This window comes from Sciurus vulgaris, assembly GCF_902686455.1.
Source record: "Sciurus vulgaris genome assembly, chromosome: 6".
In the NCBI taxonomy this organism is placed as follows: domain Eukaryota; kingdom Metazoa; phylum Chordata; class Mammalia; order Rodentia; family Sciuridae; genus Sciurus; species Sciurus vulgaris.
The window spans coordinates 84219336-84341231 of record NC_136466.1 but is presented as its reverse complement, the minus strand read 5'-3'; the positions used below and the strand labels follow the sequence as shown (position 1 = coordinate 84341231).

Below are 121896 nucleotides of genomic sequence, written 5' to 3'. Positions count from 1 at the left end.
AACAAAGTCACAAGATGGCAATAAGACCTAACCTATCAATAATTACCTAAAATATAAGTGGACCAAATTCTTCATTTGAAATACAAAGAGTGATGCAATGGAGTTTTTCAAGAAAAATCAACTATGTATAGATTAAAAGTAAAAAGAGATGAAATAAGACATTCCATGCAAATGAAAACTAAAAAAAAGGTAGGACAAGACATATTTACAACCAATAAAAATAAATAAAAACTTTAAAAGTAACTTCAAAAGAAAAGAAAGATAATTACATAATGATAAGTGGTTTAATTCTGCTAAAGGATAAAACAAATCTAAACACACTTATGCTCAATATCAAAGCACCCAAATATATATGGCAAAAATAAAAACATAAAAGGAGAGATAGACTCCAATACAATAATAGTTCGGAACTTTAACACAGCAAATTCTACAATGGACACATCATATGGGCACAAAAGTCAAGAAAGAAACAATTAAATTGCACCCTAGGCCAAATGGACCTCACAAACATCAATAGAACCTTTCATCCAGCAGTTACAGAACACATTCTTCTCAACAGCACAGGTAACATTCTCTGGGTTGCAAATAAGTCCTGACAAACTTTAAAAATTGAAATATTGAGTATCATTTCTGACTACCATACAATAAAACTATAAATTAATAACAAGAAAAACTTTGGAAACAATACAAGACCATGAAAATTTTAAAAACTGACTGTACAGGAATCAATGGTATAGGGAAGCAATAAAGAAGATAATGTAAAAATCTTTTGAAGCAAATGGAAAACAATAAGCAACATACCAAAATCTATGGATTATTGAAAAACTAGTATTATAAAAGAAGTTTATAGAAATCAATACTTATGTTGAAAAAAGCAGAAAGGTCTCAAATGAACTACCTATTGCTATACACTAAGGAATTAGAAAAATATGAAGAAACAAACTCAAAATTAATAGATGGAAAGACATAGTAAGAATTAAAACATATATAAATGGAATATAGGCAAAAACACAAAAGACTAAGTTAACAAAGATTTTTTTAAAATAAATTTCTAACTAGACTGAAAAGTGAAAAAAAAAAGATTCAAATGAGTAAAATCAGAGATGCAAAAGGATACATTACAACTGACATGACAGAAATACAAGGAATCATTAGATTACTATGAAAAACTACACCAACAAATTTGATAACCTAGAATAAAAATATAAACTCTTGGACACATAAACCCTATCAAAATTGAATCCTAAAAGAATACCAAACTTCATAACCAAGAATGAAACTGAATTGGTAATAAATGAATAAATAAATAACTTTAAACAAAGAAAAGTTCAAGACCAGATGACTTCACTGCTGAATTCAACTAAATGTTCAAAGAAGAATAATACAAATTATTTTATAATTATTCTAAAAGACTGAAGACAAATCAGATGTCCTAAACTCATTCAATGAGGCAAGCATTATACTGATCCCAAAGTCAGATAAGGATACAACAAAAACAGAAGGCTATAGAACAATATGCTTGATAAACAAGGATGAAAAACCTTCAACAAAATACTAGCAAAACATATGCATCAGCACATTATAAATACCTTTTCCGTGATCAACTAAAATTCATCTACAAAAATGGTTCGACATACACGAATCAATAATTGTGATACAGCTCATCGACACAATGAAGGAAAAAAAATATGATCATCTCAACAGATACAGAACAGGAATTTAACAAAATTCAGCATTCTTTCATGATAAATTTAACATATAAGTAATGGTTTTCCACTTAATAAAAGTCATATATGATAAATCAGCTGATATCATACTGCATGTAAAAAAGTTGAAACCTTTTCCTCTACAATCTGTAATAAGACAAGGATGCTCACTTTTACTACTTTTATTCAATAAATACTGAAGATCCTAGCCAAAACAATCAGGCAAGAGAAAGAATAAAGATCATCCACATTGGAAAGGGGAAATAAAATTTTCACTATTTGCCAATGACATTATTTATATGTAGAAGACAACAAAGAATTCACCAAAAAAAAAAAAAAAATTTAGAAGTAATAAACAAATTCAGCACAGTTTTAGAATGCAAAATCAAGATACAAAGGGCTGGGGATATAGCTCACTTGGTAGAGTGCTTGCCTGGAAGCACAAGGCCCTGGGTTCAATCTCTAGCACTGAAAAAAAAAAAAAAAAAAAAAAAAGAAAAGATACAAAAATCAGTAGCATTGCTGTACACCAATATCAAATTATCTGAAAAAGATATCAAGAAAGTAATCATATTACAATAGATAAAATAATATACTTAAGAATAAAAGTAACCAAAAATATGAATGATTTCTACAATTAAAATTATAAAACATTGATTAACCAAATTGAAAACACACACACACACTTAAGTGGAAATATATCCAATTTTCATGGACTGAAAGAATCAATATTGTGAAAACATTCATAGTACCCAAAGTGATCCACAGATTCAATGCAATCATTTTCAAAATGAGAATGACATTCTTCACAAAATTCTTCACAGAACTGAAAAGGGAGTCTTAAAATTCATACAGAGGCATAAAAAAAATCCAAATTGCCTAGACCATCTAAAAAGCAAAAACAAAAACGAAAAACAAAGCAGAATGCATTAGACTACCTGACCTCAAAATAGAGTATTAAAGTGCTCTAGTAATTAAAACTGCATGGTATTGGCCCAAAAACAGATACACAGACTAAAGGAACATTACAGAGAGACTAAAAGTAAACCCACACATCTGTAGCAAATTAATTTATGACAAAAGTGCTAAGAACAGCATTGAAGAAAGGAAACCAATGGTGTTAGGAAATCTGAATGCACACAGGTAGAAAAATAAACTTGACCCTGTTATTAAAAGTTAGCTCAAAATGGATTGTGAAGACTTAAATATAAGATCTATAACAGTTAAAATAAGCACAGAACTAAAAGTATGATTTATTAACACTTCACAACTAAAACCACAGAAAATGTTTTAGATTAAAACCAAAGGATAGTCTAGAAGAATTATATAAACACCTAAAGATTATATCACACTTTTCTGAAGTTGTATCCCTCTAAAAGCAGAAACGAGGCCAAGGATTTGAATACAGTGTTTTATTAGGGAAAGTATACCAGAGGATAAATTAACACTGAAATAAAGAACGATAGGAAATTAAAGATGGTGCACTAATGAAAGATAATTACTCAAAGTATATGGGGATCGAATGTTCTGAGAAGCTCCAGATGATCATGTAGAACATGCTTCAGGGTTCTCCACTTTCATAATCCCAAAGGATAATTATAGTCAATAATTCTGGAACAACTTGCACACAGTTCCTTAGAACTAAAGTGGGGAAAATGTACTCTGTCCTACTAATACATAAAATCTATGCTCTGATCAGTGACAGCCTCTTCTGATAAAAAAGGCACAGAAGAGACAGGTAGTCAGGCCTGTTGCAAAACTCATCCATATTTCCAAGCATCTCCTCCTAGTTGAAGTGATTTCAGTGGAATTTAAAGGGCTGGAGACCTTCCCTTTAACATCTCTCTTTTTCCCCTTTGGTAGTCAGTCACTAAAGATTGAAGCATTCAAACGCCAAGTAAAAATTGGGGGGAAAATTAAGGACTGATAACTTATACCCATGGAAAGTCACATTTTCAGAAAAGACCTGGGAGGACCTTAAAACTGATCAATGACAAAGAAACATCCAGGTCAGTTTTAAAAATAAAAACAATGAGGGCTGTGGCTGTGGCTGAGTGGTGGAACGCTGGCCTTGCATGCATGAGGCACTGGGTTTGATCCTCAGCACCACATAAAAATAAAGGAATAGGAGATCCAAGATGGCGGACTAGAGGGTGACTGCATCTCCCGTTGCTCCAGAACTCAGGATTCAAGAAGGGGAGGTATTGAGAGACTCGGACCAACACAGAGCCGTGGGGTGAGTCTCTCCCACTGGGTGAAGCTTGGCCCCGGCGGCAGGCCCAGACAATGGGCAGCTTCTCGGAGAAGGGCAGCGAGAGTCTTCCCTAAGTAGCCCTGCACCCTCTTGCCCTATTCCTGCTAGCTGCTGTGTTCTTCTTTCTACTAGCTGCTGCTGTTTCTTCTTCTACTAGATGCTGTGTGTCGCGCTGTCTCGCTCCGCCTAAGCTTATATCACCTCCAGGAGGCGGAGAGCAGGGCCACGCCTCTTATAGAAAGATTAGCAGGACACTAGATGTCCGAGCAGGCACAATTAGGAGTGCTTGAGAATACATGCACATACATTGTGTGCGTGGACTATAAATTACCTGAGTGTACTTATGTCAATTAACCTCCTCGCTGCCGATGTGATCAGGCGCCATTCTGGCGCTGTCAACATACATGGCCCAGCCCCCAACAACATACTGCTTAAAGGAAACATAAATCAGCAAGACATAACAATCATAAATATCTACGCCCCGAACAGTGGCTCATCCATATACGAAACAAATCCTTCACAAATCCAGAAATCAAATAGATCACAACACAATAATACTAGGTGATTTTAACACACCTCTCTCACCACTGGATAGATCTTCTAAACAGCAATTTAATGAAGAAACCATAGATCTCAATAACACAATCAATAATTTAGACTTAATGGACTTATATAGAATATACCATCCAACAAAGAGCTAATACACTTTCTTCTCAGCAGCACATGGATCCTTCTCTAAAACTGACCATATTTTATGTCACAAAACTAATGTTAGCAAATAGAAGAACATAGAGATACTACCTTGTATTCTATCAGACCATAATGGATTGAAATTAGAAATAAATGACAGAATAAAAAAAGAAACTTCTCCAACATCTGGAGATTAAATAATACACTATTATATGATGAATGGATAACAGAAGACATCAGGAGGGAAATAAAAAAATTCTTAGAAGTAAACAAGAACAAAGACACATCATATTAAAATTTCTGGGACACTATGAAACCAGTACTTAGACGAAGATTTATTTCATGAAGTGCATCCAACAAAAGAAGAAAAAATCAGCAAATAAACAACTTAACACTACAACTCAAAGCCCTAGAAAAAGAAGAGCAGACCAAAACCAAAAGTAGTAGAAGACAGGAAATAGTTAAAATCAGAGCTGAAATCAACGAAATTGAAACAAAAGAAACAATCGGAAAAATTAACAAAATAAAGAGTTGGTTCTTTGAAAAAATAAACAAAATTGATAAACCCTTAGCCACTCTAACAAAGAGAGAGAGAAAAATCAAATTACTAAAATTCGGAATGAACAAGGAAGTATCACTACAGACACAAGTGAAATAACAAAACATAATTAGAAGCTATTTTGAAAATCTATACTCCAACAAAACAGAAAACTTCAAAGACATCAACAGGTTTCTAGAGAATTACCTAAACTGAATGAGGAGGACATACACAACTTAAATAAATCAATTTCAAGCAATGAAATAGAAGAGGTCATCAAAAGCCTACCAACAAAGAAAAGTCCGGGACCAGATGGGTTCTCAGCCAAGTTCTACAAACCTTTAAAGAAGAGCTCCAATGCTCCTCAAAGTATCCCATGAAATTGAAAGAGAGGGAACCCATCCAAACTCATTCTATGAAGCCAATATCACCCTGATTCGTAAACCAGACAGAGACACATAGAGGAAAGAAAATATCAGACCAATATCTTAATGCACATAGATGCAAAAATTCTCAACAAAATTTTAGCACATTGCATTAAAAAATATATTAAAAAGATAGTGCACCACAATCAAGTGGGTTTTATCCCAGGGATGCAAGGTTGGTTCAACATCAGAAATCAATAAATGTCATTCACCATATCAACAGACTTAAAGTTAAGAATCACATGATTATTTCAATAGATGCAGAAAAAGCATTCAATAAAATACAGCATCCCTTCATGCTCAAAACACTAGAAAAAATTGGGATAGTGGAAACATTCCTTAACATTGTAAAGGCCATCTACGCTAAGCCCATGGCCAATATCATTCTAAATGATGAAAAATGAAAGCATTCCCCCTAAAAACTGGAACAAAGCAGGCCCTCTTTCACCACTCCTATTCAACATTGTCCTTGAAACTCTAGCCAGAGCAATTAGACAAACCAAAGAAATTAATGGGATACAAATAAGAAAAGAAGAACTCAAACTATCCCTGTTCGCTGATGACATGATTATATATTTAGAGGAACCTGGAAATTTCACCAGAAAACTTTTAGAACTCATAAGTGAATTCAGTAAAGTAGCAAGTTACAAGATCAATGCTCATAAATCCAATGCATTTTTATACATAAGTCATGAATCTTCAAAAACAGAAGTTAGGAAAACTACCCCATTCACAATAGCATTGTAAAAAATAAAATACTTGGGCATCAATCTCACAAAAGAGGTTCTACAATGAGAACTACAGAACACTAAAGAAAGAAATTAAAGAAAACCTTAGAAGATGGAAAGATCTCCCATGTTCTTGGATAGGCAGAATGAATATAGTCAAAATGGCCATACTACCAAAAGTGCTATACAGATTCAGTGCAATTCCAATTAAAATCCCAATGACATACCTTACAGAAATAGAGCAAGCAATCATGAAATTCATCTGGAAGAGTAAGAAACCCAGAATAGCTAAAGCAATCCTTAGCAGGAAGAATGAAACAGGGGGTATCGCAATACCAGAAGTTCAATTATACTACAAAGCAATAGTAACAAAAACAGCATGGTATTGCTACCAAAATAGACAGGTAGATCAATGGTACAGAATAGAGGACATAGACACAAACCCAAATGAATACAATATTCTCATACTAGACAAAGGGACCAAAAACATGCAATGGAGAAAGACAGCCACTTCAAATGGTGCTGGGAAAACTGGAAATCTGTATGCAACAGAATGAAATTAAACCCCTATCTCTCACCCTGCACAAAACTCAACTCAAAATGGATCAAGGACCCTGGTATCAGACCAGAGACCCTGCATCTTATAGAAGAAAAAGTAGGTACAAGTCTTCAACATGTCGGCTTAGGATTAGACTTCCTTAACAGGACTCCCATAGCACAAGAAATAAAAGCAAGAATCAACAACTGGGATAGATTCAAACTAAAAAGTTTTCTCTCAGCAAAGGAAACTATCAGCAACGTGAAGAGAGAACCTACAGAGTGGGAAAAATCTTTGCTACTCATACTTCAGATAGAACACTAATTTCCAGAATATATAAAGAACTCAAAAAACTCTACACCAAGAATACAAATAATCCGATCAACAAATGGGCTAAGGAAATGAACAGACACATCACAGAAGATCTACAAGCAATCAACAGATATATGAAAAAATGTTCAACATCTCTAGTAATAAGAGAAATGCAAATCAAAACTACACTAGGATTCCATCTCACCCCAATTAGAATGGCGATTATCAAGAACACAAGCAACAATAGGTGTTGGCGAGGATGTGGAGAAAAAGGTACACTCATACATTGCTGGTTGTGCTGCAAATTAGTGCAGCCACTCTGGAAAGCAGTATGGAGATTCCTCAGAAAACTTGAAATGGACCCACTGTTTGACCCAGCTATCCCACTCCTCTGTCTATACCCAAAGGACTTAAAATCAGCATACTACAGAGATACAGTCACATCAATGTTCATAGGTGCTCAATTCACAATATCCAGATTGTGGAACCAACCTAGATGTCCTTCAATTGATGAATGGATAAAGAAACTGTGGTATATATATGTAATGGAATATTACTCAGCTATAAAGAATGATAAAATTATGCCTTTTGCAGGCAAATGGATGAAATTGGAGAATATCATGCTAAGTGAGATAAGCCAATTCCAAAAAACCAAAGAACGAAGAATCCACTTATCAGTGGATGATGACACATAATGGGGGTTGGAAGGGGGGCAAGAATGGAGGAAGGAGGGAATGTATAGAAGGAAAAGAGGGGAGAGGGGTGGGGGAGAAGGGAAAAAAATGACACAATGAATCAAACAAATTACCCTATGTAAATTTGTGATTACACAAATGGTATGCCTTACTCCATGTACAAACAGAGAAACAAGATGTATCCCATTTGTTTACAATAAAAATAAATAAAGAAAGGAATAAAATAAAGGTATTGTGTCCATCCACAACTAAAAATATTTAAAAAAAAATAAAACAATGAACAAAGTGAAGGTGGATAATATCATTTCTGGTGTCAACACATGATTAGATTCAAATGTGCAGTATTTCAACAATAGTCACAAAAATTATAAGTTTTAGAAAAGGAAAGAAAAAGAGAGTGAACAAACAGGAGAACACAATCCCCTCTAAATAAAAACAAGTAAATCAAACGAAACTCTCTGAAAACGACCTTACTTTGAAAAACGTCTTAGCAATGCTCATGGAACAGAGGAAAATGAGGAGAGAATAACACAATGACATATGAACAAAACAGAAATATCAACAGGTAAGTATAAAAGAAAAAAGAAACTCATAAGAAAACCTAAAACAAAATTAATATGATCAAAATGAAAAGTTCACCACAGGGATTCAAAGGAAAACTTGAACAGGCAGAAGAAAGAAATAAATATAAGACAAATATAAATTGTCAAGTTTTAAGAACAGGGAAAAATGAAAAAGACTGAAAAAAGTGAACCTTGCCTACAGAAATTCATGGAATACCATCAAGTAGACTAAAGTGTATTTTGGGAATTTCAGAAGAAGAGAGATAGAGGGAGATGAAAAGAATATTTGAGGAAATAATGGTACAAAACTTCTCAGATTTTTTAAATTTTTAAAAGAATTTTTGCAGACCGCATTTTGACTCATTGTACACAAATTGGGTACAAATTTTTGTTTCTATGGTCGTGCATGATATAGATTCATACCTTTGAACAACATGGATATAAATATTCAGGATGATCAAAGTAAGGTGAATACAAACAAAGATATCGAGGCATATTTTAATCAGACTGTTTAAAGCCAAAGCCAAAAAGAATAACTTGTTAGCAAGAAAAAAACTAATAAGCCTTCACATGTAAAGAAAGGTTCATCAATGAGATTATATACATATTTGTCATCAACGACTTTGGAGACTAGAAGCAGTGAGCTAATGTATTCAAATTTCAAAAAGAAAAAAAAAAGTTAACCATAAATCCTCTGTCCAGAAAAAGTATCCTTCAAATGTCATATAAATCAAGACATTCCCAAATAAACAAATGTTGAGAGAACTCTTTTCTAGTAAATGGGCCTATAAGAAATGCTCAAGGAAGGCCTTCTGTGTGAAATGAAAACACAGTGAACAGTTAGTTACCCAAAGCTGTATAAAGAAATAAAGATCGCAGTACAGTTAAATGCATGGGAAATTATCAAAGCCAATATCATTATAAAAAGAGTTAGTTACTTCTTTTTTAATTTGTTGATTTTCTACTTGATTTAAGAAACTAATACTTTTTTTTAAATTTTTTATTTCTTCTAATTTGTTGTACCTGACAGTAGAATGCATTTAAACATTTTGATAGATCATACATAAATGGAATGTAATCTCTCATTTTTCTTTTGAAACAATCATTACTTAAGTTAGTATTATTGCAACTTTGATTTCCACACTTTTGTTTTCTATATAATTGAAGAAAGTAATGGATGAAAAAGAATTATCAATATACATTTAGAGGCTCATAATGGACACAGATGTAATTTTGTTACGGCAACACTAAAAATGGTTGGAAACAAATTTGTTAAAGGAACAGAGATTTGTGTGTGTGTGTGTGTGTGTGTTCTTGAGTTATACTGGCATAACTTCAAATTAGTGTTGCAAATTTAGGATTTTAAATATGATCCTGAAGGCAACCACAAAGGAATACACACACCACACTCACAAGCACACACACACAAATGTTACTAAAAAAAATCAACTAAATACAGAAGAAAAGGATAATGCATGAAATGTAGGACAAAAAAAGTTACAAGAAATATAGAAAATAGTAGAATAGGAAGTTGTCCTCCTTATCATTAATTCCTTCAAATCTAAGGGGATTACTCTCTCACCGAAAAACAAGAGACTGGGACAGTGGATTAAAAAGTCATGATCCCACTATATATTGCCTGCAAGAGACTCACTTCATTATTATTATTAATATATTATTATTAATAATATTATGGATAGAATTTGGTACTGCTGATTAAATCCATGGTTACTTTAAAACTGAGACAGTATCCCCAGACCTTTTTAGATACTCTTAAATGAAAATGAAGAGTGACTTGGGAATCTTCCTTGGGTTGGTATGTTTTTCCTAAACCTGTACCATATTACATTAATTACCATAGTTGATGTAAGTCTTTATATAACGATTTGGTATAAGTCCTTGTTTTAAATTCTCCAGTTGACATTCCTCAAAAAACATAAGATCGGAACAACTGTTTGACTTGATCCAAGTGCATTAGAAGAACAGAAATTCTCAAAGACTTTAAAACATACGCATTTCCATCAAAATATTTTTGTACATTAATTTGTGATATTTCTTTATGCAATATCAAGCACCAGAGAAAAAATGGATTTATGGAGAAAATATTGTTGATGTAAATCACTCAAAAACACACAATTTTATAAGCAGAAACCTAACAAAAATAATCACCGTCTTAATAAATATTAGCACAGTTAAATTTCCTCTAACATTTTTATCCAACACCATAGCCAGGCCTTTGTAGATTTAAATGGAAGATCATCGTCTGCCTTTAAAATGTAGGTAAGGTGAAGGATATGTTTAAGTAGCATGATTTAATTATTCCACATTGTATTCATAAATTATAATATCACAGCGCATCCTGTAACACTTTACAACTCTAAGTAGTCAATTTATAATAAGAAAGTTAGTGATCTTCAAAGATATGAATTTCCAAAAGATATCAGTTTCATCAAAATTAAGAATCTGATATTTAAAAAACATCTTTGGAACTTCTTCATCTGAAGCTTCACTAGATACATTGCCAAAAGCATAATTCTTGCATGCATTAAATCATTACAAACTGATTCCAAAGGAATAACACTTGAAGTATTTTTTTGCACTTTTGAAACTTCGTGATTAAGTCTCCTCCTTAATACTGAGAAACTTTCTCCTATTTCAAAATCAGTAAGTTGGTTTTAACCAAAGGACCTGGTGGGTTACATTTATATCACTTTCCTCTTTACCAATGCCTTATATATTAGCTTTTGATACAAAAACACATGTTCTGTTGTAGCAGAAGGCTGTATTTAAAGTCTTAGCACTACTACCTAACGTATTATCATTTTGTTAAAACAAACATTTGCTTGGTTTGTTTTCTGAAGAGAAAAAGAGAAACACATAGATAACATATACATACACATACACACAAAGAAGCAGACACCTTCAAAGTGAATCTGAATCTTATTATCTCTATTTCATTTTATATTTGATTACTTTTTCAAATATCTTCAGAGAGCAGAATATTAAGAAAATAATTTTAAAATTAAAAACTTCATTTAAAAATTTTTATTTATGATTATTTTAATGCTTTCATTAGAACATTATAGTTATACACAATAGAGGGGTTCATTGTGACATAACCATACATGCATGAAATACAATTTGTTCCACTTCAGTCACCAGTACCTCTTCTCTCTGTCCCATTTCCCTCCTCCTATTCCCCTTCTCCGCTCAGTCTTTCTTCAATTTATTTATAGTTTTTTAAATTGGTGCTTCATAAATATACATAAAAGATGGAATTCACTGTGGTATATTCATGCATGTACATAGCATAATTTGGTCAATTGTATTCCATCGTTCATCCCTTTTCTTGTCCTTCCTCCCTCCCCTTGTATTCCATTTCTCTACTCCACTGATGATGATCTTCCTTCTGTTTTCATGGGATACTCTCCAATTTCCCTTTATTTTGCTTTAATTTCTTTATAAGATCAATATTATAAGTGACATGTAAAATCTTACATAGACAAAAACATCATCAAAAATGTTTCATAAGAAGTTACTTTATTATGCAAATACAAATCATCATAAATACTTTTTTCCTACTTAGGTAACAACATGTGTGATTTTTCTCTTCTGAAAATAGGGCACAGCAACAAATTTTGTAGATTCTTTAAAGGAGGAACTCCTGTTTTTCATACTCTGATCCTCAGATATTAGTAATTCTGCTGGTTCAAAGAGAGATGAATCAAGCAGTCAAGTAGCGTTTGACATAAAGACTAGATTATGAATTTTCATAAATATATGTTGATAAAAAATAGCAAGATATGACTATTCCTTGCTTTATATTTGCTTCTACTTTATGTGTGACCACAAATTGGGTCATCCTAACACACAAAGTAATGGATTAATGTGACTAACAAAAGATAATTTTTATCAGTTATAGCTTCTTCAAGGAGAATAAGGAAACACTGTTGAAAACATTTTTTGTTTTATGAGAGATATTTATCCAATATTTGAAAAGTATAATTTGATTAGAATGATCTATAACAAAAGTATTACAAAACTTTCTTTGGAAACTCATATTAGCTGAAGAAAAAGTTCATAAATGATTCATAGATTTTTCTCAGATGTTAATATTTCCTCACATGGAATATTATTAATAATAATGAAAGTATAAAAGCACAAAATAATATCAATTCAGCTTATCAGGTATTCTTCATCAATAAAATTCAAGTGAAGGTAAAAATGTAGAGGTATATAATCATATTAAGTTTTATGTCTTCCAAACTGAAAGGAACAGGAAAGTACCCATTGTAAACTGGTCAGCTGACCACAGAAATCTGCTGGAGAAACCTCTCTATATCAAATCACCAATAAATAAAATTCTAACTTTCAAAAGATTTAAAATAGTCTTCTCCTGGAAAATAAATGTGACTTTAAATTAAATTTACATCATGTTAACTGAATTGGAAAATCTAATTTTATTTAGAAAAATATTGGGAAATCAATCTTAATAGTCCAAATGAAAAATAACAAAAATAGACTGTAAGAAATACAGTTAATACAATTCTACACATAGCCAAGGTCCAGTAACTAAGAGGATGTCACTGTAACAAGAATTAGACTGTATATTTCCCCATTTCCATTTCAACCTTCCCTTCAAAGTATTATTTTTCTATTAAAAGTATTAAATGTGAATCTTGTAATATATCTTCTAAAATTTGAAACACATAAACTAGATCAGTATATTTGTTCTCATAATACAAAACTCGGGATTACATAAAATATTTGTTAGTATTAATATTAAAATATTATGACTATGATATGTTGATAGATTAAAATATTAAACACTTACAGAGTGAAGATCCAGTTATAAGTTAGTTCTTTCCTGCTTTTTTAGGGTTTGTATACTTCACAGGTATAGGCAGGACAATGTCAGTATTTTCCTTTCTAAAATACTTGTACAAGTAAAATCCAATAGTAGTAAAGAAGATAGTGAATACTTTGCACAAAAAACCTGAAATTTTAAAAATGAAGAATCATATTATAAGTTTATTTAGAACAAAAATACTTGTGGAAATAATGTCATTTACCAAAGAAAAGTATATTTTATCTTCAAAGGTATAAATTCTCCAAATGTAGAATGTAATCAATGTTATTAACATATAGAAAGTTACTTAAGAAGATAAAAAATATGCTTATAAAACATTTCAAATGGTTTAGGCATGTACTCCCCCCAAATTCAAAGTGTATTATTAATACTAAAATGGGTTGATATTAAAACAGAATAAACTGTACTTTCAGAACTTAACTATCAATATGAACTGGAACCTGTTTATATCACTTCATGTAGCTTTAGTCTTTGAAACATTTACAGTTTTCCAAATACAAACAGAAATATTATGAAAAATGTAACTGATTTTGTAGGTATTTTTCCTTCATTTTTATATCTCAAATTTTCAGAAAGTTAATAGATTAAAACATTATATAAAAATACTAGGTTTTGGATGCAAATACCCTGTCAATTAATATTAACTATTTTATAGCAGTAATACCAATTATCTGGAATAGATATTTCAAAAGATAAAACAGGAAACATTAATGAGTCTGTACTACTTAAAATGAAAATAGTATTTCATATATTTTAAAGGGAGAATACTATTTTTAAAGAGATAGTTAGCTCTGAAATAGTTGTAACAATAGTGAGATTATAAAGCAGTAAGTAACTGTACAACAATCTCTTTTAGGAACAGTTTTGGAGGGTAATGCTCCCTTGCTAATGCCCTCTGCCATGATTTGATGCAGACCAGGGAACCCTTGAAGGAGCTGGCACTGTGCTTTTTGAAATTTCAGAATCCAAAATCTTTTTTTTTTTATAAAATTCCAAGCCTCAAGCATTTTTGTTATAGTAATAGAAAATAGTCTATAGACGTAATGCCCTCCAGATTCATCCATATTATCACAAGAACGGTTTTCCTTCTTTTTAGGAGCAAATAGTATCCCATGGTATACACATATCACATTTTCAATATCCATTCATTTGTTGATGGAGCTTAGGTTGATTCCATATCTTGGTTATATGAATAGAGCTGGAATAGACATCTGAGTGCAGATATTTCTTCAACATTCTAATTTCATTTCCTTTGTGTATACACCCAGGGGTGGGATTGCTATGTCATATGGTAGTTCTATTGCCAACTTTTTTGGATGCTCCATACTGTTTTTCATAACAGCCATCCTAATTGACATTTCCATCAGCAGTGTTCAGTAGCTCCCTTTACTCCATATCCTCACCAGCACTTATCTTCAGTCTTTTTGATAATAGCTGTTCTAAATTACATTGTGATTTCTCATTGTGGTTTTAATTTGTATATACCTGATGATCAGTGATGTTGATAATTTTTTTCATATACTTGTTGGCCATTTTATATCTTCTTTTTAAAAAATGTCTGTTCAGTTCTGCTTTGGTTTAGATAGGGTTTAATTGTGCTCCCCTCTCAAAAAATAGTTTTCAGTGTGGAGGTATCTGGAAGTGTCATGGAAAACTTTTAAAGGTAAGGTCTGATGGGAATCATCCCATAGAAGGACAGGGTGGGTGTAGGGTAAGCAGACTTCCTCCTTCTTTTATAGCAGCTTTCTCATGAGAACCATCAAGGTATTACGTGAGTACTTCCAAGGGGCTGTACAAGAACTGACTTATGCCCTCATGACCTGAGGACCTCCCACCGATCTTCACCTCTTAAATGTTCCACAGCACCTCGACGTGCTGCCTCCCTGGGAACTAGGCCTCCCATCGCATAAAACTTTGGGGCGATACAATAAACCATATTTAAACTACAGCACTATTTATGTTGACATCACTGTAAATGGGGTGCTTTTGTTATTTGTTCCAAATAGCCTTTTTCAGTCTATAGAATGCGACTAGTTTTTGTATGTTGACTTGTGTCCTATAACTTTACTGAATTTGTTTACTGGTTAAATCATGTCTTTAGTGAGGTCGAAGGGTTTTCTCCACATAAGATCTTTTCATCTGGAAATGGACAATTTTATTTCTCTTTTCTAATGTGTATAACATTTTTCTTGTCTAATTTTTCTGGCTTGAACTTCCCTTATTAAATAGAATAGGGCCGGAGAGAGTGATAGTCCTTGTCTTTTTCTTGTTTTTACAGGAAAAACTTCAGTTTATTACAGTTATGATGGTAGCTATGGGTTGGTTGAAAATGATCTTAATTATGTTGAGGTACCTTTTTATTCTGTGTCTAATTTTCTGAAAAATTTCCATCATGAAATGATATTGAATTTTGTCAGATGTTTTTTCTGCATGTATTGAGATTATCATGAATTTTAACCTTCATTCTGTGAAGGCTATTTTCATATGGGCTGTACTGGCACTGAATCTGACTCTACAGAAAGTCCTGGATACTGGATCTGAGTGCCAGCCAGTACCAAAGCCTACCGGGTTATCCTGGACCCTGGAATAACAGTAGCCAGCCTGGGGCTCATTAGGTCTAAAATCCGTATCTTACAGATCAGCCTTGAGGTTGGGCCTCTAAATGCCAGGCTGGTATTTGAGGTTGCAGGTATCAATCTGACGCTTGGTGAGTACTGAAGGAGATAAACTGGAGTTTACAATTACACAGGCAAGTCTATAGTTGGCATAGGCCTTAAGGCTTGGTCCATGGAGTGTTGGACTAGGACCTGAGTCTTTGGGGCTAGCCTGGAGTTGTTTTACACTAAGGCAGGCTTGATATGGGGTCCTCAGTAAAAACAGGTGTTTTCGCAGTGTTCATTCATCCAATGCACTGTGTTCTAAAGAGGGTATCTCTTCATGCTTTGCTGCCCAGGCTTGGGAGAGGGGTGATGTGAGTAATATGAAACTTTACATCCCATAGTCTTCAAAGTGCATTTTCTTATTTCTGTACTACACCTAGGTGCTATATTCTCTCACCTGGTTTCCTTAATCCTTGTAAAGATATTTTCATGTGTGGATGATTAGACAAATTACTTCTATGAAGTAACAAATGTTAGGAAGTTGCATTCTGTCATTTTGGTGACATTCTCCAATCCTGAGAATTTTTAACTTAATGATTCAGAATTTATACTTTTGAATAAGAATTCTAAATACTTCTGATTCAAAGACCCCTTGTGTATGATTCAAACACCCCCAAAGTTTGTGTGTTGGAAATTTAACACTCAGTAACTGTATTGGGAAGTAAGGCTAATAAGAGATGATTGGGCTTATGAGGGTTCCATCCTCACGAATAGATTAATGCAGTTATTGCGGGATTAGGATGGTTATTAGAGAAGTGGGTTAGTGATAAATACTGATGAGTTCCAGCTTCCTCCTATGCCTACCTGCTCTCTTTTGCTCACTCCTGCCCTCTCTCCCATGCATACTTTTCTCACCATGTGACACTTTTATCATGTTTTAACCCAGCAAGAAGGCCCACACCAGGTGCAGCATTCAACCTTGAACTTCCATCCTCCAAAACTATGACATATACATTTCTTTATAATTGACCTACTCTCCAGAAGTCTCTTATAAAAAGTATTAGAAATGTACAAAGGCACACATAGACTTCATTTTTCAAATGTGTTGGTTCTGTCAGTCTATTTAACATTGGTATAATAAAATGTTTGAGGCTAGTAATTTTAAGTAAAGGAGGAACAGTTTATTTGGGTGCACTGTTTCAGAGATTTCAGTCCAGGGTTTATTGGCTACATTGTTTCTGGGTTTATGGTGAGGCAAAATATCATGGTAGAAGGGTGTGGCAAAGCAGTTTTTCCCTTCATGGAGATTAGAAACAGACATGTGGAGGAAGGGGCCAGGGACAAGATATGGAACCCCAGGGTATACTTCTAAGAAACCACTTCCTTCATCTAGGTCCTTCCTCCTGAAGTTTCCATCACTTTCCAATAATGTCATTACATTATGAACCCAGTGATGAGGTCAGAACCCTCATGATCCGAGTACTTACCCAAATTCCCACCTCTTAACATTGCTGCATCAGGGACCAAGCCTTCCACATGTGAAATTTTGGAGGACATTCTGGATCCAAACCATAAAAATAACATGAAACTATTGTGTATTTAACACACTGGCTCAAATATTTATATAAATTCTATAGCATTTGTTCATATAAGCCTCCTTTAATCATCAAACGATTAGTTCATGGTTATTACTCTACTATAAACCAACATAAGTGTTTAAAACAATTTTACTGTTCTAAATTTCTACAATATATGCCACTTACCTATTCCTATCAATATGTAGGCCATTTTTGTCCTGTTATAGATCCAGCAGCGTCCTTTTTGTCCACATTTATTAATATCCCGAAAGGTACAAGAAGTTTCTCCTACCATTTTAAAAATGAATGGTCCAGGAATTGTTCCTATAAAATATTTAAAGGTTGTAAATTCTCCATAAAACACCATTGGTCATGATCATAATAATTTCTTTCTGAATTTCCACACTCCTCCTCCTCCTCATCATCATCTTAAACATCACTTAAATCATCAAACAATTACTTGTGGTTAGGACTGTTAACCACTGGAATAACATGAGTTTAAAAAGAATCCTTATCCCTAAATGTACAAATATATTTGTCCATTGGAATCTTTTTAGAATTTTTGTACATGCTTTTGTTTCAAAGCCATCTCAAAATGTTTTTGTTTTTACCTGAAAAGTTTAGAAGAAAATATTTAAAACAGAGATACCAAATACTGATTTTTGTGAACTCAGTATATCTTCAAAGATATGTAACTGCAAAATTTTGAATGACTGAAAAATGAGTTGGCAGTGTATATCTTTTATGAAGACACTTACAAAAAGAACTGAAAAGGAAAATGTTTTGATCTGCTTTTGGCAGTCCCAGGTTCAGGTGGCCTCAGATATTGAAGGACAAGGAAAACTTTTATATGCTCTCAGAGACAGCACCTCCTCACCAACAATACTTTTACTTTTGGCAAAAAGTGAATGAGCAGTCACACACAGTCTTCCCCAAGACACCAGAATTGCGTTCTCAGAGTTAAATATCTGTAATGGTTGACCAACTTTCTCAAGAAATGACTCTTGATGTCCACCATTTTCCCCATCTCAGTGAGTGTTAGCAGTCTTTTTATAGTTGCTCAAAGTGAAAAACCTACATCTACTATTTACTATTTTCACTTATCATCATCTTTTCCCAATACATCATAAATAGTTGTAACACAAATTCCAAACATATCTTGGCTCTAATTTATTTCTCTAGTCAATAAGACCCCAGATTTCCAGTGTAATATAACTCTTAAACTTCATCAAAAGTTTCTTTTCCTCTACATTTTTCTCATAATTATTTGTCTCTCTACCAGCAGAGTTTTTGAAATGCACATAGCTAATGTCTATCATCTACTTGTTTATATCTACAATATAATCTTTCCAATTCAAAAATACATCACCCCTCACTGACTTCTTTCTGTGGCAGCAAACTGCCTGTGCACTGCTGTTCCTGTGTCACCTCTTCTGCTACAGATCTTTTCTTATCTATTGGGTCCAGCATGAAAACATGTTCTCATTTTTCCATGTTAAAAAGCTAATTTGAATCACACCTATTGATCTAAAATTATTTCTCTGCTCCCCATCAGAGTCAGACATAACATTTCTTCATTCCTGTACTACATACTTTGCAGTCTTTAATCCAGTCCAGTCTTGTTCCTTTACCCCAATGATATTTTTAATCAACTTCTTAAATTAGGAGTTCTAATGTAGTCATAATGTGAGTTTGAAATATAGATTTTATTATTTAAGAAAGCCTGAAGAAAGTAGCACACTACCCCCAGAAAAACCAATTTACTTTTGAGAATAAACAAATCTGTAAAAAAAAAAAAAAAAAAACACATTAAGTGTCTTTGGTGATGAAAATATTTAAAAGCACTAGTCTAGGAACTTTCTTAAAGTGCAAGAGATGTAAAGTGGTTGCATTGTTAATACAAGCATTTTGTATGATCTCAAACCACTTGTATGAGATGATGAATATACTTTAGATCAAACTCATTGCCTCATCAGATCCAATATAATGGATGCATGTTTTTTTTATAACAGAATAACAGAACTGAAATTACATTAGATATTCTTTCTTTACATTAATTGCCTCCCCCGTTCTGGTTTTGTGTCATCTTAAATTATTTAATTATAATTAAAAATATTTATAGAAACATATACATATCAAAAACCAAACAACTGGATGTAATAAAAAAAAGTTGCTAAAAATCCATACCAAATAGTCTCAAAATCACATACGATATACCCAAGGCCAAAGAATGGAGTTTCTCGTGTACAGTCCTGAAAGCAAATAATGATATTATTAGCAATGCATAATGTATGCTAGGTTCAAATTTTGGTGTTTTTTTTTTTTTTTGGTTTTTTTTTTTTTTTTTTTTTTTGGACTCAGTTGTACTAAGAATCTTTGGCCATTTGGCAGAATTTGATCTGACATATTAAAGGACTTATGCTCCTCCAATTCTCCATTTCCTGCTTGTTGCCAACAAATTCCAAAGTTCTTTGTGCTTCACAATGACAAAGGACTCAATGGCCCAAATATTCTGCTTCAAACTGTTTGCTTTGTTGAAATAGCTAATTTCTGTGTTTATATCCTTCATTCTGTAGTTTTAGATTCCTTTAGTTTTTTATTTTATTTGCCTATTTATTTATTTAGTGGCTCTGGGGAGTGATAGTAGTGGTGCTCTTCTACTGAGCTGCATTCCTAGCCTTTTCTTTATTTTGAGATAAGTTCTCACCAAGTTGCTGAGGTTGACCTTGAACTTGCAATCCTCCTGCTCAGCCTCCATAGTCACTGGAATGACAGGTTTGAGCCACCATGTCCAGCAGCTATGAGGTTTTTTTTTTTGTTTTGATTTTTTTGATGTTGTTTCTTTTGGTTTGTTTTTTGGTGGTACTAGGATTGAACCCAGGGCCCATACTAGGCAAGTGCTCTACCCCTGAGCTAAGTCTCCAGTCCTTAGATTCCCTTTATGTGGGCATTTCTGCTTACTGTTTGTTTCTTTGTATTAAAATTTGAACATTACAGTATGACCAATATTTTAATCTGTAATGACTTATTTATAAAGATGTAGATATGCATAGTATTTTGTGATATTTTGCAAAATGTAAGTCTACCCATATCAATTAAGTATAAATATATATTTATTTCTCAAATGCTTACTAATAGGAATTGAAAACAAATTAACCAATTCTTAACTAATAATTATAATATTACATAAAAGTAATACTTTTATTATAAGCAGATTGTTTAAAAAGAGGTTAAAAAATCAAAATGTGATATTTTAGAACCAAACTTTAGTACAAAGCTTTTTATATAAAGTAGAAGTTTTGACTGTTTGCTTAACTATGATTTTTCTGCATCTTTTTGTTATATGCAGTTTTAAAATATAATAAAAGATGTATATGTTACATGGCAAGAGTTCTCTCTGAAGTATATGCATACTCTCAAGTAACGTCAATAAGAAGTATTTACATATTTTCAGTTTGATTCAAGCTATCAGCATCTTTCTGATACACGAAACAAGTTAAAATGTTTGGTGATTCCCAGGATTGTCCAATATCAATTTAGTGAACTTTTTTTTTTTCAGAGAATCAACAGATTTTTATTTTCTTTCTTTTTGTTTTTTTTTTTTTCCTGTACCATGACCCCACATCTCTTTTTTTTTTTTTTTTTTTTTTTTTTTTTTTTGTAAACAAATGGGATACATGTTGTTTCTCTATTTGTACATGGAGTCAAGGCATACCATTTGTGTAATCATAAATTTACATAGGGTAATGTTGTTTGATTCATTCTGTTATTTTTTCCCTTCCCCCCCACCTCTCCCACCCCTAATGAACTTAAAGATGAAAATTACATACATAAAAATCAAAATTTTAATGAAACATACCTATAACATAAAAGTGAATAGTTCTTTAAAGATTTCTTTCTAAGTAAAGTTATGATACTGTGGTTTAAGAATTTCATGGAGTAAATAGAACATTTGTAAGTACTCTTCAAAGGTAAAAGGAAACTTTCCTCATCTCTTATGTGACCACTACCTTTTTATTTTTAGGCCATATGTTTCTTATAAGACATCAATTCTAGACATAAGTTTCTGTCTCACACAAAATTTTGTTCTTCCCCTAGTAGTCCCTACCTTAAAAAGTAGACCTTCATCTACTCACTTCTCATGTCCACACCCTGGAGAGGGTCATTCTGGACATGATCCTTTTCCTCATTTACTAGAATTAGCAATCAAATGCTGTGATTGAAGTAGAACAGAACATATCAATTTTTCCATCTCTCTCTCCTGTCTCCTCTCTCCTGTCTCTTTTCTCTCTCTCTCTCTCTCTCTCTCTCTCTCTCTCTCTCTCTCTCTCTCTCTCTTGTTTTTGTTTTGTTTTGTTTTGTTTTGTTTTGTTTTGTTTTGTTTTGTTTTGTTTTTGGTACTGGAGATTGAACCTATGGGTACTTAACCACTGAGCCACGTCCCTGGTCCTTTTGTGTGTTTTACTTAGAAAGTGGGTCTCCCTGAGTTGCTCAGGGTCTTGCTAAATTGTTAAGGCTGGCTTTGAACTCTTGATCCTCCTGTCTCAGCCTCCAAAGCAGCTGGGATTACAGGCATGCACCACTGTGACCAGCCTTTGTTTTTATCTCAAATTTCACTAGGTTCTTCCAAGCTTCTATTTTTGGCATGAAAACAAAATCCCTTTTAACTTATTTCCCACCAGTCATCCTTATCTCCTCACTCCATTTTCCATGTAAGAGTCAAAGTAATTTTTTTCAGGTGAAATTCTGATTATTTTTCTGCTTCCTACTAGAATCCTCCCTTGACTTCCCATTGTTTTTAGAGTAAAATCTATAATTGAGAAAAAGTTTCCAGCTGTCAGCCTGATGTCATCAGTCTCATTTCATGGCCCCTCCCAAATTTTATCCCATCACCCTCTTTGTTCACTACATTCTACAACATAATACTCCATAAAGGCTACTTTCTCACCAGAATCTTGGTATGTGTTGTTTCCATTTGTGTGAAGTATTTCTCTCTCATCATTTATGGTTTAGCTCAAATGTCATTTCTTCAGGGGCACCATCCCTAAATCTCCCAGACTAAGTCAAATCATCCTATCATTTTCTCATTGCATTTTCCTACATTTTGCATTGTGTTTGGAGTCTACAGTACTATTGCAACTGAGTTCTCACTAATGAAACTATGTTTTTTTTTTTTTTTTTTTCTCTTCACCTTGCTACCCTCTAATGTCCATCAGGGCAATAGGAACCTGATCATTTGTTCATCTTTTATTTTACCTTTTTTCCCTTAAAGTGCTCAACTACTTTCTTGTTTGGATCAACAGTGATAATCACAAGGTACCTGAATACACAAAAATGATGAGGGGAGAAGAGAATATATTGAAGAATTTATTTTTTCTTGATGGAGAGATACAACTAATGATTCTTTTAGTTCAAACAAATTTCAGCAAATTTCTTGAGTGGAAAAAGAATTTTGTCATTCTTAGCCCCGTGTCATCACCACGACTTCTGCTTCCTACTAGAATCCTCCCTTGACTTCCCAACTCACCTTTAAAAGTTTCTGTGTTCTCTCTGGAATTTGAATCCCTTTAGTACTTTGCCTCTTTCTGATTTTCGAGATAGGATTTTTATAGTTTTTCCCAGCTTATTTAGTTACTCTCTACAGAAGGCATTGGCTTGCTACACACTGCTTCATTTTACATACTTCCATGACATTCATTATCACTTATTTTAATGACTTCATAATTCATGCCTTTGACTTTGACTTTTATTGGGCTTTTAGAAATTACCTTAATTTGTTGAATTTGTAATATAAATTTTTATACATGCTTTGGAAAGCAAAACAACATAAAGAGGATGTATTGAACAAACTAGTATTCTTACACCCATGCCCACATTTTCCCCCATTTCTATCTCACATCTTAAAGGTTAACATCTTAATTAACTTTTTGTTTATACCTCTTTATGTGAGCACGAGTAACTAAAATTACATATACGTACTGCGTCTTTCTTCACAGAAAGTAACATACTACTATCAGTGCTTTGCACTGACTTTTTCATTTAACTACAATGTATTCTTAAGGTTCTTTCCTACATGAACATAGAGATTGTCCTTAATTCATTTTTTTCAGTCCTACAATATTGCATTACTCAGAAATGCTACCATTTATTCAACGAATCTGTTCTTATTTCTTACTTAGTTTTTTCCCAGTATATAGGTTATCTATAACATATATCTTTTTTATGTAATATGATACTGTATGTGATTATAGATAACTTTATGGATGAAAATGTATTTGTTTGCAGTATAATTACAATAAGGATTATAAGAAGTACAGTGCTACCCATCAATAGATGAACAGATTAAGAAATTGTGGTATATCTATATCTATATCTATATATACACACACATGCAAACACAATGGAGTTCTACTTAGTCATAAAAAAAATAAAACTGACACTTGCCAGTAAATGGATGGAAATGTAGAATATCATGCTGTTAAATAAGTCAAACTCAGAAACTGAAAGGTCAAATGTTTGCTCTCATATGTAGAAACCAGAGTAAAATAATGGAAAGGAGAAGAGAAGGATAAGATAATAAAAAGAGTCAATCAAATATAAATTAATAGATGAGTAAAAGGAAGTCAAGCAGAGCAGAGGAAGGAGAAAAGGAGAGGGGAAGGAGGATGGGAGAGAAAGTGGGGGACAATCGTGGACTAAAATCAATTTTCATGCATGTGTAAGTTTGTAAGGATGAACCCATCTACTATGTATAACTCTAAAGCTCTTTAAAAAAAAAAGTTACCCAAATTCAACAAAGTAGAAGTACAGTCAGTGCTAGCATAAGACATGCAGCATGACACAATGTAATTTTGTTATTGTAGATACTCCTTTACAAGGACTGTACCATTTTGTCCTCTCTGAAGCAATATATGAGTACTCGTTTCTATAAACCTTCATACAAATTCTATTATTAAAGTTTTATTCCTGTCAACTGGTTATATAAAAAAATCACATTACATTTTTAATTTCTATTTCCCTAGGAATTTCTATTATTGATGTATATGAACGTCTTTTCATATTTTTTATATTTATTTTATTTTATACTTTGTTAATTTTAGGTGTGTTTTACATATTAGAAGGATTAATCATTTTATAGACTATGACTTTCAAATGATAACTTTTGCTCAACTTTTGACTTTTCTTATTTTTGATTTTATGGAATAAAATTTACAATCTTTAGCCTCTTACAAATTTTGAGTCATGTTTAGAATTACCTATTTTTAAAGATAATACAGAAATTAACCAAAGTTTCTTCTAGCATTTTCATTTTCTCATAGTTACGTCCTTGTTCTATATGATTTTTTCAGGGTTATTATAATATGAGCTTTGGATAAGATTTTTCCCCCAAGTCTATTCAATTATTTGAAATCACTTCCCTAACAGTCTTTTCTTTCCCCCAGCACTTGAGATTTTATTTTCAATATATATTAAATTTCTATGTGATTTGAAATTTATTGCTATACTTACTGTCAGTCTATTCAGAAATCTGTACTATTTTTAAATTATTAAGATTTTACATTACATTTTAGTTTATGAATCTGATCCATTATTTTGCTTCTTTTATTCAGGTAATATTACTTTTGTTTTTTCATAAAAACTTTGGAATCAATTGAGTAGTTTGTAAAGTCTCTTTATATCTTCACTGTCAGAATGAAATTACTGAACATCTTTAAGGTTTTTGTATGAATAGGAACTTACTGGTGTTATTCTTCAACATTTACTCCTGAATGTGTGTATAAACAGCTTTATCATTTTTATAGGCTTTCCATGAGTTTTTCTATAACTACTATTACTTATTTATTATTTTCTTTAATATTTGTGAAAGTCTTACTCTTTGGTATGTAGTTTTGTTTCTGCACAACTCCTGTACTTTTCCATGAGGAATAAAGGCCATTACTAGAAAAGAAAATTGAAATTACTGATACCTAAGGAGAATTGAGATAGTTGTGTTCAGTCTTCCTATTTAATAATATGAGCTCTAGCTTTCTTATTTGTTCAAGTCAAATAAGACTTGAACTACTTTGTCCCTGCTTTGAGTACATTCAGAGGTATATTTGTGCATGTTTTGTTTTTCTACTTTCTATTTTTTTTTAACTTTTTATTTTAAAAGTATTAGAGCCTTACAGGAAGTTATAAAAATGCTATCTTCATCCAGTTCACCCCAGTGTTGACACTTTGGGTATCAATAACACAATATCAAAACCAAGCAACTAACATTGGAAAGTTAGTGCTAACTAGATTGTTGATCTTATTTTGTTTTCATTTTCCAGTTAATGTAGATTTTTAAAAATATATAAATTGAAATTGTGTATGTGTGCATGTAGTTCTGGGTGATTTTCTTCTAAGTATAGATACATAAAAGCAGCACCAAAAAAAAAAAGAAAGAAAAAAATACCTGACATTCCATCTCTTCAAAAGGAATCCCTATGCAATCTATTTGTGTTTGCAAGTTCCATCCTCCTTCCCTTAATCTCCATTCATGTACTATTCTGGCAAATGGATATTCTGAATTCTGATCCTACAGAATACTTTCAGAAGTGTTTTCAATTTTTTTCTCACATAGGCTTTGCCCATTTCTTGTTAAATTTATTTATAGTTTTTTTCTGCGTCTTCTCTTCCATTTCCTTCTCCTTCATTTTCTTGTATTTTAAAGAACTCTTTTAATCTATTTTATTTTTTATCTGATTATTACAAGATAATTAAAGAAGCTATTGATTTATATGCTGCCTTACTGAATTCTTATCTAAATATATTGGTCATTCTCATATATTGTAAAGTGGTAATATTATCCTTGGAAGTTTTATTATTATAACTGAGAAGATAATCATGGAATTCAATCTCACCAAAAAATTAAGAGTATTATGTGAAATGTACATTATTTTCAGTCAAGACCCCTAGATAGACGGTATCTAAGGATAAACAGAGATTGGCATCTGATAAGGCCTTTTAAAGACTTAAACCTACAGTGTCATCCTTTTTTCTGCAAATGGTACAACTTCATTCCTCTTTATGGGTGAATAATATTTTATTGTGCATACAGACCATATTTTTTAATCCATTCATCTGCTGACATACACCTATGCTGGTTCTTTATCTTGGTTATTATAGTAATAGACATAGGTATACAGATATTTCTTTTGTATGCTGACTTCATTTCTTTGGGATATACAGCCAAGAGTGGTATAACTGGATCACACTGTAGTTTTATTTTTAATTTTTGAGGAGCCTCCATACTAGCTTTCGTAGTAGCTATGCTAATTTACATTCTTATCAGTAGTCTTATTAGAGTTCCTTTTACTCCATATTCTTACTGGCATTTGTTTATATTTGTTTTGGTAATAGCCATTCTGAATGGCATGAGAGGGAACTTCAAAGTACCTTAGATTTGCAATTCCCTGGTAGCTAAAACCAATGAACTTCTTTTCATATATTATTGACCATTTATATTTGTTCTTTTGAGAAATATCTGTTCAGTTCTTTACTCCACTGATTGATTAGATGAACTTGTTCTTTTTTTGAGTAATGTCATAATGTTAGGTGAAAAATGTCAGGTACAGAAAGACAAGTATTCCATGTTTTCTCTCATTTGTGGAAACTTATAAAAAACAATGAAAAGTAGAAAAGGGATTAACAGGTAAGGAGACTGGAGGCTGAAAGAGGATATTAGAGAGGGTACATTTTCAATCAAGGCACAATACATTCAAGTACAGACATGTCACAGAAAAACCCATTAATCTGTACAACTAATATGAATTTATAATTAAAATTAAAATTAAAGATAAAATGAAAAAGTCCAAAACCTATCATCAATCATATTGTTGATCAGATTATAGGAAATGATCCTTAGTCTAGCTGCCTGATTAAAATTATATTTAATTTTCTGGAGTTATATAATACCCAGAGCCTCTATTATTTTTGAAACACAAAATATAACATATGATTTTTAAAAAATCTGTAAATTTTATGAGACAGGACCGGGAAATAAAATGGAGTTTAAAAAATAATGTGGGAAAAAATACAATATAAAGATACCTACAGAATACTCAGATACTATATATCTAGCACGTACCTTAAATTTCTGGACTTAATATATTCAAAATATCGATGATGAGAGAATTTTATCAGAGAATTAAATTATGTTAAAAAGCAAGAAGTGAAATTCGATAATGAAAATGCCGTAACTAGAATTAAGAACTCAATTCTCAACAGGGCAATTTAATACCAAATTAAACACAGGTGGAGATACAATTTAACTTAAACTGAAAGAGCATAAATCTTTAATAGTCACTATATTTTCAGCACAACTCTGTAGTAGTTCATTGTATGAATATGCTAAAATTTATTCATTACTTGTAGAGTTAATATTATTTTCCATTAAGGACCATTATGACTAGTGTATCTATAAACATTCTTCCATTTGTCTTTGTAGGAACATACAGAACACATTTCTGTTGAGTACACATATAGAGGTGGAATTGTGAGATCATAAGGTATCCATAAGTTAGACATTAATATATGATTTCAGATGTGAAACATTTCAAAAAATTTAAAAGTATTTGCATAGTTTTTTCATCCATACTTCTTCTAATCTGAGGTATGGTATGCAAATATAGATGTACAGGCAGGGGGAAAGGAATTGACGACAGACATTTTTGGAAGATTATTCACCATAATATCTTTGGTTGATTGTGGAAGTTTCATAATTATTATTCTTTAAATGTTGGTTCTAGGTCCATTCTTTCTACCTACTTTTGGTATATGAGTTACATATATCATAATTTTTTCATTGTGTCCATGTGTTTTGTAGACTTTTTTGCTTTCTATTTTAATTTCTATTTTCTGATCTGTGCTTCAGAATAAAACATTTTTTTCTTGTTTATATGCCAACATACTAATCTTCTATCACCTGCTTTCCCAGATAGCCAAACTCTAATTTACTAATTCTATCTTCATCTTAATTCAGTATTAAATTGATCTATTGAGTAATTGAGTTCTTAATTCTAGTTACAGCATTTTCATTATAGAATTTCACTTCTTACTTTTTGACAGAATTTAATTCTCTGATAAAATTATCTTGTTATTTGTTTTTTTGGATATAATAGAATTAAAAGTTCAGTTCTTCATTTCCACTAATCATTTTTCAAGTGTTCAACAGTCACATGTGGCAAATATATAATAATATATAATATATTAGCAGAGATAGAGAATATTTCCATCACTGCAGAAAATTTGATTGGATCACATTGCTATAGAACATTAAAAATCAATTTGTTATATAAAACAATGACTTTTTTTTTTTTTTTTTGGTACCAGGGATTGATCCCAGGGGCTCTTAACCACTGAACCACATCACCAATCCCACTCCCCTTTTCTTGAGACAAGATCTGAGGGTCTTGTTAAGTTGCTGAGGCTGGTCTCTTCTAACCTGTGATTCTCCTACCTCAGTCTCCTTCCAAGCTGCTGGGATTTTGAGTGTGCACCACTACACCTGGCCATGAATGATTCTTATAAACACATTGTTGAAAAACAATAATGACACAAATGACTATGTGCTATATCATCCTATGTATGCATAAAGTCCCCACACAGAACAAATTAACCTATTTACTGTAGAAGTCAAGATAGTGATAACCATTAGCAATGAGCATGTTAGTGACAAGAAAGGACTTTAGGGTGGAAAGAGGTGGTTCCTGGAACTCTTGTGTTTATCAGTTTCTTGAACTGGATTATGGTTTGCAAAAATTCACCAGTATGTATAATTGCAATTTGCAAAGTCATCTAAATGTATATTATATTTTCTTCAAAAAAGGCTATAAAATTGTATGCCTTGACTCTCACCACTTTTCACCTATTAGGCAGCCATCAATCTTACCCTTCTTTTGGTGTCTACCATCTTTTCCCATTTTTGTTAACTGAGCAATTTCCACTTAATCAGAGAATTTCATTCAATTTTGTTACCCTTGTGTTCAGTTTAATGTTTGTCTTCACTCTAGCATGAATTATTATATTTGAATGTGTTAGTTAAATAACTAGTTAAGTCTGTTAAGGTAAGTATATACAATGGTCTCCATATGACCATTTGCTAATGTTTACCCAATAATATCTAAGCTGGTTTTGACTTGCCTTATTGTCAATTCTTAAGTAATGTTTCACAGAATGATAACTCTTGGGTTTATCCATATAAACTAAGTTTATAGCTATAGGGTCATTTGTGGACGGTGACATGGTTAACTCACATTTTCTTTACTTGGAAATTAAGTGTTTACAGTCTTCTAGAGAAAAATATTGGTGCTGAAAATCTAAACCTCAACATTTTTCTGCTCTCCTTTTTTTCAACAATGAGGGTTATTTCGGGGAGATTTCAAGATGGCGGCCTAGAGGGTGGCTGCATTTCATGTTGCTCCAGGACTCAGGATTCAAAAGAGGAGATATTGAGACACTTGGGACCAACTCAAAGAAGCCGGGTGACTCTCACCCGTTGGGAAGGCGTCCCGGATGGGACGGTGGTCCTGGAACGCAGGAAACTTTGTGAAGTAGAGCTGCCGGCGAGACGCCCCTCCCCCCGCTGGAGCAGTGAACTCGGACAACTGGGAGCGCCGAAAAGGAGGCCGCTTGGCACAGCGCTGGGACTCGGAGCAACCACTGGGGCTCCGGCGGCAGCCCAGGGGAGGAGTGGCGAGGAGAGCTGTGTGGACTCAGGACACCGGGGCCTGCCCTGAGGAGGAGGAGGAGGAACATGGCCGCTTGGATTCGGAGTGATTGCACCAGAGCTACAGGCGGTTGCCAGAGGAGAAGCTGCGCGGCGAGCTGTTTCGACTCAGAACGACGCTTCTGAACACCGGGGCCTGCCCTGAGGACGAGGAGGAGGAAGAGGAGCGCGGCCGCTTGGATTCAGAGTGACTACACCAGAGCTACAGGCGGTTGCCAGAGGAGGGGCTGCGTGGCGAGCTGTTTGGACTCAGACCACTTCTGAACACCGGGGCCTGCCCAGAGGAGGAGGAGGAGGAGGAGGAGGAGCGCGGCGGGTCGTTTGCACTCGCAGTGACAGCATTAGCGCTCCAGGCGACTGCTCAGAGGAGAAGGAGAGTGGCGAGTTGTTTGGACTTAAAGTGACAGCTCCTGAACACAGGGGGGCTGCCTGGAGGAGAAGCGTGGTGGGTCGCTTGGTCTTGAGTGGCCGCACCAGAGCTCCGGGCGGTTGCCCAGAGGACCTGTGCTGCGGGTCACGTGGATTCAGAGCCACTCAGAGGGACTGCTCCTGAACACTCGGGGGGTTATCTGGAGAAGGAGGAGGAACGGGGAGGGTCACTTCGACTCGGAGTGATTGATTGCCCAGGGCTACGGGTGGTTGGTGGGAGGTGGAGGCATGCAGTGAGTTTCTTGGACTCCTAGTGACCGCACCGGAATACTGGGTGGCTGTCTGGAGGAAGAGGCCTGTGGCGGGTCTCTGGGTCTCAGAGCAATTGTACGAGGCCCCAGGTGGCTGCTCAGAGGAGGGGCCGCATAGCCAGGCGATTAGGTGCAGAGCAGGGTCCCAGGATCTAGGAGGCGTCTTGGTGGAAGAGCCGCACAGAGACAGGCTTAGGGCGGAGCGAAGGTTCCAGGCCTGTGGGCAGATTCTCTGAGGAGGGGCAGCCTAAGGAGATTCATCTGCGAAGGGTGAGGCTCCCAGGCCCAGGAGGTAGGGCCGGGCCCCTGGGAACTTTGCAGAGGAAGGCAGCCCAGCCCAGGCGGTAGCTGTAAATTGAGGGGAACCTCTAGGAGGGTACTGACCAGCGAGACCTCCCCACTGGGTGAGTCTTCCCTGCCTGGTGAGGTTTCCCCACAAGGACGGTAAAACTAGAAACTCAGGCCCAAACAGGCCTTGCCTCAGCCCGCAGCCTAGGTCCCCTTGGGATGACCATTGGTCGACAAGTGGAGGCACCTCTGCCCACTAGCAGGGATTATACCCCACCTGAAGGCCACAACTCCTAGAGAGGCAGCTTCCTTGTGGAGCACCGCATTATCAACTTCCTCCAAGACTTCAGCCTACTGAAGGCTAAGGGGGGATATATATAGAAATCTTCAGGGACATTGTAAGTTAATAGAAGAAATCTGCAATATCTCAGCGGTCCACTGATACTTGAACAATATGAGAAATCAAGGAAAGAAAATGCTGCAAACAAATCTAGATGTTACATCAATAAAACCCAATGACAGCATGGCAGAAGAAATGACAGAAAAGGAGTTCAGAATGTACATAATTAAAATGATCAGAGAAGCAAACGATGAGATGAAAGAGCAAATGCAAGCATTGAATGATCGCACCAATCGACAGTTAAAAGAGCAAATACAGGAAGCAAAAGATCATTTCAATAAAGAGTTAGAGATATTGAAAAAAAACCAAACAGAAATCCTTGACATGAAGGAAACAATAAACCAAATTAAGAACTCCATAGAAAGCATATCCAATAGGATACAACACCTGGAAGACAGAACCTCAGACATTGAAGACAAAATATTTAACCTTGAAAACAAAGTTGAACAAACAGAGAAGATGGTAAGAAATCATGAACAGAAACTACAAGAACTATGGGATATCATGAAAAGGCCAAATTTAAGAATTATTGGGATTTAGGAAGGCCTAGAGAAACAAGCCAAAGGAATGAACAATTTATTCAATGATATAATATCAGAAAATTTTCCAAATCTGAAGAATGAAATGGAAAATCAAGTTCAAGAGGCTTATAGGACTCCAAATACACAAAATTACAACAGACCCACACCAAGGCACATTATAATGAAAATACTTAACATACAAAATAAAGACAGAATTTTAAAGGCTGTGAGAGACAAGAACCAAATTACATTCAGGGGGAAACCAATACGGATATCAGCAGACTTTTCAATCCAGACCCTAAAAGCTAGAAGGGCCTGGAACAACATTTTTCAAGTCCTGAAAGAAAATGGATGCCAACCAAGAATCTTATACCCAGCAAAACTTACCTTCAAATTTGACGATGAAATAAAATCCTTCCATGATAAACAAAGCTAAAAGAATTTACAAAAAGAAAGCCAGCAGTACAGAACATTCTCAGGAAAATATTCAATGAGGAAGAGATGAAAAACAAAGAAGCAAATCAGCAAAGGGAGGAATTATCCTAAAGGAATTGTCAAATAAAGGAGGAGCCAAGTTGTGTCAAACAAATAAATAAATAAAATTTAAAAAATGAACCAAATGACCGGGAAACCAAATCATATCTCTATAATAACCCTGAATGTTAATGGCCTGAATTCATCAATCAAAAGACATAGACTGGCAGATTGGATTAAAAAGAAAGATCCAACAATATGTTGCCTGCAAGAGACTCACCTCATAGAAAAAGATACCCATAGACTAAAGGTGAAAGGATGGGGAAAACCATACCATGCGCATGGACTCAGCAAAAAAGCTGGAGTATCCATTCTCATTTCCGATAATGTGGACTTCAAGCCAAAGTTAGTCAGAAGGGATAAAGAAGGTCATTTCATACTGCTTAAGAGAAGCATAAACCAGCAAGATATAACAATCATAAACATCTATGCCCCAAACAGTGGCTCATCCATGTATGTCAAACAAATCCTTCTCAATTTCAGAAACCAAATAGACCATAACACAATAATACTAGGTGATTTTAACACGCCTCTCTCATCACTGGACAGATCTTCCAGACAAAAATTGAACAAAGAAACCATAGATCTCAATAACACAATCAATAATTTAGACTTAACGGACATTTATAGAATATACCATCCATCCAAGAGTGAATACACTTTCTTCTCAGCAGCACATGGATCCTTCTCTAAAACAGACCATATATTATGCCACAAAGCTAATGTTAGCAAATACAAGAAGATAGAGACACTACCATGTATTCTATCAGATCATAATGGATTGAAGTTAGAAATAAATGAAAGAGTAAAACACAGAAACTATTCCAACATCTGGAGATTAAACAATATGCTATTATATGATGAATGGATAACAGAAGATATTAGGAAGGAAATTAAAAAGTTCTTAGAGGTAAATGAGAACAAAGAAACATCATATCAAAATCTCTGGGACACTATGAAAGCAGTACTTAGAGGGAAATTTATTTCATGGAGCACATTTAATAAAAGCAGTAAAACTCAACAAATAAATGACCTAACACTACAGCTCAAGGCCCTAGAAAAAGAGGAACAGAACAGCACCAAAAGTAGTAGAAGACAGGAAATAGTTAAACTCAGAGCTGAAATCAATGAAATTGAAACAAAAGAAACAATACAAAAAATTGACAAAATAAAGAGTTGGTTCTTTGAAAAAATAAACAAAATTGATAAACCTTTAGCCACACTAACAAAGAGAAAATGAGAGAAAACCCAAATCACTAAAATTCGGAATGAACAAGGAAATATCACAACAGACAGGATTGAAATACAAAACATAATTAGATGCTATTTTGAAAATCTGTACTCCAACAAAACAGAAAACCTCGAAGACATCAACAGGTTTCTAGAGACATATGAATTGCCTAAACTGAACGAGGAGGACATACACAATTTAAATAGACCAATTTCAAGTACTGAAATAGAAGAAGTCATCAAAAGCCTACCAACAAAGAAGAGTCCGGGACCAGATGGGTTCTCAGCCGAGTTCTACAAAACCTTTAAAGAAGAGCTCATTCCAATACTTCTCAAAGTAGTCCATAAAATAGAAGAGGAGGGAACCCTCCCAAACTCATTCTATGAAGCCAATATCACACTGATACCTAAACCAGACAGGGACTCATCAAGGAAAGAAAATTTCAGACCAATATCCTTAATGAACATCAGCGCAAAAATTCTCAACAAAATTTTAGCAAATCGCATACAAAAACATATTAAAAAGATAGTGCACCATGATCAAGTGGGCTTCATCCCAGGTATGCAAGGTTGCTTCAACATCAGGAAATCAATAAACGTAATTCACCATATTAATAGACTTAAAGTCAAGAATCACATGATTATTTCAATAGATGCAGAAAAAGCATTTAATAAAATACAGCACCCCTTCATGCTCAAAACACTAGAAAAAATAGGGATAGTGGGAACATTCCTTAACATTGTAAAGGCCATTTATGCTAAGCCCATGGCTAATATCATTCTAAATGGTGAAAAACTGAAAGCATTCCCCCTAAAAACTGGAACAAGGCAGGGATGCCCTCTTTCACCACTTCTATTCAACATCGTTCTTGAGACTCTGGCCAGAGCAATTAGACAAACCAAAGAAATTAAAGGGATACGAATTGGAAAAGAAGAACTCAAACTATCCCTGTTCGCTGATGACATGATTATATATTCAGAGGAACCTGGAAATTCCACCAGAAATCTCTTAAAACTCATAAGTGAATTCAGTAAAGTAGCAGGTTACAAGATCAATGCCCATAAATCCAACACATTTTTATACATAAGTGATGAATCTTCAGAAAGAGAAATTAGGAAAACTACCCCATTCACAATAGCCTCGAAAAAAATAAAATATTTGGGAATCAATCTCACAAAAGAGGTGAAAGACCTCTACAATGAGAACTATACAACACTAAAGAAAGAAATTAAAGAACACTTTAGAAGATGGAAAGAACTTCCATGTTCTTGGATAGGAAGAATTAATATTGTCAAAATGGCCATACTACCTAAAGTGCTATACAAATTCAATGCAATTCCAATTAAAATCCCAATGACGTACCTTACAGAAATAGAGCAAGCAATTATGAAATTCATCTGGAACAATAAGAAACCCAGAATAGCTAAAGCAATCCTTAGCAGGAAGAGTGAAACAGGGGGTATTGCAATACCAGATCTTCAACTCTACTACAAAGCAATAGTAACAAAAACGGCATGGTATTGGTACCAAAATAGAAAGGTAGATCAATGGTACAGAATAGAGGACACGGACACAAACCCAAATAAATACAATTTTCTCATACTAGACAAAGGGGCCAAAAATATGCAATGGAGAAAAGATAGCCTCTTCAACAAATGGTGCTGGGAGAATTGGAAATCCATATGCAACAGAATGAAACTAAACCCATATCTCTCACCATGCATGAAACTAAACTCAAAATGGATTACGGACCTCGGAATCAGACCAGAGACCCTGCAGATTATAGAAGAAAAAGTAGGTCCAAATCTTCACCTTGTTGGTCTAGGATCAGACTTCCTTAACAGGACTCCCATAGAACAAGAAATAAAAGCTAGAATCAACCACTGGGATAGATTCAAACTAAAAAGCTTTCTCTCAGCAAAGGAAACTATCAGCAATGCGAAGAAAGAGCCTACAGAGTGGGAGAATATCTTTGCCAATCATACTTCAGATAGAGCACTAATCTCCAGAATCTATAAAGAACTCAAAAAACTCTACTCCAAGAATTCAAATAATCCAGTGGACAAATGGGCTAAGGAAATGAATAGATACTTCACAGAAGAAGATCTATAAGCAATCAACAAACATATGGAAAAATGCTCAACATCTCTAGTAATAAGAGAAATGCAAATCAAAACCACCCTAAGATTCCATCTCACCCCAATTAGAATGGCGATTATCAAGAATACGAGCAACAACAGGTGTTGGCGAGGATGTGGGGAGAAAGGTACACTCATACATTGCTGGTGGGGCTGCAAATTAGTGCAGCCACTCTGGAAAGCAGTGTGGAGATTCCTTAGAAAACTTGGAATGGACCCTCCATTTGACCCAGCTATCCCACTCCTTGGCCTATACCCAACGGACTTAAAATCAGCATACTACAGAAATACAGCCACATCAATGTTCATAGCTGCTCAATTCACAATAGCCAGACTGTGGAACCAACCTAGATGCCCTTCAATTGATGAGTGGATAAAGAAACTGTGGTATATATATACAATGGAATATTACTCAGCCATAAAGAATGATAAAATTATGGCATTTGCAGGCAAATGGATGGAATTGGAGAATATCATGCTAAGTGAGATAAGCCAATCTCAAAAAGCCAAAGGACGAATGATATCGCGAATAAGTGGAGGATGACACATAATGGGGGGGAGGGAAGGGTTAGTGTTAGGGTTAGAGTTAGGGTTAGGGAGGGGGGCAAGTATGGAGGAAGGAAGTACTGTATAGAGGGTAAAGAGGGGTGGGAGGGGTGGGGGGAAGGGAAAAAATAACAGAATGAATCAAACAACATTACTCTATGTAAATTTATGATTACACAAATGCCTTTGCGCCATGTACAAACAGAAACAACATGTATCCCGTTTGTTTACAATTAAAAAAAATAAGAAAAATAAAACAAAAAATGAGGGTTATTTCTTCACCCTTAAACTGATAATTTTATTATGATATATTTTAATGGTGCTTGGTATCAATTTACCTGGGTACTTAGGATATATCTCAATGTACAGATTCAAATATTATATTTTAGTATTTTTCATTTTTATATCACTGTTTCAGTATTTATTATTTATCATTATTTCACTAAAGTTTAATTTAACTAGATAGTTAAATATTTGAACTTACCTTTTTTGGGTACTTCAACAATATATATACTAGACCTTCTTTTCTTATCTTCAATTTTTGTCACTTTCTTCACATAATTTACGTATTTTTAATTTTTGTTTTTGGACCCCCTCCTTTACTCTGCTTTGGATGTTGTCTTTCCTTCATTGTGCACTTTATAATTTAGCTTTCATTTCAGAAAATTTTTTAAAAAATTTATTTCCTACATTCTAATTCTACATTTCTTTGTTAATGACACAGATATTTCCTCATAATTTAATCAGCTAATATAGAGTTAGTCAATAAACACCTATTACCTATGAATCAACTTTATACTCACAACTGTGTTACAATTAAGACATTTCCTATTTATGATTTTCCATGGGTTAGATTTACTATAATTATATTGGACTGCTTAAGGTTTCATTTTGTAACTGATACATTAAAACCTAAAATTTTTATGTATCTAAGGAGTACTATGTATTATTTTAATACATGTATACATTTAATTTTAAACTAAATGTAACCTCTATATTTTATACAATTAGACTAAAAGAATGAAACATATACATAAATTTTGACAATGTAACAAATTTCCCCTCTGCATTTGCTACAACACAGAGAAAATCACTATAATAATCTGAAATATTTTTAAACTCAACATTTCTCATGTATCATATTAGAAATAATTGCAAATACTACATACATACCGGAAGATGAGCAGGGTAAGTGGTACACTAGAAAAACTAGAAAAAATAACTGCAGAAAAAATCAAAGCAAAAAACACAGGTAATGTATAGCACTTGGTGTCACATTTCCCAGGTTTGGCATCAATAAAATCACCTTCTGAATCTGGGGTTGTTAATCCCGATTTAATGCAAGAACAATTGTAGTATGTCTATGAATAGTAAAGATTAAAAACAATGTTTCAGAAATACAGTCATGAAACAAAAAATGTTTGTTATTGTAAAATAAAAATTAAATCAATAAATTAAGGTTACTTCAGTTTTACTAATAAATACCTCATGATAAACTTGCATTCCTTATTTTGGAACAAGAAAGATAAATCCAGGGTCCTTTACCTGATGAATTATTGTCTTTGTGTGTGTTTGTGTGTGTAATTATAGTCACTTAAGAAAGGGTTTTCTAGTTTAAGAAATTTTACCCAAATTATTTAAGGCAATTAAAGATACAAGAATGAATAAAATTAAATTTTAGCTGGGATACGAAATGTGGACAGTTACCCAACAGTAAAAAATTTTGGAACTATGTTTAAAAGATAACACTTGTCTTTGTATGTAATTATGACAGAGGTTTTATTTATTAGACACAGCAGATGCAGTGACTTCTAGGGCCAAATAAAAATATTTTAATGTTTGTTTTAAAAGCAAAGAAAAATTTGAATATTAGCACATTAATATTATATAACAAAGAGTAATTAATAATGGATAATAAACCAAGAACAGATCACATATGATTTATACCAACACATTTGTAAATGATTTTTGTTTTTTGCAAGTGAAGAAATGGGAGCACAAAACCAAAAATATGCAGGAAAAAGAAAGTCATAATGTGGCACTGAATAAGGAACCAATGAAAATATGAATTTGTGATTTTTCAGGGTTAATAATTTATAGAAGATAAGTAAGTCATGTTTTCTAAGACCTAAATAGGGATCAGAGATGGCAGATACCAGCATTTTTTTAATCCATTGAATATATCCTATGTTACAAAATAATAAGAAAAATAATGGCAGATTTAAAAAATATATGGAACTAGGTTACTAGTGAAAGATTAAGAGGAATTAAAGACAGTTTCAATCGAAATGATTCAGAAAATTATTGTATGAATATTTATCAGTATTAGAGAGGAAGTTGTTAAGTTATTGCTTTTTAAAAATTAAAACATTATAATTATACATAGTATTTAGATTCATTTTGACAAAATCAAACATGTAAGGAATTTGGTCTCAATTCCCATCCTCCCCTTTTCTGTCTCTCCTCCCTCTCCCTATTCTTCTGGGGGAGGAGAATTCCTCTCCTCTACTGATATTCCTTTCACTTCCTTATTTATTTATTTTTGATTGGTATTTACTACATATGCATAAAGGTAAAATTCCCTTTGGCACATTTACATATGTATACAACAGGATTTTGGTAAATTAATTCCATTTTTCTTCCCCTTTCCCTTCTTTCCTCCCTCCTTCATTTTCTTTCTTCTATTCCACCGATCTTCTCTATATCTTTATGATATCTCATCTCCTCCCTCAAGACTTTCTTTCCTTTATTTTGCTCTAGCTTCCACAGATGAGAGAAAGTATTCAACCTTGACTTTCTTGGTCTGGCTTATATCACTTAGCATGATTTTTTTTCCATTTCTATCCATTTACAGGCAAATGCCATTATTTCATTCATTTTATGGCTGAGCAAAACTCCATTGTAGATATATACCATATTTCTTGTTCCAGTCATCAACTGATAGGTATCCAGGTTGATTCCATAATTTGACTACTGTGAATTGTGCTGCTATAAACACTTAAGTGGCTGTAGCTATACTATGCTGATTTTAGTTCTTCAAGATAAATCCTGAGGAGTGGGATATCTGGATCATATGGTGGTTCTATTCCTAGTTTTTCTGAGAAATCTTCATACTGCTTTCAAAAGTTGTTGTACAATTTGCAGCCCCACCAACAATGTACAAGTGTACCATTTTCCCCACATCCTCAACAGCATTTATTATTGTTCATATTCTTTTTTAAAAAAATATTTTTAAGATCTCTCATGTTCTTGGATAGGCAGAATTAATATTGTCAAAATGGCCATTCTACTGAAGGCACTATACAGCTTTAATGTAATTCCAATTAAAATCTCAATGACATTCCTCATAGAAATAGAGAAAGCAATCATGAACTTCATCTGGAAGAATAAGAGACCTCGAACAGCCAAAACAATCCTGAGCAGGAAAAGTGAAGCAAGAGGTATCACAATACCAGACTTTAAACTATACTACAGAGCAATAGCAAGAAAAACGGCATGGTATTGGCACCAAAATAGAGAGGAAGACCAATGGTACAGAACAGAAGACACAGAGACAAACCCAGATAGATAGAGTTACCTCATACTAGACAAAGGAGCCAAAAAACATACAATGGAGAAAAGATAGCCTATTCAACAAATGGTGCTGGCAAAACTGTAAATCCATATGCAGTAAAATGAAATCAAACCTCTATCTCTCACCCTGCACAAAACTCAACTCAAAAATGGATCAAGGACTTAGGAATTAGACCAGAGATGCTGCACCAAATAGAAGACAAAATAGGCCCAAATCTTCATCATGTTGGCTTAGGATCAGATTTCCTTAACAAGATGCCCAAAGTGCAAGAAATCAAAGCAAGAATCAGTAAATGGGATGAATTCAAACTAAATAGCTTTTTCTCAGCAAAGGATACAATCAACAATGTGAAAAGAGATCCTACAGAGTGGAAGAAAATCTTTTCCACATGCACTTCAGATAGAGCACTAATCTCCAAAATTTATAAAGAACTTATAAAACTTTACATCAAAAATACAAAGAACCCAATCAATAAATGGGTCAAGGAATAGGATAGACACTTTACAGAAGAAGACATACAGGTGATTAATAAATATATGAAAAAGGTTTCAACATCTCTAATAACTAGAGAAATGCAAATTAAAACAACTGTAAGATTTCATCTTATCCAGTTAGAATGGCTATTATCAAGAACACAAATGATAACAGATGTTGGCGTGGATGTGGGGAAAAAGGCATACTTCTATATTGCTGGTAGAGTTGCAATTGGTGCAGCCACTCTGGAAAGCAATGTGGAGAATCCTCAGAGAATTTGGATTAGACAGAGAGGAGTGAAAGGAAGGGAGGGGGCAAGGGGGTAGGAAAGATAATAGAATGAAGCAGAAATTATTACCCTATGTGCATATATGATTACATGACCAATAATGCTACATCATATACAGCCAGAAAAATGAGAAGTTATACTCCATTTTTGTAGGATGTGTCAAAGTACATTCTGCTGTCATGTATAACTAATCAGAACAAATAAAAAAAAGAATGTTGGTCTTTTATTCTTGTTGAGAAGCCATTGAAGGAATATAAGTATAAATGACATATCTTAAAGCATCACTCTGGTTACTTATGAAATACACAATGAAGCAACCATGAAGACAAGGATAAAAACTGACAAATGGTTAATAAGCAATTGAAATAAGGTATAATACAATAGTTCTCGGGTCTAGACTGGTATAAGATAAAATAATAAAAATTGTCAGATGCATCACTTAGTTAGAAAGTGGATTTGAAAGGAATCATCAACAGGTTTTAGAGTGGGCAGTGTAACCAAAAGGATACTGTCATGCAGTGAGGACTTCCCGAGATAAACTGTCAGCCCAAGGAGGCGCCAGTTCACAGCTCAGGGAGAGAACCAAGAAAATAACTCCATGACTTCAGTTTTCTTTTTCTATCTTTCTGATTTCCTCATGGGACTCATTTTTATCTTAATCCAGTTATAAGGAAGAGGGAAAAGGACACCTCATCCTATAATTCTGTCTCCTGGGACATTCAGGAGGTTTGGTCAGGAGGACAAACAAGAGATTGCAGCATAATAGTTGGTTGCAGGACATAAAAGCTCAGCTGACTAAGAGCAGAAGTAAAAAAATAAAGTTTGAAATCAGATGGTTGCATCATAAAATATTAGGTTCTAGAAGGACTAGAGACTAGTCTGGTACTTGAGAGCAAAATGAAAGAAAATGGAAGTTGTGGTACATCAGTATGATAAGTGAGGTCATGGAAAGAATAAAGGCACTGATAAGAAAAGGCCTTGGAAGGTCTGACTGTGGAAGGATGGAAGAAAGGATGGATGAGGTAGAGTGTGGACAGAATTACTGGGAAAGAATTATAGAGATAGAGTATTGCAACCTCAAGATGAGTTTCAAAATCATTAAGCCAGGCGTTAGAATGAAAGTGAAACAGGGTGTGACATCCTTAATGAATGAGAGGAAGCCTCTTTCGTCTGACAGTGACCACATTGAGGAGGGGTAGTAAAGTATTGCCTGCTGGAATGTGTTTCTACCACAGAGGTTTAGGAAGGGTTAGAGAGAAAGAGAGGTCTGAGTATCGAAGAGGAAACTGGAGGCTATTTACCTCTTCTGTGGCCCAGTGGTATGAGGCAATGGAGAGAAAACAGTCATCTTCTACTTTAAGCTACTGAAAAAGAAAACGCTTTCTTGAATAAAGTAGATACAAAAATAATCAGAGCAAAAAGGTGGAATTCTTTCACCTGAAAAAATTACTTTGACTCTTACATGAAAGAAATAGAGTGAGGAGATAAGGATAATTGTGGTGGGAAATAAATTAGAAGTTTTTTTTTTTTTTTAATGCCAAAAATACAAGCCTGAAAGAACCTAGTGAAATATGAGATAAAGTCAAATGGCGGGGAGGGGAGAGGAAGAGGAGACAGGAGAGACAGATGGAAAGATCGATTTGTTTTGTTTCAATCACAGTAGAAAGGAGGGTGAGAGTGTAGTAACTTTGCTGACATATATTTCTGAATTCCAGAGGACAGGGTAGAAAGATTCACATAGTGAGGGGCAGGTTGTGAGGAAGGTGAGTTGATAAAACAAGGAAATACCTAAAATCAGAACCATATGGAGATAAGGAATCACCTGAAATTTCAGGACCTCTGGTGATGACTATCACATACAAGTAAAATGAGCATAAGATGATTAGCTTTCTTCTAACTGACATCCCCAAAAGCAACATCTTCCATTAACAGAAAGTCCCTTTCGTATACATGTATTTGACTTTAAATCAACTCAGGGTAACTGTGATGCTCACTAATACCAAATAATGCTGGCAACTTGATCTAGTTAATAAAAATCACAGACTCAGCTATAGGATCATAATCTGCAGGGAAATCATGGTCAGATTAATGCACAAGAAATAAAAGAAATTTTTAATGATAAAATATTCAGTTTTCTTGTTCATTCATTTTTTTCTTGCTTTTTTACAAAAATAATATTTGCACTGTGTACAGAACTATGCACCAGCTTGTATTGCATAATTTCTTATAATTCATATAAACATTACACATCCCAAAATAGTAGCACTTGCTCATAACTGAAACACAAAGTGAATACCCAAACAAAAATTACCAAAAAAAAAAAAAAACAGGTTAGAAAGGTAGCGCATCCTACACATTCAACTATCTCAATGAATAAAAATGAAAATAAAAGGGCTAGAAAACAAGCGATTCAAGGAAAAACTTCAAAACAAATTCTGCCATTTTCAAATTAGCCTATATTTAGGTTTTTGGATAACAGGTAAGTTTTAAAGTTGAAGACAAGAGGGGAAAACCCTGCAGGTTCTCTTTAATAGGCTGGGTGTTTTGTTTTGATGCTCCAGTGAATTGCTGCAGTACATGTAAAGTAGAAAGCATCTGAAAATTCCAAATGATGATTTACAGAATATTCATGCCATCAGTTAAGTGATGACACCATATTAGGAAGATATTCATCTAACTGCTGATTTATACAGCATCTGTCTAGAAATGTTGCCTTTTTCAACAAAGACTGAGGGAGCGGAGGTAGTAAAATGAAAAATTAAATGAACAGCTGTTAACAACTGCAATTTTTTCACATTTCATTCCATTGAAGTCAAACAGTAACAACAATGCCATCTTCCTTACTCGTCTAACAAATAATTTATCCTTAGAAAAATATGAACAGTCAATGTAAAGCCCAACAGAGATAAAATCCAATGGTCTCTGATTATTGAGAAATCAAATGCCTGCTGTTGTATTTGGAGGAATCTCCATATTGTGTCATCTGCAATTCCAAAAGTTCCTGTTCCAACTTCACTGGTTAAACTCTCAGGTGAAGCAAAATTACTTCTCTTCATCTGGCCCTTTTTGTTTTTAGAACAGGCTTGGTTGTTGAATTGCTGCCATTTCACCTCCTAGTGCTCTCTTTCCTACTCATTTTCTTTCCATTCTTCTGAAGGCTTCAGGTACCCCGTGGAGTCACCTCCGCCTTGCTGTAAACACCAAAGGTGATTGCAATGGTGCCATTTTCTTCATTTGTCTCCTCAATCTCTGCTTCCTAACACTGTCCATCTTCACTCCAGATTGCCATACATTTGTCTCTGTCTCCTACTTTCCATAAATGAGCTGGCTGAGCAGAAGCAAAACTGTCTGAATTTGCCAGAGCTTCTGAATCTGAATATTGCATCAACAGGAGGTCTTTGGTTAATTGTATAATTTCTTATAAGTCTGTCTTTAATTTTAGCAAAACTTCATTTCCAGATAATGCTGCCTCTATTTACTGGAGTTGAGCTTTGTAGCTTGCCAGTTGCTTTGCTAGATCCTCTGACATCTCGTGTGGGATTGGGGAACGTGCAGTGGGAAGGGGTCAGGGCAAATGAACCCAGGGGCAGTGGTAGCTGCAGGGGCATCAGTTATAGAAAAAAACCTCCTCAAAAACAAAAAGGCACCCTCCATTTGACCCAGCTATCCCACTCCTTGGCCTATACCCAAAGGACTTAAAATCTGCATACTACAGAGATACAGCCACATCAATGTTCATAGCTGCTCAATTCACAATAGCCAGACTGTGGAACCAACCTAGATGCCCTTCAATTGATGAGTGGATAAAGAAACTGTGGTATATATATACTATGGAATATTACTCAGCCATAAAGAATGATAAAATTATGACATTTGCAGGCAAATGGATGAAATTGGAGAATATCATGCTAAGTGAGATAAGCCAATCTCAAAAAGCCAAAGGACGAATGATATCGCTAATAAGTGGAGGTTGACACATAATGGGGGGGAGGGAAGGGTTAGAGTTAGGGTTAGGGAGGGGGGCAAGTATGGAGGAAGGAACTACTGTATAGAGGGTAAAGAGGGGTAGGAGGGGTGGGGGGAAGGGAAAAAAATAACAGAATGAATCAAACAACATTGCTCTATGTAAATTTATGATTACACAAATGGTATGCCTTTACGCCATGTACAAACAGAGAAACAACATGTATCCCATTTGTTTACAATAAAAAAAAAAAAACAAAAAGGCGACCGAATCTGACAAAGAAGAACTCTATTGGTCATATGATTATTCTTAATGGTCTCAAAGAAATAAAGCCACCATTTACAAAAATTTAAAGAGATATATGCCACATATAAGAAGCCATTGAAATGAAATAGTAAAATATATTTAATTGAAATAAATAGATAAAAATTGTAGTAAATTATATCTAATTCTAATGAAAAGCAAGATAGATATAATTCCAACCATATCAGTTATTATATTAAATGTTATTAGTCTAAAAACTACACATAAAAGACAGATGAACAGCAATGGAGATAAAAGCAAAACCATACCACATGCTGGCTATGGAAAACACATTAAATATAAAGACAAAACTAAAGAATAGAAATAAGATATACCATGGAAGCAATCATCAAGGGAAAAGTGGAGTTAACTGTATGCCATCACATAAAATAGACTTGAAGACAAAGAATAGTACTACCAGAGATGGAAAGGAATATTCTACAAAGATAAAAGGAATAACTCATTAAGAATACACAACAATTATCAATGTGTACGCAAATAGCAGAATCTCAAATACAAGAAGCAAAAATAAAGAAATAGAAAATCATGCAATTATATTAGGTGATCTTTTTTCACAGTGTTCACATCTCATACAATATTATGAGCAAAGCAAAGTGACAAGAAAATTGACTTAAAATTAAAACATAAACCAATAATAATATGTGATATGGTAATATGTGATATTTAATTGAAATAAATAGGTAAAAATTGTAGTAAATTATATCTAATCTAATGAAAAGCAAGATAGATATAATTCCAACCACTCTTAGGTGATATGGTAAGTGGATTTAATACCAAGAATATAGCATTGATTAATACGTTCCAGAAATATGAGGGGAGATGAATAAAATAGCTTAAGAAATGTAGAATTTCACTAGAGGTTTGTATTCTATAAAGATATAAATGCTAGAATTGGAAAACAGAAGGGAAATTAAAATCTCCAAAAACAGCTTTAATGGCAGAGTGGACACCAAATAATGGCAGATTAGTAGCTGGAAAATAGGTCAGTGGAAAATATCTACACTTCAACAATTGAACAGATGAAAAGAGATGGAAAACAGAGAAAGTAGTTAAAGAATTTGAGATTGACTCTATTTAGTCTATGTTAGGCAGAATTCTAAGATGGCACCCAAGAAACCCTCCCTCTATTGTGCATAGCTACATAATCCCTAGCACTGTGAACTGATGGACTTGGTCCCTTACTAGGTTATATGGTATAGTTGATTTAAAGAAAGATAAATTATCTTGGGTAAACCTCACCTGATCAAGTGAGCCTCAAAATGAACCAGGTTCTTCCTGAAGTGAAGCATTCAAAGTATACCACATAAGGGAGATTGTCTGTTGCTGGCCTTGGAGATGGAGGACTTCATTTGTTAAGGAATGTGAGTGGCCTGTAAAAACTGAAACTGTACCCAAGCAGAAGGCTAGCAAGAAAACCCAGACTTCATTTTTTGTTTGTTTTTTTTTTTTCAACCAACAGAACTGAATTTGGCCAATAATCTGAATGAATTTAGATGTAAATTCTTTCACAGAGCCTCCAGAAGAATTCCAGCCTGTATAGCACCTGATTTCTGTCTATGAGACTGGGCAGAAGACTCCATCATGTTAGGTCTGAACTTCTGACTTCAGAAATGTGAGCTAATAACTGGGTGTTATTTAAACCCACCAAGGTTCTGGTAATTCATTATTTATTTATAAATAGTAAATTAAGAAATGGTCCCAAAAAGAAAGAACAGGAGAGAGAGAGAGAGAGAGAGAGAGAGAGAGAGAGATCATTGAGAATTTTCAGACTGATAGACATTAACCACAAACTCAAAGATATTTCATGTAACCCAAGTAACATAAATAAAATGAAAACCACATCTAGGATCTATAAAGTATGAAGAGAAAATCCTAAAAGCACCCAGAGATTGAAGACTGCTTGTGGGGAAATAACTACTAATATAGAATTCCATATCCAGGGAAGTTTTCAGAAATCAAGTGAAATAAAATTCTTCAGGCAGAAAGGAGTATTCCTAAACAAAAGCATGAAAATGTGAGGTGAAGAACAAATATAAGTGCATGTTGACTGAGAAAGGAGCAATTGACAGTAGCAAGCATCATTTAAAATATATGAAAAAATACGACCAACCAACACAAAGATATGAGGTGAGTAAATGAAAATCAATATTCTAAAAATGTTTCTACTCAAAGAGACCCTGAAGGCTTGTTTCTTATAGTCCTTAATGCTTTGAAAGAGATTAACTTCCCCTCCATGGAAACTGAGAGAGGTGCCTGTTGGACTACAGCAGCCTGTGACAGAAGCCCCCAACCCTGCTATTTTATAATGAAAGTACTATTAGCTGCTGAAAAGAACCAGTGCCAGTGAGATCATGAAGAAAAGTCCAAGGTATCAAAAACCTATAAAAGAAAACTTGAGGATTTATGGAACCATGGAGTACACATGAGTTTCAGAGAAGCAAAACTGCCCAAGAATATTATCAGTATAAATAGCAGATACCTATTTTCAGTTTCAGTGAAATTAAAATTTTCAACAGAAACTTTAAAATCTTCAGAGTTACAGTATTTCCTACCACTCTTCCTGTAAACTTCTGCAAAATTTTAAGTGAAGAGCATCCAGTTCTGGCATTTTGACCCTGGTCATTTTATTGAAATTATTTTTTGTGGTATCAATTCTTTCCCATTTGAGATTGATGATAATTCTACCTATTAATTATTCTATTCATATCTCATGTTAATAATCATAAAGTCTGTTATTGTCAGGTTTACTTCAGAGCTGTTTTTCTATCAAAAATGATTGTCCTATTGTATAATTTCTGAACATTTTAATCTTTTGTTCTTAATATTTTATTCTTTCCATTTTTATTAAAGCATCAAAAAGTTTTCACAAAATACGAGTGACTGTTTTATGGATTATTTCTATCATTGCTATCCATTATGAATTAATTATTCCTCACAGAAAGAACAGAAAATTATGAAGAGTTTCTTTAAATAAATGGAAATTCCTAAAAGGGATTCCCTACAACAAAGTGGAGGGTTGGAGTGATGTGGTAAATGGCCTGTTTAGCTCCTAACATCCTACGGGATCAAAATCTCAAGGTCAAACAGTTCTGCTATGTTATGGAGTGATGTGTGCATTTAAAGCATAGGTGGTAGTATACAAAAGCAAGATTTTCCATAAGTTAATAAATTGTTGAAACTGGAAAATTAGCACAAGCAATTTCACTATGCTTCTATATTATATTTGAAACTTTTCATATGAACATATTTTAGAGTTTTAAAATATAATTTTAATATTTAACATTTCAGGAAAATAATTGCTAAAAAGGTTACAAATTATTCAGATGTTATATGCTAATATATATTGTTAATGTATAGTATGATAATTTTACATTCATGTTCAATTAAGAATCTGACGCTACAATATTAAACCATAGGTCAAAGAAAACACTTCTGTAAAGAACTAAGTTATCTTGGCCAGGCATGTCTATTTCTTGTACTAAAATGATCTGTGGGCCAGAGGGAAAAGAAGATTGTTATATAGGTGCAAAATAAAGGATTTCATCTCTGGAAGGAGGTGGCATAATGTTCATGAATCAAGAAATATACCTCCTATCACTCTCTTCCTCCACAAAGGTTTGCAGAGAAAGGAAAGATAAATACATAATTTTAAAGCCTGGGCCCATACTTCTGTGAAATTATTTAAATTTTTCATTGATATATTAGTATAACAGAATTGTGGGCTTCCTTTTGCATATTTGTACATGCAAATAACATAATTCGACCAAATTCATTCCCTGGTACCTCCCTGTCTCCATCCTTCCTCCCTCTCCCATCTCCCTTCCTTTATCTACATGGTCTCTCTTTTTTTTTTTTTTTTTCATGAAATCCTTCTTTTCTTCCCCCTTTTAATCTCCAGCCTCCACCTATGAGAGAAAATGTGTAACAGTTGTCTTCTGAGTCTAGCTTATTTCACTTAACATAATGCTCTTCAGCTCCACTTTCCCAAAAATTATTTTAATTCTTCTTTATAACTATATAAAATTGCATTGTGTATATACACAACATTTTCTTTATCCATTCATCTAATGACAGACATCTAGGCTTATTCCATAACATGGCCACGGTGAAATGTGCTGCTATAAACATGGGAATGTATGTATCTCTAAAGTATGCTGTCCTCAAATCTTTTGTATAGACACTGAAGAGTGTTAAAGCTGGATCATATAGTAGCTCCATTTTTAGTTTTTTGAGGAACTTCCATACAGATTTCCATAGTGGCTATACTAATTTGCATTCCCACCAACCGTGTATTATTAGGGTTTCCTTTCCCCATATCCTTGCTAGCAATTATCGTTACTTGTATTTTTACTGATTGCCTTTCTGACCAGCGTGAAATGGAATCTCAATGTAGTTTTGATTTTACATTTCCATGATGGTTAAATGTTTGAATGTTTTTCATATATTGGATGGCCATTTATACTTTTTCTTTTGAGAATGATCTGTTCAGTTCAATTGCCCATTTACGGTATGGGTTATTTTCTTTCTGATGTTGAGTAGTTTTAGTTCTTCATATAATCTAGATATCCTGTATTAGAGAAGTAGTAGCTTGCAAAGAATTTCTCCCATTCTGTGAGTTCTCTCTTCATGCTTTTGTTTCCTTTGTTGTGCAGAAACTTTTTAGTTTGATGCCATCCTATTAATTGATTCTTTGTATTATTTCCTAAGTTTTAGGAGTTCTAGAGAAGTTCTACAAGATCTTCAAAGAAGAATTGACACCAATACTACTCAAATTATTCCATGAAATAGAAAAGGAAGGAACCCATTCAAACTCATTCTAGGAGTCCTAGGGAGAAAGTCACTATTTAACCATATATCCTGAAATTTTCCCTCTGTATTCTGTTCTAGAATTTGCCAATGTTCTGGCCTCATTCCTAGCTATCTGACCATTTTTAGTTGACTTCTGTGCAGTTTGAGAGATATGGATCAAGTTTCAATTATTTGCATATGGATATCCAGTTTCCCCAGTAAAATTCATTTAAGTCTGTTTTTTCTTTAATTATAGTTTTGGGCAACTTTGTCAAGAATCAAATAAATGTAGCTGTGTGAGTTTGTCTCTATGTCTCCCATTCTGCTCCACTGGTCTGTGTGTCTATTTTTATTCCAGTAGCAAGCTGTTTTTGTTACTATGATTCTGAATTTAAAAGTTGAAATCAATATTGTGATGCTTCTAGCTTTACTGTTTTTGATCAGAATGCTCTGTCAATACTGGGTCTTTTGTTCTTCCATATGAGTTAGAATTTTTTTTTTTTTTTGGGGGGGGAAGATTATCATTGGGATTTTGATGGAGATCACATTGAATCCATAGATCATTTTTGTTAGTATGGCCTTTTTGGCAAAATGAATTCTTCATAGTCATGAACATAGAGGAATTTTCAACTTTTCCTGTCTTCTTTTGTTTCCTCAGTGTTCTAATTTTCACTGAAGAAGTCTTTCACCTTCCTGGTTAGACTTATTTCTAAGTGTTTTCTTTTTTAAAAAATATGTTAGTGCATTATAGTTACGCATGATATTGAATTCATTTGACATAGTTATAAGAGCATGGAATATAATTTGTTCCAACATAGTCCCCTTCCTCTTTCCCTCCTGTCCTCCCTCCTTGTTCCCGTTCCTCTTCTTCTACTGGTCTTTCTTTTATTTATGTATAGTTTTTCTTTTTAATTAGTGCATTGTAAATATACTTAAATGTGAAAGTCACTGTGGTATATTCACATATGTATATAGGATAGTTGTGTCAGTCTCATTCCACCATTCCTCCCTTTTCTTGTGCCTCCTCCCTCCTTCTCATAACCTCTTCCACTACTTCACTGGTCTCTCTGCCATTTTTATGTGATTTTCCCTCCTTTTTTTCCCTCTGTATTTTGGTCTAACTTCTGCATATGAGAGAAAACATTCAACTCTTGACTTTCTAGGTCTGGCTCATTTCACTTAGCATGATATTTTCCAGCTGCATCCATTTACCAGCAAATGCCATAATTTCATTCTTCTTTATGGCTGAGTAAAATTCTACTGTGTATATATACCACATTTTATTTATCCATTCATCTTTTGATGGTCATCTAATGCTGGTTCCATAGGTTGGCTATTTTTTTATGAAAAAAATGTTTTTATTATTTAAATGCCTATAAAATAATGAAACATTTGAATAAAAATTTAACAACATAAAATTCAAAATATGTAAGTAGTAAATTGTATGAGATAAACACAAACACTAGAAGAAATATAAGTATACAGTTCTTAGATTCTTTTTATTGTTTTTTTAATATATGAACATAGGGAAGTTATGAGGTTGGCTATTGTGAATTGTGTTGCTATTCAAAATGGCTGTATCTCTATAATATGCAATGGTTCTATCCCTACAGTATACAAGATAAAACTAATTCCAAAATCAGTAGAAGACAGGAAATAATTAAAATCAGAGCCAAAATTAATGAACTTGAAAATGAAAATAATGCAAAGGATCAATGTAGCAAAGATTCCCTGATAAGTGAATGATGATATATAATGGGGTTGGGGGTGGGGGGGTGAGAGAAGAATGAAGGAACTTTAGATTACATAGAGGGAAATGAGAGGGAGGAGGGGGCAGGGGTATGAAAGATGGTGGAATGAAACAGACATCATTACCCTATGTACATGTATGATTACACCAATGGTATGAATATCATGCACAACCCTAGAAATGAAAATTTGTACCCCATTTGTGTACAATGAATCAAAATGCAGTCTGTAAAAATAAAAAATAATTTTTAAAAAATTGGTCCTTTAAAAAGATAAGCAAGATTGATAAACATTTAGCCCAACAAATCAAAAGAAAGAGAAAACCCAAATTAACAAAGGAAGTATCACCAGACACTACTGAAATCCGGCAGATCATAAAAAACTATTTGAAAATTTATACTCCAGTAAGCTAGAAAATCTCAAGGAAAATTACAGATACCTAGAGACATATGACCATTAAACCATGAGAATATAGAAAACTTAAACAGCAATGAATTTGAAGCAGCTATTTAAAGTCTCCAAACAAAGAAAAGCCTACGACCAGATGGATTCTCGGCTGAGTTCTATCAGAACTTTAAAAAAGAACCAGTGTTAATCCTCCTCAAATTATTCCATGAAATAGAAAAGGAGAGAACACTGCCAAATTCATTCTACAAAAGCAGTATCACCCTGATACCAAAACCAAAGACACCAAACAATCAAGGAAAGAAAATTTTTGACCCATATCCCTGATCAGATGCAAAAATTCATAATAAAATATTGACAAACCACATTCAAAAACACATTTAGAATATATTATACCATAATGAGTGGGTTTAACCCCAGGGACATAAGGTTGGTTCAACATACATAAATCTATAACTGTACACCACATAGAGTTAAAGACAAGAATCACATGAACTCAATAGATGCAGAAAAAGTGCTTGACAAAGTTCAGCACCCATTCATGTTTAAAACACCACAGAAACTAGGGATAGAAGGAACTTATCTCTACATTGTAAAAGTGATTGAAGACAAACTCAAGGCCAACATCATACTTAGTCAAGAAAAACTGAAAGCATTTGATCTAATAACAGGAATAAGACAAAAATGCCCACCCATGTCACTCCTCTTCAACATAGTCCTTGAAACTCTAGCCCTATAGGATCAGGCAAGAGAAGGAAATTAAAGCAAAATCAATAGAAAAAGAAGTCAAATTATCTCTGTTTGCTGATGATATGATCCTATATTTAGAAGACACCAACCCCCTCAAAAAAGAATCCACCATATGACTTCCAGAGCTTATAAACAAATCTAACAAAGTGCAGCGTACAAGATCAACATAAATAAATTGATTGCTTTCCTATGCTGCAATAAAAAATCTGCTGAAAAAGAAATTAGGAAAACTATCCCATTCACAACAACCTCAAAAAAAAATTGCAATTTTATTAGACAGCAGAGCTTGCTTTTCTGAAACTCATTGGGAAGTCTGCAGATCACTGGAGAGTAGCATCCTCTCCCTACCGAGCCATGATGTACCTGGCACTGGTGCGAACTATTCCTTTTCTTAATTCTCTTTCTCTTCTAAAAATCAACATTTCTGTTTTTTTCCTGGTTGCTGGTTGTCTGAATCATCTTCACGTGCTTCCCCAAAGCCTTCCTACCTCACTCATCATGTAGCTACAAAGGATATTTCATCTTAATCTTGGAGAGTATCTATTACATGGGTTTTTCTAGTGCACCATTTTTCTGAATCTGCCCCTATGTGACATTTAAAAGGTCAAAATTGAAAAAGCTATTCATGCAACTTTGGATTTAAAAAAAAAAAATTAAAGCACAGTCAAAACAATAGTCAATTGCTCTTCATGAGAGAGTAAGGAACAGAACAAGGCTTGGGTGGCAGAAGGCTTAGACAATAGTAAATCTGATGTTAATGCAGCAAAGATGAGCAAATATGGGAGTTTTAAAATGGTTTCACTTCATGAAATGCCAAAGGACAGAAAGGAAAGCATATATTCAATTTGAAGTCACTTATATTTCTGCCATATGAACTTTTTATAATACTTTTCTGAAATGTCTGATATGCTTTATAAGAGTGCTCATGTATATGGGGAATTCAAGGTAAACAATAAAAGGACTAATTTCCATATATGGGTTAGTGTTGGGCAAAATTAGATAAACAGGAAGAATGTATAGAGTAAGCATTTTGAATTCCTTGGCAGAAGCAAAATCTGAGCAAAAGACTATCAAAAAGAAGCACTGATCAATCCCTTGGTGTGATGATAAAGATTGCAAGTTTTTTTTGGGGCTGGGTGGGACTGATGGGGAGCATAGCACTGAGGCAAACTGTGAAATTTGAAGACAAAATGCTCTCTTGGGTGGTTTCTTCCTACTTTGCTATCACCAGAAATAAATGACAATCACTCACTGCTTTAAATTTATGAAATCAGGATTATAGAGGCACATTATAGTGTAGGAATATCTCTTCTACACTCGATTTCCATAAGAAAAATTTATGGAAATATAAAATAGATTTTCCAAAAATTTTATAGAGTCAGGAGTACAATATAAACATTATTTACAATTTGAAAATGTTACTGGAGAAGAATAAAAATAATTTAAAAAAAACAATTACCTTTACGTTGTTTATATTTTTAGAATCAGTACAGCCTGCAAAGCAGGGAGAAAAATATTCAATATCATCTCTTCCACAGACAGATGAGTATGATGAAGATGAGCATCTACAATTTTCATTGCAGGGAGCTGTGAGGTTTCTCAACTGACCTGTTCTATAAAAACAAGATTTAATATCATTATAATACCATTGTTTTATAATTAATGTATACATCAAGATCAATGAGAACCCTAAAATACACTTATTGAAATAATTTCTTTCTTAAGAATTTCACTAGGGTATAAGTGATATTCCATAAAAAGCACATTTAAAAACATACCATTTGTGATTTTTTGACACATGCATACACTTGTGAAACTACCATTGTAATCCTATTGACAAATATAATTATCACTCCCCAAAGTTTCCTTATGCCCCTTTATAAACACTTTACATCCTGATTTTTACTGGTCAACCTTCATTACTCATTAGTTTGCATTTTCTAAGATTTTATGAAATGGAATCAAACACTATATATAAATTCCTAGCCTTCTTTCACACAACCGATCTTTTTTTCCACACTAACTTGGTTTTTTAACCTTTTTTGCAATTTATTTATTCTAATTAGTCACAATGAGTCTTTATTCGGTCTTTTTATGGTAAAATACGTCCGTGGGTTTTAAGTAAATATTAAGGAGTAAAATATTCAGATCATGTGATAGGTGTTTTGACATTTTAAGAAACTATCAGTTTTCCAAAGTTGTTGTGGTATTTTACATTCCTATCAGCATATTCAAGAAATCCAATTGTTCTCCACATTTCTCTTCAACACTTGGTATGATCTTTTGTTACCTTGAGACATTTTAATAGGTTAACATTTTCATATTATCATATTGAAAATGTGTTTTTAATAAACATTTTTCTAGTGACTGTTGATGTTGATTTTATTCTCATCTGGTTATTTTCCATCTGCATTCATTTGATTAAATGTCTGTTTGAATCTTTTGTCCATTTAGATTGGTTATTTTCTTATTTCTAAGCAATGAACGTGCTTCACATATTCTGGAAACAAGTCTTTTCTTAGTTATCTGAATTTCAAATGTTGTTTTGAAGCCTATGGCTTGATTTTTGTTCCGTAAAGGTCTTTCAAAAAGTAGGGTTCCCTATTATGTGACTTGACATTTTCCCTTGATGCTTTTGAAATTCTTTGTCTTTAACATTTGATAGCTTAATTACATTGTGCTTTGGAGAGGCTTTGTCTAGGTTGCATTTAATTGGGAGTCTTTGAGCTTCCCAGAACTGAATGTTTGTATTTCTCATAAAACCTGGCAAGTTTTCAGCTATCATTTTGTGAAATATGGTTTCTGTACATTTTTCTCTTACTCTCCTTCCTTGGATCTCTGACCAGGCAGACATTTGTATGCCTAATGGGATTCCACTCATCCTGTAAAATTTTTTTTTGTTGTTTTTATTATCTTTTCTCTCAAAATGGGCTAATTCACTTTATCTAGATGAAGCTAGTTCTGCCGTCTTCTACCCTATTACAAACTTCATGAATATTGTTCATTGTGTTTATGGATTAGAAACAATTTTAATGAAAAGCAACTAATAAAATAAAATTGCTGATCATTTTGCTTTGGCCAAAAGTACAAAATTAAAAGGTTGATGAATGAGTACAACATTGGATTTACATAAGATTAAGAAGCTATTATGTGCTATTTTATGATAGGGTGACTTATCAGTAGTGATCCTGTACTACATATCTAAAAACAACAACCAACCATACAAGCAAAAACCAAACTCAAAGAACAGAGCAGAATGCTGGCTGTCAGAGAAGTGTTATGGCTGAAATGGGAAGATGGTGATCACAGGGTACAAAGCCTCAGTCGCACAGGAGGAATTGATGTTTTTCTTTCATATATATTGCACAATACTGTAAACATACTGAATCATAATGCACTATGCATTTCAAAACTGCTAAGAAAGTAAATTTCAAAAGTTCTTCCTACAAAAAATATGAGTATTTGAGGTAGCAAAGAGGGGGATTCGCTTGATTTTGATTGTTATTACATATTGTATTCATAGTTTGTATACTTAGTCTCCCATAAATACATACAATTATAGCTTGTCAATTTACAATTTAAAAAAACTAAAAAAAGAATTCTAAATTTTACACCAAAAATACAAAGAACCCAATTAATAAATCGGCCAAGGAACTAGACAGACACTTTATAGAAGAAGACATATAGGTGATTAACAAATATATGAAAAAAGTTCAACATCTCTAGTAATTAGAGAAATGCAAATTAAAGCAACTCTAAGATTTCATCTTACTCCAATTAGAATGGCTATTATCAAGAACACAAGCAATAACAGGTGTTGGTGTGGATGTGGGGAAAAAGGCACACTTGATACATTGTTGGTGGAGTTGCAAATTGGTGCAGCCACTCTGGAAAGCAGTGTGGAGAGTCTCAGAAAACTTGGAATGGACCCATATTTTGACCCAGTTATCCCATTCCATGGTTTATACCCAAAGAACTTAAAATTAGTATACTACAGTAACACAGGCACATCAGTTTTTATAGCAGCTCAATTCACAATAACTAGATTGTGGAACCAACCTAGATGCCCTTCAACAGATGAATGGATAAAGAAAATGTGATACGTATACACAATGGAATATTATTCAGCCATAGAGAAGAATAAAATTATGGCATTTGCAGGTAAATGGATGGAATTGGAGAATATCCTGCTAAGTGAAATAAGCCAATCCCAAAAAACCAAGGGCCAAATGTTTTCCCTGATAAGTGGATGAAGATACACAATGGGGGTTGGGGGTAGGAGGTAAGAGAAGAATGGAGGAACTTCAGATTATATAGCGGGAAATGAAAGGCGGGGTATGAAAGATGGTGGAGTGAGACAGACATCATGTTCATACATGATAACATGAATGGCATGAATCTACATCGAGTACAACCATAGAAATGAAAAGTTGTAGTCCATTTGTGTACAAAGAATCAAAATGCAGTCTGTAAAAATTAAAAAAAAGTGAGTAATATTTGAGGAGATAGACATGTTTAATCTGATTGCCCAGTGTAGACATGAATCAAAAATCACAGGTACCACATTAATTTGAATGATTTTTGTTTTTATGTAAAAGTTTAGAACAAATTTAACTTTAAAAATAAGAGTTTTTAGGAAAACGGATGAATAAATGCTTGTAACAAGTTTATCCCAAATTCTGTACTATCCTCTTATATACTAAAATTACAAATTTTTCACCAAATATGTAGCTCCACAGAAAGAAAAATAATTTTCTAAACTAATCATATATATGTTTACTATATATGATCTAAGACCTGGTCAATATATATATATCAGTATGTTTCTCTTCTGAAATTTTTCTTAATACATTATTTTTGCCTTATAATAGCTGGAAAGGAGACATAATGCCTTGAAATCTTCCAACTAGGGATCTTGATCCATAAAACGATAGTAAGTGTTAAGGCAATGCAGGGTAGGGCAATGAAGCTGGAAAAACCCTGCTTCTTTGTTGACATGAAGCACAAATCCAGTCATTTTCTAATTTCATTAAGATTTCTTGAAGAGATAAAAGCAAAATGAAATTATTTTTCAAGACTCCCTTTTTGGGGAGTGTACCATCCATTCTTGGTATTTTGCTCTTTTGACAATAAAAACAATAAAAAAAAATATAAAACAATAAAAACAAGCTCTTCGGGGTTTGTAAAAATTTCTATTAAGATTTGTATTAGGATTATAAGGAACTGATGTTAATTTGTAGGATAGTGCTATTTTTAAAATATCTTCTTCAAATATAGTAACATTTATATTAACATTTTATAGTTTTCCTTTTGTTTAGATATCGTTTCATGCATGTCAGTGAAGTTTTTCTTTATCAAGGTTTTGCACATCTCTCATAGATTTATTTCTAGATATCCTAATGTGATAATTTATGAAGAAAATTTTTCCATAAAAATTGTATATTTTTCCATTTGTTTCTTGATAGAATAAGGAAATAGTTAATTCTTAGTGTACTTGTGTCCAGGAATTTTCAACCAAATATGAATTCTCCAATTGTAAATGCACATGAATTTTCAGTTTGCAAATATTTTCTTCACTCTATAGCACATCATTTCACCTAGTTAGAGTGCAGTCCTTTGCATAGCAAGAATATTTCATTTTGATAAAGTCTAATTTGTTATTTTTTTCTTTTATGAAAAAACTTGTTGTTATGTCTAAGAACTCCTCACCTACTTTTGTCCCAGGAATTTTCTACTTTGTTTCTACAAGTTTAATAGTTTTTCATTTAAATCTATGATACATATTAATCTATGATTCAGAAAAATTTGTATAATGAGTAAAGCTTAAGTCACATTTATGACCTGTGAATATCCAATAGCACTTATATTTGTTGAACACTGGTCTGTCATTAGCTACTCCGGATAGCTGGAAGTAGAAATCTTATTCTCTTTGCTTATTTTATTTGCTCAATCCATTGATTTTCAATTCCAGTTTTGTAACCTAATAATATCAATCTCTGCAGAATTCTTTGAATTTATGTACATTTGGTTTAAAAGAGATACTCTTTTTAGTTTCATTATCTGATGTCCATAAGAAAGCAGACAATCCAATTCAAGAACACAAGGTAAAATTACCATGTAAAGAAGTTAGTACCATTCCCCCTACTTGCTACCCACCCTAACACAAAATTTTACTTTTATGTTCTGAGTCATTTTAATGTGCATGTTCTCTATTAATTTATGACTATCTGAGCAGTCAACACCAGATCTCATAATATTTTTGACCTTAAAATGAAAATTAAAACTGTGTCTTGTAATTCTTTTACATGCCTAATAATTCTAGGAATGACATAAACATGTAAGCATTACTGGATACAAAATTAATTGCCTGAGAAATATGCTTATGGGTTCTTATTTGAAAACTGAATGAACAAAATTGTATTTACCCATCATAATTTTCATTGATTCCAGCAAACTGGACTGGATGGCAGTGTACAAAAATTATAAGTGTAATAAATATAATTGTCATAAGAGATGTAATGATAATAAATCTCATAAGGGCTTTACAGGACATTTGTAACTTGGACACAATGACACCTCCCAGAAACTGGCCAAGTGCACATCCTGGAATTAAAATAATCCCTAAAAAAAAAGAGGAAAAAAATAACATTAAAAAAATAAGCAGCTGAAATTATAGAGAATTCGTACATTGATAAATTCTCCTCTGTTTTAACATACATCAAGAACAGATTTTAAAAAGTTAAAGGCATGATAAATATCTTAACAAACCTGAACCTTATGAAAAATACAAACTTCTGAGTAGGGCTGAAGTCATGGGGGTGATAGGCTCTTGAACAGTATGGTAGTATTTTACTCCTACACACTGAAGGCATTTAAGATGTACCAGGAACTTGACTCATGCCAACTGAAATTAGGAGTTGTTTTATTGAACACCATTATTAGCTGCTCTCTGGGTTCATGTATTATTTCAAGAGGCATGATAAAAATGACAGGAGATCTCAAACAGATATTTGTGAACAAGAACTGAACCAAGTCACCCACTGGATCTATAAATTGATGTTCAAATTGACAGTGTCAAAACAAATTGGGGCTCCAGAATAGTCATCATAAGATATTGTTTTCCATTTAAACATGACAATTAGATGAAGGAAAATACAAGAAAGGAGAAAAGGAGGAAAGAGAGAAAGAAAAATATAATAACAAAATTATCAGATGAAGCTAGCACAGTAAATGCATACATTGATGCAATTTTCTCTGCTACAAATACATAGCAATGGTAGATTTAAATCAGAATACAGCAAAAAAATTTAATACCAAAAACATCAGATGAAATTTATGTCATAGAAGATCTAATAAAGACTAGAAAATAGTAAACAATTTCAGAATGTTAAAAAAGATGTAACAATGAAGAAGCAAATAACATAAAATGAAGAAGTAAATGAAATGGGGAAAGAATAAATTAGGCAGATAAAGAAAGAACAAATAAAGAGTCTGGACATTAAGACACATAATTGTTTAAATAAAAATTTAGGTGGAGACAAAAGTTGCAGTAGAGACACTAGCAATGGTTTGTTTCTACACAGGATGGAAACAAAGCAACAGGTGTGTGACTACTCATGGAGATAAGGGGCTGTGGCTTAGAACGGGAAAATGAAGGCATAGGAAATGAAACTTGGTAGGTTCCAAGACTAAGAAAATAACAAAACAAGCGGAATATCCCAGCCCCTGGCAACAGCCACCTAGGTTGGGGGAAGGGGACTGATTCCTTAATGGGGGGCAGAGGTGAAACAGTGTAGCCCAAAACACTGCACCCTGCAAATGAATTAAATAAATTGGTGACCTGAAGTCTACACAAGGAGCAATCTTCAAAGAAGTAATTGTACCATGGAACCAAACTAGATGCCCTTCAACAGATGTATGAAGAAAATGTGGTCCATATACACAGTGGAATCTCAGCCATAAAGAAGAATAAAATTATGGCATTTGCAGGTAAATGGATGGAACTACAGAATATCATGCTAAGTGAAATAAGCCAATCTCAAAAAACCAAAGGTTGAATGTTTTCTCTGATAAGCAGATGCTGATCCATGGTGGGGGATGGTGTGTAGGGAAGAATGAAGGAACTTTGGATTATGCACAGGGGAGTAAGGGGAAGCCTCGGGTGGTGGGGATGGGAAGGACGGTAGAATGAGATAGACATTATTACCCTATATACATGTATGATTACACTATGTACATATATGATTACACTACTGGTGTGACTCAGAACCATGTACAGCCAAAGGAATGACAAGTTATGCTCCATTTGTGTAAAAATGTGTCAAAATGCACTCTACTGTCATGAATAACCAATTAGAACAAATTTAAAAATTAATTAACTAATTTAAAAAAAGAAGTAATTGTATCTCTCAGCAAAGTCTAAGAGTTCTATAGCCCGGAGTCATCTTAAGGAAGTTCCTGCTCTTAAGGACTTAACTGCTCTGGGGATCAAAAAACATAGCATAATCACATCTCAGGGTCCCCTTGAACACAGGGCCAGTTTGGGTAGATAAGAGCCACATAGGACAGCTCTAGCTTGGGGGAGCGTCCTTAACATAAGATCACCGAGAGGTTTATTCTGCAGGGAACACAGGCTGCAAGGGAAAGGGGAGAGGAGAGGAGGGCATAGCTGTTCAGCAACGCTGCCCTCTGTGACATGAAGTAATATCACAAACTACTGGTGTGGCTACAAGTGCGGCCAAGTCTAAAAGTGCCAGGATCAGGGCTGGCAAATCATCAAGTTTCTGCAAGCCTCTCCCAAACACCGAACTTGGTGGGGTTCAATTGCCTCTGCAATCCTTGGAGGCATTCTGGGGATCAGCCGTGGCTTGTACATTTGCCACGCCCCCAGGCACACATATTAGCTTCCTCCAGGGCTCACATGTGCCCACCCCGTGCAGTCCACATTCTACCACACCTCAGTTGCTGCAAAGGTCTTGCTGTAATCATGAAATTGGCCATGCCCCAGGTGCACAGACTAAAACCCTCTGGAGAGAAAATACCCTGGGTGGAGTCAACATTATCTTAACATGTAATTTCAGGGTACAGCCTGCATTCTGCCTCAGCTACTTTGGCAAGACCTGAGAGGAATGAAAATGAGCTGCAGCTACGACCTATTACCCACCTTCATACCTAGCAGATTACAATCTTAGGAGACCCCAAGAAACATATTCAAAGCACCTCAGTTAAGAGAATTTTTTTTTACTTGATTTTCCCTCTGTCAATTCTATCTTTTGTTATGATTGCTTTTTGATTCTGTTTTATCTTATTTTTTTATTCTTTAGTTGTATTTTCCCTTTTCTTTCCCACTTTCCCTTTCTTCCTTTCATTTTTGATTTCTATTTCTATTATTTTCCCTCTTCATACTCTTTCTTATTTATTTTTATTTTTTAATTGTGTATGTGTGTGTGTGTTTCCAGTGCTGGGTATTGAACCCAGGGCTTCATGCACACTGGGCAGGTGTTCTGCCTATGACTACCTCACATATTAGATGAGAGGAATTAAACCCTGCTTTAGCCACAACTGTCCCACTGAAACCCTAAAGGGCACTTCTATTTAAAGAAAACAAGAGACATAAGCTACCAGTTGTCAACTTGTCCCCAGATGGGTACAGAGAGATGGAAGCTTCAGTGTGGCCTCTGGGCAGATAACCCCCACAGTAGCAGCATAGAGGGAAAACAAAGTGGCATATGGCACTGCATGGATGTGGATCCTCTATGTTGGTTGCATCTACACAGGTCACATTGGACAGAGCTGATAAGTCTGAAGGTTAGTCCCTCAGAGGGGGAGATATATTTCCAGCATGTCCCTCTCCCCATAAAGCAACCAGATCTATAAAAATCTTCAGCTATGGGACAAGAATTTGTGGCCCTTCAGTGCAACTGAACCAGCATCAGGATCACTTTCAAGTACTAGAGCTATTATAAGCAGCACCTGTGTAAATCCCTAACCTATCATAGGTTATAATAGGAGTAATCATGCAGGGTACAACCCACATACTTTTCTGCCTACACCATATCTGTCTGAAGAACCAGAGTGTTCCCACTCTTTCAAGACCCGTAGAGATAGTAGTTCTCGGCAACCCTGACAAAATACATTCTGAACGGAAACTAGGGAGTCTAGTTTGAAATTAATTCAAGACTACTCAAAACAAAACAACAATGAAAAAAAAAAAAAAAAAAAACCGTACCCAAGGTCATATGGAGAGAAGAAAGCCACATACCATGAAGGCCAACACACAGAAGTAGAAGAGATGTTCATCCCAACAGACGCAAAAATCTCAACCAAAAACATGAGAAAGATGAGAAAACCAGGGAATATGTCATCCCCTAAAATTCAGAATTTCCATGGTAACAGAATCCTAAATATCAAAATGACTGAAATACTTGATAAAGATTTCAAAGTAATGATTTCTTGAAAAGTTCAATGTATTCCAAGAGAGTATAGATAAACAACTGACTTAATCAAGGAACATAATGCAAGATGTCAATGAAATTTTAAATAAAATGATAGATTACAAAAAAGAATCAAAAAAATCTTGGAAATGTAAATTTTAATTATTCAAATAAAAATACTCAGTTGAAAGGCTCACAAATAGACTAGAGTGAATGGAAGGAAGAATATCAAAACTTGAAGACAAGTCTGATAAAATATCACATTCAGATGATGATAAAGAAAAAATAAGAAAGAACACACATACATATACTCTGGGATACCATTAAAAAACCAAAACGTGTAATCAGAATAGACAAGGGAGAAGTGTTACAGACTGATAGCAAAGAAAACCTGCTTAATGAAATACTGGCAGAAAGTTTCACAAATCTTGGTAAAGACAAGGACATTAAAGTACAAGAGGCATTTAGAAACCCAAATACTCATAACTAGAAAAGTATCTGTCTGTGGTATATGGTTAAAGTGCTAAAAGTACAGGGCAAGAAAAGAACAACAAAGTCTTCAGGAGAGAAGCCAAGTCATATTTAAAGGCAGACACATTAGACTAAAATCAGATCTCACAGCAGAAACTCTACAGGTCAGGAGGGCATAAAATGATGTATTTCATGTTTTTGAAGGAAAAAAAAAAAAAAACTGCCAATCAGCACAGTTATCTTTCAGAATAAGAAAAAATAAAAGCCTTTCAAGAAAAGCATTAATGAAGGAATTCATGAACACTAGCAGAATAAAAAACATTTAAGGAACTTCTATACCCAGAAGAAGAAGAAAGAAGGTCACAATTATGAAAGCATGTGAAAGAATAAATCCCACCAGAAGACTAAACATACAAATGAAAAATAGGAAAGAATCAAATATTATCAATGCAATAAACCATCAAATTTCTGAGGAAAAATAAGTGAACAATAAAAGAACACAGAATATTCAAAACCACCTGAAGAAAAACAATAAAATGGCAAGAATAATAATAACTCTGAATGTAAATGATCTTAATTTCTTCAGTGGAAGACACAATCTGGCTGGGTAAATTGAAAAGCAGGATGCATATGTTGCCTACAAATAACCTACCTCACCTGCAAAGGCAAACATAGATTTAAAGTAAAAGGATGAAAATGATATACCACATAAATAAGAGTGGTAGTAATAATTAAACTATATCTGAGAAAATGGGCTTTAAAATATCAAACAAGGGAAAAGTTCATCAAAAATGTATAATTATAATAAACATATGCACAAAATGTTTGCACACACAATTTTATAGAACAAACATTACCAGATATAAAGGGAGAGAGATAGACCCCAATACAATAATACTCTCACCAATAGATACCTCACTACATCAAAAAAAAAAAAAAAAAATCAACAAAGAATCATCAAAGTTAAATTACAAAATAGATCCAATGGAATTAGCAGACATCTCCAAAATTTTCCATCCAGTAATAGAATACACATTCTTCTTCTCAACACATGGAAAAATTTCCAAATTGGAATATATGTCACAAAGAAAGCCTCAACAAATTCAAAAAACTGAAATAATTTCTTGCATCTTATCATGTCACACACACAAAAAAATGAAACAAGAAATGAAAAGTAAGAGAAACAGTAGAAATTACTTGAACTCATGAGATTGCAGAATACACTACTGAACAGTGAATAGTGAAAAACTCAGAAATTAAAAAATTCCTTGAATCAAGTGAAAATGGAAATATAACATACCAGAATACAGCAAAAGCAGTCATAAGAAGAAATGTTTTTAGCACTAAGGACCAACATCAAAAAAATAACATAATGATACATCTCAAGACCTTTGAAAAATAAGAACAAAACAAAATCAATAAGAGGAAAGGAATAATAAAAAGCAGAAGTAAATGAAAGAGAGACTAAAGGAACAATATAAAAGATCAATGAAACAAGGAGATATTTCTTGAAAAGATAAAGAAAATTTGCAAACATTTGCTAAACTAGCCAAATGAAAAAGAAAGAAGACCCAGACATGGGGACAAAAAGGGAGACATTACAATACATGCCAATGAAATTCAAAGAATAATTAGGGAACATTTTGTAGACTACATGCCAATAAGTTAGAAAGTACAGAAGAAATGGACAAAATTTTAACCACATATGGCTAACCAAAATTGAACCAATAATGAGACATACATCATTACCCTATCTACATGTATGATTACACAAATGGTATGAATTTACATTGTGTATAACCATGGAAATGAAATGATGTACCCCATTTGTGTACAATGAATCAAAATGCAGCTTGTAAAAAAATAAAAGCTAAATAAAAATAATAATTAAAAAAAAAAGATCTGGGCTGGGCTCTATCCCAGTGGTAGAGTAAAAAAAAAAAAAAAAAAAAAAAAAAAAAAAATTGAACCAAGAAGATACGAAAAACTGAAATAGAGCAATAACAACTACTGAGATTGAATCAGGAATAAAATATCTCCCATCAAAGAAGAATCCATACTGGATAGCATCACTGCTGAATTTTACTTGACTTTTAAGGAAGAACTAACACCAATGCTCTTCAAACTATTCCATAAAATAAAAAGATAAGGAACCCTTCCAATCTTATTTTATGAAGCCAGTATTATAGTGCTACAAAAACCTGATAAATACACAACAAAAAAAGGCAATTATAGATCAATATCCCTGATGAACATAGGGACAAAAATTCTCAATAATACTTGCAAAATAAATTCAATAGCATGTTAAAAAGATTGTATGACATGATCAAGTTTGTTGCACTCCAGGCATGCAAGGATGGTTCAACATACATGTCAATAAAAGTTTATAAATAGTATCAAGGCAAAACATCTTAATAGATGCAGAGAGAGAGAGAGAAAAAAAGAGTGAGTAGGGGCTAAGGACAGGTAGTCCTCAAGGTCACATCCCCAGTGGCCTTCTTCCTCTAGCCATTGCCACCTGCCTATAGCTACTACCAGCAGCCAATTCAAATTATTAATATAAAAAATGGGTTAATCCACTGATAAGGTCAGAGTTCTCATAATTCAATCGTCTCACCTCTGAACATTGCTACATCACCCAACACATGAGCTTTTGGGGGAACATCCAGGTCAATGTCATAACAAAAAGTGAAGAGTTGAAAATTCAATAATCCACATAACTCTGGATCATATTTTAAATTAAATATTTTCATGATGTACATAGAAGTACATAAATAACAATTGTACACATTGTGAATTCCCAAAGTGAATATAGCTATGTAATCACCATATAATAATAAACAGAACATTATTGGAAGCCCAAATGATCTTTATTGCAAGTCTTCTGGTCTATAAGGTATGCATACATTTTTGTTTTATTCAGTAAGCATTATGTTTGAAATTTTTACTGCCTTTTTTTTTTTTTTTTTTTTTTTGGTACTGAAGATTGAACCCTGGGACACTTGACAACTACTGAGCTACGTCCTTCCCTAGCCCTTTTTGATTTTTATTTTGAGACATGGTCTCACCAAGTTACTGAAGCTGGACTTAAATTTGTGATCATCCTGCCTTGATGCCTCTTGAGTAGATAGGATTACAGGATTGAATCACTGGCTCCAGCATGATTTATTAATTAGTTAATTAATTAATTAATTAATTATGTATTTATTTATTTGGGGATTGAACTCAGGGGCACTCAACCACCGAGCCACATTCCCAGTCCTATTTTGTATTTTATTTAGAGAAAGGGTATTACTGAGTTGCTTAGTGCCTCGTTTTTGCTGAGACTGACTTTGAACTCGAGATCCTCCTGTCTCAGCCTCCTGAGCTGCTGGAATTATAGGGCACACATCACTTCTCCCTGCGATCCATTTATTTTTATGCAACATAGAGTAAGATGGCAGAGTGGAAGTAGGCAGAAAATCTCAAGTCCTCCAAAATCTAGAATGAAAGCAGTGAGTGAACAGTTGAGCAGAGGTGGATGACAGAGGAAATGCACTAAGACCTAAGGTTAGACAGAGATTTGAAGGGACTTGGAAATTCTGCTTTCTGGTACAGAAAACAGGAAATAGTTTACTAATCCTAAATCCCGACCAGGGCAGGTCAGCGGAGTATGGTAACAAAATGAGAAGGAGGAAGGGCAAAGCTGACAAACTTACTTTGGCAACAATGGTTAAGCTGGGGCAGGAATCACAAAGACACTTTGTGAGATGAGCACAGATTATCTCAAATTGCTGGTGAAAACTGTACCATGCAGTCATTTTGAAGTGACCACACCTAAACCCACCTCACTAGAAGGAATTATATTTAATCAGTTTCATTCCATTTACAGACTGCAGCAAACATTACCATAGGGAATACTATTGAAATGGGCTATTATGTGTAGAAGGATCACTCATAGCTGGAGGTTGCCATTTCCTCCTCCCTCTATCAATTACAATGGCAGTGGGATGCAGTGGAACAGAGAGCAAGTCACCCGCAGGGAGTACAGTACCCAGGGAGCAGCAACAGCCCCAGTAGTTAGTCACAATTTTACGAGCCACAGTAGATAGCAGAAGCTGCATGTGCCCCAGCAGGACTATGTGCACCACAGAAGTGGCCTAAAGATGAATGCCCTAGAGATGCCAGTCTCCATCCAGTGTACTCAGTTAAGGGCCAGCAATGGTGTGCCCTGTCAGGCAGGAGAAGTCCGCTTCCAAACCCTGTGTCCTGGTAGTGGCCCATGCATCACAGAAGTGGCCTGTCTATGAACATCCCATAGACATGGCTGCTGCCAAGAGCACCCAGAAGTGAGCCTGCCATTGTGCATTCCACAGCAGCTGGTATGCATTAGCAGTGACACTCACACCACAGAGGCAGCCTATAGGTACATGCTCTTCAGACAACAGCCACCTTTGAACACTCCCAGATGCATGCCTACCAATGCACTTGCCCCCACTGGAGGCAGACACTCCACACCTCCCGCAGGCAACCCAGAGTTACTACCACTGACCGTCACATCTCCATTATACCCACATACTCTGAAATCTACTCAGGCAAGTTCACACCTGTTCTCACATCTCTGGGAACAGGAAACATTTCTACAAGTGGTGACACCACAAGATTGCATACCCAACCAGAGAGAGAACTGGCCACAGACAATTAGAGGTTGCTCCCTCTGATCCCCCAGAAAGCTGTTTTGTGCCCAGACACACCAAAGAATGGAGGAAGTCTCCAAGATTTGCATCAGAAGTATGCCGGTTAGGTTATCACTTCCCAGACCACAGAAACTCAGAGTCCTGAGTCCTGAGTTGCTGAGGAGGTGTGAGCAATTACAAAGGCTCCCAAACCTGATGAAATCGAAACCAGAAAGGACCAGTAAGTCTCTCCATCTCAAATAGCTTGGCACAGAAAAATTTACATGTCTCTAGTATTTGCATTTGATGTCACAGATATTACCTTCAGTGTTGCTTTAATAGATTTGCCCTTATTATTTGATATTGCATCCCTTAATCCTATTCTATGTATTTCTTTTAATGTTTTGAAGCATTAATTGGAATTATTCCTTCTTTTTTCTCTTTGCTTTTTCTGTCTGTTTTCTTTTTACAGCAATAGGTCCTCTCTGTACCTGCATTTTTTTTTTTTCCTTTTCATGTCCTATAGAGTATAATGATTTTTTTTCTTTAATACTTAATTTCTCACCTGGTTCTACAGCATGTCTCTCATTTTCCAGTTAGATTAGTGGAGTTGAGGAGAAGATTTTTAGTAAGTTTTTAAAGGTTTGTTAGTATATGGCTTCATTCAGAAGTAATTGCCGTTCCTGGAGATTTAGCGTGAGTACCCCTATATACTGGTTTGAACTTTACACTAATAGATGGTGTTCAGTTGGTAGAGGATCAGAAGCCTCAGACTCAATAACTCTGACTTTATTATTTTCATACCTTAACTAGCAAAGGTAACTGATGAAATTTAACAAAATCATTGGAGAACAGCGACTTGAATCATGATTGCCCTGTGGCTGCACTATTCTGGGAACTTCCTGTGCAAAGATGCAGGTCAAGAGGGCCCAGTTGCTATGGTGACGCCTGAACAAGGAGGCTCCGTGCAAAGGCACACAGTTATATCATCCTGGACCTTGAACTCGGGCACTAACTCCTGAGGGCAGAGAATTCTGAGCATAACAAGATAACCCAAAATGTCTCACCAGTCATGTGCCCTTCAGATTGCCAGTTTTGTTGACACTTTCCCACAAATAACCTTTTGATGAAATCCATATAATAAACAAGCTGAACTAGCTCTGGGTCATTATACCTCCATCAGAAGGTCATGTCCCACCTGACCTCAGCTTTCTCTATGTGTGTCTGTCTTTTCTCAAACCCCCATCACCCTTCACTGGTGATTTCCTGAATTAATGTCCTTGGCTAAGAGATGGCACCATGGCAAAAATCCACAGGCTTTCTTATCATATTTTTTCAAAGACTATGCAGACAGATTCAAAATGTTCTATCTCTCTGGCAATGAAAAAAAAAAAAAAATGACATCACCCTTCTCCCCAAACAAAAGGTCGACAGCATTTCTTCTGGCTGTGGGCATTAGAGATTTTAGATGCCTTACTTTGGCATTCCACTTGGTCTTTTATTACCTAACCAATATTGTGTATAACCCCCAAATATACATTAAAACTGGTCAGCAAGCTATGGCATACTATCTTTCCTGAGGTGCTACAAGTCAATTGATCCCTTTGAGCTACAGGTCCTAATGACTGATGATACTGTGGACTGGAAAGGGGCTGAAGTTTCCACTGAGATACGTTCCTTGAAGTTTAGGACTCATTGACACTCTAAAACAGTTATCCTATAAACCAGCTATTAACTTATTACTGGTCTCTTGTCGAAACTGAAGACTTGAAACCTAGAGACCCAATAACTTTGGGGACTAATATTCTCATTTGGGATAGACCAAATCAGACTCACAATTATTTGACAATCTTCACTTGTCCAATGAAAATTATTTAATCAACAACATAGGAATGGTCATAAGAGATGATCTAGTGTTCAAACACAAAAGTAGATCATGTAGTCTCAGAAGTCTATGGAAAGCCTCTAAAAGGAGTTGCTCTTTGTTATGCAGGGGAGTTTCCTAGAGGAATTTATGACACATTATTCATATTCTGAGAGAAATGATCTCTACAATTAGGGTTATCCAATTAGAAAAGGTGGTACAATATTTGTCTTTGATGTTATTTGAAGTAATCAATGACACCATTTCATACCTGGAAAGCACTCTTGTAAATCTCACTTACTGAACAACATTGTTATGGATGACAGAATTACCCAAACTTCATCACTGCAGGTCAAGGTGGATCGGGCTATCGCTAATACCTTCTATGATATTTGAACCAACACCTCAGGCTATGTGGAAAGGTTAATAACAGATATTGAGTGAAAGTCTAGTGCTAAAGGATTTGTTCAGCTGACTGGGTCCAGGATCTTAAAGGCATGGGGGAGGTCAATACAATAGGTGGTCTCATTCTGTGTCCTAGAAACAGTGAGGCTTAATTAAACCCGGTTAAGAAACAAATTGAATGAATTTAGTCCCAATTTTTGTTGGTTAGATTAATCAGAGTAGTCAATAATGTGGTATACTCATGTCAAAATTTGTCATCATGGCCATGGAAACTGATTTGCATCATGTTTAGACTTTTTGTAAAATATGCAATTTGACAATACTAGGCTTTTAATAGAAAAATGTATTGAAAACTGAGTTTAAAAAAGTTTTCTCCATGTGTTAAAATTTGTTTTTTATTTGGACCATATATTTTATGTTTTATTTATTTCTTTTCTTTCTAGTTTTGATTTTAATCAAATATTGGATACTAATATCTTCTATTACTGTTCCTTCATTGGTTACCCTAAAAATTACAGCATGCATCCTTAACTATTTTCATCCTGAAACGACTGATTACGTTTACAACTTTCCCATTAATTCTAGACCCTTATAACAATGAATTCCATGAGCAACCTCTTTTGGAGAGCCAAATTCTCAATAACTAGTATGTATACAATTGCAATGTATACAATTGCAATTGCAATTGCCCTTTAATGTTGAAAAATAGGACAACATTGATAAATGTGCACATATCAATAAACCTATTATTAGATTGGTTAAGAGAGTAAAAAATTAAAGTCTGCTTCATATTTGTTAATATTATAATGCAAAAAGTGATATATTCATAGAATAGAATCCCATAGCACAATTAAGATGCATTAAATAGAGATAGATCAACATGAGACTGAAGAACATAATTTCTGATAAAAAAGTAGAACACTTTGTATAAATATACAGACTTTAGAAATATATTGAATATAAACTGACAAGCAGAAAATGTGAGCAAACATGTATAAAAGGATGCACTGCAACTATAGAAGTATGGTTATCTAAGGGAAAGGAGGAGGAGAAATGGGTGAAGGAGGGATGCAATGATGTCCTTACAATTTGATGTGTTAAAAATTATTGGTGAAATGATAGCAAAGCATTCATATTTTTAAATTTTGGCAAATGGTGCTTAAGTACATTGCTCTTTGTATTTTCTAATTACTTTAAATATTTCATATATATGTGTGTGTAGAGTTCATACAATTTGTTTTTGAAATCAGCACAGTCAGAAGGAAAGTCTACCTGTAAGTGTTGCTGCCGTTCTGGGTGTTATTATAAACTGATTTTCTAAATATATAGGTATAAATTCAGAAGCTCCAATCAAAACTAAAAATTCTGTAGCTTTGGACACAGCTTGGCATAAAAACACTGGATTCTTCATTAGAATCTGAAGTAGAAATAAGTATATGTTAATTATTTTATTTTGTTAGTCAAGAGGAATAGATATGCCCATTCATGTCAGTAATCTATAAAAATTTACCTCCCCCAATCTTAATGGAAATATATATATACATATGTAATTCTCAAAAAGTATATATGCAGTTCTACAAATAATGTACAACTAACCAATATACATATTCCATAAAATGTACACTTTCATTTTTATATGCTCTCCATACCACCTCTAAGTTTTATTTGTGGGCCTAAAAGCCACAAAGATTTGGGAAAGACTCTGCTCTTCTTAGATATATTTTGCATATTTATCTAGTTCAGCTTCTGAGCACTACCTTAATTGTATAGTGTGAATCCACTTTATTTATCTATCCCCGTAGGATTAAATACTTATATTGCATTTTATTTCCTGCTTTGATAAGCATGGATATCTAAAAAACTCCTGTGCGTGTACTCTTAGTATACTCTGATGGAGTATCTTTGGAATTATGTATCCTAGAATGGAGTTACTAGGGTATTAGGGCTTAGAATGAATATTTCATTTCTCTATCATTCTCCTGAGGTGTCTGTTTGCACTATCACCTCAGTATAGAAAACCTCCAATTTCTTTATATATCAGCTTATATTTTCCAAATTTTTTCAGAGCAATTTTCTGGGTTCTGCATGCCCTTCCAGAACTACTCCATCACTGAGAGTTACTGAACCTGGGAGGGCCTTACTCAACAAGTAAACAAGGTTACATGACTTCTGACTCTCTCATAAATTGTAGATTTTCCAAGAATTCCAAGTTCATTCTAAGAAATCTCTTGGATTTAGTTTTCTATTACCAATCTATTTATGTTGTCTAGCTTTCTTCTTAGAACAGAAATCCTTGACTTGATATTATCTAAACTATAAAATTTGAATCTACATTTTACATTATTTAAAGTTTTTCGAACAAATATTTTCACTTTTATATGTTACAAAATAGTCTTTCGCTTTTAATATTAACTACTTTTTATAAAAGGTATTTACTATGAGGGAGAACAGGCTTCATGATACACACCTGTAATCCCAGCAAGTCAGGCATCAAAGGCGGGAGGTTTGCAAATTCAAAGCCAGCCTCAGCAACTTAGTGAGACCCTACCCCAAAATTCAAAAAAAATTAAAATGTGCTAGGGATGTGGCTCAGTGATTAAGCATCCCTGGATTCAATCTCCATTACAAAAAAAAAAAAAAAAAAAAAAAAAAAAAATTCTTTTAAAAAGAAAAAAAATAAACCTTAAAACACTTATGCTCAAATTTTAAGTGCATTTTAATGTGTATTTTATTTTTTAAATATGAAAGAGGTTGTGACTAATTGTTGCCTTCTATATTGTTAAAATATGTACGTGCAGTATTCTGAAAACTTAAATTTTGATAAAATGTTAATGAATATAATGAATTATAGAAATGATGTATGTTTTGATAAAAAGAAACACTTGGCAAATAGAAGCAAGTTAAATGTTCTTATTTTACACAACTATATTCATTTATCTTAGGAAGAAATAGACTAATATAAAAATTAAAACAAATAGATGTGTATATGTGTTAAATAAGTGTGTATACATGTGAACACATTCTTCTAAAACAGTGCTAGCCTAAAGAACATTCTGTGTGTGTGTGTGTGTGTGTGTGTGTGTGTGTGTGTGTATGTGTGTGTGTATTTTTTATCAGAGTCTTAAGGAGAAAGTCATTTTGCCTAGGAAAATAAGACATGAAAAGAGAATTTTTGTTTGTTTTGGGGTGGAGAAAAGAGAGAAGGACATTTCAAGTTCACAGATAAGCATGTATGAATATGCAGTATGATAAAATATTTGATATGTCCAGGAACAAGAAAGTGATTGGAATGTGGAGAACACAGGAATAAAATTCTGAAGAAATGAGTTGATGTTATTGTGAAAGGTTTTGAAAGTCTTCTTAAAAAGGAGTGAAAACACCAACCAGAAGTACAAAGAATACTGAAAGGTAAACTGCACACAGAGGATCCCAAAACTAATCCCAAAGCTTTCAAATAGATGAAGATCAATATTAATCAACTATGTGAAAATCAAGACAGAATTAAATATAGCAAAAAACAAAATGGAGGAAACCACAAACATATTCACAATAACACTGGATGTAAATGGTGTCAACTCCCCAATTAAAAGACATAGATTAGCGGAATGGATCAAAAACAAAATCTAACTATATACCATTTGCAAGAGACTCATCTCCTAGAAGGGAACTCACAAGCTGAAGATAAAAGGACAGGAAAAAATATTCCATGCAAAAGGAGTTAAAGAACAAGCAGATGTAATCTCATATGTGACTAAGCACATTTCCAGCAAAAAATAATCAGAAGAAGAAAAGAAGACCACTGCATCCTGGTAGAGAGATCAGTCCAACAAAAGAAGATATAATGATAACAAATATATATGTCCGCAATGTCAGTGCATCCAATTACATATATAAAAAAATGCTCCTTAATACTAAATCTCAGAGAGATCGCAGTACAATAATACTGAGTGATTTAAACACACACATCCTTATCACCAATAGGCAGGTCATCAAAACATAAAATCAATAGAGATATTTCTAACCTAAATATTCTAAATCAAGTACACATAATAAACATTTAAGAATATGTCACCCAAAACAGCTGAATTTACCTTCTCAGCAGCTTATGGAACATTTTTCAAAATAAATCATTCTAGATCACAATATAAATCTTAGAAAGTACAAAAAAAAATTTAATCCCATGCATTCTCTCAGATCATAATGGAATGAAACTAGAAATCAACAGTAAGAAAAATAATGGAAACCACATAAACACATGGAGATTGAAAAATACTCTTTTAAATGAAGAAAGGATCAAAGAAGAAATCAACAACTTCTTAGAAACAAATGAGAATGGACATACAATATATCAAAATATCTGGGATAGTATAAAAGCAGTTCTAAGAGGAAAATTGATAGCATTGAGAGTCTACATTAAAAAATAGAAAGATCCCAAATAAATAAACTTATGTTCCATCTCCAGACCTTAGAAAAGAAAGAACTAATTCTAAAATAAGTAAAATATCTGAAATAATAAAGATCATAGCCAAAATTAATGAAAATTGAGGATAAAAGAACAATACACAGGATCAATGCAACAAAGAGTTGGATCTTTGAAAAATAAATATTAATAGACCCTTAGGCAAACTAATGAAAATAGAGAGGACCCAAATAGACAAAATCAGAGATGGAAAGGGAATATCTCCACAGATACTACTGAAATTCAGAGAATCATTAGACACTATTTTGAAAATTTGTACTCCAACTGGAAATCTAGAAGACATTGACAAATTTCTAGACACATATAATCTGCTTAAATTGAACCAGGAAGATACAGAAAACCTAAACACCAATATCGAGTAATGAATTTGAAACAGTTAAAAGCCTTTCAACAAAGAAAAGTCCAGGACCAGATGGATTCTTATCTGAGTTCTACCAGACATTTAAAGAAGAACTAACACCAGTCTTTCTCACATTATTCTATGAAACCAAAAGGGAAATAACTCCCAAAGGCATTCTGTAATGTCAGTATAACCCTAATTCCAGAACCAGACAAAGACCTATAAGGAAAAAAAAAAAACTACAGGCCAATATTCCTGATAAACGTACATGTAAAAATCCTAAATAAAATACTAGCAAACCACGTTAAAAACACATCAAGAAGATATATAGCATGATCAAGTGGGCCTCATCCAGGATGCAAGGTTGGTTCAACATATGAAAATCAATAAACATACTTCACCACTTAAATATAATTAAGAAAAAGAATCAGTTGATCATCCAAATAGATAAGAAAAGACCTTTGATAAAATCCAGCATCCATTCATGTTAAAAATGCTGGAGAGGGTAGGTTATGGCTCAGTGGTAGAGTGTGTACTTAGCATGTGTGAGCCACTGGGTTCAATCCTCAGTAGCACATAAAAATAAATAAAAATAAATAAAGGTGTCGTATCCATCTAAAACTAAAAAAAAAAAAAAAAAAAAAAAATTTAAATGGTGGAAACATTGGGGATATAAGAAATTAACTCAACATTTTAAAGGCTATATATGATAAACCCAAAGCCAATATACTCAACAGAGAAAGCCTACAGAATGGGAGAAAGTATATGCCAGCTGCTTCTCTGATAGGGGATTAATGTCCAGAATACATAAAGAACTCAAAAAACTCAATACCAAAAAAAAAAAAAAATCAATAAATGAGCAAAATAACTAAATAACTAAATAGACATTTCTCAAAAGAAGATACACAAATAACCAACAAATATATGAAAAAAAAAATGTTCAACATCCCAGCAGTGAGAGAAATTCAAGTCAAAACTACACTAAGATTTCATCTCACTCTAGTCAGAATGGCAATTATCAAGGACACAAATAAATAAATACTGGCAAGGATGTGGGCAAAAATTTACACTGACACATTGGGGGATTGAAACCTAATTCCTTGAATGTATGATTCTGTTATAGTGAACCCAACTACTATGTATAACTGTAATACTCTGATTAAAAAAGAGGAGAATGAGTTTTATCTGCAGAACAATCTGAGAAAGGACTTGATATGTGAAAAATAAAATTAGGTAGGTGGTATAAAAGATGAAATTATAAGAGTAGAAAACAAGTAGGGTCTCACTATTTGAAAGTTGGTATTTTTTATGCATGATGCCTGCATGATAGGTGTGTGTGCTCCATTTGACACTGCGATGAGACATTTTCCATGGAATATGGTGCATGTGGTATTATGTTAACTTCCAGAGTTATTCTCTCTCAGTTAAACGTAATAAAAAATAACGTTGATGACTACATGTTATCTCATTAAGTGCTATATTTATTTCTTTGGGGAAAAATAAACACAAAAAGCATATAAAAGCAAAATTAAAAAAAAATAGAAAGAAAATACCTAATATCAGTTTCTGACAGTAGCCAAACTCTTGGCAATGCCAGTTGAGGGAGATGGGTCCTGGTTCTCATTATATGAAAAAAGAATACTTTAATTAAGAGATTCCAAAAGTTTCACCCAGATTTAAGTTTAACACTTTATGACTACTTCTTAAGTTCACTATTAGAAAATTGCACAGATCAACTTAGTTGGTTTTCCACATAAAATAATTTACTTTACCCAAATAGCAGCCAACAAGTCCTTAATACCAGGTCCAAATTTCTTATCTTTAAGGTTGTCACTAAACAAATAAGTCTGTTGTTTACGTTTTACAGCTCTTATTCTTGTTGTACCTACATGTTAACAAGTAAAATAATTTTATGACATGTTCAAATAAGTAAAATACATATACATACATATGCACCCTAATAAATCCAGTTTGTACTGAAAAGGAACATGAGTTATTTTTAAACATCCTAAAGTTAATCCAATTAAGTAAAAGACACATTCTTCTAAGGCAGTGCTGTCCTAAAGAACATTTTGTGATAATGAAAAATTTCCACATTAACACCATCCAATACTCTAACCACTAGTTATACATATGCCTACTAAGTACTTGAAATGTAGTTTCTATTACCAAGTAAATTAATTTTTAATTTAATTTTTAATTTAACTTGTTTTAAAATTTAAATGGGCACATTTGACAAGTGGCTAACTTATTTGAATGCACAGACATAAAACATGAAAAAATAATATCTAATCCTTCTAAAAATTATTTGTGCCAATGAAATGCACAATCAAGAATCAGATTTCTCTGACCTTACAGATGCTTTTTAGTGCTTCCACATCACTTTAATAGTGATTTCATGTTACCAAAGTTCTATGACATATTTCACATTGAACCATTCTAAGTAAACAGATACATTTATATATATATATATATATATATATAATTCATGTTTTAAAAGATAATTATAAACACTAGAAATAAAGCATTTTTTAAAATAATGAGAGTAAAAAATTTACTAATCAAATTATGATTGACATATAAAATATTTGGAGGCAGGGTTGCTTCATTTGTTCAAAAAAAGACGCACAAGTCACTGTATCTCTATGGAGAAAACACCACCATGTTCACAAGGAGATGTAGTTTAGCCATGCTCTGAACTCATGGGAGGTAGGGGTAAGTACTAAACTTTAATTAATAAATTATATTTTTATAGTCACCTGGTATATCGTGTGGAAAGCATAACAATGGTATTAATGTAGACCATGCAAGAAGACCGGCAACAAAAAAATCAATCGACCAAACAAACTGCCATTTCCAATGACCATCATCGTCCTCAGAGCTTTAATAAAGAAAAATGAAAATTTTCAGTTTTGGGCTTTTTATTAAAAATAAAACCATGATAAAACAGAAAGAGAGAAATTTTTCTGTTAATTTGTAATTAATTAATTTGTAATTTGTCACTATTGTTTGTTGGTTTTTATTGGCAGGGAGTACTTGGTAGTCTCTCATTTAAATGTTTCTTTTTGTCTTCCAGGATCCTAATTTTTTTCCCATTGTTCTACATCAATTAGGAAGAGAAAATTTCTTATTTGTCCCTATGTAATTGTTTTTTTCCACCAGAAGCTATGCATTTAGAAGACAATTTAATTCTTAGCAGTCCCTTCTCTGAACTCTTACATTTGGTGTAATTTTATCTTTCCAGTGATTTGGACAAATCCTCTTTGGATACCTGTTAGTCTGTCTTTTGCCTTCCCTGCAGTTTTTCTTGCTGTGCCTTTGTTTCTCACAGATCTTGCAGTGGACAGGGAAGGATGGGAATAAGAAAGAACCTGTGTAGGATTTGTTGACTTTCTCTTCTTTCTCATAGTAATTTTGAGGTTAAGGCTAAAGCCATGATTTTCAGGAGAATTTTTATCATTTAGGGAGATCAGGGGAAGTTGATTGATAAACAACCACCCATGTTTTCAGCTCCACACACATTCTAGACAGTGTCCAACCAGTCATTTTTGGAAAATTCCCATGTCTACAGGAACCTCAGTTTCGGAGGAGCTGGTGTCTCACAGGTGACTATTGCCAACCAAAACCTGATCAGTACTAGTTCATAGAACTTGCCTTCCATAAAATATGGAAAATGTTGCCACTCTTGTCCATTGCTAACAATATTCCTGAATACAAATTCCAGCAAGCAATAACATGGGGTTATTCAATCTTAACTTCTGTTATCCTCTTTTCATCTCTATTTGAATATGCTACATCCAGGGAATTTTAACTCCTGATTACCACTGGAGCTGTATGTTCCCTTGCTGCTTATAATATTCATAATCTTTTTTTCCACTGTTAAACCCAGGTATGTACTCCTTTACAGTACTATATACTGTATATATGTACTATATACAGTATAGTACATATTATATGATTATTACTTGTTTTAATTGTATACCTAAACGAATCAGGGTCTTCACCTAAAAAAAATACAAACTATAAGCAAAAACTGTGATATGACACGTTTATCAGATAAATTTAGAAATCAAGAGGTTTTCCTACTACTAGAACTGTTTGGAAAATGAAATAATATAATGATTCTATACATAAACTGACAAAGTATACAAAATGCTTAGAAATAGGCTTAATGGGATAAGCTCAATAAAAATATAATAAAACTTTACTGAACAGCATAAAACAAGAGCAGGCATAATAGCATAATGGGCCATTTTATTGCATGGGAAGATAATTACTCCTAACTTGACACATAAATTCAATTCGAATAAAAATGTTTCAGTTGTAGTCTGAGATTATGATGTTTACCTGGAAGATAATTTTGCAAACAAAGTCCCTGATATTTGATGAGAAACAATAAGTGGGAGTATTTCAAATACTAAATCATAAAATAAAACTTTTAAAATGATAAAAACCTGTAGTTTGACATGAAAAATTGAAAACTATATTGGGTTTACAGACTGGAAAGATAGGAAGGAAACCTGTACATACAATGAAGTTTAATTTCTGATAAAGATAATTTTTAGTATCAGTTAAGAAACAGAATGATTTATGAATATCAGTACAATTAGCCCTTTGACAGAAAAATAGAAGCTTGGACTATGTATCATACCATATACATAAATATATTGCAACTGAGTGTGAAATTTAAGCATAATTACAAAAGTACTGGAGAAAATATAATCAACTATTTAATAATTCTGTAGATGATAAGAACTTTTTAAGCAAGACAAAATACTGAAATTTTATGAAAGGACAAATAGATGTGTTTGACTACATAAGAACTTTTAACATTTACATAATAAAAGACTCTATATACCAAGCTTAAAGAAAAATTGGGAAAAAGTTTTCGACTTATATCTAGCAAACAATATCTACACCACATGAAGAACTTTTTTAATTAATAAATTAATTAATTGGAACTGGGGATGGAATTCAGGAACACTTTATCACCAAGCTACATCCCCAGCCCTTTTTATTTTTTATTTTGAGACAGGTTCTTACTAAGTTATCCAGGCTGGCCTCAAACTTGTTATCCTCCTGCCTTACTCTACTGAGTTGCTGAGATTACAGATGTGAGTCACCATACCTGGCTATGAAGAACTTTTATAAATCTATATAAACAATGAGCAAATATAAAACCAAGAAGGGAAATAAGTATTAAATTAAAACTTGTAAAAGAGTGGTGGCTAATATACATAATCATGCATTAGTAATTCAGGAATATAATTTAATAAACTTTAAATAATGTGAGAAGAGTTTAAAGAAATATGAACATGAAGAAGTGGGATTCTGGGTCTAGCAATAGCAGAGAACCCATATCACCTTCAGATCTCCAGATCTGAAGAGAAAAAGAGAATATAAGTTACATAAACTGTCTAAATAGTTATTACCATAAAGACCATGGAAGAGGAAATGTAGCCTCCTGAGGTACAGGGTAAAGGGTGGAGGAAAGTAGAGAATGATACTATGCAGCACACAGAACACATTCATCACCATCTATATTTTTGCCTAAGAAATATATTCTTACTATTTTCTTGGGGGAAAAAATCCTTGGTTAAAGAAACCTTTTCTAAATTCGTATTTGTGTTTAACTGACATACAAAAACATAAAAATAACACATATTGATGGCATCCCAAGTGATATTCTTTTTTTTTTTTATTGTAAACAAATGGGATACATGCTGTTTCTCTGTTTGTACATGGCGTAAAGGCATACCATTTGTGTAATCATAAATTTACATAGGGTAATGTTGTTTGATTCATTCTGTTATTTTTTCCCTTCCCCCCACCCTCCCAAGTGATATTCTGATGCATGTACACCTTGTGTAATGTAAACATACTTATCACCTCAAATATTTATCATTTCTTTAAGGTGAAAACATTCAAAATCATTTCTTCTAGCTTTTTGATATATCCAGTACATTTTCATTATCTACAGTCACCAGAATATCTAGGTCCTACTAAACTTAGTACCTATTGTTCAAGCCTTTGCCATCCCTTCCTTTCCCCTATGCTTCCCAGCTTCTGGTAACCAAAATTATACACATAAGTTATATGAGATTAAGTTTTTTATATTCCACATAAGTGAGATCCTATGGTATATATCTTTCTGGATTAGCTTTATTTTAATTAACATGATTTCCAGTTTCATTCATGTGGTTGTAAAATGACAGGATTTCATTCCCTGTGAAGGCTGAATAGTATTGCACTCTATGTGTTCCACATTTTCTTTATTCATTCAATAGTTGATGGGTATTTGTGTTGTTTCCATTTATTGGCTATTGTGAATTAGCACTGCAATAAAGATGTGAGTGCAAATGTCATACTGATTTAATTTCTTTTGGATACATACTCACTTATGGGATTGCAGAATCACATAGTAATTCTATTTTTATTTTTTGAGAAACCTCCAAGTAGGTTTCCATAATAGCTATCTCAAATTTACATTCTGTTTTAGTCAGAATTTTTTTCACTGCTGTGACTAAAAGACCCAACCAGAACAATTTTAGAGGAGAAAGTTTATTTGAGGGTTCATGGTTTCAGAGGTCTCAATCCATAGATAGCAGGTTCCATTCCCTGGGGCTCAGGTGAGGCAGGGCGTCATGGCAGAAGAATGTGGTGGAGGGAAGCACTTCACACGATGACCAGAGAGCAGAGAGAGACCACATTCACCAGATACAAAATATATACCCCCAAAGGCACGCCTCAATGACCCACCTCCTCTAGCTATGCCCTACCTGCCTTCAGTCTCCATTCAATTAATCCCATCAGAGGATTAACTCATTGATTGGGTTAAGGATCTCATAAACCTATCATTTCTCCTCTAAACCTTCTTGCATTGTCACACACAGGAGATTTTGGGGGACACCTCACATCTAAACCATAACCTTCTGCACCTGGTCCCCAAAAGTTCATGACCATCTCACAATGCAAAACACATTTTATCAATTTCCAAGAGTCCTCATAATCTCATTGCCCAAAAGTTCAACTCCGAAGTCACCTGTGAGACTCAGGGCAAGCTTGCATTCTGAGTTCCTGTAAAATTCAAAAGCGATTTACAAGTATCCAATATATAAAAGTACAGAATATACATTTTTATTCACAAAAATAGGGGCATAGAAAGAGGGATGGAATTCCTTAACATTGTAAAGGCCATCTATGCTAAGCCCATGGCTAATATCATTCTAAATGGTGAAAAACTGAAAGCATTCCCCCTAAAAAATGGAACAAGGCAGGGATGCCCTCTTTCACCACTTCTATTCAATATCGTCCTTGAAACTCTAGCCAGAGCAATTAGACAGACCAAAGAAATTAATGGGATACAAATAGGAAAAGAAGAACTCAAACTATCCCTATTTGCTGATGATATGATTATCAACATATGGTCAGAGGAACCAGTCAATTCCACCAGAAAACTTTTAGAACTCATAAGTGAATTCAGTAAAGTAGCAGGATATAAGATCAATGCACATAAATCTAATGCATTTTTATACATAAGTGATGAATCTTTGGAAAGAATAATTAGGAAAACTATCCCATTCACAATACCCTCAAAAAAAATAAAATACTTGGGAAACAATCTCACAAAAGAGGTGAAAGACCTCTACAATGAGAACTACACAACACTAAAGAAAGAAATTAAAGAACACCTTAGAAGATGGAAAGATCTCCCATGTTCTTGGATAGGAAGAATTAATATTGTCAAAATGGCCATACTACCAAAAGTGCTATACAGATTCAATGCAATTCCAATTAAAAGCCCAATGATGTACCTTACAGAAATAGAGCAAGCAATTATGAAATTCATCTGGAAGAATAAGAAACCCAAAATAGCTAAAGCAATCCTTAGCAGAAAGAGTGAAGCAGGGGGTACCGCAATACCAGATCTTCAACTCTACTACAAAGCAATAGTAACAAAAACGGCATGGTATTGGCACCAAAATAGACAGGTAGATCAATGGTACAGAATAGAGGACACAGACACGAACCCAAATAAATACAATTTTCTCATTCTAGACAAAGGGAGCAAAAATACGCAATGGAAAAAAGATAGCAAATGGTGCTGGGAGAATTGGAAATTCATATGCAACAGAATGAAACTAAACCCAAATCTCTCACCATGCACGAAACTAAACTCAAAATGGGTTAAGGACCTCGGAATCAGACCAGAGACCCTGCATCTTATAGAAGAAAAAGTAGGTCCAAACCTTCAACTTGTTGGCTTAGGATCAGACATCCTTAACAGGACTCCCATAGCACAAGAAATAAAAGCAAGAATCAATAACTGGGAGAGATTCAAACTAAAAAGCTTTCTCTCAGCAAAGGAAACTACCAGCAATGCAAAGAAAGAGCCTACAGAGTGGGAGAAAATCTTTACCAATCATACTTCAGATAGAGCACTAATCTCCAGAATCTATAAAGAACTGGGGGAAGGGAAAAAATACAGAATGAATCAAACACCATTACCCTATGTAAATTTATGATTACACAAATGGTATGCCTTTACGCCAATGTACAAACAGAGAAACAACATGCATCCCATTTGTTTACAATAAAAAAAAAAAAAAAAAAAAAAAAAAGAGGGATGGGACCAAAGCAAGGCTGAAACAGCTGGGTAAACAAGTCCTGTAGTTATGTGTCCAGCATCTGGAGCACATGACATTGTGATGTTCTGTCCAAAGGGCTTGTGTAGCTCCACCCCTCTGCCTTGTTGATTGCAGCTCAAGTGGCCTTTCTGTTGGGTTGTCCTCCAGCTTTCCTAGGACAATGTCCCACATTACTGGCATTTCCTAATCAAGGGGGTCTCTGTTGAAATCATGTTTCATAATTTTAGTTGTAGAGATCTTTCACTTCTTTGGTTAAGTTGATTCCTAGGTATTTCTGTAGCTATTGTCTATGGCATTGCTTTCTTGATTTCTAGTTCAGATAATTTGCTATTGACATATAGCAACATTGTGTTTTGATTATGTACTCTGCAACTTTGCTGAATTTGTTCCTTAGTTATAATAATAGCTTTTTGGAGAAGTCTTTGGGGCAGTTCTATATATATGATCATATCATCTGTGGACAATAGTGATTTGACTTCTTCAGTTTTTACACCCTTTCTTTATTCTCTTACATTATTTTTCTGACTAGAACTTGCAGTATAACATGAAATAAGAGTGGTGAAATGGCATCCCTGTATTGTTCTATATCTTAGAATTATTTTAGTTTTTCCATATTTGGTATCATGTCAGTTGTTAATCTGTTATGAACAAACTTTATTATGTTTAAGTACATTTTTATAGCTAAATTGTTGAGAATTTTTAACACGAAGCAATATTGAATTTTATCAAATGTTTTTTCCGCACCTGAGAGATGATGTCTTTTGTCCTTTATTTTATTGATGTATATTACATTTATTGATTTGGCTACACTGAACTAGGTATATTGATTTGGGTATACTGGTTTTGCTATGTTGGGTTACTATTTACATTTGTTTCAACAATTTTTAAAATTTTTGTTTCTTGATTCTTCTGACCTATTGGTTGTTCTAGAATAAGATATTTCCTTTTATTTTATAATTTCCAGTTTTTTTCTTATTATTTGTTTCTAGTCTTATTGTACAGTAGTCAGAAAAAATACTTCATATGATTTCAATTTTTTAAAATTTTTTGAAACTTGCTTGGTGATCTATTACATGATTTATAGTGGAGAATGGGCCAAGTGCTGTTGAGAAGAGTCTGTATTCTGAAGTCATTGGATGAAATGTTCCAGAGATGTCTGTTGGGTCCATTTGGTCTTGAGTGCAATTTAACTCAACTTTTTCTTTGTTGATGATCTGTCTGGTTGGCCTGTGCATTGCTGAAAGTGAGGTGTTATGAATACACTACTACTATTCTATTTGAGTCTCTCCCTTTATGCCTATTGATATTTGCTTTATATATTTGGATTCACTGATACTGGAGGCAAATGGATTTAGTGTTGTTATTTCCTTTTGTTGAATTGATCCCTCTTGTCATTATAAAATGATCTTCTCTTTTTATTGTTTTGTATGTAAAAACTATTTTATCTGAAGTAAGTACCACTGCTCCTGCTTTCTTTTGTTTTCCATTTGCATGTAATGTTTTGTTCCGTGTCTTTACTTTTAGTCTGTATGTGTGTTCTCAGAGAGTGTTTCTTGTAAGCAACACATACTTGAGTCTTTTTTCTTTCTTCTTCTCCTTCTCCTTCTTTGTTTGTTTTATCTAATCTGTCATTTTCTGTCTTTCAATTGTTAAGTTGAATCCATTTACATTAGGATAATAATTGGTAGATAAGGTCTTACTAAAATGACTTTGCAACTTGATTTCTAATTTTATTACACGTCCTTTCTTCTCCATCTTCCTTCTTTTTAAGAGAATTAAACTCTAGTTGGGTGTTTAGTTTGCTTGCTTATAATTTTTTGTGTATTACAGATTTGTGCTTTATTTTTATCATGAAGCTTACCTTAAACATATATTCATTATAGCAAGCTATTTTTAAATGATAGCAACTTACCATGATTGTAAAGTTAAGAAAGGAAACAAAAAAGAGAGAAATTATACAAATAAATATCTAAACATTTTAGCTCCATTCCTTTCACATTCTAAATTTTTGACGTCCCATTTTACATCTTTAATGTAGTTATTATTGTTAAGTGTTTTCCATTTTAGTCTTAGTACTAAGGGTATAAATGTTTTATGTGCCATGTTTACAAAAATATAGCATCATGAATTTGTCCATATAATTACTCTTACCTAAGTTTTATATCTTCCCATTTTTTTCTTACTCATTAATATCTTTTTCTTTTAGTTTGAGAAACTTTTTTTAGCATGTCTTAAAAGATAGATCTGATGGTGATATATTGTCTCAGATTTTGGGAATGTTTTTTGATCTCATTTTCATTTCTAAAGGATAGCTTTGCTGGGTATCTAGAGGATAGTTTCTTAATTATTTGAAGGATTTTTTTTTTCTTTTTGTATTGTAAAACTTTATTCCACTCTCTCCTGTCCTACAAGTTTTCTACTGAGAATTATAGTATCAGATAAACTGGGACGCTCTTGTCTGTTATTTATTTTCTCTTGCTGCCTTGGGAATATTTTCTTTGAACTCAAACCTTTGAGTGCTTGATTGTAATATATTTTGTGTAGACTCGGTTTAATGAAATTTGACATGATTTTTGACCCCACCATACTTGAATAATTACATTCTTCTCTAGGTTTGAGTAGTATTTGTCCTATCTTTGAATAAATTTTCTACACTTTTGACATTCTCAAGTTTTGACTGAATTCCAATAAACCTAGTATTTGCTCTTTTAATCATGTTCCAAACTTTTCATAAGCTTCCTTTTCTCATCATTCTTTGTCTTCCACTCCTACTGTCTATTCAAACAACCTACATTAAAGCTCACTAATTCTTCTGCTTGACCCTATATTGCTCTTGATGCCTTCTATGTTTTTAATTTCAATTAATTTAGTTTTCAGCTCAAGGATTCATTTTGTTTGTTTCAATTTTTCTGTTAAGTTTCTCTCACAGTATTTAAATTCTCCTCCTGAGCATTTGTCCATATTGGTAGATATACGGCCAGATTCTGTGCCTTATTTTGACCTGTAGGTTAGGTCATATTTCCCTAGAACTTTTTGATGCTTCTTTGTGTGTGAAATCATCTATGCATTGAAGAATTATATATTTATTCCAACCTTATTAATATGGCTGTGTTTGTATCTATCATTCCAAAATTTGAGTCAATAGTCACTTCTCCTATTTGATCACTAGATGGTTCCCTAAATTCAAGTTTTCCAAGTGTCCATTGTTATTGTGATGTAGCTGTTTTAGAGCAACTCAACCCAGGATTGTCCTAAATTTTAAGTTGATGCATTGTTTCCCATTAATTTTGGGAATATCTAAAAATGGTAACCCATCACTCCAGCCCTTTCCAGTCACAGTGGAGAACAGCCTCAGGTTCCTATTTCATGAGTGGGTACCCATCTCCTTTTCTTCTGTCAATTATTCTGTGTTGTACTGCCTGGGTTTAGGGAGGAATGTAGTGGTCAGTCCAATGGCCATCAATATTGCAAAACTGGATTCTACCTTGAGTCCATAGCCTGCCAAGACCCCCATGGCAATAGGGCAGGGCCAAGGACCACACAACCGTGATCTGCCAACTGCTGTGGAGGACTCATGGCCCCAGACTGTTGCCACCAGCCACAGGTAAATGCTGACTGTAATTAAATCCAATAAACTAATGTATGTCTATACCTGGCATAGAGCTGTTCCAGAGACTCTGTCCACAGGCACTGAGTTGGGCATATAGCTGTTAGGATCTTGATAGTGTTTGGTTTCAGTAGCCTGACACTGAATTCCAAGTCAAAGTCCTGTTTTAAATGCCCTAATTTCCCAAAATGGAGTCTCATTCGACACAATCTTGAGCACTATATGTTGCTCAAGTGGGAGTGGTGTTGGTGAAGACAGTCCTTGTGGCACCAAGACCGATTCTCAGCTGGATCATATATAAATATCACTGCAGTAGGGACCTGCTCAGTCTTCTGGAGGGGCATGCCCAGGCTTACTCTAAGGCTAATAACCTGATACAGGTTGAACATGAGTCTACTCTACCAGGGCACAGGTTTCATAGGTTTCTGCCTGACGTTGGGGCAGTTCTAGAGTATTTGTTTGCTCTGCATTGTACATAATGGCCTTTGGTTTTCATCCAGTGCAGCTTTCACTGTAGCCACGAATAATAAAATCACAGTGCCTATGTCCAATAAATAATTAAAACAAAAACTTAATAATACATACATATATATATTTATGTAGCAGAATGAGCAAAATAAAAATTAGAGAAGTAAATGCAAAAAAATTTAAAAAACAGAGAATCAGCAAAGTAAATAATTGATTTTTGGAAAAAAAATCAACAAAATTGGCAAAACTTTAGATAGAAAATTTAGAAAAACACTCAAATAACAAAAATTGGAATTGAAACAGAGATGTTACAATGGATTCCATAGATATAAAGGAGATAATAAAAGACTTGTGAATAATTATTCTGACAAAAAAAATTGGTAGCACAGAAAAATTAGACCAACTTCTAGAAACATAAAATCTACCAATATTGAATCATGTAGAAATAAAATATTTGAAAACACCTATAACTATTAAACAGAAGAGTTGGTAATCAAAAATCTTCCAAAGAAAGTTCCAGAACAAGATGACATCATTAGAGAATTCTATCAAATATTTAAACATGAATTAAGAACAATCCATCTATAACACTTCCAAAAAATTTAATAGGGAACACTTCCAAATTCATATTTTTATTACTCTTACAAAAAATCAGATAAAGATACTACAAAAAGAACTGTAGAAAAATATTCCTGATGAATATTGGTGGAAAGACCATCATCAATGTACTAGTAAACCAAATTCAATAACATATTAAAAAGATTATACAACATAATTATTTGAGATTGATTTACTGTAATGCAAGGATGGATCAACATATAAAAATAAATCAGTGTAATACATCACATTAACAAAACAGAGAAAAAAACAGATCTAGTTCAGTTGCTAAAGAAAAATTTTGACAAAATTAAATGAAGAACAGAAGAAATTACCTCAAAAAAATAATAACCATATAAGAAAAGTCCACAGTTAACATCATACTCAGTGAAAAACAGAAATCATTTCTTCTGAGGGTCTGAGTCAGAGATATCAGGCAAGAAAAAGAAATTAAAGGCATTCAAGTTGGAAAGGAAGATGTAAAATTATCTTCATTCACAGATGACATGATCGTCTATGTAGAAAAACCTAAGTATTACACACATGTACACATAAACTGCTCAGTAAACAAATTTAGTAAAGTTGCAAAAGACAAAATAACACAAAAACACCTTGTTATTTTATACAAGAAATGAAAGACTTCCATCTGAAAAATTACAAAACATTGACATGAGAAATTGAAGTTCTAAATACTGGAAAGATGTCTACATTTATGGAATGAAATTTTAGTATATAAATCCTCTAATAAAGCACACAGTGAATGTCTCAAGGCATTGGATTTGACAATTATTTCTTCCACAGGCAACAAAGTAATAATAGTGTACTACATCCAAATTAAAAACTTCCATGTAGAAGGAAACATTAATCAGAGTAGAAAAGTAATCTAAAAATGGGAAAAAAATATTTGCTAACCATATCTTCAAAGCAGTAACATCCAGAATACATAAAGAACTCCTTGGGCAAAGGACTGGAATAGACATATCTCAAAAGAAGATACACAAATGATCAAATGAAAAGGTGGTCAACATCACTAATCATCAGGGAAATGCAAATCAAAGTCATAATGGCATATTACCTCATACCCAATAGTATGGCAACTATGGAAACAACAAAATAATAACACAGAAGTTAACAAGTGTTAAAGAGGATGTGGGAAATTGTAACCCTGCTTATAGTTTGTTGCAATTATAAAATGGTCCAGTCAGTATCAAAAAACAGTGTGAAAGTTCCTCAAAAAATTAAAAGTACCAAATGATTTAGTAGTGATATACCACAGAATTTTATTAAGTTTTCAAAAAGAAGGAAATACTGTCACATGCTATAACATGGACAAAAATTTAGGCTGTTTTTCTAAGGGAAGCAAGCCAGTCACAGAATAAATCCTTCATGATTCCAGTTATATGAAATATCTAAACCAGCCAAACTCGTAGAAAGAGGAAGTAGAATGATGGTTACCAGGGACTGGGGTAGGGGGAAAGAGAGTTTTCAAATGGGTATAGATTTAGTTGTGCAAGATGAGAAAGTTCTAGATACTGTTGTAAACAGTGTGCATATAGTTAACACTACTGTACTGTACACTTAAAAATGGTTAAGATGTTGTGTGTTTTTTACCACCAAAAAAATGAGAAATCAGTTGTAAGGTTTTCGTAGTAATAGTTTTAATTATATCTCAAGCAGTAAAATATATAAATGTGTGTTTAAAATGTACTTATTTTTAGATATATGTGCATATCAGTCACTTTTGCTTAAACTTTTTCCACAAAATGTTTGTTACAAATTATATATATATATATATATATATGTTTTATTATAAGCTATGTTATCTATTCAAAGAACATTTTATGCAATGTAATCTAAAAGTACATGGCAAGAAAATGGCTTACCTTTCATGAAAACTGTGATTCTTAGGGGCCTTAAGTAGTGGTGCTCCCATTATATAACCTAAACCATATCCCAATGTTGATGAAGCATCCCCAAGACCTAGAAAATGAATACTGAATATGAAGCAACTTTATAAGCCAGCTTTGTCATAAGATAATAAGAATGACCTAAATGGATTATTTCTGTAGGCTTTTTTTTATAGCATTCTGTATTAGCTCAGAGAAACAGACTAATAGGAGAAACGTATGTATGGGAAGGCAGAAGAGAGAGAGATGAAGAGAGAAAAAGAGAAAGAGATTTTAAAGAATAGGCTCATACAATTATAGGACTGAACAAGTAACAAATCTGTAGAGCAGGCTATCACTGGAAATTCAAGTGAGAAGTTGACATTGCAGACTTGAGGTAGAATATCATCATCTTTTTCAGGAAAACTCAGTATTTACTGTCATTATCTTAAATTGATTGGATTAAGCCTATCCACATCATGGAAGCTATGTGTTTTATTCAAAGTCTATCCATCACATCTAAACCAATATCATCACAGAGACATTTAAACTAGTGTTTGACCAAACAACTAGGTGTCATAACCTAGACAAGTTGTCATATAAAAGTGACCATTATGCATACTATTTGATCAAGTATTAGAGACACTCAGGTAACAATTATTTTATTATATCTTACCTAATATGTTTAATGTAACACAAACATTTATATTTAATATGAACATAAATTTAGTATATCATATTTCCTTTAATAAAGTTCTGTAGCAAGATGATACTTTACACTATCACCTTTGTATCCTTCACCTTAGCTGCCAGAGTAGAAGGAGGTAGAAATATGGTAAGCTTGCTGCAAAATTATAAAGGATGTGTTTTAGTTGGTATTCAATATAATTAAAAATAAAACAAAAAGATATGCTGCTACTCTTAACATTAATAAATTATTGCAAATATTCTTAGTGAAAGTAGATATAAATATGAATGTCTTCTATTTTAGTTTGTTAGCATATTTTAGCAATTTAGACACATTTTTTTGCCTCTGGTGGAAAATTATTATTTCAGTACAAAATACTACTTTCTGCTAAGTCAACTTCACAAAGTATGTAAAAACAATTTTGAATCTTTCCTTAAAAATGATATTCAGATAACCCTGTTCAAATATATGATCTAAGTATGTACAAATAGATGATTTAAGCAGGATCAGAATCAATTGCCATACAAAAATGGATAAATTCTGTGAAGTAGCTAAGGTTACTTGTCATAAGACATAATAGCATGGAACACTATAAATAGGGGACACTACACTATATTCAATTAAATGGCTTATCAGTTGTCTCCTAGAATGGAAATGATTATGTTTTTCAATTACCTTAAAAATATCAGAGGCTTAAAGTGATTTAATTAAAAGAACTTAGTACAATGATTATTTTCTGCACCTCAATGAATCTGGTACTAGAGGCATCTAAGAATGTCCTATTCCTCTTATGAACACAAGACAGTGACTTCTCATCTGCATCCCCAAAGTTTAAAAGTAACAATTATTCAGGCAATTTAATCCAATTTTTTTAGATTTTTTTCTTAGAGAAATGAATTTCAGCCTGTATAGCTTGAACTGAGAATAAAGGTAGATAATAGACAGATATATAATGGTTTTTGCTATTTTAAAAGTATGTACATAGTTTTCTATTTTTCTCTATATTTTCAGTGACATTTAGATGACTTATCTAGAATTTCACATCTCAAGACACTCTTCAGAATTAAGTGGTCCAGTGTGGAATTTTTTGTTTTCATTTGTTTTTTTGTGGTGCTAAGGATCAAATCCAGGGCTTCAAGCATGCTAGGCAAGTGCTCTACCACTAAGCTATATCCCCACCTTTCAGTGTGTTTTTGAAAATAAGCATACAAGTTAACATATATAATTTTATGATAGGGCCAATAGTATTTGTTTATCACTTAAAATATATACATAAAAATACAGAAATTAAATGGATCAATGATATTAGAATCAGGGGAACCTACCTAAATAGATTCCAGAAGAGTGCAAAGGAACACTATCATCAAGGAATGTTATTCCAAGTATATAAAGAGGCATTCCTGCTATTCCCTGCACAATCTGCCCTAGGATGGAGAAATATATATATTTTGCTTGGAATGATCCAGATCTGGAGCAAACATCGAGAGCCTTCTTTGGATTGCAAATATCTTTTGAAAAAGATAATTATATCATGTTAATAAAATTCAAAAGTTAAATATACAAAAAATATGAAATATTCTTTATCAAACATTTTTCTTCTGCAAGCTGTTGACACCATTATGCTTTTATCTTTTAGTTAATATTTCATTTCTATTGAATGGAGTCTTATGATTTATCATATTCTCAGAAAAATCCCATTGTAAAAGAAAATTTGTGGGAATGCCAAAAGAGATGCACATATTGTATACCAAAATACAAATGTTCATGCGTGATTGTTTGTATCACACAATTACATGTGCCTAGGCATGTGTTTTCATAAATATACACATTTATACACACATATAACATGTATTACACTCATTTTCCTAATTTTGCATCCTGTTCCAAGATAAAAGTACTTCTAATGTCCTGGATTATCTGAATGATTAAAGCTTACTTTCTGAGTTTAGTTCTGTATTCATTTCTTCAGTGATCTTTATATTAAATCTGTCACTCTGATAAAATAATGCCCCATTTTAGAGTCACTAACTTCTAGAACACAGAATCATAAGGACAAGATAAAATATGATCAAAATTTCTTGCTGCTAGAGTTAGTAATTATAAGGTCATTTGTCCATGAGGTTTAAAAATCCTTTAGGTCACAGGGTATTTCTTATGCATTTTTTTATTCACAAGGTTATGAAAGAATGCTAAATAAATTTTTGTGTAATTGCATTTGTTATTTTACATTGATCAAATTAGGCAATTGTTACTATACTAGATTATTATGGTCATTTCGGTTGAAATTTAAAAAATACTTTTAAAATATTGTGAAAAAACCTAGTAAAGTACAGGTTGCAACATGGTATAACATCACATTTTCTTTTGGCTTAGTTTCCATGGAATGATATTTGACTCCATAAAAAATGCAAAAGTCTCTAAGATTTTGATTAAAATGGTTATGGTTTATTTTATACAGACATATTAACTTGCAGTAACATCAGTATCAGTTTGTGATATTTGCAACACCCTGATTTTTGAGTTCCTTGAAATTCTGTCATTTACTGAACCCTGCCTGCCTTAGGATGCTTATTTTAAAAGTCAAATCTAAGTAAAAACCTTTCATAATTTCAAGTATCTATGGTCTAATCATCCCTATCTTCCAAGCTCACTTATTTTAGCAACCTAATTCTTATAATCCTTAAAACTCAGCAGGACTGGTAATCTCTTGACACTATTCCTTTACACTAGCCCAGTGTCACCTTCCTCCTATCATTATCAACTCAACCTCTGTACTCCTTTGCTGTCTTTCACATCATGCAATTCCTTAGTAAAACTGCAATCATGGTCAAATTAGCTTTTTTCCCTACTCTATATTTTCATTGTTAAAACTGGTTATAATTGGAGAAAAACACACATCCATTGAAATCGTGTATTGAATTCATGATAAATAAATTCAAGCAGGTCCTTCAGGTTCCTGATAATCCTAAAATCTGTCCCCTGCCTGCTAGAAAATCCAACTTGCTCATTTCCCTTCTCTGAGGGTTCATACTCCTGAGCTTCCAGTTGACTAATAGAAAGAAGCTAATCTTTTAATGACATTCTTCATACTAAAAAAAGAAAGGAAGGAAGGAAGGAAGGAGGGAAGGGAGGAAGGAAGGAAGGAAGGAAGGAAGGAAGGAAGGAAGGAAGGAAGGAAGGAAGGAAGGAAGGAAGGAAGGAAAGAAGGAAGGAAGGAAGGAAGGAAGGAAGGAAGGAAGGAAGGAAGGAAGGAAGGAAGGAAGGAAGGAAGGAAGGAAAAAAATAAAACCACCAACAACAACAACAAAACTGTTTAGGACTATAAACTGTATGGCTAAGTAAAAAGCAAGCAAAAGACAGAATTTCAAATAGGAAGGAGAAATCAATATTATGACATGCTGATGAAAGTTCAAGTCATAATAAATAAAAGTTTTCATTATGTTAAATAGCGTGAATTATGTTGATGAATTGATAAAAATAATTCTGCTGTAGCATTTAGGGTGGACGTCGTGTTAAAGTGCACTGAAGAAAGAAGAGGAGATTAAATCAGGAAGCAAGGGCAATTTCTCCATCTATGAAAAGCAGGAGGTGGTGAAAAATGATAAAAAAAAAAAAAAGAGGACTACCAGTTATGTCTATTATTGTTGATATTGTTTAAGACTAGGAAGAACTTGAACAAATTTAAGTGCTAATGAGTGGGAACAATTCATAAGGAGACTTTGCAGAGAAGTGGAGAAGGAGACCACTAGTGGAAGAGTCTCCAAAGAGGCAAAGAAGCAGACTGTTTAGCAGAAGTTATACCTTTATTCTACAGGAAGAAAGAAGTAAAGAATATCAACAAACGAATACGTGTGGAATTAAAAACCCTCTGATAAGAAATTAAGGCAATTTTCCTTTATGAAAATGTACTTTCCATCCAACACAGAACATAAGAGTTAAGTGAAGAAAGTCTAAACTGCTTGTGAACAGAGTGGACTAAAAAAAAAAAAAAAATTGTTTTCAGGTGAACAGATCCATTTGAGAGCAAAATTAACAACTGAAGTTGACATTAATGAATTCATTGTAGAATTCATGGGTGGCAGTCTAAGTTATAGATAAAGGAAATTTATATGGTTGATTAAAAATGCTTTCCAGTTAGGGACAAAAACAGAAGAATGAGATAAAAGAGCTTAGGATAATGATTCAAATGTATATAAAATACTCTAATATTTCATGTTGAAGAACAAAAAATAAGCTACAAATGAAGGGAGATTACAATGAGAATCTGACAAAGAAAGTAGGTGGCACAACCCTGGGGGTCCCAAAGAAAGGACAGAATTTTGCCTTCAACATATAAGTAAGTTGGAAGAGTGGGTATGTAATGTCAGAGAGCTGGATAATACATGCTGCAAATGTTCTCACAACAGTGACAGTGTACTGACACCAGGGCATGTGTGGATGGTCCCTCTAATACAAAGCTCTAGAAACTAAAGATTAGAATGTGCTATAAGTGTTTCCATGAATTCGTGGAGAAAACTCAGTTCTGCCATTTTAGGGATGAGTGAAATACAATATCTGCATGCTGGTATAGGCACAGGGCTTGGGGAATGGCATGTCATCTGTAGGGAAATCTGTGATGGGCATGGTAAGCAGAGCAAGGGAATAGGAAGTGCTGGTAAATGCACAGCATCAAAGAAGGTTAGACCACTCAAAAGGGAAGAAAAGCAAAGCAACTAACTCAAGAGTACACAGAGGACAGAGTAGGCAAGATAGTCAGAGAAGAAGAGCAGGATATGGGAAAGGGATAAAACAAAAGAATATAGAACTCACTGTGTGTGTATATAAGCTGAATTTGAACTTAGAGTTAAAAGTTGTTATTTAATAAATAAACTTTCAAATACAATAAGTAGAATAACTGTTTAGGCAGATGTTTGAAAAGAGCACTTCTACAAATAAATTAATTTCTTCTTTATTCAGTTTATTTCTATTTCTGTGATACAGGGCAGAGTCACCCAGTAAATACGCTAAATAAGTATTGTTAGGTAAATTGTATGCATCTAATCACAACCGAAAACTGAAATATATTCAATCCAGATGATATAAACAAGATACCAAAGGAAGAAAAATTGTTCTGCTTTACTGCTTTACACCATGTTTCTAGATTCAAGTACTAGTCATAGAGCAGCTCCGATTTTGAAATGGTGAGAGTAGCTATAGAAGGTTTAGTTTTTCTTTTGTGTGTGGGCTTGTTTGTATTTGAGCTTGTATGTACATTTGCATGTGTGCATGTCTGCTGAGGTGAGAATGAAGTGATTAATTAAAGTGTATTGTGGAAGAAGAAAGGAATTACCAAAATTCTCAAGACAGTCGTAATATGTATATGAAAATTAACAAATGAGAAATAATCTCACAAAGTAATTATTCAAAATACTCTTTCTTCTCCTTCCTAGGTCAATTTCCTAATTTAAGAGGTATATGATCATGACATATATGTTCACTAGGGAGCTTCAAGTAACTAGTGAATAAACTTGGTTATATAAATCAATATGGATGTATGGATATGTAAACAGACACATATAGACTATTTCAAGTCCCTTGAGCCAATGATTTTAATGAATATTGATTTGAGGCACAACCATATATTTGAAAATATTACCTGCAAATTCTTCTGCTAACTGAAGATTTTGAACACTCAAGTATGGATAAGCAAGTAAAAGTGATCCAACTCCTATTAAAAAGGAGGATAGTGCAACCCATCTTGTTCTGCTTCCTCTGGCTCCATAGTATGCTACAAATATTGCTACCATGCAAGAGGAAACGTCATAACTGAGTGTCAAGGCTAATTTCTGTAAGTTTCTCACGCTATAGTCCTTTTGGAAATTGCTAGAGCTTAGGTCTATAAGACCAAACACAATACCTAGAATGTAAAAAGAAAAAGGAAGACAATGAAATGTATCTTAAGAGACAAAACAGACCACATTATAAACATTTCAAAGCAAACCCCAACTTACATTGATTTACCTTTATTTTACATTCTCCTGAATGTTTAAAACCTATAAACACATAATCAGTGATCATTTTTCTATGACAATAATAGGTGTTAACCACTAAGAAATATTTGCTGCATTTTGAAGTTACTTTTTAAATCTATGAGTGATTTCTTGAAGATTACTTTTTGTAGTATTATTCAGTTAGTACTGATCTTTATTTTAATGTGTTACATTTCAATTATTAAAAATTAATAAGTACCATAATGAATACTTAGCTGCCACCTAGAATTGAAAAGATAATGCTATCAGAATAATTGCAACCTAACATACTATCAAACTCATCTATGTCTCTCCTCTCCATAACCAGCTTTCTGTATTTGAAGTTTACCATTTCAGAGTATTTTTAACATTTTGTTGCAATGTATATATTCAATGTAAATAACAGAGGGTATTGAAATTGTTCTATACTACATGTATTTCTATCATTCAGTATACTAATAGAAAAAAAATCACACTAAGTTTCTGAGCCAAAAATAAATTGATAAAGGCAGGGATTGGTTCAAAAAGTAGTACATTTGTTGGAGTGAAAGGGAATGTGGTCACTACCAAAACTCATGATATCCCTGCAAGGTTGCTGGAGCACAAACTTCTGCTATGACTGCTGCTGCTCTTGTGGGAATAGCGCTCACTACCTTGTTTTGAAGGAAACCAGGAGCCCACACTCTTCCTAATGCTATAAGAACCAGCTCAGTCACCTCCTGCTTTTGCTGCCCTTGCAGATACCAGAGCCAGACCTCATGAGCACAGAGCTGCTGAACAGTACTCCATTGCTACTGATGGAATCACATTCATGCCCAAGTTTAAATCCAGGAACTTTCAACCAGCATTGCTCCTGTTGCTAACACCTCCAAGAGAAATAGAGAAAATTCTAGATGCTTCCTATATTTCCCCCTTTATATAGCTATTGCCACAGTCCCTCACATCTAGGTAAAAGCCAGCTAATAAGACAGTTTTCTCTGGGAATGTCATTCACAGCCTGTCAGTCCACTTGCAAACAGAAATGAGTTCATAAGGGAGTTTTTGGCCCCATGGGCAAAAATTTGACAGAGCTTGCCCTTGAGACTACTCATTTTCACCCTTCAATCCATATTTAAACTTTCATACCCAATAAGTAAGAATATCATCGTGTTTTTGCCTAATATGTTTCAATTTTCATTCATAAAAAGATGCTCTCACTCCTTCCCAAAAGAGACACACAATCCAATCAGTCACCATATCCATCTCAGAATCAGTCACCATTTCTATCTCAGGGCAATTAAACTCTTCTAGTTCAGTCACAACTCTGAGAAGATTTCCTTTAGTCTAAGAACAAAATGGCAATGGTAACTTCCAATAATAAAGCAAACATATCAGAGGCCTAACTAAATTTGTGAGGAATTACACTTTCAAAGAAACCTCCAGAGAGACTTGTAGCTGCGAGTAGTTTAACAGACCAATACCATCAGGAAGCAGGATAAAAACTTTGCTGCACCCTGAAGAGGAATTTTCTTCAACTCTTACTGTTGATGGGGAGGATAATGGCCAAGTCTAGAAATAAGTCCTACAAGTAACTGTGTCCATCTCTAGAGGGGCACTCTTAATTTGCCTTCTAATTCAAGCACATCTGTAACTTACACACAAATGTATAAGGCTGTCTACTTTATGAAAAGTATAAACAAAAAAAATAAAATGAGAAGGAGCAAAATAAAGAATTGGAATATATACATATGCAAATATATATACACATACATAAAAACGTATATAGGACATGTTTGTATGTATATGTGAAAACAAACAAGAAAGTGAAATTGTGTCACTGCTACAATTTTTATTCCACCAAATAGTTCTGAGACCATAATTGTATTAATAACTTTTTTCTCCCACTACTCACTCCCTTTTCTACCCCTTGATCCCAAATAACATGAATAGATTCCTATCTCAAAGTATTCTCCTCATCCTATGAGACAGCATCTCAAATTTGTTGATTTTGTCTACCAGCTGGGGTGTCTCGTGAGTCTTCAATTAGGCTATTATAATGATCGGGTCAAGAGTTTCTGGTTACTGAGATAAGTTGAAAGGTCAGTGAATTCCATAAGCATGAACCACCTGCTCTTCCTCTTTTCTGTAAAATTAATTTCTCAGTTAGAAGCAATATGATAGTAAATATTATCAGAAGATAGATAAGACATTCATTAAGTCAAATTATGGTAGTGCTTGTAGAACCCTGGTGTCAAAAAAAAAGCCCACATCCAAATAAGGAGGACACATACAACTAAAGCATAAATATATAACCAACTTGCCTCCAGGTGTCTGGTTTGTTTCAACAAGGAATGAGGTTATTTCCTAGATTATGCTGATTTTTCCTGCTCTGAGAGGCAAATAATATTTGCCATCAGGCAGGCATTTGGCAGTGGAATACCCAACTCAATTCTGAAAAAGTTAAAGCCATGCATTCAGCTCTTGTATATCATCCATTATTGATGCAAATGTTACTCCAGCCAAGAGTCTACTGAACAGAAGTAGAATGGCTGGGGAAGAGGCTGGCTAATAGTCACAGAGGTTTATCTACCTCACTATTGAGTCTTCTCTCCAAAGGATTTTTCTTTCTTTTTAAAACTTTTTTTAGTAGCAGGAATGGAACCAAAGGGCACTTAACCACTGAGACATATCCCCAGCTCTTTTTACTTTTTATTTTAAAAATTTTGTGGTAGAGTCTACAGTGAGGTTTACAGCCTCACTAAATTGCTGAGGCTGGCTTTGAACCTGCAATCCTCCCACTTTATCCTCCCAAGATGCTGGGATTACAGGTGTGCACTCCTACACCAGCCCTAATGGATTTTTGGTTGTTGTTGTTGTTGACATTCAAACAGGACAATTCTGTCCATTCGGAGACATGTATCACTTATTCAGCATCTTACTTACCAAAATATTCCAACTCATAGGGAATGGTGAGTATGGTATCTAGACAATGAGTTCTTCCTCAAGATAGAAATATTTTCAAAGCACAATTAAGGGATTTCTAAAATAAGTGCCAGATGCTACTCAAGCATTTATAGTTTAAATTATTTCGTTCCTTTCTTGGTTTTGGAGGGATGAATTTTAAAATAATCCCATTTTAAGTGTTGTTTTCAATAACTACAGTTGAACAAAAGTTTCTAATATTTAAGATGTAAGGTTCTTCATTAAGTCTTTACATACTTATTTCCAGCTGGTTTTAAACAAAACTGGAACCAAAAATTAGAGAACTTATTTTTAAAACAGTTAAAAATCAGTATAAGACTCTGAAGCTGATTTGTGAAATAGTTATTTAAAGGTTCAACATTTATAAAACTATCTTATCCAGGAGGAAAAGACAGGTAACATATACTAACAAGATAAATTTAAATGTGAATAAATATTTTAAGTTTTGATGTAAAATATTACAGCTTGTGACACAGTTATGAATAATTTTTTTTTCATACCGAAATCACATTTATACTTCATAACTTCCTTAGTTCGGGAAAAACATTATCTTTACCATGATATTGTGAAACAAAATCTGTAGTACTATTATTGCCACAGCAATGAATAATTTTATCTTTAAAGTAAAAAAGTTTTAAAAACCCATAATAGCATTTGCAATAAAGTCATGCACTTATTTTCAACAGAAGTACCTTTCAAAGTTTTCTTTAATTACAAAAACCAAATACTTATTGAAATAAACCAATTTTCTACTTGAAGTTCCTGATGGCAATATTTAACATTTTGAAAAATTATTCAGTGAATTTATGTCATTTGGTTCTCTTGTGGTTGGTAATATCAACATGGCTCTCTGATGAATGGTAAATGTCAAAAATGTACATGACTTTGTCAACTTCTTATAATACCAACCATTTTGGAAGTCATTGTGCCAAAAATTTTATTAGAAAATAAAAAGCATTATCCAACAATAAAATCAACAAATCATGGTGAAATACACTATACAATAATGATACACACAGCAGTTAGAGTGCCTGCATTATTCTTCATAGAGTTTGTAAGACAGAAAACACTCTTAAGGAACAAAACAACCATTAGATTCAAACAGAGCAGAGACTTTGGAATTATTACATTAAGAATCTAAAATAACTTTGCTTAGTATGCTAAGACCTCTAATGGAAGAATAGGCAAGTTGCAAGAACGGATGGGTGGTATAAGCAGAGAGATGGAAACTCTACAAAAAAGAATCAAAATAAAATTCTAGAAATCAAAAACTTTGATGGACTTATTAGTTGACTGTATCCAACCAAGAAAATAATCAATGAGCAAGTTGGAGAATGTTAATATCAAGTACCCTAAATGGAAAGCAACAATGAAAAGAAAAAAGAGAATATTCAGGAACCGTGCAACAATTACAGAAAGTATAACATAAAATCCAATTATCAGAATGAGAAAGAGAAAAAGGAAGAAAATAAATATTTGTAGTAACGATGGCTGAAGATTTTTCCCAAATTAGTAACAAAATACCAAACCACAGATTTGGGAAGCTCAAAGATAAAGAAGGATAAATATCATAAAATCTACTCCTTGGCACATTCAAATCAACTTGTAGTACATCAAAGACCAAGAGACAGGAAAGAACGAAGCTGAAGAAAAAAAGAATACCATACCTATGAAGGATCAAGCATAAGAATCTCACCAGATTTCTCACAAATCCTTCAAGAGAGAAAGAGTTGGATAAAATACTTAAAGAATTGAAATAAAAATCCAGTAACGTAGAATCCTTTCCTTCATCAACATATCATTCAAAGCAAAAAAGAAATAAAGATATTCTCAAAACACATATTAAGAAAAGTATGGAGTTGAGATTGTAGCTCAGTGGTAAAGTGCTTGCCTGGCTTACATGAGGCCCTGGGTTCAAATCCCAGCATACATAACTGGGCAATCCACATACATAACTGGACTTTATATGTTATACTCTCTGTAATTGTTGCACAGTTCTTGAATATTCTTTTTTTTTTCTTCATTGTTGCTTTCCATTTAGGGTACTTGGTATTAACATTCTTAAACACACAGACATACACACACACACACAATCACATTTCAAAAGAATGTCTTCAAATGTAATGAAACTCAAGATCTCAAACTCAGATTTATATCAAGAATGGAAGAATGTTAGAGAAGAATAAATTTTTAAATTATTTTATTTTGTATACTTTAATCTACTAAATAGAGAACTATTGGTTCAAACTAATAATAGGAACAATATTTTATGTGATTTTAGTGTATGAATAAATGAAATGAATGACCAAGTGAATACTAAAACATGATATGTTAACAAGCTTAGAATGCAACTAGAACAGCACTGACATAGAATACTATAAGAGCCAATAATAGAAGATAAGAGAGCTACAAAATAAATGATCTAAGTTACCTTCTTAAGAAGACAGAAATTAAAAAAGAAAATTAACTTCAAATTATGCACAATTATGGAGGAAATAGGAGAGGTCAAAGGGGAATGAATAAAACAGAAAATGAAGAGGTACTGGGTGTCTGAATTAGAACAAGATATATTCTATGCTTTTATACTTAGGTCAAAGTGGATTCTACTGTTGTGTATAACAAAAAAGACCCCATAAAATATAAAAGTCTATTTTAAAATAAAAAAGGTACATAAAAATTTAAAAAGAAAAGAAAAAGAACAGGTAAGACATTGAGAATAAAACCAACGATGGGGGAGACGAGATGATGGAAAAGAGGTGATCTTTACATGGCTCTGAGACGGAGAAGCGTCAAAGTAGCAAAGAAAATACTATATCCTGAAAATAAGAAAAGGAAGAGTTCTAGGAACCAAGAAGGAGTTGACAGGAAAATGGAAGAGAACAGTGAAGCAGAAATGTAACAGAGAAAAGGACAAGCAATTTGCAAATGTAGCCCAAGATCCCAAGGTTAACACCACAAGACTTAAACAAGTGGAAAGATTTAATATTGTTAAAATGGCAATAATCTTCAAATTGGCATATCGATTCCACACAATCCACACAAAATCCTAGCTGCCATTTTTTTTTTTTAAATTGACAAGATAATTCTAAAATGTGTATGGAAATGTAATAAGGTACCCAGAACAGCTCAAATCATCTTGAAAAAGAAAATCAAAGTCGGAAGATGCACACTTCCTTGCCAAAATTAAAGCTTACCACAAAGCTACAATAATAAAGATTGCATTGTTCTAGAATGGGAGTGGAGTGTCTATTTTGGATGATGACAATAATTTGGAGTTAGTGATAATAGGTGCAAAATTTTGTGAATATAATTAAATCACTGAATTGTACAGTTTAAAAGGGAAAATTTTTATGGAATATGAATTATGTTTCAATTTTTAAAAAAGAAAAACTGCCTTAAAGAGGAGCTTTGTACCTTATGTTAATAAAAACTAAACAAAGCTGGCTTTGTATGGGGTTCCAAAAACCATTTCCAGGTTTGATAATTCACTAGAAAGATTTAATAATCTCAGCACATAGTCACAGTCACAACTGTGGTTTACAAAGCAAAAAGAGCAAGGAGAAAAAATACATGGGGCAAGGTCTGGAGAAAACAGGCACTAGCTTCTAAGAGTGCTGTCTAGTGGAGTCACACAGTCCACACTGAACACTCCCACGTCAAACTGTAATAAGCTGTATGAAGTGTTATCAAACCTTCTTTATCAGGAAGGGGAAAATGGGAACATTAGCAAAATTTAATTGTTTAGATGCCAGTCAGGGGCCAACCTTGCTCTCTAAGGACTGCAGTTCAGGCCCTCTATGTTAACTTTTCTGCATACTGGTATTTTGGAAACGCAACAAAAAGTGAAAAAGCTAAACTGATCAGGATAGTAGGGCAGAGGACAAATATTCATAACAGCAAGAATGGATGTCAGAAAAAAAATCCACTGGATAAAATCCAATACTAATTCAGAACAAAAATTTTTCCACAAATTAAGAGAAGAGGAACATCCTCAAAATGAACAAGGACATCTTTTTCAAAAACCTACAGTTGGTATATTTAATTAAGAAAGGCTGAATAGCCAGGCACAGTGGCACATGCCTATATTCCCAGAAGCCTGATAGTCTGAGGCAGGAAGATCTTGATGTCAAAGCCAGACTCAGCAACTTAATGAGGCCCTAAGCAACTCAGTGAGACCCTGTGTCTAAATAAAATATTAAAAAGGGCTGGGGATGTGGCTCAGTGGTAAAGCATCCCTGGGTTCAAACCCCCTTACTGGAAAAAAAAATTTAAAAAAAGGAAAGAAAAAAAGACAGGCTGAATGTTTTCTGTCCAAAAATCTGCATGTCTCTTTTCACAATTTCTATGCACGATTTTACTGTAGGTCATAGTCATCACAATAAAGTAAGAGAAAAAAAAATGCCTACTGACTAGAACAAAGAAAAAATTAAAACCTGTTTATGTACAGATGATATGATCATATGTGTATAGAATCGTACGCAATCTGCAAAAGGAGCTTCTGTAATTAATATGTTAATTTACTGAAGTTAAATAAGACCTAACTAACATGATACATCACGTTCAGTTACCAGAATACTCAATGTTAAGATGTCAATCCTCTCCAAATTTCCAGAGTTAATAAAGTCCTAACTAGAACTGCTATAAGTATTCTAAGGAAGTAGACAAGTTGATTTTAAATTTTTTAAGCAAAAGTCTTACAGTCTAGATCTAGCATAGCCAAAATAACTTTAAAAGAGAAAAAATGAGAATGCCTGATGTGTTAGCTTCCTGTTACTATATCAAATACGTGAGAAAATCAACTTGTAAAAGATCTATTTTTGTCCAAGGTTTCAAAGGTCCTAGATCATTATTTGTTGGTCCTGTTGCTTTTGGGCTTGAAGCAAGATAGTACATCATGGTGGGAACACATGGCAGAGATCAGGGTCCCAAAATCCCCTTCAAGGGCACACCCCAAATAACCTAAAGACCTTGCACAAGACCCGACGTCCTAAAGGCTACACTACCTACAGCACCATTCTGAAGGGCAAGCCTTTAAGCTTCAAACTGTAGCATTCTGCCCCTGGTCCCCAAAGGTTCATGTTCATCTCAGAATGCAAAATGCATTTAGTCTATCATCAATGGTCTCCAAAAGTCTTAGCTGTTCCAGCATTTCTCCAAAAAGTAAAGTTTTTTGTACATAGTTGTACACCCCTATGAAAGATTTTTAAAAATAAAGTTAGGTGCTTCCAATATACAATGGTGAGAGAGGCATGGGGTATAGGTACCTATTCTAAAAGTAGTAGGATAGTAGTAAGGGGATGTTCAACCCAAGCCAGGGGCAAGCATTAAATCCTAACCCTCATGTCCAGCTTCTAGGGCCCAGCCTGGTGAGATGTAGGCTCCCAAGGATTTGGGTAGCCCTGTCCCTGTGCCTATGCCAGTTGCAGTGCATGTGGCTTCTCTTTGTAGGTTTTACATGCTGCCTGCAGCTTCTCTAGACAGGCATCCCACATTGTGGGTATCTCTTGTTCCTTGGTGTCTATGTCACAGTTGCAGCCTCACTCTCACAGCTGCACACATTTCCCTGTCAGGGAGTGCTTACAGGGACACTGATTCTGGAACACATTTTCTTTCATACTAACACACACACACACACACACACACACATACACACACACACAATCATTCAAGATGTATCAGACACCAAACAATGGAGCTAAACCATAAAACTTCTTTTTTAAAATATTTTTTCAGTTGTTAATGGACATTTATTTATTTATATGTGGTGCTAAGAACCAAACCCAGTGCCTCAGTCATGCTAGGCAAGTGCTCTACCACTGAGCTACAACCTCAGTCCCACCATAAAACTTCCTTTTTTTTTTTATTGTAAACAAATGGGATACATGTTGTTTCTCTGTTTCTACATGGCGTAAAGGCATACCATTTGTGTAATCATAAATTTACATAGAGTAATGTTGTTTGATTCATTCTGTTATTTTTTCCCTTCCCCCCACCCCTCCCACCCCTCTTTACCCTCTATACAGTACTTCCTTCCTCCATACTTGCCCCCCTCCCTAACCCTAACTCTAACCCTAACACTAACCCTTCCCTCCCCCCCATTATGTGTCATCCTCCACTTATTAGTGATATCATTCGTCCTTTGGCTCTTTGAGATTGGCTTAGCTCACTTAGCATGATATTCTCCAATTTCATCCATTTGCCTGCAAATGCCATAATTTTATCATTCTTTATGGCTGAGTAATATTCCATTGAATATATATACCACAGTTTCTTTATCCACTCATCAATTGAAGGGCATCTAGGTTGGTTCCACAGTCTGGCTATTGTGAATTGAGCAGCTATGAACATTGATGTGGCTGTATCTCTGTAGTATGCTGATTTTAAGTCCTTTGGGTATAGGCCAAGGAGTGGGATAGCTGGGTCAAATGGAGGGTCCATTCCAAGTTTTCGAACGAATCTCCACACTGCTTTCCAGAGTGGCTGCACTAATTTGCAGCCCCACCAGCAGTGTATGAGTGTACCTTTCTCCCCACATCCTCGCCAACACCTGTTGTTGCTCGTATTCTTGATAATCGCCATTCTAATTGGGGTGAGATGGAATCTTAGGGTGGTTTTGATTTGCATTTCTCTTATTACTAGAGATGTTGAACATTTTTCCATATGTTTGTTGATTGCTTGTAGATCTTCTGTGAAGTGTCTATTCATTTCCTTAGCCCATTTGTTGATTGGATTATTTGAATTCTTGGAGTAGAGTTTTTTGAGTTCTTTATAGATTCTGGAGATTAGTGCTCTATCTGAAGTATGATTGGCAAAGATATTCTCCCACTCTGTAGGTTCTTTCTTCGCATTGCTGATAGTTTCCTTTGCTGAGAGAAAGCTTTTTAGTTTGAATCTATCCCAGTGGTTGATTCTAGCTTTTATTTCTTCTGCTATGGGAGTCCTGTTAAGGAAGTCTGGTCCTAGACCAACAAGGTGAAGATTTGGACCTACTTTTTCCTCTATAATCTGCAGGGTCTCTGGTCTGATTCCGAGGTCCTTAATCCATTTTGAGTTTAGTTTCGTTCATGGTGAGAGATATGGGTTTAGTTTCATTCTGTTGCATATGGATTTCCAATTCTCCCAGCACCATTTGTTGAAGAGGCTATCTTTTCTCCATTGCATATTTTTGGCACCTTTGTCTAGTATGAGAAAATTGTATTTATTTGGGTTTGTGTCCGTGCCCTCTATTCTGTACCATTGATCTACCTTTCTATTTTGGTACCAATACCATGCCGTTTTTGTTACTATTGCTTTGTAGTAGAGTTGAAGATCTGGTATTGCAATACCCCCTGTTTCACTCTTCCTGCTAAGGATTGCTTTAGCTATTCTGGGTTTCTTATTCTTCCAGATGAATTTCATAATTGCTTGCTCTATTTCTGTAAGGTACGTCATTGGGATTTTAATTGGAATTGCATTGAATTTGTATAGCACTTTAGGTAGTATGGCCATTTTGACAATATTAATTCTTCCTATCCAAGAACATGGAAGATCTTTCCATCTTCTAAGGTGTTCTTTAAATTCTTTCTTTAGTGTTGTATAGTTCTCATTGTAGAGGTCTTTCACCTCTTTTATGAGATTGATTCCCAAGTATTTTATTTTTTTCGAGGCTATTGTGAATGGGGTAGTTTTCCTAATTTCTCTTTCTGAAGATTCATCACTTATGTATAAAAATGCGTTGGATTTATGGGCGTTGATCTTGTAACCTGCTACTTTACTGAAATCACTTATGAGTTCTAAGAGTTTTCTGGTGGAATTTCCAGGTTCCTCTAAATATATAATCATGTCATCAGCGAACAGGGATAGTTTGAGTTCTTCTTTTCCAATTCGTATCCCTTTAATTTCTTTGGTTTGTCTAATTGCTCTGGCCAGAGTCTCAAGAACGATGTTGAATAGAAGTGGTGAAAGAGGGCATCCCTGCCTTGTTCCAGTTTTTAGGGGGAATGCTTTCAGTTTTTCACCATTTAGAATGATATTCGCCATGGGCTTAGCATAAATGGCCTTTACAATGTTAAGGAATGTTCCCACTATCCCTATTTTTTCTAGTGTTTTGAGCATGAAGGGGTGCTGTATTTTATCAAATGCTTTTTCTGCATCTATTGAAATAATCATGTGATTCTTGACTTTAAGTCTATTAATATGGTGAATTACATTTATGGATTTCCTGATGTTGAACCAACCTTGCATCCCTGGGATGAAACCCACTTGATCATGGTGCACTATCTTTTTAATATGTTTTTGTATGCGATTTGCTAAAATTTTGTTGAGAATTTTTGCGTCGATGTTCATTAAGGATATTGGTCTGAAATTTTCTTTCCTTGATGAGTCTCTGTCTGGTTTAGGTATCAGTGTGATATTGGCTTCATAGAATGAGTTTGGGAGGGTTCCCTCCTCTTCTATTTTATGGAATACTTTGAGAAGTATTGGAATGAGCTCTTCTTTAAAGGTTTTGTAGAACTCGGCTGAGAACCCATCTGGTCCTGGACTTTTCTTTGTTGGTAGGCTTTTGATGACTTCTTCTATTTCATTACTTGATATTGGTCGATTTAAATTGTTTATGTCCTCCTCGTTCAGTTTAGGCAATTCATATGTCTCTAGAAACCTGTTGATGTCTTCGAAATTTTCTATTTTGTTGGAGTATAGATTTTCAAAATAGCTTCTAATTATGTTTTGTATTTCAATCCTGTCTGTTGTGATATTTCCTTGTTCATTCCGAATTTTAGTGATTTGGGTTTTCTCTCGTCTTCTCTTTGTTAGTGTGGCTAAAGGTTTATCAATTTTGTTTATTTTTTCGAAGAACCAACTATTTATTTTGTCAATTTTTTGTATTGTTTCTTTTGTTTCAATTTCATTGATTTCAGCTCTGAGTTTAACTATTTCCTGTCTTCTACTACTTTTGGTGCTGTTCTGTTCTTCTTTTTCTAAGGCTTTGAGCTGTAGTGTTAGGTTGTTTATTTGTTGAGTTTTACTTCTTTTATTAAATGCGCTCCATGAAATAAATTTCCCTCTAAGTACTGCTTTCATAGTGTCCCAGAGATTTTGATATGATGTTTCTTTGTTCTCATTTACCTCTAAGAATTTTTTAATTTCCTTCCTAATATCTTCTGTTATCCATTCATCATGTAATAGCATATTGTTTAATCTCCAGATGTTGGAATAGTTTCTGTGTTTTACTCTTTCATTTATTTCTAACTTCAATCCATTATGATCTGATAGAATACATGCTAGTGTCTCTATCTTCTTGTATTTGCTAACATTAGCTTTGTGGCATAATATATGGTCTATTTTAGAGAAGAATCCATGTGCTGCTGAGAAGAAAGTGTATTCACTCTTGGATGGATGGTATATTCTATAAATGTCCGTTAAGTCTAAATTATTGATTGTGTTATTGAGATCTATGGTTTCTTTGTTCAATTTTTGTCTGGAAGATCTGTCCAGTGGTGAGAGAGGCGTGTTAAAATCACCTAGTATTATTGTGTTGTGGTCTATTTGGTTTCTGAAATTGAGAAGGATTTGTTTGACATACATAGATGAGCCACTGTTTGGGGCATAGATGTTTATGATTGTTATATCTTGCTGATTTATGCTTCCCTTAAGCAGTATGAAATGACCTTCTGTATCCCTTCTGACTAACTTTGGCTTGAAGTCCACATTATCGGAAATGAGGATGGATACTCCAGCTTTTTTGCTGAGTCCATGTGCATGGTATGTTTTTCCCCATCCTTTCACCTTTAGTCTATGGGTATCTTTTTCTATGAGGTGAGTCTCTTGCAGGCAACATATTGTTGGATCTTTCTTTTTAATCCAGTCTGCCAGTCTATGTCTTTTGATTGATGAATTCAGGCCATTAACATTCAGGGTTATTATAGAGAAATGATTTGGTTTCCCGGTCATTTGGTTCATTTTTAAAATTTTGTTTATTTATTTGTTTGACACAACTTGTTTCCTCCTTTATTTGACAATTCCTTTAGGATAATTCCTCCCTTTGCTGATTTGCTTCTTTGTTTTTCATCTCTTCCTCATGGAATATTTTGTTGAGAATGTTCTGTAATGCTGGCTTTCTTTTTGTAAATTCTTTTAGCTTTTGTTTATCATGGAAGGATTTTATTTCATCGTCAAATTTGAAGGTAAGTTTTGCTGGGTATAAGATTCTTGGTTGGCATCCATTTTCTTTCAGGGCTTGAAAAATGTTGTTCCAGGCCCTTCTAGCTTTTAGGGTCTGGATTGAAAAATCTGCTGATATGCGTATTGGTTTCCCCCTGAATGTAATTTGGTTCTTTTCTCTCACAGCCTTTAAAATTCTGTCTTTATTTTGTATGTTAGGTATTTTCATTATAATGTGCCTTGGTGTGGGTCTGTTGTAATTTTGTGTATCTGGAGTCCTATAAGCCTCTTGAACTTGATTTTCCATTTCATTCTTCAGATTTGGGAAATTTTCTGATATTATTTCATTGAATAAATTGTTCATTCCTTTGGCTTGTTTCTCTAGGCCTTCCTCAATCCCAATAATTCTTAAATTTGGCCTTTTCATGATATCCCATAGTTCTTGTAGATTCTGTTCATGATTTCTTACCATCTTCTCTGTTTGTTCAGCTTTGTTTTCAAGGTTAAATATTTTGTCTTCAATGTCTGAGGTTCTGTCTTCCAGGTGTTCTATCCTATTGGATATGCTTTCTATGGAGTTCTTAATTTGGTTTATTGTTTCCTTCATGTCAAGGATTTCTGTTTGGTTTTTTTTCAATATCTCTAACTCTTTATTGAAATGATCTTTTGCTTCCTGTATTTGCTCTTTTAACTGTCGATTGGTGCGATCATTCAATGCTTGCATTTGCTCTTTCATCTCGTCGTTTGCTTCTCTGATCATTTTAATTATGTACATTCTGAACTCCTTTTCTGTCATTTCTTCTGCCATGCTGTCATTCGGTTTTATTGATGTAACATCTAGATTTGTTTGCAGCATTTTCTTTCCTTGTTTTCTCATATTGTTCAGGTATCAGTGGACCGCTGAGATATTGCAGATTTCCTCTATTGACTTACAATATCCTTGAAGATTTCTATATATATCCCCCCTTAGCCTTCAGTAGGCTGAAGTCTTGGAGGAAGTTGATAATGCGGTTCTCCACAAGGAAGCTGCCTCTCTAGGAGTGGTGGCCTTCATGTGGGGTATAATCCCTGCTGGTGGGCAGAGGTGCCTCCACTTGTTAACCAATGGTCATCCAAAGGGGACCTAGGCTGTGGGCTGAGGCAAGGCTTGTTTGGGCCTGAGTCTCTGGTTTTACCGTCCTTGTGGGGAAACCTCACCCGGCAGGGAAGACTCACCCGGTGGGGAGGTCTCGCTGGTCAGTTCCCTCCTAGAGGTTCCCGTCAATTTACAGCTACCGCCTGGGCTGGGCTGCCTTCCTCTGCAAAGTTCCCAGGGGCCCGGCCCTACCTCCTGGGCCTGGGAGCCTCACCCTTCGCAGATGAATCTCCTTAGGCTGCCCCTCCTCAGAGAATTTGCCCACAGGCCTGAAACCTTCGCTCCGCCCTAAGCCTGTCTCTGTGCGGCTCTTCCACCCAGAAGCCTCCTAGATCCTGGGACCCTGCTCTGCACCTAATCGCCTGGCTGTGTGGTCCCTCCTCTGAGCAGCCACCTGTGGCCCCGAACAATCGCTCTGAGTCCCAGAGACCCGCCACAGGCCTCTTCCTCCAGACAGCCGCCCAGTATTCCGGTGCGGTCACTAGGAGTCCAAGAAACTCACTTCGTGCCTCCTCCTCCCACCAACCACCCGTAGCCCGGGGCAATCAATCACTCCGAGTCGAAGTGACCCTCCCCGTTCCTCCTCCTTCTCCAGATAACCCCCCGGGTGTTCAGGAGCAGTCCCTCTGAGTGGCTCTGAATCCACGTGACCCGCTTCACGGGTCCTCTGGGCAACCGCCCGGAGCTCGGGTGCGGCCACTCAAGACCAAGCGTCCCACCACGCTTCTCCTCCAGGCAGCCCCCCTGTGTTCAGGAGCTGTCACTTTAAGACCAAACAACTCACCACTCGCCTTCTCCTCTGAGCAGCCGCCTGGAGCGCTAATGCAGTCACTGCGAGTCCAAAGGACCCGCCGTGCTCCTCCTCCTCCTCCTCCTACTCCTCCGGGCAGGCCCCAGGGTTCAGAAGTGGTCAGAGTCCAAACAGCTCGCCACGCAGCCCCTTCTCTGGCAACCGCCTGTAGCTCTGGTGTAGTCACCCGAATCCAAGCGGCCGCGCTCCTCTTCCTCCTCGTCATCCTCAGGGCAGGCCCCGAGGTTCAGAAGCGTCGTTCTGAGTCCAAACAGCTCGCCGCGCGGCTTCTCCTCTGGCAACCGCCTGTAGCTCTGGTGCAGTCACTCCGAATCCAAGTGGCCACGCTCCTCCTCCTCCTCCTCAGGGCAGGCCACGGTGTCCTGAGTCCACACAGCTCTCCTCGCCACTCCTCCCCTGGGCAGCCGCCTGAGCCCCAGTGGTTGCTCCGAGTCCCTAACCCTAATCTTAACACTAACCCCTACCACCCCCCATTATATGTCATCATCCGCTTATCTGTGAGATCATTAGTCCTTTAGTTTTTTTAGATTGGCTTATCTCAATTAGCATGATATTCTCCAATTTCATCCATTTGCCTGCAAATGCCATAATTTTATCATTCTTTATGGCAGAGTAATATTCCATTGTGTATATATATATATATATATATATATATATATATATATGCCACAGTTTCTTTATCCATTCATCAACTGAAGGGCATCTAGGTTGTTCCACAATCTGGCTATGGTGAATTGAGCAGCACTGTACATTGATGTGGCTTTATCTCTGTAGTATGCTGATTGTAAGTCCTTTGGGTATAGGCCAAGGAGTGGGATAGCTGGGTCAAATGGTGGTTCCATTCCAAGCTTTCTGAGGAATCTCCACACTGCTTTCCAGAGTGGCTGCACTAATTTTCAGTCCCACCAGCAATGTATGAGTGTACCTTTTTCCCCACATCCTCGCCAACACCTATTGTTGCTTGTATTCTTGATAATCGCCATTCTAATTAGGGTGAGATGGAATCTTAGGGTAGTTTTGATTTGCATTTCTCTTATTACTAGAGATGTTGAACATTTTTTCATATATCTGTTGATTGCTTGTACATCTTCTTCTGTGAAGTGTCTGTTCATTTCCTTAGCCCATTTGTTGATTGGATTATTTGTATTCTTGGTGTAGAGTTTTTTGAGTTCTTTACATAAAACTTCTCGAAGAAAACAAAGCAGAAAATCTTTATGACACTAAGTTAGAGAATAGTTTCTTTGATAGTGATCAAAAAAAATAATAATAATCATAAAATAAAAAGGTTAACAAATTGTACTTTATCAAAAGCTAGACCTTCTTATAATGAAAAAAATATAATAAAGAGCATTAAGAGCACCACAGACTGGGAAAAAATTTTTGTAAACATTTGTTTAACAAAAGGCTTGTATCCGGAATATATAAAGAACACTTCACTCAAAAATATGAAGAAAACCCAATTTGTTAAGCGGTGCTTTATAAAAGATGACATATGAATGGCTAAAAAGCACAGAAAAAGATTTCAAGACAATCAGTCATTAACAAATGTAGATTAAAATCACAATGAGATACCGTTACTCTCTTAACTGTTATGGCTAAAATTAAGGCTGAGATTAACAAGTATTAAAAAAGATGTGGAGCTGTTGGAACTTTCATATGTACACCCCTATAAAAGATTTTAAAAAATACAAGTTAGGTGCTTCCATTATACAATGGTGAGAGAGGTTAATAATAAAAATGTGTAAGTAGTACAGACACTTTGGAAGGAAAGGTGGGAGTATCTAACACATGCACTTCTTTTTTTTTCCCTCTCCATTTTTAAAATTTGTTCTTTCTAGATATATATGACAGTAGATTATATTTTGACATGTTATACATACATGGAGTATAACTTATTCTGATTAGGATTCATTCTTATGGGTGTCTATGAGGTGGAGTTTCATTGGTCATGTATTTATATACGAACATAAGGAAGGTATGTCTGGTTCATTCTACTGTCTTTCCTATTCCTAATACCCCTCCCTTCCCTTCATTCCCCTTTGTCTAATCCAATGAACTTCTATTCTCCCTCCACCCCATTGTGTGTTAGCATCCACATATCAGAGAGGAACATTCATCTCCTGTTTTTTGCAATTGGCTTATTTCACTTAGCATGATAGTCTTCGATTCCATCCATTCACCTGAAGAAGTCATAAAGTCAATCTTCTTATGGCTGAGTAATATGCATTGTGTATATATGCTGCATTTTCTTTACCCATTCATCTGTTGAAGGGCACCAAGTTTGGTTGCATGTTTAGCTATTGTGAGTTGAGCTTCCATAAGCACTGATGTGGCTGCATCACTATAGTATGCAGATTTCAAGTCCTTTGGGTATATACTGAGGAGTGGGATAACTGGGTGAAATGGTGGCTCCATTCCAAGTTTTTGGAGGAATCTCCATACCACTTTCCATAGTGGTTGCACCAATTTGCAGTTCCACCAGCAAGGAAACATACACTTCTTACAAAACTTAGTATATGATGCAATAATTCCACTTCTAGTCATCTACGCCAAAGAAATAAAAACATATTCACATGAAAATTTGTGTGCAACTACTCATAATAGCATTATTCATAATAGACAATAACTGGAAGCAACACAAATGTCTATCAACTACTGAGTGGTCATGTGTGGTAATTCTGCACAATGAATACTAGTTACACTAAAAAAGAGCAAACTATTAATATACAACATGAATCAATATCAAAAACATCATGCTACTAAAAGAAGCCAGACACTAAATACAAGAAATGATATTCTGTCCATATTAAATCCTAAAAAACACAAAACTAATGACACAAAGTCAATCGATCATTGGTTAAGATAGGTGATAAGAGCATGATTTGATAGAAAATGGGCACGAGGAAACTCAGTGTGATGGAAAGATTCTAAAACTTGATTATGTTGGTGATCACATGTCTATATACTTACTCTGTATATTAACTAAAATTCATCAAATTGTACACTTTAAAAATTGTAAATTTTGGAAATCAAGGTGTAGCTTAGTGGTAGAGCAATTGCCTAGCATGCAAGAGACCCTGGGTTCAATGCATACATAGCACCGAAAAAAAAGTGAGTATTATTGTATCTAAATTATACCTAAATAAAGTGAAGGAAAAGAACAAAGGAAGGGAAGGATTGAAGTAGGAGGGAAACATGGCTTAAGTCTTAACTGTAAAGAAGCATCAGACCCAGATCCAGGTTGCAATCAACAAACAAAATGAAAGAATCATATTCTTTAAATTTTTTAAGTACCTAAGAACTGTAGAAGAATGAGGAAGTGTTCTAGGTTAAAGTAGTTTTCTAAAATATGATAACTAAATAAAACACAGATTCACGGATGGAATTCTGGACCAAATGGAAAAGCAGACAGTATTAAGACATCTTGCAACACATAAATGGAGCCACCAATTCATGACAGTGAAGATTGGATGGTGGTTATACAGGAAAATGTCTAACTTTGGGAAGAAGCACGCTGGAGTACAGAAAACAAATTCATAAGTTTTAAATTGCATGCTGTTCTGAGTACTCTGAGTAGCATGGTGGAATCTCACCCCACCCCACCCAGGATGAAAATAATTCATTTGCCCATTACCTCCGTTATGGGTATGCTACCTGGCCATTAGTCACTCAGCAGCCATCTCAGTTATCAGAGTAACTGTCTGGGTATCACAAGAAGAAAGGTGAATACAGTATAACATGTTACTTTGAGCAAGGGAGAGAAAGAAAGCATATATACTACTATAATTGTCCTATTTTACCATTTATTAATTTTTTAAATCTCTTACTATGGCTAATTTAAAAATTAAACTTCATCGTAGGTATGCATGTAAGGGAAAAAAACATAGTATAAATAGAGTTCAGTAATATCCCTGGTTTCAAGCATTTACTGGAAGTCTTAGAACACAATCCACATGGATATGTGGAACTACTGAAAGTTAGCACTAATGAGGAACCATATCTGAAAAGAAGACTACATGTGCAGGGAAAGAGAAAGTAAAGGAATAAGTATAGTAAAATTCTAAAAACCTGAGCCAACAGGATGCAGAAATTCTTTTTATTTCTATAACATCCTTATGTAAGCTTAAAATGACTTCAGAATTGTTTAAAATGCAACTAAAATCATACATACATTGATTGACATACAAATGAAGAACTACATCATTTTCAAAAATGAAGACTCAGTATTATCCTCAAACTGAGTTGGTAAGTCATGTGGAGTCAGTTAAGCAATGGAGTTCAAACCATTTACAGCCAATCACTTGTTCAAAAATCTTCAATGGCTCCTCATTATGCAACCAATAATGGAATTATACTGAGATAATGCTTGTAAAGCATCTTACCACCTGGAGTAGTGGAAAGTAAAAATCAATTGTGTCTTTTTAGATTCTCATTCAGGTATTTAAAGGCCTTCAAAATGTGACCACATTCTTTTCCTTCCTTTTAAGTTTATGTGTGCATTCAACATGCACTTATTGAGTGTATTCTCTGTCCCATTCACATTAGTAGGGTGTGAAGAGTATAATGTCAATATAATTACTCCTTTTTGGTGCTTAGATAAAACCATTACCAATCAAACTTATCATTCATTATGCTGAAACAAGTCTTTGTAAAACAGAACACTTACTCATCCATTCATTTCTTCACTCAGTAAATACTCAAGTTCATCCCTTGCTATCTGAACTGTACCTAAATTATTAAGGCATAAGTCAAATGTCTCTTTTTCTGAGAAACTTCTGTGATGATGTGAAGACAAACTGATGACCATTTATTAATTGTTCTCAAGTGGTTCTTTTTTCATAAAATCTTTTCCTTGCATTTATTTAGACACAGGATTTGATAGCAAAAAGAGATCAGGTTTGGCAGATTCCAGTGTCATCAGTATAAGGAAGCTAATTAAAGATCTAGATGTAATGGGAGTGATGAGAATCAGGGCCAAGAAGAGAATGCATGCCCTGTCTGAAGATTTAACTTCACCTTCTTCAAACATTTGCACAAAAATAAACGCCCTTAAGATTTTTCTCCAATATTGAGTATTTGAAGTCCCATTACTCCTCCTTAATTTACAGATGAGGGAGAAAAAATCAATCAGAAAGTGGCTTAGCCAGAGTGTCTCAAAATTTGGAAGCAGAAACTGAAACAAGTTGGTGACTGCACACACACACAGTTTTCAATTTAAATTCCAAGAATTTTTATCTGAAAATTAAAAACTGGGAGCCAAACCACATTAAATAACAGCAGCCCCTCTCCAACAGTTTATGTGGTAACAGAGACCCATCACCTCAAAATTATGGGGTGGATCATGTCAATCGTGTGCATGAGGAAGTCAGTCAATAACCAAAACGCTTGGATTCCAATAGTACTTTGAGAACAAGGCAGAGAAAACTGCCTCACTCTGACCCACCACGGGACGTCCTGCACACATCCTTCCTTTTTCTCCTTCCCCACCAAACCTGCATCTCCAGGGCCCACCAGAATGAACCCCACCCCTTGGGCTCACCTTGAGTCATGACCAGGATACAGAAGAAAAATAGGAAGCAGCGAATGTCGTTAAAACGCTCACAGTAGGGGACAACAATACAACCAATGCCACAGGGCCCCTCCTCAATGTCATCTGGTTCTCTTTGCTTCTTGTGAGGGGCAGATTTGACCTTCTTCTTCTTAGGGGCTTTCTGAAACTTCATCAGGGCCAGTGGCAACACTGCCAGGACCGGGGCCAATTTCCTTTGTTTTGGGACATTTATGACTTCCTGGGCCTGAGAAGTCTTCTTTTCTGGCTCAGTCTCAGGCCTCATATTCTCCGTGGCTTCCTTCATGGTATCTAGGTGCCCTGCCAGGACCTGGGGCAAGGTTTACCTGGGTGTCTTCTCACGATGCTGTCTGCAGTTTCCAGGAACCTGCCTTGCCAGCGCCAAACCCCAAACCCACCCCCCCGGGTGGGAGGACTCGGAAGCCTGGGGGCGCCTGCGCGCAAGGCTTGGACCAGAACCTTCCTTCTTTCGCAGGAGGCAAACGTCCCTCAGGGGAGTTGACAGTTGCCCTGGGAGACTTCCGAGGCTGTTTTCCTTCTTTGTTCCCACGTGAGGAAGAAAAACAAAAATAAAAATAAGGCTAGAACTAGATTCTGAAAACTGCTAACACAGACAGTACTAGATAATGAAGTCAAAGGATTCCAGTCCTTAATACTCATTGGGAAGCAGATCAAACAGTGGAAATGTCCTCAAGTTCCCCAGAGTTACTTGCTTGTAGTGTCTTTCCAACTGGACCATCTTGAAACAAACTGAAATTTGCTGAAGGACAAGAAAAAAAAAAAAACCAGAAAACATGGGAAAAGTTACTTCTATCACAATAAAAGTTTTGGAAGAAAAACAGAGATCAGAAAACAATGTACCAAAGATGTCCCTAAATGAAAGTTTTCACACATAAAAATTGTTGTCTTAGAGCTCCATCCCCACATAAGGACAGAAAGAGTTATTAGTTTTCTTCCTAAATGAAGGTCTGAGAACCAGAGCATGATTTATTTCCTCTGGTGTAAAAATCTTATTGAGCTTAATAGCAGGTTATTAAACTTGGTTTTGTTTCTGTTTTTCATATGAAAACATAACTTCTTATTGGCTTCATTTTCTTGAGCTGAAATATTATCTATTTAAAACATATGTGTGGAGAAGGTGACTTTCCAGGAGAAAGAAAACTAAATTCTCCTGTGACTTAGACGGGAATGAAGGGAAGGGAGGGAGGGGTATGGGAATGAGAAAGTCAACAGAATGAAGCAGACATAACTTTCTTATGCTGATATATGAATATGACCAATGTAACCCCACATTGTATTCAACCACAAGAATGGGATCAAAATTATAATGGGTTACATCCCATGTATGTATAATATGTCAAAATAAACCCCACTGTTATGTATATCTAAAAACAAAAAATAAAAAATAATTTTTAAAAATAAATAAAATGGAGAGTCTGAACTAGGAGCTGAATCTTTGCCCCAAGTACCTGCCTTATGTGAGAGGTCTCTCCAATTAAGCTGCAACACAAAGGGTCTACTGACTTTCTGGAGTCCTCCAGGGGTCTAAGAACCTAGAGGGGAGGGCACAAAAGGTCTGAGCTAGTTGCAAAGTATATAACCCACAGAGAGAAAACTGTTAAATGTAATAATCATGTGTACATATACTATGTGTGTCTATACCTCAGTGCATATGCAAGTACATTTATTTATGCACCAGGTCAATTTTGCATAAATAAAAAAGTTCTGTTAAAAATAAATGATATTGGAGGTTTTGCTTCTACTCAGAATATACATAACCAAAGAGAATACTGACCTTCTCTAACAACAACAAAAAAAAAAGTCAGATAGTATTTAAAAGTTCAGCTCATCAGAGAACTGCATTTGCAAAGTAATCAGATAAATTGATACTAAAAGGTAACAAGTGCTAGGAAAAAGTATGAAATGCACAGACTAACTTGTGAAGAAGACAGGAGGAAAGAGAAATCATAAAAAAAAAATAGGAATACTTCAAAGTTTACTATATACTTAAAGGCCAAGTGACCTCAAGCATACAGTTTACAACCCCAGAAACCTCAGGAACATGGCTAGTCTATGCCCAGGTACGAGATCTTTGCTCCAGTTGCTAATGATAGACTCTTGACTAGGGAAGAAACAGAGAAGTTCACCCTCCTGCCCACCTCCCCAGTATATACCTGCAACTTCTGGAATATAAAACAAAAGCATTTTTGCCTCCAGGAATGAGGCAGGAAACTCTCATGCCTTCCAAGCCCTGGGAAAGTTTAGTTATTATAGGAGAAACATTGAAAAAGCCATTTTCCATTGAGAAAGAAGCAAGAAATCATTTTGCCCTGTGGTTAAACCAATAGTTAACTGCCACCAAAGAAAAGGATAGAAGTAAAAACAATCTGCCAAAGAAAAGGGGGAGAAAACTTCAGTTCTTCACCAGAACTCCATAAAATCAAAGCAAAGTCTAATTCTTTGGGTTTGAGCAATCTACTAGGTCTATCTAAAATTCAGGTTTGACCTGGAGAACATCAGCCTGCCTATATTATGAGCATTGAATGAATGAAAAGCAATAGCACTCCAACAGTATGGATGGGTAAAGAGAGCAGAGGCGAGTTCTCTCTGTGGTGTAAATACACAGGACCTGCTGAAAGCCGAGGATACAACAGGAACACTGACCAGGTGTCAGGTGAAGCACAAGGTAGCTTCACCCCACAATGGAAGACTTTGAAGGCTGCAGTTCATTGAAGACAAAGTGAGAGCAAAGCCTAAATTCAACTCTACTTCAATCTACATTAAGAAATCTACACTAATTATCTGAGAGAAGAACTATGCCTATCTCCAGGTATATATGCATCAGTCTCCAATATTCCTTTATATACAATGTCTGGAAGTTAGTATTAAATTGTCTAACATATGTACAAATTAAGTACCACTGTGAGATAATAAGTAGAAAAACTATTTGAAGATATAATGGCCACAAATGTTATGAAACTAACAAAAGAGATAGACCCATATATGCAATAATGTCAGAGAAGACCAAGAAGATAAGTATAAAGAAAATATATCAGTCAAAATGTTAAAATCAAAGCTAACCATAAAGGTTTGAAGAAAAGCAGAAAAAGGAAACAATTTATAAGCAATTATTTTAAAACTGATACCATTAGAAATCATGCAAGCTAAATGAAATGTAACTGACTTTAAAATATATTTTTGAAATTCTCTAATGAAAGTTTTATGTTCTGTGTATCTTTCAAAAATGTGTTGAGAACTATGAAAAATCTTTAAAAATATTAGTAGATAAAATCCAAAACATACAAAAATAATTATATTTCATGACCAAGTGAGCTTTATCTCAAAGTGAGTTCAATTCTGAAGCTGAATAATGTAATATACTACATAAATATAAGAGACAAAATCCTCTCATTTTAACAGATGTAATAGAAGCACTTGAAAATATTCTTCACCCTTTCATTACTAAAACACTTAAGAAACCAAGAATAGAAAATACCTTCCTGAAACTAGTAAGTGTTATTTATAAAAAGCATCCATGAAATGATATTTAAAATTGTGAAAAACTAAATGTTTTGCCCTACAATCAGAAGCAAAACAGAGATGTCAAATCTTGATACACTTACATGGCTGGGAATGTATCTCAGTGGTAGAGCACTTGCCTAGTAAGCAGGAGGCCCTGGGTTTGATCAGGAAGGAAGGATCAAAGGAAGGAACAAAGGAAGGAAGGAAGGAAACCTTAGAAGAAATGAATACATTTCTGGAAACATAATTATCAAAATTTAACCATGAAGACATAGCAAACCTAAACAGACCATAATTAGTGAAGAG

The 121896-nt window shown here is 34.5% G+C and overlaps 1 protein-coding gene across 1 annotated transcript; it reads right to left on the bottom strand.

Annotated features, from left to right (window-relative positions):
- Nucleotides 1–15977: 15977 nt before the first annotated feature.
- On the bottom strand, nucleotides 15978–118354 carry SLCO6A1 (solute carrier organic anion transporter family member 6A1; the record flags this gene model as incomplete). Its single annotated transcript, XM_079145162.1, has 9 exons — nucleotides 15978–16171; nucleotides 17683–17820; nucleotides 19684–19748; nucleotides 37759–37946; nucleotides 54362–54515; nucleotides 59328–59523; nucleotides 72003–72147; nucleotides 77323–77435; nucleotides 118039–118354. The coding sequence occupies 9 exons, from the start codon at nucleotides 118352–118354 to the stop codon at nucleotides 15978–15980; spliced, it is 1509 nt and encodes a 502-aa protein (XP_079001288.1).
- Between the last annotated feature and the right edge of the window lie 3542 nt (nucleotides 118355–121896).